The following is a 144179-nucleotide window of genomic DNA, read 5'->3' on the forward strand; positions in this document are numbered from 1 at the left end:
ATAGACTTGGTATGAAAGGTAAAGGAGAGAAAAGAGTTAAAGGTATGCAACCTCAAGGTAAAGAACATGGGAGACTGGGTGAATGGTGGTGCCATTGATAGAAATAGTGAAATCATGAGGAGCAACAGGTTTAGGCAGAAAGAAAACCTGTTTGGGGCACTATGAATTCGAGTTACTGGTGGTACATCCAGGTGAAGGTTTTCATAGTTTCATAGATTTAGAGATGGAAAGGACCTAGTCACCTAGTGCAACCGTATTCTTCTACAAAGTAGGAAATTGAGGCCAGAGTGGTTAAGTGACTTGCTTAAAGTCCTAGCCATTCCCTGGACCAGAATCATGGTTCCTCAGCTCTACTCATAATATAATGTGCCTGTGGTCCACAATTAAACCTGATTAGACTTAGAGAGAAAGCTAGTTTGAACTAAAGGTCTAAATTAAATATTATTTTTTAAAAGTACAGGTTTGTTGCTTTTCAAAAAACATACTGTAACTCAAATGATATGAAAGGATTATTTGTAGTTAGGTCTCACTATCATTCTCAAAACCATTATGTTCTCTTCTTGTATATAAGCAAATATCTCCCTTACAACTGGTACATTTAAAATTTCTCAGCCTCTTCTTCTCATAGATAGTACAAAAGAAAACTTTATCTGAATCCCTGTTCACACGATGGCCAATTTGGAATAGGTGTAACGTGGTTTAACGAGGCTTTATATTATAAGAAACCATTTGAAAGTTAGCTCAGTTAGACTTCAATGCTAATAAGGCTGTGGTTGTAAGTCTAGTACTGTCTGGCTCAGTTTTGCACAGGAAAACAAAACCCAAACTGTTCTAAACCATAAATGGGACCCATAACTTCAGCTAAAAATGCTTGGTCCAATCAAAAGAGGGACCTAGTGAGCAAGTATGGACAGCTTGATGCAATCTAGAGCTAATACAGGTCAAACTCAAAGGTTGTATCATAGCTATTTGTGTGCCTTTGGGCAAGTGATTTCATTAGTCTTCAGTTTACTCATCTGTAAAATGAAGGGCTCAGATGATCTTTATGGTCCATTCCAGGTCCAAGAGTCTGTGACTTTATGAGTTCTACCAATACAGACATCTTTGTAATAACATATTCAAATGACAGCATCAAATTAGACAAACTACTGGACATTTGAACTAATCACTTCTTAGCCTGTCTGATTACTACAGTTTTTGGCATCCTTGGAATTTACTTCCTGTTTAGTTACCTGATTGTTATAACATCATGGTAAGCCTACCAGTAAGACCTACTGTATTTTGTTAGTTTTTAGAGAAAGTGGAATTATTATAAAAGAAAGAGTTTGACCATATTTCAGGGGCTATTTGAGCACTAAAAATTTTTTATTTTTGTTAATGACTATTTTGTTCATATCAAATTTTGTAACAAGGCTCATTATTAAATGGATTTAGTTATTGTGGGGGTTGCCCTATAAGGTTGGTGTTAATAAAATCCCCTAGGCAAACATTAAGAAGAAATTGTAGCTCTAGACTTGGAAGGAACCTCAGAGGTAATCTAATTCCACTCTCTCATTTTATTCATGAAACCAAGGACTATAGAAGTTAAGTGATGGGCCCAGGGTCACATGGGTAGCTTGTGGCAGAGCAAGTGTATTCCACTGTATACATTACATACTTAGGCTATTGACCATACAGGTGAAATAGCTAGTAGAAGATTAATTAGGGCCACATTACCTTATTCTATTGGAAAATAAAAGCATTGCTTTGTGTCAATTGGCAAGAAATAATGGCTATAATGATACAAGTATGTATTGAATCAAATGAGATAATAATTGTAAAATATTTAGCACAGTACTTGGAACATAATAATTGCTATATAAATGCTAACTATTAAGTATGTGTGAGTTGTTCACTTCTGTATAGCACTTTGTGGGCTACAAATCACTTCACAGGTATGCAACCATATCAATGGACAGTGTGGGTATTATTATCATCCCTGTTTTACATGTCCGTGAACTGAGGCTCAGAAGAGTGGAAGGATTTGCCAGAGATCACACAACTCATAAGTAGCTGAACTAAGAATTGAACCCAGAGAGAAAAGAATCATAGAATCTCAGAGTTGGAAGGGACCTTAGACATCTACTCCAACCCTCCCCTAAAGCATGAATCTCCCCTCCAAAAACCCCTAGAAAATAATTACCTGGATTCCCAGGTAAGACCTCAAGTACGTCAGGAAGGAGGAGAGGGGGAAATTCCACTTGGGGACAGCTCTAATTATTAGGAAGTTCTCCCATATACTGAGCCAAATTCTGCCTTATGACAGCCCTTCAAATATTTGAAAACTGTCATTATATTCCCTTGGTTTTTTTTTTCCAGGTTGAAGAATAACAGAACATCTTACTCAGAAGTGACTTCCGAGACCAACTCATCCAACCCGTTTCTGGACAAGAATCTCTTCTACAAGATACCTAACAAGTGTCCATTCAATCTTTGCTTCAAGACCTTAGTGTGGGGCAGCCCACTATGTCCCATAGAAATTGACAAAATTTTTATATAATTGAAATTGGAAGGAAGTTTTCTCCTATATTGAGCCTAAATTGGCCTCTGCATCTTCCATCCACTGCTCCTGGTTGTGCCCTCTGGGCCCAAGCAGAACAAGGCTAAGCCCTCTTCTACACAATAGCCCTTCAAATACTTGAAGACTACTGTCATGGTTTACCCTCAACAGTGATGTTTCCTTCAACTAAGCCACATGGTTTTCACTCCCTTCAGCACTCTAGTTCTTTTCCTTTGGGCATACTCCTGTTTGTCGATTTCTCTTCTAAAATATGGTGCCCAGAACTGAACACAGTATTCCACCTGTAGTCCCAGATGTGAGGAGAACATTGAGACTATTACCTCCCTTGTCTGGACACTACTTGTTAATATAAGGTTTTCTGACTCCAAGTCCAGTATCTTTCCATTACACTATGCTGGTATTACTCAAGCTAATAAATCACTATCCTCCACAATAGCACCTTAACAAGACCATAGGTAATGAATTTGCTATTACCATCCCTGTTTCTGGACATTAGCCCAAACTTGGTGATGTAATCAAAATAGTTCCAAAATAACAGCTTCTGTGTAATGCATTTATGTGTGATGTTGAAGCGCCATTTTAAAATGAGTTAAGTTATAAACTCTTGGTAAGTATTTACAATGGATATGCTGGAGCCAGGTGGCTCTTTCTGTAATAATATTTTCAGGTATACATTTTTCTGTGCTCATGAGCATCAGAGATCAGAACCACAGTGTAGGAACTGTGTGTGATCTCTGATTTGCTGATCAAGGCCTCCAGCTTATATTCAGAAACCTTTTAATGAGGCCAAAATAGGTTGGTTGTATTTCCAATAAGGTTTTGTTAGATTAGATGGCTGCCTATTTCATCCTTAACTGAAGTTGGCTGAAAAGAGTTCAGAAAATACGGCACATTAATGTAACCCATCCTAACTACTGGAAAAAACCTCAAACTCCATGAGTCAGTTTCATCATTCATCATCATTATTATTCTATACAAAAGACAACAACTCATTATTTATATCCTAGGGTTGACGTACCTCAGCCCTTGAATTGCCCACATTCTACAGGGCTTTGTACAATTCGTTGCTACATAGCATCACTTACTTAGAGCTGGAAGATACTATATAGCCCAACCCCTGGGTTATACGGAGGAGAAAATCAAGCCCTAGAGAAGTAAAGTGACTCATCCAAGGTCAAACAGGTAGTTAAGTGGCAGAGGTTAGATTCAAATCCAGCTCCTCTGGCTCTAAAGCCAGTTCTCTTCCCACTGTATCACACTGCTGCACTGAAGTTAATGCTGTCCCAGAGACCACTATATGTTATATAGATAAGCTCAGGCTAAAATTTTCCCCAAGCCTAGGAAAAAGAAACAGATAGCTATCTGTTCCTGCAGAGTAGCATATGCAGAACAAGAAGGAAAATGTGTACAATGACAACATTATTGTAAAGACAAACAACTTTGAAAGACTTTAAAACTTTGATCAATGCAATGACCAACCATGATCCCCAAGGACTCATGGTGAAACATGATACCCACCTCCTGACAGAGAGGGATTCAGTGTGCAGATTGAGACTTTTTTTAGACATGGCCAATGGGGGAATTTGTTTTGCTTGACCATACATGCTTACAACAGTGGTTTTATTTATCTTTCTTTCTCAAAGGGGAGGAGGAACGTTAGAGGAGAGGTGGATTTTTGTTATTTAAAAAAATAAAATTCAATCTTAAAAAAGGCAGCTGCCTATATTTCATTTACTCTGTGATGGATCTGAGTGACTTGAAAACCAGAGATAGCATGAATAGCAAGCTTTGGGCTTACATGGATGGAATAAGTATTTATTAAGCATTGACTATGTGCCAGGCAGTGTGCTAAGCACTTTACAAATATAATCTCTTACACTTTTTTTCATCTCTTACACTTTTAAGACACACATCATTCTCCCCAAGAATAGCTGTTACAGCCCTGAGACCCAAACAAAACAACTTAGAAAGGCCCTGCCTTCTGGGGGCTTTGGATCTATTACAGATAAAATGACTTTGACAGAGATATATGGTACATACATTTGATGAGCTCTTTTAAGGCAAGTCCTTGTCTTAGGCATATCCTTACTTGTACCCTCTACAGAACTTAGCAAAGTACTTTGCAAATAGTAGGCACTCCATAAATGTGTTAGTGAGTAAAAATACCTAACTCAGTTTTAAAACTATGATGTAGAAGGATATCATAAATATATTTTGAGAGGAATCACTATTCTTTTAATCATACTTAATGTAAAAACTTACTTTTCAAAATACAAGTCAGGATTCTCAACACACAAAAGAAGCATGCTCTCACACACAATCACAGTATATACCTCAGTCTTCCTGATCCAGTTCTACCCTTTCAATTTACTGTGGCTTTCTTTTTTTTTTTTTCCTTACTTCGGTTTTTTTCCCAATGAACTTTACCTCATAGTAAATTACATCAGTTAAGCTCACTTCATACATGGGACTATGGTGGAGTTGGTTGAGGGCATTTATGCTATCCCCTAGCATCACTGATGGTGCTCCTTATTTTCAAACTCATTGCCACACACACACACACACACACACACACACACACTCCATTTCGTTTGTCAGCCACTTGAGGTAAGACTGAAAAAGAATATAGAAAGGAATTTAGCCACCATGGCAGGAACCAGGTGACAGTTTTAAGGGAAGGAAAGAGTTTTAGGTATCAGTGTTGGGGGAAAAAAAAAACAAACCAAAAAAAGCCCAACAAAAACCTGTCCAAGGTACTGAGCGTCTGTTTTAAGCATGCAGAATTTCAAGGAGAGCTTGTCTGCTCTGAGCTCTTAGGTGTTCAAAAAGAGGAGCCGAGGGAAGCACATTGAAGTTACGAGACCACTACCGATTAAAGTCTTTCAACAGAGGAGTTATCTGCTGTAGACCATTAGCCCATCCTAGTCACAAAAAGCAATCACCGAAGTTGTTTCTGTGGGTAGAAATTACCCCAGGCAGTGTAGGCATGTGTGTGTGTGTGTGTGTGTGTGTGTGTGTGTGTGTGTTGTGAGCGATATAGTAAAGCGCAACACTCTGGAAGCACACAGGATGGGACTCTTCACTGAGGAAGAGAAATGAGCCGGGACCGAATGGGGGAAAGGGAAGTCCCCTCATGCCTTTAGGCACATGGCTGATGGAGATAATAGACGTTCCAGTCCGTACCCTTTCATGTGTCTGGCACAAAGTCAGGGGGTGGGTGTGAGTTCGACGGTCAGTTGCTTTTGTGGGTCCTGAAAACGGAAATATTCCGGAGCTCTCTCACTGTCCTGCCCTGGGCCTCTCTCCCCCTCCTCCTCTGACAGGCTACTCGTGGTACCCTTTCGGGAATCCTCCCTCTGGCTACTCTACTCTGAAGCCCCGAGAGGGCCTGCTGAGCATGTGTGAACAGTGCCGCGCATGCTCGGTGCGTAGAACAGGTTTACTGAAGCGGTTAGCCGCGGCTCCTAGTACAAGTGGCTTCCTCCGCCTCCTCTGCCCGTCCCCAGCCCCCTCCCCTTTCCCTCCCCTTTCCCTCCCCTCTCCTCCCTCCCCTTCCCTCTTCTCCCTCCCCTCCCCTCTCCTCTCCTCCCTCCCCTCCCCACTTCTCCCCACTTCTCCCCACTTCTCCTCACTTCTCCCCACTTCTCCCCTCTTCTCTCTTCTCCCCTCCCCTCTCCTCCCCTCCCCTCCCCATTCCTCCCTCAGCATCCTCCTCCTCCCATAGCTTCACCCCAGGCTGGGGAATCTCCGTTGACGTCCGGGTGACGCCGCTGTGCTGCCGCCGTAGGGGGTTCCAGGCGCCGGCCGCCCAGGTAACGCCGCCGCCGCCGCTGCCGCCGCCGCCGCCATATTGGCTGAGCCGGGAGCGGGGGAGGGCGCGAGGGAGGGGGTTGGGACTCCGGCTCAGGCGGGAGGGGTGGGGGGGGTAGGTTGTGAGTCGCGGCTGAGCAGCAGTCGCAGTAGCGGCGGGAGCGGGCACCGCGCGGCAGCAGCCTCAGCCTCAGCCCCACTTAGCGGCGGCAGCAGCAGCGGCAGCAGCACTTCCACCCCCGTGCGCCCCCTCTATGGGAAGCGGCAGCGGGCGGTAGAGGGCACCCCTTGCTCCGCGCGCGTGAGGTAGCCCAGCGGCTCCGCGCGCCCGCGGAGCGGAGCGCGGGGAGGAGGGAGCGCGAGCGCGGGGAGGAGGGAGAGAGGGAGCGAGCCAGCGAGCCGGGTGCTGGGCTCGCGGCAGCGGCGGCGGCAGCGACAGCAGCGACGACGGGATGTGTGGCCGCGACGGCGGCCGCCGGCTCCTCCTCGGCGGCTGGTGAAGGGGCGATGCTGCCGTTCGCTCCGCTGGAGGATCCCTGGCACCACAAAATGGAGGTGTGCGGCGGCGGCGGAGCAGGAGGAGGCGGCGGCGGAGCAGGAGGAGGAGGCGGCGGTGGTGGCGGTGGTGGCGGCGGTGGCGGTGGCGGCGGCGGCGGCGGCGGCGGGAGCAGCGGCGAGGTGAGTTGGAGGGACCGGGGCTGGCGCGAGTCGCCCTCTCTCTTTCCCCTGTCCGGTCGGGAGCGGGACCCCCTAGGCTAGCCCCCTTGTAGCCCCCGGCCCTGTGCGCATCCCGGCCCCTTCCCCCTCCCCAGGAGGCTCCCCGGGGGTGGAGGTAGGGTAGCCGGGACGCGGGACGGTTGGAGCGAGTGAGCGCGCGGGTAGCGCGCGGTTCTGCTGCTCATGCTGTTCTTGCTGCGGCTGCTCACGCTGCTAACTTTGCCCCCCCCTCCCCGGCCCACCTAGAGTGGGCCTGGGGGTGGGGGGACCCCGGCACCGAACTCAGGCCGGGGCTAGCCCGCGTGCACTTTCGGGGAGCAGCCGCCGAGGAGCTGCAGCAGCCTCTGACAGCCGCGAAGAAAACCGAAAAGCAAGCCAGGTAGCAGAGTAGCTCTGGGCACTTAGGGACGCGCGCTCCTCTCCAACTTCCTTCCCTTTGCCCATTCCCGGGCTGCTAATACCTTGAGGCAGTAGAGACCGGGGTCGTTCGGCTCCGCCTGGCCGGGCTCGGCCGCTTTCCCTTTCTCCACACTCCCTAGAATGCTGGTGATCCCGGGAATTCTCTTCTTCCCTCTCTCCTCCATACAGAATCTCAGAAAGTCAGGCTCGGCTTTTTCAAAAGTACTTTTAAGAAAATATGGGCGGCTTTTCAGCTAGACCTTTTAAGTCGATGTCCCTTCCCAACGTGACTTCCCTGAGACGGAAAACTGTGGCGTGCTCCCGCTGTGCCTAGGCTCATTGTCAAAACCCCAAAGGACAATGATGGGCAACGAGCGAATGATGTGCTGTACAAATGTGTGTGCCCTAGAAAGTGTGAGATGCCTCTGCTTGTCATCGTTTTATTACACATCTTACTTTTCTAATTGCTATTTTTTTCGTGTGAACGAACCAGCAGAGGCCACCACATTCCTCCTTAAAAAGTCAGATCCCACCGAGGTACTTGTACAATAGGGAATTTTGAGGTTCCACGTAGCTCTGGTGCCTAGCAATCACCTTTACTTTAAAGAACTAGTTCCGTTTTTTCCAAAAAAAAAGGTATGCTTGACTAAAGTATGTTCGTTCCTTTTTTCTTTTATTCCAATTGAACTAGAGGTCATACGTTGTTTGGCACATTAGTTTTTAATGAACATATATATTAGAAATGAACACAGAGGTGGAGTAAAGTTGGCGCTTCACCATTCCTGGGAAATATTTTGCTAGATGGCTTTTCCTAGTAGTGTAGGCAGTTCAGAAATACCATTTTATGTTTTACATCTGAAAACGTGGTAGAGGTTAATTTGTTCCTTGGGGTGTTGCTCTGCTTTCTACTCGATAAAGTTTTTGTCACACAGCGATGACTAAAGGGTTTATAGTACAGCTTTTTTATATTAATGAAGTTTATACAAATAATTTAACATTTAAAAATATTTTGAAAATGTGGCAAAGTGAGAGAGCCTTTAGCATCCCAAGTGGGTTTTTTTCCCTCTTCCTTTTTTGCTATTCATATAGTTTAATTCTGACCATTTTAATGCCTATATAAGCCTTTTGGGATTAATGCACTGTGATTTTTAAGTATTGTTGTGATTTAGCACTTAATCAAGGTCTTGATACCTCAGTCTTTTGAACAAACATTCAAGTAGAAATTGTTAAACCACCGTAAGATTAAAGAGCCAATAATGAGAAGATGAATTTTGTTTAAAACAATATAGTGTTGGCCAAATTTGACATTGAAGTCAATCTAATTCAGTACTCTAAGTGAAAGGCAAATGTGTAGTTTGTGTTTTGATGTGATTGTTTCTTACAGATTTTTTTATAACAAAAAGGTGAATTTTTTCCTTCTTTATTTTGTTCTACTTATAATTCATGTCCTATTGTGCTGTTGTTGATGTAGAAACTTTATGTATCTCAATCACTGCTTTCGAATAATTCTCTATAGAATGAATGTTTTGGGGTTTGGGTTTTCTTTTTTTTTTTTTTGGAGTTTTTGTTTTTGTTTTTTTTATTGTGGATCATGTATTTTTAAATTTTTTTTATTGAATTTAGAGAAAATAGAAGAACCTCTTTTCTTTTTAAGCCCCAGGAAATAGAACTGAAATATATGTGGTGAATCCTGTCAAGAATACAGTGGGACTAGATTTATATTTTTCATAGCCTTTATCAGTTCTTTATTTTTCTCTTGTTTGAATATGGGCAGTTCTCAAAATACTAACAGATTGCTTTTCAGAAGCTTGGTTGTAAGTTTACTGAAATTTGAAAAGGATTTTTATCACAGTAACTGTTATGATGGGGAGTTGTTTACATATTATTTCCTACTTAGCCTATTATAGTTCATTGAGATAATCTTTGTAAATCAAATGAGCTGTTTTAAAGTGTTTAGCACAGAGCCTATCACACAGTAGGAACTTAATAAATGCTTGTTTCCTTCCTTCCATCCAGTGGGCTTCTTTCTTTCTTTCTTTTCTTCTTTTTTTTTTTTTTTTGCTTGCAAAATTCTAGAAACCTTATCGAAAGAGAAACAATGATCATTAAATACTAGCATGTTTTCATCAATAACAAGTCATGTCAGACTAACTTAATTTCACTTTATGACAGAGTAACCACCAGGGTAACTGATACAGATTAAGGGAATGTTGCAGAGAGATTAGGTATATTTACACCTCAGGAAAGCAGTTGGCAGGCATTGCAATTCTGGAAGACAAGTTGGAGATAGGGTGAGATACCATTAGGTAGATTCACAATTGTTTGACCATCCTCCAAAAGTAGTCTTTAAGAAGTTAATGTCTACTTTGGAGTAAGTCTCTAGTGGAATGCCCCAGGGATCTACCCTTTGGCCTTGTGCTGTTTTACAGTTGTTGTTTTTTTCAGTGTGTCTGATGAATGAATGCATTCAGCCAATTCATTTCAGCATTCGTTAATGTTGTCTACTATGTACCAGGCTTGACCACTGCTACATGTTGTACCTATAGGCAGTGTGAGAGGATCTGCCTTGCTCCAGGGAGCCGTTTTGTCTTAATGCCTCCTATCATGACACTGCTCTATTCCTTAGTCATTTCAGCAATAATGGAAGCAGTGCAAAGGTGGGAGAAAAACGAAATGAGTTTTCATGGAAAATCTCCAAAGAAGACAGCGGTTACTCTAACTATGGGTTTGGTGTCAAGTCCTGATAATATGCTGTTCTGACAATAGACACTTCTTATTTGGAGGCTGGCTGAAGGAAATTCTGAATCAATAGCTTGCAGAAAACAAAAACTGAAAAAAGCAGCATCCTCTTTAATGAAGAAGGACCGTGAAACAACAAAGCGGTCTTAGCAAGACAAAAGTAGCATCGAGCAAGTCTAGAAAGTGAACTCAGGATCATAGAACAAAGAATCAAAGAGAGAACTATGCAAATTAAATGCCATTCTCTGAATAATTGCATTGTGCAAATATACGAATCATCTTAAGGTGCTGTGATGGTTAAATTTCAGATTTATAGTATCATAGAAATAATAAATATTAAGGGGAGAATTCAGGTTTTTTCCCCCCTTTTCTCGTAACTGATCTAGAGCTTTTCCTTAGTCTGAACAGCCCCAATTCCTTCAAGCAGTCCTTAAATGGTTTGGACTCCAGTCCCTTCACCATCTTGTTCATTCATTTTGGACCCACTTACAATTGATGCTCCACTCTGACAGTAGCCTTTTTAAATCATGGTGTTGAGAACTTACATATCTTGGCTTCCGAAATAAAGTTTTCCATGATACATACATATTTCAATAGATAACCACTTCTTTCTAACCTCCCCAAGATAACATTTGATGAAATGTGAAAGCCATTTATCAAATAGATTAATACAATAAGACCATTTGTGAAGAGTAGATATCCATTGGCATATATGTATATCCTTCACTAGTGTTGGGTGTATTTTAAGATGCATCTCTTTGGAGTTCTTGAGAACCATTAAAGTCATTAGTACTAACTTGAACTAAGCAGAATAAACCAACCCCTGCCTAGTAGGAAATGCTTTAGCTGCCTTTCTCAAGTCATTAAATTAAACTTCTGAAAGTTTAAAGGTTCCACAAGAACTTTCTAATGGTATATTATTTTGATCTACTTACATCAGCTTAGTAACTTGGCATTCATATTATTAAGATCTCTCATTTAGAGTTTGCTGACATTTGGTTGATTTTCAGTGACTTTAAGTCATAGAGATTTAGAGCTAGAAGGGGACTCTAGAGGCCTTCTAATAAAACACACTCATTTACAATCTCTTTTTTTTTAAAATTAATTCATCAAGTAATTTTTAGATCTTACTATGTGAAGGAAAAAAAAGGCACTGTGGTAACTAGTAATAGGGTCCATATGACTTTTGCATGGGGACCTTCCTAACATACACAATTAACATAATTGAAATGCCCCAGAAGCAATTATGTTTTCACCTATCATCAACCTATCTCTCCCACAGCCATAAAACAAATGTCCGATGAACAGAAGAATTTTGTATCATTATGCTATGTAGACCAACAAATTTAAACTGTAAAGAAAATTTCTCCTTTTGTTTTCTTTTCTCTGTGGTCGTAAGGCAGTATAGTATAGTAAATAGTGGGTTGGCATTGAAGTTGGCGTTCAAGGAAGACCTGAGTTCAAGCCATGCCCCTGCTGTACCCTAGCTTATGACCTGGGCAAATTACTTAACACCTCATGGCCCAGGCAAACACTCTAAGACTAGTTGTTGATCTGCTATGGAGGTGGTTTCCACATCAGGAGTTCCCCATGCTGAATACCCCTTTCCCACCCTCCCCTTTCCACTTAATTCTCTAATTCTGTGATATTAGGTTCACTTATTGTCCTTATTCTTTTGTCTTTCCTGTCAGCCGCTTTTTTCTCTTATTTAGAATGTTGTTCAGTAAGAAAAGCAGTAATGTGCATAGCAATTCAATTTGACTTGGTCTGAATCAAACTATAGATTGTGCACATCAGAGCCAATTTATGATTGGGCATATGTATTTATTTAGTGGGTTTTTTTAGGTGACCAAAAGCCACTTTCACAATCATCCTTGTATTTAGGCTTGCTGGTGCTCAGGAACCTAGGATTGTTCTATCCCTGATAGAACTGAGGAGCAGTCATTTTCTGGAAGTTGAATTTCTGGGTCAGCAAGTCTAACCCTCCCAGTTGCTGGTAATATTTCTCAATTCAGTAGATGTAGGCTCTACCACCTCCTGATTACCAAGGTCTGAACAGGGAGTATACCAGAGAACATAATGTACATTCTCCAAACTGCTTTGTTGTAGCAACTGTATAGAATTTAGTATTTAGACCTTCTTTCATCATTTTCTAGGTATATCATAATGGGAATGTTCAGTACCTAGACAGTCAGATGAATACCAGCTGCCTCTCCCCAGCTTATGTGACCACTTATCTATCAGTATATACTGTGTATGTCCTGTATATCAGTGCCCCCTCAGGAGCATGGAGGAAGTTAGCCTTGAGAGGGCTGACTTCATGTGGGTGTGTGGAGAGTTGCATGAGACTGCTTTGGAAGCCCTGATGTGAGTATTTTCTAGAAACAGTAGCATCTCCAAAGAGGCAAAGGGATATTTGAAATAGGATGGAAATTGGTAGGAATATTTGAATCTAGTTAAGTTGCTTAACTTGGGGTTCATTACTTTGGCTTACTTGAAAGAAAATGGTTTTATTCTCACTGTTACAGTTTAGTGCTATCTAAAATTAGACATTCTGTGTGGGAAAAACCTTGATTTTCTTTACTTTTCTGATAACACTTAGTATGGTCCATGTACTCAGAAACATTGAAGGTGATTCAGATAGACTGTTCCCTCCCCAAATATCCCTGCCTCCTACCCCCATCTCTTACCAGTCGCTTATTTTTAGGCCTCAAACCTTCTAAGATCTCAATGTAGGCATCCTCCTACCCATAGGGAGGTGTTTTTGCATATCTCTGCCAATAAGAGTGCTGGTGCCTCCTCATTGGCTTTCACAAAGTAGGAAAGATAAAGTGCTCTTCTTCCAGTGCCTTCATTCATGAAGATCTTAGAGACACTGAGGTAAGAGGTGAGTAGGGCAATGCTCTTCCTGTTTGGGGGTGTTTGTGAGTATGTGCTGTGTATCCCAATGTCCTGTGCATACTGTGTGGCTTACAACCATATATTCATAGAGTAGCTATTTTTAGTTTGCTCTTCTGTTGCTGAGGCAACTCAGTATACTTTCTTGTGCATATTTTTAATTTATACTTGTACTAATTACCAAAAAAGTGGACTCTCTCTTTACAGTAGACAGCTGTTGAACAGCATAGCTTTTGAAAAGTTCGACTTGTACTTCTTTGGTGGACAGTGTTCAGAATTAGGCATCGGACTGAGGAGAGCTTTGTGGGGCATAGAACCTTTTAAGAAGGGAAAAGAGGAAGCATAAAACTCAGGTGTGGATTTTGGTAAATTTACCCTTGTGAATAAGGGGAACTCTTGGGTATGGGGGCCTTTTGTTTGTTTTTGTTTTTTTCATGTGACATGTTTAAAATAATTGAATTCATATATGACCTGGGATTAAAACTTTTAAAAATTAAAATCACCCTTCCATGAAATTTTACTTCATGAAAGACTTTCAAAAATTAGTTCTAAACACTCCAGATAGGAAAATTACCTATCTAATAAAATCATACAGTAGGTATTTATTGTCTAAATTAATTCCCATAAACTTGAGTTGGTTCTCAAATTTTGCAATGATGGAGAGGTAGCAGAAGTATAGGTTACCAAAAATGCCTGTTTCTCCAAAGATCAGTGTGTTTTATAATTCGAATATGTGTTTTGTTCAGTTTAATTCACTCCCCTTCCCTGCCAAAAAACTAAATGATCATCCCTCCCTCTGCCATAAAGATTTGGAAACACCAACCTAAAGTGAGAACTTTTTTCTCTTAGCCCTCTTTGGAGCAGGTTAGGGGTTATACGTTTGGGTTTCAGAAGGCTTCTCTGCTGGGGTCCAGGCTGCTTGTTAACTAACTATAAACTGAAACCCCGGGGGCAAAAAAAGAAAACCTTGAACAAGTGTTTAAAAAAGTTATTGCATATATTGTCGAATTTAAAAGCAAGATTTGTACAATAAGCAGGCAAGTTTACTGTATACCTTTCAGTTAAAATAAGGTGAAGAAAAAGTCTAATTAAGCTAATTTCCCCCAAGAACCTTTCAAAGAAAAAAAAATTGCCTGCTCTGGGAATGTTGAACAAATTGATATAATAGGTTCTACAATAAAAATACTTTGGAATACTTTCTCCTTTGATTTGTAAAGATAAATATATGTGTGTGTATATGTGTGTGTGTGTGTGTGTGTGTGTGTGTGTGTGTGTGTGTGTGTGTGTGTACAGGCACACATAGGTTAGAAAATATCCTTTTAAAATTCTTTCCTCAAATGAAGCAGGTGTCTTAAAAGTAATTTGTTTTAGCCTGCCCAGAATAATATGGCAGATTGAAGTTAAATTAGGATTTTAGGTTGTTAATGATGTAGCAACAAGGTCTGATCCTTGAGAGAGTTTTATTAGTTATCTGCAGTAAAACCATGATTAACCAGAGCCTTCAATTCCTTCCCTCCACCTAAAATGCCAGTTGTAGGAAACATTTTCTTACATTACTTTCTGGATTTCTCCTTTGCCCTTATGTTGTTTTATGCTTAACTGTGCCAGTGCCATATCTCTGCCCCTCCCCCTCCTTGAAGGCAGTTACAGTCATGTTTTATATTTGTATCCCCAATGCCTAGCACAGTGTCTTCAACATAATAGATACTTAATAAATCATTAGCTTGAAAAATGACAAAATAAGCTGAAACCACTTGTAAGCTATGTGTTAGGCTCAATGCAAATTCTGTCCAATGACATATACCTTCCACAGCACTATATAGTAAAAGATGTTTTATGCTCAGAAGATGATAAAGTCATTGCAATATCTACAATTATCCTCCAAAGTAGACATGTCTAGTATACTGTGCTTGTGAATTAGGAAAGTATATTAATTAATTTGAGGAAGTTTAAGTTAAATGTTACTGTACCTAGTCTTCTTCCTTAGCTGTTCATCATCAGATGGCTTTAGGCCCACCCGAGCAAGCAGAGATGGTTTTATGAGAAGCTAAAATGATAAATGTTTGTGGGAAATGTAAAAATGTAAAAATATCGGAAGTTTCATCCCCACAGTCTTAAATCAGGTAGATTTGTTTGAGCCTGCTCAGACCTTCTTTTTCAGTGCTTAATTAATAAAGATGCATACAAACTCCATGTGCTGAGCTGATGTGGCATGTACTTTTTGATTTAGTTCTCAATAATTATTTAGCCTGGAAAGAAACCTGAACTTTTCTTTCAGGAGAGAGTTATTTGGGTCTGATATATCACAATTGGGAAGTTATTTAATTCAGATCAATAGGTTTTCTTTACTTTAACTTTTTACATGTTACTTTTTTTTAAAACAATAATATTAACGATGGTGATGATAGCTAACATTTATAGCACTTATTATGTTCCAGGCGCTGTGCTAAGCACTTTACAATTATTTCATTTTATCCTCACAACAACGCTGGGAGGAAGGTGCTATTATCACTCCCATTTTACAGATGAGAAGACTGAGGCAGATAGTGGCTAAGTGACTTGCCTAGGGTCATTCAGCTTTTAGGTTTCAGGCAGGACTTGAGCCTAGCTTTCCCTGGTTCCTCAGCCCACCTTTCCTATGTCATGTTCCCTCACATGAGCCATAGAAATATAGTTTTGTTTACCTGGTGAACTTTAGAGTGCATGGGGATTTTTTGGTAGTTTCTTATAAAAGGTTATTGTGAAGAATAGTTTTCTGCTGTTGCTTTGGTCTACTTACCCTGATTCGTTTTCCTTCTTACTTATTTGCCCCAGTCTTTCCTGACTAGTCCTCTCCCACATTCTCCCTTGTTATCTGTTCATCTACTCCCTCCTCTACCCCCATCTCCCTCCATGACTCTTCCCACTAAGGGTTTTACACATACTCTTGTTTGTAGGATACTGTGAAATAGGGTATATAAATTTTGTATAATGCTACTCTATCAGTAAACCACAAATTAGAAACTATACTTGAGTACTTTCTCCTCTTAAATATTTTTCTCCCACCTTTAAGTTTTGAGAAAGTAAAGACTCTTCCCCCCAATATGATTTTCCCTTGATGATTGCCATTAGCAGCAGTAACAGCAGCAAGCCAGTGGTATAATAATCTAAATATAGGTAGCATCCCTAAAATGGAATCACTTTGAAAAGGAACGAAAAAGTACATGCTGAATGATAGCACTGATCGTAGGCCATTGTATAAAGCCATGTGTATTTTTAATATATATGGATTTGGGGAGAAAGCTTGTGGGCTCTATTCAGAACAACATATAGGAGTAGTAGATTTGAAGTGACTCCCATGCTTTTCTAGGACTAGGCCAGTGCAGCAATTTAAGTGATAGTATCCCTAGATGAATGCTTGGAAATAACTTATTTTTTCCTTTTCTGTGGAAATGACAATTTTCAAAAATCTTACAGTAGACTGATATATGTGAGTCTGATATAGACATTCTTTTTTCCATCACTTATTAGCTCTGCTTTGGAAATGCTTTTGAGTTCTTCAGGAATTTTCTTCTCTAGATGGTTATTTCCATATGAATTCAGCATCAGTTTGACAACAGGTGTGTCTCTTTGTTTTCTACCTTGGAAATTTTGTTTTGAAATAAAGGTTATTCTGCAGTGGAATTCTTAGGAAATGACGTGGCTCAAAGAATGATTTAAGTTTAAGAAATGTACTTTGGAAGTGGCTCTGAATTTATATGATTATGGTCTGAACATTGTTTTGATATTCAGAAACTTAATCTATGAGAAATGAGAGTTGCTTATGTTCTACAGTCTTTGTTGTTTGGAATGATCATTTGTGTCTACAATGTTTTGAAATTTTTCCATAAATGGAATTTCATTTGTTCTAGTTATTGCCTTTAGTACTTGAATGGATTTGTGAGCTCATCAAAATGCATACTCCTTCCATTAGTATAGATCACAACTTAGCCATTCCTTCTTCTCTTGGGTTATTCTTGTCCATTCCCTTGCATGAATCCCCCATTGAGAATCTACCCATCTTGCCAGAGACATTCCCCTAGATCTTTTCATATTTTGTGAATACCAGTGCTACACCTGGGCTGTCCATCTGATATCCCTCATTTTTATTATGTGACTGGCCCACCTTCTTTTCTTCTTATGCATATTATTATTTTTTCTGTTCTACTTCTTACAGATCATTATTGATAATGTGCTTCAGCCTGCATATACCTATTGTGGATCTTTCTACTGGTCTTGAGTCATCCACAATTTTTGGTGCTTTAGAAATTGTAATATTCTGTGATTCATAGCCATATGGCATCATCAGAAGGTTGGCCACTAGGTAATGAATTCTTCAGCTATGGTGACCCACAAAATGCTTGAACCCTGGGGAGAATAGTGGGGAAGCAACCACGAAATACTCAGGCAAGACAGTTTTGGAATAAATGGGTTCACCACTAATCACACATCTGTAGCCAAGGTGACCAGTAACCGTGGCAGTGTTGGAGGGAACTTTTATGTGCCTGTGGGATAGAACTTTGCCAGGTTTTCACAGAAGGATATTTGAGGAGAAGTCAGGTGAATAAATGTGGTGGCCAAATAGTGGGCCTATATATCATCTAGCTATTTCCAGGTCATTTTGAATAGTATTAAAACTCTTGTGAAGCATTTTGGAGTAGTGGAAAGAGCGCTGGTCTTGAAGTCAGAAACTCTGGGATTTTTTTTGGGGGGAGGGGTGCCTTTACTAGTTTTGTGATCCTTGGCAAATCACTTAGCCTCAGTTTCCTCATCTATAAAATAGGGATAAATCTACTTACACCCTCCACCATAAAGGTTGTTTTTCAGGATCAAATGAAAAATGGATATTAATTACTTTGTGAACTTTGTATAAATGTAGGCTATTAAGCTACTTAAGTCTTGTTGAGATGTTTAGGTAACTATTAGTAATCTTTTAATTCAGATTAAAATTTCTTAGATAAATATTTCAGATTTGTATCCAGAGTAACTTTTGTTATGATTTGATCATTGAACTCTATGCTCAACTCAAGATAATGGTGATGATGATGATGATAATAACTAATATTTATCTAGCACCTACTGTATGCCAGGCACTGTGCTCTGCACTTTTTACAAATATTATCTCATTTGATCCTTATAACAACCCTGGGAGGTAGGTATAATTATCCTCATTTTATATTTGAGGAAACTGAGACTGACAGAGGTTAAGTGACCTGCCCAAAGTCACAGATACTGATTTTCAAAAGCTTCCTTGGTTTATGTTTGTCTTTTTATTCTTAATAGTTTTTGATTAGGTCATCAATTTTTTTCCCAGAGATTCTGTTTGATTTGTATTTGAGTCTAAAATGCAAATTCTAGTTGAACAGCATTTCAGAAGTGTGTTTTAAAGTACTACTTAAATCTAAGAAATAACACATATTGTTTTTGTCCATTTTATTTTTGGTTGAAACAGTGATCTCATCTGTGTAGGAAACTCTGGGTGTAGAAACTCCCTCTACTGATAAAAATATGTAATTTGTAATCTTAGAGTGTTTCTGGGAACACTGACAGTGAAATGACTTGACCTTGATCGCATGGCTATTGTGTGCCAAAAGTGAACTTGAACAACCAAGTGTTTCTAACTTCAAGATTTATCTCTCTGTTCTCTACATCATGCTGCAGCTCCTTCAGCTACTAGAAGGATTAAATTATCAGAAATATTGCTATATAGCAGTATACACTAAAGAATCTAGGCTAATATGTGATAAAATTAATCAATGTTTTAGATGTTTTGTAATAATTTCTTGATAAATAACTTCACTAGGAGTTATTGTTGATATAGATAACTTCATTAGATATGCTGATAATACTATCAGATGTGAAGACATAGCTACTGATATCAGAATATGTGCCTTATTTTTAGCAGTATTGATGGGATTTGTTCTGGTTCTTTCACAGTCTGCTTTGTGGCCAATTTTCAGGACACTTGGGATTCTGGGTACAGTTTTCAGCTATGTAATAGTGAACCAAACTGGCCCATGTAGGAACTGGACCCACCAGCCAGGAACCATTAATATATACAATAACATATAATATAAATAATGTGAGACATGACTATAATGCAGTGAAATTGATGTTCTTGTTTGCCTTATGGAAAGTAGTCTCATTACTTTATAGTCACACTGTGTATATGATTTTGAAATGTTGTTATATTGATTACATTAAGCCCCAAGACATTGCAGAGCCTCCTAGAAGAGACCTACAATCATTCAAAGGAGGCTGGTTGGCCTATCTGTCCACAGAGGAAAGGCAAAATGAATGAAGGCTATCAGTTGCCCAGATTTCAGCATGACTCTCTAGAGCTTTTCTAACAATGTGTATATTTAGGACAGATGCTACAGATAGTCAATGAGCTAGGCCCATAGTTGAAAAGGAGGAGGGCAAATTGGATTTCCTTCAGGAAATTGCACAGTACTTGTACTGACACAAAGCTTCTCATAACAGTAAATCCTAATTTTTTTCAATGCCAACATTTTACTGGTGTTGTAACACCTTGCCTCCAAAGAGCTAAAGATGAGCATCACACAGAGGGCAGTGGAAAGGGATGTACGTGGTAAGTATGAAGAGGCTGCCACATGTAACTGCAAAGATGTCATAAAGAATGTTATAAAGAAATTATAGGTTAGGAAGAGAAGTAGGGCTGGTAAGTTGGTAAGAGCAAGGGATTTATAGGTTCCCTTGTTCTGTGAGAAAAAGCAAAGGTCATCAGTACTTTGGGTGGGCCTCTTGTGGTAAACTTCTAGAAATGCATGGACAAAAGTCACACAGGATGGTCAGGCATGAATGCACTGCGATTTCCATTGTTTGAGGGAACTCTCAAATTGATCACAGATACATTTGCGTATTTGAGAGAGTTATTTTTATTAAGGTTATAGTAGATGATGTAGGCATTCATGATCAAGTAAAAGTTGAGTTATCTGGTGTTGTCTTCAAGAAATGACTGTTAATTGGCTGTTGGAACTCAGAACTTGTTCTACCTCGGAGATCTACTCTATCTTCACTCTGACCTGTGTTTCAAATGCAGATTAGACATCTGCACCTAGATTTCTCTGTACTCAACGTTGTCAAAAATTAACTCACTATTTGGCTTTCTCAAAACTTTCTCTAAGTCAGTTCAACATACATTTGTTTATTAGACATCTCTATACTCATTCTGATTTTCCTATTTCTGTTAAAGCCTTCTAGTTACCCAGGCATGAGTCAAATACCTTTTTAAGGTCCAGAACAAATTTAGTGCAGATGGAATCTTATATTCTTGATGTCTTTCAATCACTTGTGGGATGATAAAGAAGTGCTCTAGTCTGTAATGCCACTTGGAAGAAGCTACCTATTCCCTTTGGATATTCTCAGCTAAGGATGCCTTGGATGCATGTGTGGATTGTTTTCCTAAAAATGTTATATAAGTGGGAAAGTAGGTCTCAGAGCCCATAGTTTGTTATATTCTTTCTTCCTTTTTTAAAAAACGTCATTATCAAGTCCAAGATTTCTTTCTCCATGCCTTGGTTTTCTTCCTCTCCTTCAGATACCTTGAATGCATGTTTCTTCTATGTTCTCACAATTGGCACCTATAAATGAGCACCCTTTAGATAGCCTTACTGAAGGCCGGCTGCTTTTCACATCTTTGCTTGCTTCAGTGCCATTTTCACTTCCTTAGTAAATATAACTGGGGCCCTGAGAGTAGATTCCACAAGGAACTCCATTGGTTCCAGAAACTTTGCACATCTTATCTATCTTTTATCTGTCTATTCCCTTCCTTCACAGTTCAAGTGTCCATCCATTCCCTTTTCCACACCCACCCCTCCACTTCCTGATAAATTTGCTAAGTTGAGGCTCTCATCATGTTTTCTTTAACCTGGATCATACATAAATCTAGAGTGCTAAGGAACCTTAGAAGTCACCTAGTCCGACCCTCTCCTTTTCTAGATGAGGAAACTGGCCCAGAGAAAATATCACGAATGTTTTACCTGAGGATTAGGATAGGGCCTTGAACCTGTGAACCCTCAGCTAAGGAAACTCCCTCTACTAGTCCGAATTGGGCACTTTCTCTGTAACTTTAATCTTAAGAGAGTTGACTACAGCAGTGGTGTCACATATAAATGAGACCACTAAACTGTCCACATCCCTTGACTTAGAAAACCACATATTAAAATTATTTATATTTCATTGTATTTTTTACATATTTTGTTAAATATTTCCAATTATATTTAGATCTGGTTCTCTAAGGTCCTCTGGTCTAGATTACTGAGGATTTGTCCAGGGTCACAAAGCCAATTTGTGTTAGAGATTTGAATTCAGATCTTCCTAACTTCAAAGCCTTTTCTCTATCCACTACACCACTTTGCATATACCCATAACGTATATTATACATGATGTTCTTATTACTTGGGGTATGTTTAACCATTAGTCTGCTTGCTTATATTGTGTTTACATTAACTATGTCATCCATAATACATTGCTGGGAAGTTTCTTGTCACAATGTCTCACTACTTTTATCTTTCCTTAATTGCAATTTTTCAGGAAACTAACAATCCACTTGGCTAAGCTTTATTCTTTCCAGTTTGAGCCCATTTGTTGTGGGGGTGTCTCAACTTGCTTTTTCCTGGCATCTGCTTCTTGAGGAACATTTCACCTAACTCGCCTGTTCTTTCCTCTTATATAAAACATGTCAGAGGATTCATAACCAATCAGTTCATTACATATAGAATCATAGGACCATGGATTTAGAGATGGAACCTCATAGGTCACAAAAAACAAACCCCTTATTTTCCAGATGAGGAAACTAAGATCCAGATAACTCACATGGGTTGTTGGAGGTCCTATATCCATAGTAGTAAGTGATTGAGATAGGATTGGAAACAAGCTCCCATCCTTCCAAATCCAGCACCTTTCCACTCTACTGTCAGAGAAGGCACAATTTCCAGGACTGAGGAGGCAATGTTACAGTTAAATAATGGTCCTTTTGTGCTCTGATTTGGTCAGACTATATCCAGTAATTCATGCTTAGCTCTGGATGCCACAATCTAGGAAGTGTAGCTGTAGAATGTCCAAAGGAAGTTAGCCAGAATGGTGAAGGACCTTGCGTCCATGTCCCATCACGATTGATTTGAAGGAACCATGGATAGTTAGTCTGGAAAAGAGAAGACCTAGAAATATAATAGTTGTATTTGAAGGACTGTCATATGGAGGAGGCATTACATTTTGTTCTGTTTGGTCCCAGATGGCAGAACCTGGAACCACAGGTTATAAAGAGGTAAATTTATGTCTGGTGACAGGTAAAACATCCTAACATTAGCTTACCTGTTAGTGAAATGGACTGCCTTGGTAAGTAATGACTTCCTCCCTCATCAGGAGCCTTCAGGCAGAGGCTGACCATTTGTTGGGTATGTTATAGTGGGGATTCTTTTTTGCACATGGGTTGTTGGTGTGGATGGCCACTAAGGTCCCTTTCCACTCTGAAATTCTATGATCCCTTCCTATCCTTTATTCCTGTAAACTTGTTAATTCTATACTGTACTCTATCTCACATCTTCATTCATTCCCTTCATTTCATTCTTAGAGTCACCACCCTAGTTCAGCTCCTCATTATTTCTTGCCTCCACTACTGCATAGCTTTCTAATTGGTCTTCTTGTCTCTAATCTTTGTCCACTCCAATTTGTCCTACATATCTACTGTCAATCTTAATCTCCCAATATAGAATTCTAACCATGCCATTCTCTGGCTCAAAAAAATCTTCAGTAGCTCCCCATTGTCTAAAGGATAAAGTCCTTCCTCAATTTGACCCCAACCTACTTTTCCATCCTTATTTTCCCTGATTTACCAAATACAAACTATCTTTTCCTATGTCCATCTGTTTACTTCTCTTTCTATCACCACATTTTGAAATTTTGTCTCTGTCATCCTAGGCCTAGTTCAAATATCATACTTTCAAAGAAGCCTTTCCTGATTCCTTTATTCTTTCTTGTCTTCACTCTCTTTTAGATTCCTGTTACTACTTGGTATACAACCTTTCTTATGGCAGTTATCACTTACAAATAATTATAATGTAATATAGAATGTATTTTCTCCTCTACTAGATTATAAATTCTCTGAAAGCAGAGGCTGTTACTCATTTATATATTTTCCTTTATACCTTGCAAAGTATCTTATGCATAATAGTCAATTAATAACTATTATGTGAAATAAAAGTATGGCTTAAGTGATTTTGGTTCTATGTACATGAAGATAGATGATTAATCATGTACCTACTATGTGCCAGTACTGTGGTAAAGACAGAAAAGTCCCTTCCCGCAAAGAGTTTACATTCTATCCAAGATTGTTATTGTTGTTCATTCGTTTTTCAAACATGTCTGACTCTTCGTGACCCCGTCTGGGCTTTTCTTGTCAAAGATACTGGAGAGGTTTGCCGTTTCCTTCCCAGCTCATTGTACAGATGAGGAAACTGGGGCAGTCAGGGTAAAGTGACTTGCCCAGGGTCACACAGCTATTAAATGTTTGAAGCCCCATTTGAACTCGGGAAGATGAGTCTTGCTGACTCTAGGCCTGGCGCTCCATCCACTGCAGCACCACTTAGCTGCCCTCTATCTGAGATAGTATATACTTAATGTAATTATATACAAAATTAATACAAGGTTATTTGCAATGGGTGGAGGCAAACACCAGCATCTAGGGGGATCAAGAAAGGCCTTATGTTAAAGATGGCACTTGAGACAATGTTTGAAGGAAATGAAGAATTCTAAGAGGGAGAAGTGGAGGTTGGGGGGAGGAGGAATCGTCATGTGTAAAGAACAGTAAGAAGTCCCTTTATTCTGAACCATAGACTATATGAAGGGGAATCATGTAGGTTGGTATTCTATTGGTAGTAATACATGTATAATGTTTACAGAAACTCATTTGGCCAGAATATTTAATAAGAATTTGTAGCTTGAAAACTATTCAATTTCTTCCTACCTTCCAGCTGTACCATTTCCTTCTTTCACCTTTATTCTGGTATCTCCTCAGATGAGACAGTGTAAAGTCTTAGATTGAGCAGAGTTGTCTGTGAATGTTCATGTTCTCCTCTGCTCTTCCCTCTCCTTGTCTTAGTCTTGAACTCTGTCTTCCCTTGCCTCATTCTGTCTCTTTAACATTGATCATACTATTGTAATTCAGGTTGGTTCTTCTTTGCCAATCCATATGACTTCACTTCCTACAAAATCCTGTTCAAAACTTAGCTCCTACTGGAAACTTTCCTTTATTAACCTCACCTAGCTCAGATATCTTTCAATCTGTGTCTTCTCAGGAGCTTTGTGGTCAATTGTACTTTTTTATGTTTTATTTCATAGGGTGAGAGTGTGTGTGTGTGTGTGTGTGTGTGTGTGTTTTGGGAGAAGGGAAGGGAAGGGTCCCATCACTTAGATTTAAACTCTCTGTAAGTAGATGTTCTCTCCCCCTTTAAAAAAATCTCCAAACCCCTCCTCTTATCCAGTATAGTGTTCTATATGGTTTTTAGTATTGATGAGGGTCGATAAAATGAAAGTAAGTGATTTGATTTAACAGGTTTTTCTTGGTAGTTAGTACATGATCCCAGGATCTAGGGACCTCCTTAAATCTCTGATTCATTTTCCTCCTGTTTTTCAGGACTGTGGCTTCATGTTGAGTAAGTCAACACTGGGTTTGAAGAACAGGACAGTTGGAGTTCCATCAACAGAAAAGAGAGCATTATTGGCCCTCCTTGTGGGTAGTGAAGAGAGTTGATTATATAGTACAACTTCAGTTGTCTGGACCTTCTATTTATAGTTCCACACAAGTCATACTTTCAGAATTGGAAGGGACTTCACTGGCCATCTTACCAGGGGTGGGGAACCTTCAGGCTCAAAGCCACATGTGGGCCTCTAGGTCCTCAAGTGTGGCCCTTTGACTGAATCCAAACTTCACAGAACAAAACAAGAATTCCATTGTACAACAGAGCTGACAAGATTTTGGTATATCTGGATCAAATTGCTAAGTGATTTCCCCTTTCTGTTAATATTTGTAGATGAAGTAGAAACTTAATACCTTCCTTTGTATCCCTCATAGTCTAGTATAGTGTGTTATCTGTGTATATGCACCTTAGAAATGCTTATTGAAGTAACTATTCCAGGATCTTCCTGGTTCATGAATGATGATGGTTTTCCTTCATTGAAATGTGTTTTGTGTCAGCTTCTGTAGGGTTGGTAAGGAAGAAGTTTCAAGTGAATACAATATTAAGTGTGTATACATTTAGGCAGCCTTTTAGTAAAACTTAAAATCTTTTTCAAAAAGGCTCATTTGAAATTATGCTTTATGGGGCAAATCATTTCTTATTTTGTCTGGAAGATGGAATAAGGAAGAAATGGGATAGTATTTTATCTTTTTATTGAAAAGAGTATATAAAAATGCACAGAGGTAGCAGTGTTGTGAAAATTGCTTTAAATATTTCTCTGCAATAACTACAGTGAACTGAATAAATTATCTACTTTGACTTTGGTTTGCCATGGTATTCTAAAAGGAGGTATGTTAGTTAAAAACTGGAAGTGTCCCTTTGTTTTGTGGGAGTTCCTATAGTAGAAATCGTCCTTCAAGTTGGGTTTCGTTTTTAAGTAACAGGTAGAGTAAAATATTTGACAGTGAGTAGTTAAACCTTTCTTAGTATATATTGGACCTTGAATCCTTTAGAACAAGGATGTTTAGTAAATATAGAAAATAATTTTTCTGGCAAATAGCCAGTTAACTCTCCTTAGGTCAGAGCCATTGTGAATTGTCCAATTTTCTAGACTTTGTGTTACTGGTATCATCTAGTTGATTCTCAAATGTAAAAATCTTCATGTCTACTAGGCCTCAGGTAAAGCCTTGTTTACCTAAACAATTTTGTTAACACGACTAGTTATTTCTATTTCCCATGCTTGCTTTGTTAGGTATATTATCATAACATTTTATTTAATATAGTGAAAAGGAAGGAATCCAGACTAGTTTAAGTGTATAAAACTCTTCCTAACCTGATTTCTTTTGAATACACTTTGGAATAGGTACCACTTCTGTGTCATATTTTCCTTTTTCATGTTCTCATCAGGTATTTGGCTAGTGGCACTCTTGAATAGAACTCAGTAAGTAATTAGTTGTTTGAAAAAACTCCATTTTGCTATAATTCTCACAACTCATATATTTCTAGTTAGTTATTGCATATTGTTGGCTTTAATAGGAAAGGTCTACATAGTATGATTTGAAGCAGATTATAAGGCTATTGAATCAGTTCTCCTGCAAAACCTTTTAGCATCTTTGATTAGTGCTGCTTTCATCATATATATTTTTTAGCTCCATGGCCTTTTGTTTGTGCTTTAATAGGTATTAATCTCATCAAGTTGTAAAGTGTAATGTCTCTGAGAATTATATCTTTGTTCTAAGTGGTTTTATTTTTAAATGAATACTGTGAAACTTCAATTTTTAAAAATGTGTTTTTCAGCTGAATGGTCTTAAAATGGTTGAGCCAATGGAAGAAGGGGAACCATATTCCTACCATGTAAGTATTCTTGATGACAAGTTTTTTCTTATCTCAAAAGTTGTTGCACATAAATTTTTTTAAACTTGGTAGTATAGGCCTAATATTAGCCTGTTGAGGTTCTCTTATTTCAAAGTATCTTGTGGCTTTCTCTTAAGTGTAGAAACAAAACTTTCTACCATAAATACTTTGATTTTTGGATGAGATCAAGGATCCACTGATGTGGACATTCCTGCCAGTGGTACAACTTGTAACCCATCTTGTCCTGATGGTTCATTTTGGGATTTGAGGAGCTCATTTTGAGTCTTGGTTCTACCACTTGTGGCTTTTTGACCTTGGGCAAGTTAGCTTGGCTCTCTGGACTCCCACTTCTTCCTCTGTAAAACAAGAGGATTAGACTAGCTGGCTTGTAAGGTCCTTTTCAGCTCTAGCATTGTCATCCTGTGATCTTGGCCATATCTTCCCAGAAATTCTCCATGGGAGACCAAGCCAACACATTTGAGGTCTTCCATGAGGTTTTCCTATTTCATGAATGGAGTCCTTAAAAAAATTTTTAAAAATCTAGTCCCAACCTCTCAGGCTGAGTCTAGTGTTCTAGTATTGTTTCAGTGAAAGCAAACTGCTTATCCTATGGGAAAGTTGAGTTGTAGTAACACACGAATGGATACAAGACATGAAGACCTTTTAGATTCTAATTGGGTATTATTCTGAGATCTCTTTAAAAGGGCAGTAGAAATTTTTTGTTTTAACCTCACATTGCTGTTGGTTAAGTTCCGTAATTTCAGTCATTTCTCACATAACTTATTTTAAAAGATCAACACTAATCAAAGTAGGGAACTATATTCCATCTTTTATATTTTGTCTGGCTGCTATAAGGGTGTGTGTGTAGCTGTTTGTCTCTTTGTGTCTGTGTATTTAATACAGAGAGTGACGCCTCAAACTATAGTTGATGTTCCATTATCTGTGTTTTCTGTGGAACAGTTAGTCATTCCTAAAATGGAGCAGATTGAGAAATACAAATAAATACTGGTGCTTAATATTTTTTTTGCAGAATCTCAAGTGTTAGAAGGACCCTTCTCATAGGCTATCAAATACAACCTATACCCAGTGAGAAATTCCCTCTTACACATTGCTTATCCAGCTTTTGCTGGAAGATCTCTTCCGAGGGAGTATACCACTGCCTCTGGCACTAGAAGGCTAATGTTTTTGTGGACTCCCTGAAGCTTTTTGCTAAGAGTCTCTGTTTCTTTCTCTTGCCATTCTCTCTTTTAGACAAAAGGCGGAGAGCATTATGAAGTTACCTAGCTATGAAGTCCCTGTATTAAGCCTACACAGATTCCTATTTTCAGGAGAGTTCAAAACACGATTCTGTATTTAAGATCCATAGGGTAGTCCTAATATGGGGAGAGTCTGCATTCAGATTGTTAGTAGCTTAAATGAGGTTTTAGAATACATAGCAAACTTCCCAACACTATGTAATTGTCAGTTATCATTCCTGTGAAGTTTTCGTTTCTGTGTATGACATATTCATAAGATCATAGATTTAGAACTAGAATGAGCCTTAGAAGGAATCTGGGGCAACGCCCTCATTTTACAGATGAGGAAACTGGGACCAGGGGAAGAGTGACTTGACTAGATAGTAAGTGATAGAGCCCAGTTCTTCTGACTCCAAATCTACCATTCTTTCCATTGCACCATGCTCTTTCCCTACATTGTCTCTGTTCAGATGCTTCTAGTTCAGAAGGAAGAAGTAGAGAAGTACCCATATTTTCTAGATTAGATAAGGACAGAATCAACTTGATGCTAAAATGCTTATTTTCCTTTTTCATGAAGGCAGTTTGCAAATAAATGCCTTTCTCTGTTGGGAACCAGTAAAGAGATTCATATTAGGTTGTAGTCAAGGCTTCAATATTTCATCATAGCATGAAGGCAAATTTTTTTTTTGTTTTGTTTTTGTTTTGGTGAGGCAATTGGGGTTAAATAACTTGCCCAGGGTCACACAGCTAGTAAGTGTTAAGTGTCTGAGATCGGATTTGAACTCAGGTCCTCCTGACTCCAGGGCTAGTGCTCTATCCACTGCACTACCTAGCTGCCCCATGAAGACGAAATGCTTGAAGAATATTCCAACAGAGTGTACTGTGTGGGTCCTACCAAGCTTAAAAGATGAAAAGCATGGGCTATAGCAGGGGTAGGGAACTTGCAGCCTTGAGGCCACATGTGGTGCTCTAGATCCTCAAGTGCGGCCCTTTGACTGAATCCAAACTTCACAGAACAAATCCCCTTAATAAAAGGATTTGTTCTGTAAAACTTGGACTCAGTCAAAAGGCTGCACCCAAGGACGTAGAAGGCCACTTGTGGCCTCGAGGCTGCAGGTTCCCCACCCCTGGACTATCATATCTGCCATCTGAAGAACAACCTAGCTATTTTGGGAAAAGCTTATCACTAGAAGATTGGCCACGAGGCCAATCTTTGCTTTGTCCATAACAAGTCAAGAAGACCATCTACTAAGATGTTAAATGGTTCTGGTCTGTCAATGAAAAAAATACCCAAGCTAATTCAATCATAGGTTCTTAAAATACTAAATAACCAAGACTACTCTTTGAAATATACATTTGTAAAAATTTGCCAGCTGGTAATCTTGTGACAATTAGCTCAGTTCTAGTAAAATAAAAGTAAAAAAATTGACATTTTAGCCTTTTTAAGTTTATGCTTTTACGAGTAACATTTGTAACTATCCTTACCCTTGTTTTGATTTCATTAAGTGTGAATAAACTGAAAATTAAGGTTGTCTAAGATGTATTACATAACATGAGCTAACAGGGCTATTAATTTGCTTCATTGTTTATCTACTTCTAAGAAGCATGAAGAAATAAACAGGGCAAACTAGAAGATTGTCTTAGTTATCTTGAGTAAAGTATAATGTGGTAATAAGTAAATGGAATGCTACTGATGTTTATGATATGTAAGGGTGGAGAGGTAGTTATGTATTTGGAACTCAGGTTTCAACAAAAGGATTGGGCAAATAAAAGCTAGAATGAACAGCACAGTAAGTAACAACTTGTACTGCTGCCACCCTCGTTCAGGCCCTTACTACCTTTCCCCTGGAGAATTGTAATAGCTTCCCAGCTGGACTGACTGCTTCTTCTCTTCAGTTTGTCCTTTCCATGACTGCCAAAGTGATCTTAATTCACATGTTGGACCACATCACTCTTTTGTCCCACAACAGGACCACTGGCCAGTCCCTATTTTGTTCCTACCTTCCTCACTCCTGTGTCTTTGCATGTCATGTTTCCTGATCCTTGAATGGTCCGCTCACATCCCTGGCCGTCTTTTTCCTTTAGGTCCAGCTTGAATGCCACCTGCTCAATAAGACTTTCCCGCGTGTGCATGATTGCTTCCTTCTTGAATCTGTCATCCCACTCTTGGTTTCTATGCCTTTATAACATGATTTATTCATGTAGGTGTCTTGTCCCTCCTACTGGAATATAAACTCCTTCAGGGAAAACACCGTGTCTTTTTTCAGTTACGCAGTACAATGCACATAAGAGGTGACTAATAAATGTTGGATTGCTTTAAATTCTGATGTGTATTAGTAGATGTTATGTACCACACAAAATCATAGAAATTATAGTGTGCCAAAGCTAAAAGACATCTTAGCAGTCAACTCCCTTGACCTCTAATTCTATAGATACAGAAACTCAGGTCCAAAGAGGTGAAGGGACTTGCTCCAAGTCACACCAGGAAATCAACAATAGAAGAACCCTAGACAGACATCTAAGAATTTGTAATTTTCTCTTGTTAGCAAGGGACATGAGAAAAGACAGTGTAACCTTTTAATTTTAGGTCTCAGTTTAAAATATTAATTTGCTTTGTCAGAATTCTAAACTGGTGGGTTAGCCTAATAAACATGATTTTTCACCTTTTTATTTAATAATTTCCACTCTACATTTATTCTATTCTGTGTGATACTGTTGATTGGTATCTCAGATGCTAATGAGAATAGTTTACTGCTGTGTCACATAGGCCTTTCGACAGTATTCCATACTGTTCTGGGAATGTGAACTTTTTTGTGCTTCTGTAACCTAATACTGCTTTGTAGTCTTTTCAGCCTTATGATTGATTATTTCAGTTAAACTGTTCACTCTATCTTCAGTTGTTAATTTTGTAGATGAACGTGGTTGTTTAGAAAAGCTTTCTGTACTGCATAAAATGTTTTAACACTTTGTTATCTTTTAAATGTAGCACAAAGTAATCTTAATACCTCTAGATAAGGGGTTTTGCTATTTTTTGTGTCATGGATCCCTTTGGAAGTCTTGTAATGATTATGGATACCCCTTTTTAGAATGGTTTCAGATACATGAATTAAAATGCATAGCATTGAAAAAGAAACTAGTTCTATTGAAATACTGTTACCAAAATATTTTTTTGAAAAATAAGTTTACAGACTTCAGGTTAAGAACCCTATGCTAGATTTACCACTGACAAATACTCAAATACGTCTTCCCATTTTGGTAACTGATGAGTTAAAAGTCATTGCAAATTATCTAAAAGCTGCTTTATTGTAAAGAAATGTCGTATTTCACATCATCCACCTTTTGCTTCTCCCATTTAATGATTGAATAGTAGCATAAATGTTAGGGGAGAAAATGTCATATTGCTTTTCTTTTATAGTTGATGAAATAGGGAAACCATCTAATAACAAATGAGATGTTTTTGTAGTTATTTCTACTCACCTGTTATTTGATATGCTGCTTTTGTGAGAATGGTAGCTGAGAGTACTTTTTTTTTTAATGTAGTTGCCAGGGTAAGCGTGTTAGTTGTCTTTCATTGATAATGCCTAGTGATTTGGTGATTTATATGGCTTTTATCCTATTTGTCAAAAGCTTTATGCCTTGACAGAAGACTTTTTTTTTAAATGCCCAAATCATAGTAATTTCTTAAGACTGAGTTATCAATTGAATTGTTGTGTTCCATTAACACTAGGTGAGTGCTGTACTTGTTTCTAGATCAGTTACCCAACTGTGATCCTGTGAACCTAACTGCAAAGCTTTACCATCAAAGGTTCTTATTTTATAAAACCTACAATTTTTTTTTGGGGGGGTGAGGCAATTGGGGTTAAGTGACATGTGCCGAGTCACACAGCTAGTAAGTATTATGTGTCTGAGGTGGGATTTGAATTCAAGTCCTCCTGACTCTGGGGCTGGTGCTCTATCCACTGTACCACCTAGCTGCCTCAAATTTAAAAAAATTTTTAACCTACAAATTTTTAAAAAATTGACCCCACTCCCACCCCTCCATATCAAACATATACTTCCCGCATCCTGGTCCTTGCAGGAGCTCTGATTCCTTACCCCTTGAACCAGAGAGAGCTGAACGCTGATGCTATGGAGGGCAGAGCAGCCAAAGGTAGATATTCTGCAGGTCTGCAGCACAGTTTATGCTGAGAAACAATATTCTAGATAAAGTTATAGCTTTAATAATTATAAACTTAGATCTCTATCCAGAAATTTGAATCCAGATATAATCTAGAACTGTACATTTTTTAAAGGCAAATATACCTGAATTCAAGAATGAATGGTATAGTAGAAAGAGAGATTACCTTGGGAGTCAGAAGAGATGAGGTTTTCCCTCTGACGCATGCTAGCCTTATGATTCTGGGCAAGTCACTCCTCAGCCCAAGGCCTCAGAGAGGTCTCACTGCCAAGTTGCAGATGTACATCAGTAGGGACTGGGAGCTCCCCACACTAAAATTCTAGGTCCAGGAAAAAAAATACTTAAGAAATATCTTTTCTACAATGGTATTTTGGATGCGGTCAGTTATTGACTGTGTCAGGCCTCACCTTTTGATTGACTGATTCATCCTTGAGCCTCAAATTTAAGGAAGAGATCCAGGCTAAAGATGCCTGTCTCCAAGCTGTGCTGCTGACTCATCTTCCCAGGACTTTTGTATACCACGCCACAGAAAACTCTTCACCCTGGAGTTACACTCTGCACCTGGACTCCTTCTCACGTTGGAAGTACTCTCTGCCCTTGAGGCCTTATCTTCTGATTGGCTGGTGCCTCCCAGAACTCCCAATTTAAGGAGGAGGCCCAGGCCAAAGATGCCTTCCTCCTTTTCCAGATGCATTGTTGTCTCATCTCCATGGGACTTCTCTGCCCTGTCCTGGGTCAGGTACCTTCTTCCCAACCCTCCCCACTCCCTACCCCATTCTTCTTGCCAACTTTTCAGCTCCCTTTTTATATGTTGTCTTCTCCCATTAGAATGTAAACATCTTGAAGGCAAGTACTGTCTTTCTCCTCTTTTTATTCCTAGTACTTAGCAGAGTGCTTGGTACATAGCAAATGCTTAATAAATACTTGTTGACTGACTTATTGCTGGAGTTTTGTTTGAAATGCTCCATGTGTGGTTGAGTGTTCTTAATTTTAATTCTTTCACTATTTTTATTTCCTTGCCCTAACTTGGACTCGTGATGGAGCCCTCCTGCTCTGTGCCTGCTCTACAATTTATCTGTATTGTTACCTGGAGGCGCTGAGAGGTTCAATAACTTGACTAGAGTCACACAGCCAGCATGTGTCAGAGGCTTCTGTTGGTAAAAATGGGCTTAAATCTGTTATCCCATATGTTGTATCTTTAATCTTGCAAGTACATGGGAGGGGCAGCCAAACTAGGTGAATCCCTTCTGAAGGGTCCTTTGTTGCTTACTGGTGAGAGGGCTTGCTACCTCTGAGATTTTTGTGTTTATTTCACCCTGCTGACTGGCTTCTCGTTCTGCTGAGCAATAACAATATTGTTCTGCCTCTTTTCCTCCTCTCCTGATCTATTCAGTCTCTCATATATGTTTTTTCAGTCTATTTTCTTTCTATTTTTCTGTTTCCTGCTTAAAATACCACTTATATTCCTTACCTCTGGGACAAATACTATGTCAGTACTAGTTTATGTGGCTTGAGATTTGTATATTCTAACCTCAGGGATCTTTATTTTTAATTGAGCATAGAAAATTCCCCTGTTCCCAGGTAAAATTATCCTGAAGCTTGTAAGTCCTCAAGGAGGGAAGTAGGGAGAGGAGGTAATAAATTGACTATGACAGAGGACCTAAATATCACCTCAGTTTCAGGTACTGTTTGACCACTTTATTACTTTGGTACCTAATGCCATAGAACATGTTGTAGCATGATAATTAGGTGGTTGGTTTAGGATGCCTTTGGTATCTTTTTTTTTTTTTAATTACTGAACTGAAAAAGAACAAATAAATGTATTGCGTTTTATGAGTCAATACCAAATGTCATACCACAAATATTACTTTCTGATACATACTTATATAACTTGACTAAATGAAATTTCTTGTAGTTTTAGCATAATGTTCATTGCTTGAAAAAGTTACTATTTTCAAATTTAGTAATATTGCTTTGACATTAAGATAAGTTGCATTTGGTTTTTATTTGCATATTTACAAGTACACCAAAATATTTGAAGTATATATTCTGAGCATCATATTACATTATGAAAACCAGTGACTTCTTGTGTGCATAGTAATATTAAAATAGTTATTGAAAGATTAAAAACTGTAAGTTTTTGTTTCTTCCTTCTTTGGTTTTAGTCAAATTTTGTCTCTATCCTGGACTCCATGGTATCATTACTTGGGTATTTGATCAAATATGGTCTCTTGCTTATTTCATGCAAGATTCAGACAATGTTTCTATATAGCCATATTGGCAGAAATGAAGGAATAAATATGTAGTTGGATTCTCATATTTCAGTTTTTCAGAAATTTATTTTTGAGTGATTTGGAATAAAAAATATTAGGCACATTTTGCTATTAAAAATTACAGGACTGTACATTGATATGTGAAATTGTAATACAATAGGACATTGGACTAGGAGTCAAACCTGTATTCTTCTTCTGCCTGTGCCAGTAGTTCCATGTGCAACATTGGACAATCAGTAAATAAGCATTTACTAAGAACATGCTATGTGTCAGGTACTGTGCTTGGTGCCGGGGATACAAATACACAGAACAAAATTAAAATTCCTCGCTCTCAAGGTGCTTACACTTTAAGTGGGAAGACAAGAAGTACATAAATAAGTGTATGCAGAATAAATAGAAATACAAGATACTTTGGGAGCGAGGGTAGTAGTCGTAGGGATCAGGAAAAGCTTTATGTAGAGGGTGGTACTTGAGCTGCAACTTGAAGGAAAAGAGAGATTCTGTGAGTCAAGGGGGAGGAGAAATACATTCTAGGCCTGAGGGATAGTTAGTGCAAAAGTAGGAAGATGGGACAAAGGGGTGTTATGTCTAAAGAATAGAAAGAGGCTAGTTGGGCTATATCACAGAATGGAAAAAAATATCCTAATTAGGCTGGAAAAATGGCTTGGGACCAGATTGTGAAGGGCTCTAAAAGGTAAACAGAAGAGTTTATGTTTTATCTTAGAGGTAGTAAGGAGCCACTGAAGTTGATTGAGTAGGGGAAGTAACGTGTTCAGATCTGCACTGAAGAAAAATCACTTTGGCAGCTGGGTGGAGGATGGACTGGTGGTGAGAGATGAAAGGCAGGGAGACCACTTAGGAGGTTGTAGCAAGTTGCTTGCCTGCTTTGAGCCTCAGTGTCTGCTTGTGTAAAATAATGGTGGAGTAGCAGAAAGCAGTACAGAGAGCCTCCCTCCCCCTAAAAAATAGACAAATTCCTCAAAACAGATCTAAAAAATGCACAGATCAAATCCTGATGGGGAAGTCCAGAAAAAGTCACAGTGAATAATTTGTCCACTCAAGACCTGCTTAGGGAGAAAAAGAAGTCTATGGACCCTGGGGAGGGGTCTGGCCAAGAGATCATTGCCCTGAGAGCACTCCAGTAGCAAGGGGGAGAGGCTATGAACTAGGGCAAGAGGAGGCCCCAGAGCACCACCAGACCTAGACTGGGCACTGGGATGGGGACACATGTCAATGAGCAGTTCTGTCACCCACTACCCAGTTTTAGGTCACGGTTCCAAGGCAGACTGAGATGACTTACCCTCGGTGGTGTTCCCTGGTAGGAAGGCCCTGGGTAGGGCAAGCAAGCAGCAGTGTTAGGGTTCAGACGTCAGGAGCAGAACAGGATCTCAATTCCAGCATCTAGTCTAGTCTTCAGAGGATTGACTCCCCTTTGGCTGGCTTACAGTTCTGTCCGTCAGAACCAGCAGAGCTTCCCAAGTGGATGACAGAGTTTGAGTTCGGCGGTGTTCTACTGTTGCTCAGACCCAAACCCAAGTCAGAAAATTGTATGGCTCAGACCAGAGAGCAGGCAAGCAAACTGCCTTGGATCAGACCACTTAGGAAAGCACTGAAAGCTTACATGGTCTGTATGAAGGATGAGATCCTGAAAAGTTGATTCTAAGGTTACATTCTGTATACTGAATTATATTTTCTAACTATCTACCATATGCATTAGTTAGATGTCTTCATCAAGAAATTGATTTGGAACTCTCAGTTTCAGGCATATAGTTAACTACTGCCCAATTTTACTGGTCAGGGCTTCTTGAGGAGTGGTGTGGAACTGGCAGTGTTGGAGAAAGCTGTGTTGTGATAGTGTTACAGACAGAGTGTTATAGCCCTTGGCCCCACTGGTAGAATTTGCCTTTGAGATGCCATAAAGTAGGAAGTATTATAGTATATGTTACTCTAAAATATTTCTAAGAACCTAAAAATTCTGCATCTTTGTATAAGATATGCCAAGTCCATTAAATGCAGGACATTTCAGCATATTATGTGGCTCTGTGCCAGTAGAGCACAAAGTCTAGTAGACTTTACCATGCTAGAATGGCTTTGTGTATAGTCCCAATAGCAAACTAGTTTTAGAGGACCAGCCTAGCTAAGTCTGGAGAGACTCTCACTAGTACGCTGACCACTTGGTGATAATATTTGATGGTGACTCATCAAAGAAAAATACAAAATGGCCCCCAGTTTTTTGTGTAGCCCCCTTCTATTTCTGTAGTACCAGGTTCAAAGTGGTAGAATAGGAGCAATGTGTACTTAGAATCATATTATTTTTAAACCATTTGTAAAGATTTACTTATGGGGCAACTAGGTGGCACAGTGGTTAGAGCACTGGCCCTGGAGTCAGAAGGACCTGAGTTCAAATCCAGCCTCAGACACATAACACTCACTAACTGTGTGACTCTAGGCAAGTCACTTAACCCCAATTGCCTCATATATTAAAAAAAAAAATTTACTTAGCTGTTAGTACTCTAAATGTGAGCTACTTGTCCAGTGACTGAGTAGATATATTAGTAAAGAAACAAAATCACATCAGTATTGCCATTTTCTCTGAAACCAGAAGGCTATAGGAAGTTACAGCTAAATAGAACAGTTGTTCAGAGGGCCTCCTTAGAGAGGGAAATAAAAATTAATGGAGTTGGTTTTATCTTGTCCAAAGGCATTAAGAAGCAGTTCATGACATACTTGGGGTCATATTGCAGTACTCTTGGTTGCATTTTTGCAAATGCTTATCATGTAAGAAATTGGAACTTATGTGCCAACATCCATTGCAGAGAATAAAGGAGTTAGGGAAATTCTACACAGAACTTCAGAAGAACCTCCCAATTAAATCAATGTGTACTTTAATACTTGGTGACTTCAGTGCCAACTTGGGCATACAGAAAGATGGCAGAAATGTGTTGGAAAACATGATTTAGGAGGAAGAAATGAGAGATGCAAAAGATGTGTAGAATATAGGGATGCTTCGTGCCTGTGCATGAGTACTTTCTTCAAGAAGAGTCTGCAGGTATGTGACATGGTGAACACCAAATAAGATCACAGAATGAAAGTGTATACATCTAACAAAACAACTGATTACTGATGTGGAAATAAATAGGAGGAAAGTAGGTTAGAGTGCATTTGGGAAATTGTGCAGTATTCTTAATGACTCTAAGCTTCTGCCTGAGAGGAAAGTTCATCTTTTTAACATTAATAATTTTCTAGTGATGCTGTGTGGTTGAAAGTCATAGAATATTATCAGTCTCCAAAGAATTAAAGCTGTGAGTTACCTAAGGGGCAATGGAAAAGGTTGTGAGTAGGCTGTGCCATGTTAACATTGAAGAGTTGTGTAGGAGAAGAGATCATAGCATCAGAGATGATTTATGATTGGAAAAGGTTGTGGGCCAGGCATATAGCAAGAACAAGGGATCGTGGAAAGTATATATGTTTCATTGGTATCTATGCACTGTTAAGAGATATAGGGAAGGTCCTCAGATTATTGACCCTTTCTTCTCTACCACCATCAGTACTAAACATATATGTACCAAATGGCATAGCATCTAAATGCATAAAGGAAAAGTTAGCTAAATTACAGAGACTTTAATGTTCTCTCAGAACTGGAATCTAGCAGAAAGATAAAGGAAGACATATAAAAACTGACCTACAAAAACACACCCATATTTAGAAAACATAAAATAGAGATTTTAGCCCAATCTCAGAAAATTATATTGAATTAGCTGAAAAGGAGTTACTAAAGGAAAAAAAAAATCTGGTCCAGGTGGATTTACAGGTAAATTCTTTCAAATATTTAAAGAGTAATTATAATCAATACCTGTACTACAGAAATTATTCTCAAGAACTGATAAAGAAAACACTACCAAACTCCTTTTATGAGATAACATCCACAGAACTCTTGATGGCCTGTGGACTCTAGGCTGATTAAGAACCCCCTATTCTACATGAACCCTTTCCTGATGCCCTCTATACACTGGTGCCTTTCTTTCAAATTATCTTGTATCTCTTTTACATATGTTGCATATGTACCTATATATGTATATGTTGTCTACCTTGGCTAGATTGTAAGCTCTTCAAGGGCAGGGAGTGTTTCCTTTTAGACTTTGTATTCCTAGCACCTAACATAAGTGCCTGCTATTTGTCACTCTGCCAGATGCAGAGGATACAATTTGAAAAAATAAAACAATCCCTACTCTTAAGAAAGTTACATTCTGGTAGAGAAACAAGTACATATGTAAATAATACCTTATATATAGTACTTTAAGGTCTGCAAAGCGCTGTGTGTGTGTGTGTGTGTGTGTATAAATAGACATTTTATACATATATATAATATATATTTATATGTATATACTATACATATATATCATTCGTATGTATGTGTGTGTATGTATATATATACACACACTCACAGACACATAATTATTTGATCCTCATAACAACCCTATGAAGTAGATGGCATTATTCCCATTTTGCAGATGACAAAACTGAGGCTGCGGGAGGCTAAATGACTTGTCCAAGGTCACACAGCTAATGCGTCTGGGGTGAGATTTTAAGTCAAGTCACCCTGTCTCCAAGTCCACCACTCTGTGTGAGGTATATGTACAGAATACATGTAAAGAAAATAAAAACAAGTTAGAAAGGTAGGGCAATAATAATTGTAGGGATCAGAAGTTTTATGTGGAAGGTGGTGCTTGATCTGTGTCTTGAAGAAGAGAGGGAATCTGTGATTTGGAGGTGAGGAAAGAATATTTCTGGCCTGGTTGACAGCCACTACAAAGGCACAATGATAAGAGATGAGTGCCATGTGTTAGGAACAGAGAGAGAAGGTCAGTTTGGCTGGACTGCAGAGTAGAGAGGTGACTAATAGACAGACTAGAAAGATAGGTTGGGACCAGATTGTAAAGGGTTTTAAAAGCTAAATTTTAGTTTTACATGCAGTAGTGAATCACTAGAGTTGATTGAGTAGGGAGAGTAAAATGGTCAGATCTGCGCTTAAGGAAAATCGCTTTGGCAACTTCATGAACAATAGAATAGAATGAAGGAAGACTTGAGGCAAGGAGATAAATTATAGAAAAGTGTTGCAGTATTCTACATGAGAGTTCAAGAGGGCTTCAACTAAAGTGGTAGCAGAGAACTGGAAACAAAGCCTCTCAATTGGGGAATGGCTAAACAAGCTATGGTACATGCATGTATTGAAATACTAAATACAGAGAAGTGTCCGAAAACTTATGTGAACTGATGCAAAGTGAAGTGGACCAAGGAAAAGAACATACACCATGACTATAACATTGTAAACATAAAAAAAAAAGGAACTAAATGCTGTGCAATTATAATGACCAAGCTTGGCCCTGAAGATAAGATGAAAAAATGTACCACCCTGTCTCTGTTGTGGAATTGGGAGACTACAAGTGTGGAGTCTTACTTATACTATTAGTCTCGGTTGATGTGTTAGTTTTGCTGAAATACTTTTTTACTTTACCTTTGTATTCTTTGTTAACAGAGGTGGCTCTTTGGGAAAGGGAGGAGGGAAATATATTTGGAACCTCAAAGAAAGTGAATGTAGCAAGGAAGCCAAAGGCAAAGCTGAAACAAAATAGGATGAAGTACAGTAAGACACTCTCTTTGAAAAAGGAGAGACCCAAAACTAATAAGGTACCAGCTGTGGAAGAATTTAAAGTGAAAGAAATTTAAAGTCTTAGTAATACTTAAGACTTCCCTCTATCTCTTTCCTGTATTGTTAACGTGGAGGAATAGATCAGCTATTTTCTAAATGCAGATTTGTTTTTTTTAAGCATAGTTAGTTCTGGAACATCTCCATCTTTTTTGTTTGGGTACGATGTCAACAACAAGAAATCACTGCCTATTCATTTTGTGATGATAATAGTTTGATCTGTGAGAAGAATGAGTGGTAACAGCTTCTTTGGTCACTGTGTACTTTATTTGTGAAAGCTATCTTTTCAATCCTTTAGATTTTTCTTTGACCCTGGTATATTTGATTTTATAAAGCAAGGAAGTCTCAAATGGAAAGTTCCTTTTCATTAGCCAGTCCATGGTTTCTGTGGGTTGATTTTATTAAGAAGATGAGCTATTATTATTAAATTCTAAGAGTTGGAAATACCTTAATCCAATTAATATTAGGTTTTGTTAAATAAAAAAATAACCATGCTTTAAAATGAAATCAAGTATTTATTTCGGAAGGACGGGCTGATTGATTGTATGTGTATCCACTATTAGAAATTTTGTTGGACTTATCTCAATACAGTGAAGACTTCTTAAAAGAAAATACGTAACTAAAATTTAATTTAAAAGTACAAAAGCTCCACCTGAACAACTTGTCTCTAAAGAAGAGATGATGAAATGTACCTCTTCCTCTTTATAAGGGTGGGAAACTTTGGTACACTACATATACCATCAGACTCAGTTGATAAAGTAATTTTGCTCAGCTGTGTTTTGTTTTTTCTCACTCATTATTGTTCCTTACTAAAAGGGATGCCTCATTGGGTAAGGGAGAGGGGAGGAGGCATATTTGGAAACAAAAGTGATATAAAATGAAAAAGTATAAATACAGGAAATTTTAAATAAAATTGAATTACTTGATAAATTTCTTTGACTTTCCTTCTCCTACACAGATGCTGAATTTAATTGTATTTAGATAATTTATGTAATTGAGTGGTGAATGGTTGGTTGTTGTCCTTCATTCTCAAAGAGGACCAAAATGACTTCACTTTGTTGGGGTCAAGGTATAGTGTGTCTGACTGTGGCTGATCAGACCAATAAGAGCTCAGAAGGCTCTACCATATGTTGGGCACGAATAGTCCACATGAACATTTGGAGTACAGATATCTCTAGATTTGTGCATCTCACATTTCCTCTGTGCTACTAAGATTCTGCTTTGCTCATGGAGCACAGCGTCTTCTTTGATGTGGGCACGCCATGCTGGGCAGTCCTGTGCCAGCGTCTCCCATGTCTTACAATCAATTCCAAAGTTCTTGCAGTGGTGGCAGATTCAAATAGAAACATATTCTTGTAGGCAACATATTGACTTAGCAAACCACAAATTAACATTGTCTATATTGTATTACATTTTTATTTATTTTGTTAAACATTTCCCAATTACAATTTAATCTGGTTTGGACTGTTCTCAGGATGTTTTGTGGCTCTAAGTTTGACACCTCTGATCAGGTAGTTACCTACAAAGAAAGCCGTCCTCTCTATCCTAGAATAATAGCCCCATCCTGTAGACTTTTTGGATATTGCTGTGAAAGACTTCAGCAGCCATATTGCATTTTTTGCCAGTTAGTTACCTGGTACTTTTGGCAGCCCTCTAGTTGGTAAAAAATTTTGAATATTTTTGTTACAAAGGGAGATTGGGGTACACAGCCCATTTTAAATGTATCCTTTTCTGTTATTTTCACTCTGGATTGTAAATTTCTTGTGTCTCAAGCACCTAGTAGAGTGCCTTGCACATATTAGGTGCTTAATAAATGTTTGTCAATTTGACTATAATCCCTTATTTCTAAGTGTGAAAAAGACTTTCTTTTGAATGATATTTTCATTAGTTGATAGTGGCAGGAATTGCTACTACAACACTTTTGGGTTCAGGTGCATTATTACATCAATAGGATGAAATGGTGAAATGACAGTTTTTCTGTAGATTATTTGTAAAAGCAATGAGTGTGGTGTTAGAAATGAATTCTGTGAAATTTGGGAAACTTGTGTAGTAAGGCAGTGTGGTATATTGAAAAGAGGACTGGACTTCTGGATTCTTATCTACAATTGCTATTCCTCACATATGAGGCTGTACAGTTAACTCCATTAAATTTTCTGGTTCCCAACTTCTGTAAATTGTTGGGTTTTGACTAGATAACTAGAGATCTCTCTTCATCTTTAGAGAACCTGTCATTCCATTGTGAATCACAGGCTAAGAGACAACATTTTCTGGCCCCAAATGGGCATTTTTATGTTTATAAGTTATACTATCTCCTTAACTGTGCTTCAAGCCTTTTTGGTACCTGTATACTGTGTGTGTATGTGTATATAAATCAGGATTACTAATTTAAGGAAAAAACCTTACCTTGGACTCAAGGGCATGTTACTGATTGATTTTAACTTTCTGAATCTCAGATTTTGTTAGTTTGTCTAGCATACTTATTCCCTTTTTTTTCCTTTTTTTTTCTTCTTTTTAGGCAATTGGGGTTAAGTGACTTGCCCAGGGTCACACAGCTAGTAAGCGTCAAATGTTTGGTCTGAGGCCAGATTTGAACTCAGGTACTCCTGACTTCAGGGCCGGTGCTCTATCCACTGTGCCACCTAGCTACCCCTACTTATTCCCTTTTTTATCCAGCATTAATAAATAACATTTTTTAAAATAAATTTTTATTGATTTTTTTATATCACCCAAATTTCCCCTAATATCCTCCCTTTTTCTCCTCCAGAGAGCCATCCCATATAACAAAGAATATTTATTTTAAAGAAAAAGATGGTTGGTAAATTGAAAAAATTATGAAAATATTTGCAATGTTCCACACCAATGGACCTCCCATCTCTACAAGGGAATGGATGCGAATTTATTCTCATGTCTCTTTGGGGCCTTGCTTCTTGTTTGTAATTTTGCAACATACACTTTTGACTTGTGTGTGTGTTTTTTCCATTTACATTGTTGTAATCATTATGTATGTTGTTTTCTTGGCTCTGATTACTTCACTATGCATCTAGTGATGTAAATCTTTCCATGCTTCTCTGTATTCATCATATTCATAATTTTTATGGCATAGTAATATTTTATTATATTCTCATACCACAGTTTGTGTAGCCATTCTCCAATTGATGAGCATCTACTTTGTTTCCAATTCTTTGCTACCACAAAAAAATGGTGCTATAAATATTCAGGTGTATATGTCAATTTTCTTCTTATCAATGATCTTCTTAGGGCATAAACCTAAAAATGGAATCTCAAATCAAAGGGTATGTAGAGCTTATTCACTTTATTTGCATAATTCCATTTTGCTTTCCAAAAACATTGTATGGATTCATGGCCTCACCAACAGTAGACTAATGTCCCTGTCTTGCCACAACTCCACCAACATTAACTCTTCTCATCTTTTGTCAGCCTTGCCAATTTATGTATGTAAGGCAACTCCTTAGGATTTTTTTGAGTTGCATTTCTCTTCTTATTAGTAATTTGGAGCATTGTTTCATATGATTATGAATAATTTGCAGTTCTTTTGCGACCCATTTGTTTATATCCTTTAACCACTTATCTATTGGGGAATGGCTTTTGGTTTTATAAATATATATATATATATATATATATATATCTTGGCTACCAAACCCTTATTAAATACTTCCTGGGTACCGAGTACTGTGCTAGACTTTGGAAAAAACAAAACAATCCTTACCCTCAGGGAACTTATATTCTACTGGGGCGAAGCAACATGTGCATAAATACGTGACACAAAATATATATAAAGTAATGTTGTTGTCAGGGAGAGGTATGCACTTAACAACTGGAGGGAACAAAGGAGGTCTACTCCTTTTGAGTAGGAGGCCTTTGAGCATAGTTTTGAAAGTAGGGCTAGATTACAAGAGATAAATATTAGGAGAGGGAACATTCTAGGAATGGGAGACACCGTAGGCATGGGCACAGAAGTGCAAGTTGGAATTCCATTTATAGGGAACAAATAGACCAGTTTGGTTGAAACATAAAGTGTATGAGAAGGAGTGATCTGAAATCAGCCTGGAAAGAGGTTTGTATAATATTGTACAAAGCTTTGAATATCAGTCTAAATTGGTATCTTATCCTAGAAGCAGTAGGAACCACTGAAGCTTCTTTAGCCAGGTCTTACCTGGGCTTTATGGTTTTCATTTTGGAAGCTCTTTGTAGGATAGATTGGAGAGGGTATAGCTTAAAGGCAGGGAGACCAACTAGGAGGCTATTGCCATAAACCATTGCCATAAACCACAGCAGAGTTGTCAAACCTGAGGCTGACAGCCTACAACATTCCACAGTGCAGCAGAAATTGGGAAGTATTTAACAAAATAAATAAAAAATACAATAGAACATAAATAATGTTAATATGTGATTTTCTAAGTCAGTGTGCTTAGCACAGGGTTTATTATGTTCGATTTAGTAGCCCTGTTTCTGTTTGAATTTGACACCATGGATCTACACCACAACAGTGGTGGCTTTGTGAGTAGAGAGAAGGGGACATAATGTGAGAGATGATAAGATTTGTGTCCAGATGAGATGAGAGAGAGAAAGAGGAGGAGTCACAGAGACTCTGAAGTTTTAAGATAGTGGAGAAAAGGCAGGGACTCCCCTGCTCTCACAGATCCCCCTCCAAACAACTTTAATGCCTCAAAATGAATTCTGGAGAAGCAAAGCCCGCAAAAGGAGGAGGTGAAACAATTTTCCAGCCCAAGACAACTTAGAAGATTGGCAGGAAAGGTCTGTCACAGTGGGGTGAGAGTGGAGCCACAGTACTGTGCAGTCAATGCCCCTGCAAGACAGCAGCAGTCCTGGGAGGCATACCTCTCCCTGACAACAAAATTGCTTTGTATATCCCCTATTTATGCATGTATTGCTTCACCCCATTAGAATATGAGTTCCCCGAGGAGCAACTGGAAAGATACAATTCAAATATCATAGATCCACAGTCAGGATAATACAAGATTTAGCAGCTTCCACATTAAAAAGGATTGGAAGGCTTGGAATATGATATTCTGGAGGGCAAAGGAGCCAAGATTACAACCAAGCAAAAGTTCAGGGGAGAAAAATGAATATTCAGTGACATAGGGGATTTTCAAGCATTCTTGATGAAAAGACCAGAACTGAATAGAAAATTTGACTTTCAGATACAAGACTCAAGAGAAGAATAAAAAGGTAAACAGGAAAGAGAAATGATAAAGGGATTCAGTAAGGTTAAACTGTTTACATTCCTACATGGGAAGATGATACTTGTAATTTCTGAGAACTTTATCATTATTAGGACAGTTAGAAGGAGTATACATAGACAGTGGGCATAGGTGTGTTTACTATGATTTTATGGGATCTAAAAAAATTAAGGGGTGAGAAAGAGGAATGTACTGGGAGAAAGGAGAAGGGAGAAGTAGAATGGGATAAATTATCTAACATAAAAGAGTTATGAAAGAGCCTTTACAGTGGAGGGGGAGCATTTGAATGCTACTTTCATTGGAATTGGCTCAAAGAGGGAATAACATACATGCTCAGTTGGGTAAAGAGATCTTTCTCACCCTACAGGAAAGTAGGAGGGGAAGAGTATAAGAGAAAGGGGGCTGATAAAAGGAAAGACAGATCTGAGGAGACAGTAGAAGCAAAATACTTTTGAAAATGGACAGAGTGAAAGGAGAGAGTAGAATTAATGGGGGGGGGTAGGATGGAAGGAAATACATAGTAATCATAAATGCAAAAAAAGTTTTTACAGCAAGTTTCTCTGGTAAAGGCCTCCCTCATTTCTCAAATATATGGAGAATTGAGTCAAGTTTATAAGAATATAAGTCATTTCCCAATAGATAAATGGTCAAAGGATATGAACAGGCAATTTTCAGACAATAATCAAAGCTATCTACAGTCATATGAAGAAATGCTCCAAATCACTATTGATTAGAGAAATGCAAATTAAAACAACTCTGGGGTACCACCCCACACCTATCAGATTGGCTAATATGACAGAAAAGGAAAATGACAAATGTTGGAGGGGGATGTGGGAAAATTGAGACACTAATGCAGTGTTGGTGGAGTTGTAAACTGATTCAGTCGTTTTGGAGGGTAATTTGGAACTATGCCCCAAAGGCTATAAAAAACTATGCATACCCTTTGACACAGAAATACCACTACTGGGTCTTTATCCCTCAAAGATAAAAAATGTAAAGGAAAAAGACCTAAATGTATAAACATATTTATAGCAGCTCTTTTTCTGGTGGCAAAGAATTGGAAATTGAGGAGATGCCCATCAATAGTGGTGTAACTGAACAAGTCATGGTATGTGATTGTGATGCAATGCTATTGTGCTATAAGAAATGATAAGCAGGATGCTCTCAGAAAAACCTAGAAAGACTTACATGAATGGATACAAAATGAAACAAGCAGAACCGGGAGAACATTGTACACAGGAATGACAATATTGTATAATAATTAGCTTAGCTATTTTCAGCAGTAAAGTGATCCAAGACAGTTCTGAAGGACTTACGATAAAAAATGCTTTCCACCTCCATCGAAAGAACTGATAGACACTGAATGTAGATCAAAGCATGCTTTTAAAAAAATTCTCTTATTTTTCTTGGAGTTTTTTTTGGTCTGTTTTCTTTTGCAACACGAATAATAGGGAAATGTGTTTTGTATCACTATACATGTATAACTATATCAAATTGCTTGCCTTTTCAAGGAAGGGGCAGGGAGGGAGAGAATTTGGAAATCAAAATTTTAAAAAACTAATGTTAAAATTGTTTTTACATGTAACTGGGAAAAAATAAAATATTAAAATTTTCAAAAAAGATTGAGGTTCCCTACCTGGAAGATGGGAAAGATAGTCTATTTTCTGCATGCAGAATGTTTATCTAAAAACTAGGTAGGTAAACTCTCTGCCTTTTTACAGTCTGCCTAATTAGAATAACATGATGATAGATAGATTTAGAGCTGGAAAGAGGGGACCTTAGAGGTTGTTGAATCCAGCCCTCTCTATTTTACAGATGAAGAAATAGAGGTTTAGGTTAAGTGACTTGACCATAGCCGCACTGCTAGTAAGTATCAGGGACAATTAATCTCAACTTTTCTAGATATGTTTTAGGAAGCCCTAGAAGAGTTAGTTGGGCTGCAAAGCTCAAGTTATGATATTTTACTCTGAGCTCTATCTACATAGGAAATCTCTGACCAAATTCCTAACCAAATACCTTCTAACATTTTGTGAACCAAATGCCTTGTTTTAAGTAAACTCAGTGTATAAGAACAGAGAATTGGTATCTCAGTGTTGGATATGGAAGGAACAGTTCAAGTTAATGTTATTTGCAGCCTTCCTACTTCTCCAATCTTCTTATGTATTTCCCTCTACCATGCATTCTGTAGTTCAGCCATAGTGGCTTCCTCACTGTTTCTCATGCACAGCATTCCCTGGAGAGCCATCCATTATGCCTTGACCCAGCTAAAAGAAACTAGAGAATTTATATACCCAGCTTCATGAGAAATAAGGCCTTACCTTGGAACCAGCTAGGTGTATACAGATCTTTGTTCTCTCTACCAGTGGTGTCAAACTGAGATAGAAATTGGGGGGGGGAGCAAACCATACGGGTCACATGTTTACTTAGAAAACCACATATTAACATTATCTATATTCTATTGTATTATTTATTTAGTCAATTATATCTTAATCTGTTTGGGCCACATTGGGGAGTGTTGTGGCCCACAGCCAACATGTTTGATATTCTGTGCTATACCATTGTTTTTCCTTCTCTTGTCACCAATTGAGTTGATTGTTTTATTTCTTTTTTAAAGGTTGAGGTTTAAAATATTTATCAATCCTCCTAATATACAATTACTTCCATTCACTAAGTGTAGTTACAGGCTTCTAACCTAGTCAACATCACACTTCCTAGGGACCCTACAGGAGACTCAGTTGCTGCTATTACTTATTGCTCTTTTCTGTATGCCAAATCAGTAAAAAGGCACATTGAAACATGAATACATGCTGTACTTGCATGAGACCATCAATAGGAAAAGATGTGAGGCATTGAGGAGGGCGTTTAGAGGGACAACATAAGTCAGTATCATATCTGTAGATCAGGCAATTATGTCTGGTTCCTGGATCTTGTTATATTTTGATTCGTATGATCTCATGGAAATCTGGAGAAGTTAGTAATGTGACAGAAATGAACTTGGTGTGTGTGGAGGTTGGGGCTTAATCTTTCTTCTTATATAAGAAACGAAATAGGATGTTATAACTGAAGTTGTGTTTAACATTTCTTTTAGCAGGATGAAGAAAGTATTAAAGAAATTCCTATTACCCACCATGTAAAAGAAGGATGTGAGAAAGCAGATCCTGCTCAATTTGAGTTACTCAAGGTTCTTGGTCAGGGATCATTTGGAAAGGTAAGGACATCATTTTTTCATTTTTTTATGCTCTAGATATTTAGGCAAAATTTATACAGAGACTATGGAGGAACAACCTACTTCCGGATTTCCTAAAGGACACACATATAAACAGCACCATAATTTTCCCACTTCTTTGTTTTCTTATATCTTTACTTACTTTTTATACTTGCTTGTATTTATCTATGTATCACTTCTTACCAATCTTCACTAATTTCTCTCTCAAATGTACAAAACATTCAGTGTGCTGCTGGTTTAGGTCATTTGATTTTTTAATGGTTCTTTTTGTCTCTCCATATACATACTAGCATACATTCTTTGTTCTTGGTTTCCTATCTTCTGTTCCCCTAACTGTACCCCAGAAGTTAGGGGAAATTATATGTTGATTCACCCATTCAACAAGCAAATATCAAGTTCCACTCTGTGCTAGACACTACTAGGGAATACAAAGACAAAAATTTAAAAGTCTTTGCCTTCAAGTATCTTGTTTTCTACTGGGAGAAAACAATCTGAACACAGATAAGATAATATGTATACACATAAAGTAAATTTTTTTTGGGGGAAGGGGGTACAGTGGAAATGTGGTGGAAGAGGTCTGAATGGGCCTCCTGTATGTGGCAGCACTTCACGTGAGCCTTGAAGGAAGCTAGGATTTTGACAAGTCAGAGGTAAGAAGGTAGAGCATTCTAGACTTGAGCACAGCTTGTACAAAGGCACAGAGGTGGGAGATGGGATATCACATATGAAAAATAGCAGTTAGTCCAGTTTGCCTGGATTGTATGGCAGATATATTGTACAGTAAGCCTGGGAAGGTAGTCTGGAGCCAGATTGTGAAAGGCAGAAACTATTTCTATATTATTTGTTAATCAGAATGTATGAAAAGCACCGTGAAAGGGGCTAGGTGATAAACTAAATAGATCCTACAAATGGATCCTACATTCAAAGACTTAAATATAGAAAAATAATTCATTCAACTTTGTCATTTAAATGTTTGTTTAGTGCCTAATTACTTGTGGTGCTATATAAATAGAACTTTGTAGACTTGATTTCTGATTTCAGGGAGTATACCTATAAAGACCTGAAAGTATTAAATACCAGTGTTAAGAAATAGCCTTTAGATGTGTCTATTAAGATGTCAAACTAGACAATTTCTTCAGTCTTTCTTCATTCTCAAAAACTCCCCCAAAAGAAGGATTGTAATCCAGAAGGAAAGCAATTAGAGCTGAATTGATAGGCAAAAAAACAAGAATCCCAATGAGGTAATAGCCTTATGAGTTAAAACTAGAGAATGCTAATCCTTCAGGTGCTCTCTTAGCAGCCCTCTCTCACTAGCTTCCATGCTCCATCAGAGAAGTCCACACCATCCCACAGGTACGATTCCCAGAGACTTTGGAGGCATATTTCACCTTTTACTTGTGCACTACCCCATTGCAAGAAGCAGCAAACTTTGATTGAGCCCAGCCACGTGAGGACATGAGGAGGGGTGGGAGAAATCAGGCTCCCTACTGCCTGAGGTGGTGCTTAGGTTAGGGAATCCCAATGCTACAGAGACCCTGCTTAGAATACCCGCTCTGGTCAACTCCAACTCTGAAAAAAATCTGATTTAGCCTGACTAGAAAAGGAACTAGGGTAGGAGGCATGTGTGAGTAGTTACACTGAGCCTGAATGAAAGATGACTGAAATTTAGCTGAGGTCAGTCCTGTCCTTCCCAAAAGATACTTAGGACAGGAACCAAGTGAAAGGAACTATGAAAAGCGAATGTCCTAACAAGGGAGGAAGCTGAAACAATTGTTCCCCAAGGATTATACTGACCATCAAAGGCAGGGGGGACTCAAAGAGTGAGTGACAGGGAAATATAAAGGAAAAAAGACTGAAAAACCACGTTTCAAGGGGAAGAAAATTCCATTTAAAATGTAGGATCCAAGTGGACAAGGAATATGGAAGTTAAGTTGTTGTTTGTCCTTCATTTTTGAAGGGGACCAATGGTATCACAGGTGACGTCTCACCTCGTGTGAGAATTCAGTTTAAGTGAGGCAGAGTTGAACAGAGTTGTCAACCTCACTCTGTCTTCTTGAGTCATCAAAGTCCAGTGGTAGAACAAAAGTCAGGATGAGTAGTGATGGCCTGGGAGGCAGTAGATGACCTTGGCATCTTTGATGCCTGACCAAGCTCTAAGCATTCCACAACTCCTGCTTCAGTCACTTTGTGGCCATTGGAGCAAATTGTTCTCATCCGCCCATTCTGGGGGAAGTTTTCACACACTTAACATAGATACTCCCCTAACTCACCAACAGGTTTGAGGCCTGTCGGTTACCCTCAACCTGGTTTAGCCCATCTGCTGAGATGGTTGTACTGGGGTGTGGCTGCTGCACATTCTATAGCTTCTTGGAGCCACAGGTGAGAGCTGGGTGGCAGATGGACACCACAGGTGGATGAGCAGCCGTGAAAAGGGCTTAGCAAGCCCTCCCACCAGAGGTGCTCATCTTCCCTGAACAAAAGATGGGAATAGCTAATGTTGTGGAGTAGTTATGGGAGGATGGGCATCACTAGAACATTGTTGGTGAGGCTATAAATCAGTATAATTGTTTTGGAAAGCATTTTGAGATTATGCAAATAAAATGATTAAAATGACCACACCTTTTGACTCAGAGATTCCATTACCAGGCTCATACCCTAAGAATAAGATTGATAAGAACAAAGTTACCACATACACCAAAATATTTACAGCAGCATTCTTTGTAGCAGCAAAGAATTGGAGACAAAATTGATGCCCATCAGTTGGGGAATGGCTACACAAACTGTGGTAATGAGAATGTTATGAAGTATTTTTCAGTCATGTCTGAATCTTTGTGACTCCTGTTGGGGTTTTCTTGGCAAAGATACTGGAGTGGTTTGCCATTTCCTTCTCTAGCTCATTTTACAGATGAGGAAACAGGAAAACAGAGTGAAGTGACCTGCCCGGGGTCACACAGCTAGGAAGTGTCTGAGGTCAGATTTGAACTGAGAAGGAGTCGTCTTCATGATTCCAGGCCTGGCACTCTATCCACTGCAGTGCCACCTGGCAGCCCCAATGAAGTATTACTGTACCATAAAAAAGATGTATATGATGAGTATAGAGCATGAAAAGTTTTACATGATTTGATGCCTAGTGAAATAATCAGATCCAAGAAAGCAATATACATGATGACTACAATAATGTAAATGTAGAGAACAACCACAAAACAGTCTGAAGTGAATGTTGCAAAATTACCAAAAATAAGCATGGCCCCCAAAGAAGAGATATTGAGAAGAAACTTATACCCCACTCCTTGATAGACATGGAAGGTCCACAGGTTTGAAATGTTTCATAAATATTAAGACTGAGGAGGAAGATGGCAGAGTAAGAAGTAAGTCACTCACGCCTTCCCTTATTAACCTCTGAAAGCCCAGAAAAAAATTGCCCCGGAACAGCTGAACCAGCAGAAAGACAGTCTTGTAGCCCAGGAAGCTTGGGGGATTAATGGGAAAGGCCCCTCTTGCCCTGGGGGAGGGGGAGCAGTACAGAACATGAGGTGTCCCAGCAAGCTAGCAGAAAGCCCCACCTCAGCATACCAGGAGGAGATCCTGAACCCCAGGTGGTAGAGCAAGCAAACACTAGCACCAGGACCCCTGAGTGCCTCAGTGTGGGTTGGGAAACCAGTGGAATCTGGCTTGGAAAACTGCCACGTACCACAGTGTTCTCCGGCAGCTACGTCTCGCAGTACCTCAGCAAAACTCTGGGAAGCACAACTCCAAGAGGTAAAGCTCCAGGCTGAGAGACATCCTGCAGCAGTGAAACATACCTGTGCAAGGCCTGGGTGAGCAGGAGTCAATGATAGGAGTGCAAGGCCTAGGTGAGCAGGAGCCAAAGAAAGGAGTGCAAGGCCTGGGTGAGTAGGTGTCCTCCAGGAGCCAGACTCCCCACCTCTACCTCTAGAGCCCCAGTATTGCTGATTCCAGCCCAACACCAAGTAAGCTGCCAGAACCTTACATCCTTCAACTGCCGGCACCTGGGGCCCCAGCACACAAAGTCAGTGACCAGGCCCTGGGCTCCCAGCACAAGAAGCTTGGATCAGTGACCCCTGCTCTCCAGTAGAAGAGCTCAATTTTTTAAAAAGTCAGGAAATAAGCAAGCACCATGAGCAAAAAGAAACATACAATGACCATAGATTCTTATTATGGGGACAGGGAAGATCAAGGTAGAAATTCAGAAGAGGACAACATTGTCAACAAACCCACATCTGAAAACTCAAAAGGAAATATGAACTGGTCTGAAGCCCAAAAAGCTTTCTTGGAAGAGCTCAAGAAGGATTTTAAAAATCAAATAACGGAGGTATAAATATTCAGACTTTTTCAATGTACTGTCCATTTTTGGTGATTTTTTTACCCCCTCTTTTTAAAAATTAAAATTTTTTTTTGTTATATGAGATAACTCTTTGGAAAGGGAGAGAAGACTATTACAAGAAATTCGAATGATGTAAAAAACCAAACAATATTTAAAAATTTATTTTTAAATGGAAAAAAAGTAGATGCACTGAGCATGTTGATTACCAAATAATGTAACCCTAAAACAACGTCGATTATATTAAAAGTATTTTAGAATGGTTCAAAAGAGAAATGAAAGCCATGAGACATTAGAAGGGAACAAATGTCAGAGTTTATAGCTTTTGCAGCAGAAATAAATAGCAGAATAGAAAAAATAAATTCATGGTGTTAAATTTCTCTAAAGAAGCAAAAAAGAGCAATAGATTTTGAATACAAATGTACTAGCATCTCTGAATGCTTGTTGGACATCTCAAACTGGGTTTCCTGTAGACATCTTAAACTCAATAGATATAAAACTAAGCTTGATATCTTTCCCCTCAAACTCTCCCATCTTCCAACTTTCCTATTACTGTTGAGAATATTACTATTTTCCCAGTCACCCAGGCACTCTCACTTTCAATCTGATGCCAAGTCCTGTTAATTTTACCTCTGTAACATCCATTGTATATATTTCCTTCTCTCTTCTGACACTGTAACCACCTTGGTGTAGATCCTCATCACCCATGCTTGTACCAGCAATAGTTGGCTGGTGGGTCCATCTGCCTCAGATCTCTCTCCATACCGGTCCCTGCCACACTTATCACTCAAATTGTTCTTCCTGAAGGGCAGATCTGACTATGTCTTCTCCTTCCACCTGCCTCTCATTCAGTAAATACCAGTGGGTACCTCTTACCTCCAGGATCAAATGCAAAATCTTCTGTTCATCATTCAAAGCTCTTCAAACATGGGACCCATGTACCTTTACAGTCTTCTTACAACTTGCCTGCCTTTACATACTCTGCAATTCAGTGACACTGTCTTGCTGGCTATTCCTCAAATACAACACTCCATCTTCTGGCTTCCTTCGCTTCAGTTTGAGATAAAATCCCACCTTCTATGCCAAGCCTTTCCTAATCCCCCTTACTGCTAATGCCTTGTCTCTGTTGATTATCGTCAATTTATTTTTTATTTTTATTTTTATTTTTTTGGCGAGGCAGTTGGGGTTAAGTGACTTGCCCAGGATCACACAGCTAGTAAGTATCAAGTGTCTGAAGCTGAATTTGAACTGAGGTCCTTCTGACTCCAGAGCTGGTGCTCTATCCACTGCCCCATCGCCAGTTTATCTTGTTTATACATAATATTGTCTCCCTCATTAGAATGTGAGCTCCTTGAAAGTAGAGACTGCCTTTTGCTTTTCTTTGTATCCTTAGCATTTGTCAGAGTGTCTGACACATTGTAAAAGCCGAGTAAATATTTGTTGACTGATTTAAGGACTATCTGGAAGAAAAGAATCAAAAAGCAATAATGTTGAACAAATGATTCCTATGTAAGCAAAAGCTACTGACTCCAAAAAAGTCTAAAGAAAAAAGATAAGGATCATATGTCTCCAAGAACATGACGTCACAATGCGGGAAGGCATTCAAGAAAACTGCCCAGAAGTTCTGAATATAGAAAAGAAAAGCACCAATCAAAAGAATCCACAGATTACCTGTAGGGAAAAAAATAAGTTATACTTTAAACTCCAAGACACATAGTGGTTAAATTGAACAGTTCCAATGACGAACAACAAATTCTGCAGGTAGCCAGGAGAATGACCTTCAAATATAAAGGAAAGAAAATCTTAATAATACAAGATTATTCTGTACCCACTAGACACTATAGAAAGGAATAAAATAATATTCCAAAAAGCAAAAGAGCTCAAAATGCAATCCAAAATAACGTTCTGCAAACCTAAGCCTAATCAACAATTTTAAAAGATAGATATTCAACAAGAAGTATTTGAAGTATTCATACAAAAATAACCGGATTTGAGTATGCCATTCAGCTTGTAAACACTCTGAAACAATAGAAACACAAGAATGGTAAATAAGTATGATGATGAATGAATAAATAAAGAAATAAATTATCTCATCTCTAGAATTATTGTTTTTTAAGAGAAAGAGTATGACTAATCTATAGGGTTAAAAAAAAGTACACAAGGGCAAAAAGAAAAAAAGCAGAATTTAGAGGAGTGGAAGTGAAGGTGAAGAAACAGAAAAGAAGCACTATTAACTTAACCTCACCTTCCCTGTAGAAGAATCCGTGTATTTTCTGGGAGGGTACATAAATGGGGATTGTTGTTATTTGTCCTTCATTCTGGAAGAGGACCATGACATCTGGAAGGTGATGCCATGACATGCAGGTGAATTGGATTTAAGGGAAGGAGAGCTGTGCAGAGTCACCAGCCTCACTCTTTCCTCTGGAGCCATCTGAGTCCAGTGGCGAGATATAGATCAGGATGACTGGAGATCATGGCACCGTAAATGGGGGAAAGGGTAGGTGAAGGGCAAAAGGGAATGTCATATACCCACATCAAATCCCTGTGTGAATAATCAAGGAAAGATAGCTTCTGTAGTCTTTTAGCGAGAAGAGAGGCTGCAGGAGAATGGGAGAGGTAGCAGAAGGGAGGAACTGAAACTGAGGGAACAAGGTGGATGCTTCTGCCTAGTAAGGGGCAAAGGGCCCCACTGAAGAGCACCCCATATATATGGTACAGCCTTATGTTAGCTTTAATCTGGGAGACCACTTGTTCTGTGAGTGCTGTGCCTCCTTGGATAGTAGCTTGCCTCAGGAGAGAGAAAATTAGAGCTTCTTAGGTCAAGAAATACCCAGAGATGAGATCACATGGCAGATGGGAAGGAGACTGATCGTGGAGAAAACATGGTCAGGGGATTTGAATTAGACTGCACTTTTTGAGACATGGAAATTTTTACCACAGAGTATTGATTTTATCCTCATGAATTGATGCTTCTAAGAGTGAATCACAATAGAAAAAAGGAACAAAGGTCTACAAAGGCAATAACATAGAAATTGGTTAGAAGAGGAAGCTCAGGAATAAAAGTAAGAAACTAGAACGAAATTTTCAGTGCATCAGAGGGATCAAACAAAGCAGAGTAGACTAGACAAAGGTCACTCAAATAATGAAATTCAGTAACCCTGCATTCAAAGTAACCAAAAACATAACTTCTTTAGGAAAGAGCTCTTTCTTTGTTAAGAGTTGTTGGGAAAACTGTCAGGTCTCTCCCTACTCCGATCCATTCTTCATTCAGCTCTTATTGATCTTCATAAAGGGCAAGTCTGACCATGTCACCACCCCCATTCAATAAACTCCAGTGATTCCCTGTTACTTTGTTAAGTTGTGAGGTTACAAAGAAAAATAAAAGCAGTTCTCATTCTTAAGGAGCTCAGAATCTTATGGGGGAGATGACATACAAAGAAGTATGAACAAATGATACATACAGGATAAATTGGAGATAATCTCAGGGAGAAGGCACTAGTATTCAGGCTTCTTGGAGAAGGTGGGATTTTATCTGGGGTTTGAAGCCAAGGAAGCCAGGAGAATTTTATATTTGATCTTTGAGACAGTAGAGAGCCACTTGAATTTACTAAACGGGGTGATGTGGTCAGGCCTACACTTTAAGAAGACCAGTTTGAAAGTTGAGTGCAGGATGGAGTGGCTTGAGACAGGGAGACTAACCCACAGGCTATTGTATTAGTCGAGGCCTGAGGTGATATGGTCTGCACCAGGGTGGTGGCAGTGTCAGAGGAGAAAGGGGGGGCATGTATGAAAGATATTGCAAAGATAAAATTAACAGGACTTTTTAATAGATTAGATATGGGAGGTGAGAGAATGGAGCATCAAGGATGGTACGTAGGTTATGAATCTAGGTGACTGGGAGGATGGTGATACCCTGGAAAGTTTGTGAAGAGGAGAAGGTTTGAGAGGAAAGAAAATGAGCCCAGTATTGTGCAAGTCAAATCTAAGATGTCTACTGGACATCCATTTAAATATGGCTAATAGGCAGTTTGGGATTCAAAACGAGAAGTAAGGAGAGTGGTTAGGGGTAGACGAATAGATCTGAGACATTTGCAGAGAGATGATAATTAAAAATCATATAGTAAAGTAAAATAGCTAGAGGGAGAAGAGATGAAAGTTGGAAACCATATTGGGACAAGACCTCTCAATGAAGCCTTTTAAAATTTTATTTCAAGACCAAAACATGGAATCATGATTCTAATACAGTTTATCAGTATACTAGGCAAAAAGGATATCTGGTTCTATGTGTTTCAGCAGAAGTGATGTATAGAGTACACCTCTTAGCCTGAATTATAGGCGTAGATATGCTACTTTTGTATATATAAAGCTTTTAACTGGAAGATTTTAAAATGAACTTTCAAAAAGATTAAAACCTTATGCTTTATAAGCACCTTGGTTCACAAATAATTGTTATGAAAAACATTTTTTAAATGTGTCCTGCAGGTGGCCTGGCCCTTTCTTAAACTGTGCTCATGATGGATAGACTTTCACAGTCTAAAGCTGCTCTAAAAATCTGTTCATTGTTCTTATTCACTCACATGACTTAATCCTAGCTCTTACTTCTTTATATCCTCACCTCTCCCTTCCTTCCCCACAAGGTGATTATATTAAAAACATTGCCACTACTTCTACCCTCAAGAGTCTTACTTGGAACTTTCAAGTTTCATAGGAACAACTGAAGATTTTATGCTTAGGTTTTTAAGTATTTCAAGGTTTTTGTATCAATAGTAGACCAATACTTCTGTCATGATACATAGAAAATCCTATTTTAATTTTTAAAAAAAGGAAATTTAATTTAGCATTCCATTATATAGAACTAAACTTGTAAATTGCTACCTTTCAAGATTTGGAATCTTCTTCAGGCAAGAATAGGTTTTCTGTCTTAGAGGCATTACTGTATGTGAGGGAGGAAGAATGTCTACATATACAAAAGAGAACAGATTTAACAGGATAGGCCCTAGGAATACTTGTTAGGTCCATCTGACGCCTGCTTCATTTCTGTTGCTGTCTTGGAAGTTGGAATATTATGGGGGTGCTTTCGTTTTTGCCTCCTGGATATGTCATGTGTATATGTCAGTATGAGAATATGCTTAGTTATCAGTATTTCCTCATTTGTGTAGGCATTGTGTAGGTGTGACTTGTTATATGCCAAACCTAAGCAGAAATCTGGCCAAAGCTATGAATCAGATCAGTATAGGAACGATTCCAAGAAACTTTGGGTTGCTGAGTCTTGATTTAGGTTTTGCTTCGAATGCTCCATTGTGAAAATACTACAAATGGGATTTTAGGGCATATAACCAAGCCTTGAGTGTTGGATTTGCCTTTAGTGAACTGTACTAAACACGACTTTAATACCGTTGATAGGACTCATTGGCTTGGTATGGGTTGGAATCCAGCAACCTGTCTCTGATACCCATTGTTAAAAATGCCCTTTAATCTTTCTGCCTTTGTCATTTTTTCAAACATTATGTCCTGTATTTACCCAAAATACTAATTCTCTTTAAATCATAGCCAATGTCTTTCATTCTATTTAAACTGTATTCCTTTTTTAGTGAAAATTTTGGTATATTTTTTCTAATTACTTGTAATAATAATTTTTAACATTAATTTTTAAAAATTTTGATTTCCAAATTTTCTCCCTCCCTCTCTCCTTGAGAAGGCAAGCAGTTGTATATAGGTTCCACATGTACAGTCATACAAAACATATCTCCATGTTACTCATGTTATGAAAGAAAACAACAGACCAAAAAACCCAAGAAAAGTAAAGAAAACTTTTAAAAAAGTATGCTTTGATCTGCGTTCAGACTCCATCAGTTCTTGCTCTGCAGATGGATGGCATTTTTTATTATGAATCCTTTGGAATTGTCTTGGATCATTGTATTACTCAGAATAGCTAAGTCATTCACAGTTGATCATAGTACAGGTGTTGCTGTTACCGTGTGCAATGTTCTCCTGGTTCTGTTCACTTCACTTTGCATCAGTTCATATAAGTCTTTCCAAGTTTTTCTGAAACCACCCCCTCATCATTTCTTATGGCATAGTATTCTATCACAATTATATACCACAACTTGTTCAACCATTCCCCAGTTGATGGGCATCCCCTCAATTTCCAGTCCTTTGCCACCACAAAAAGAGCTGCTGTAAATATTTTTGTACATGTGGGTCCTTTTCATTTTTCTTTTATCTCTTTGGATATAGACCTAGTAGTGATATTGCTGGATCAAAAGGTATGCACAGTTTAATAGTCCTTTGGACAAAGTTCCACATTATTCTCCAAGATGGTTGGATTAGGTCACAACTACACCAACAGTGTATTTATGTCTCAATTTTTCTGCATCCCCTTCATTTTTTGTCATTTTCCTTTTTTGTCATATTAGCCAATCTGAGAGGTGCAGGGTAGTACCTCAAAGTTGTTTTAATTTGCATTTCTCTAATCAATAGTGATTTAGAGCATTTTTATGTGACTATAAATAGCTTTGATTTCTTCTATATCTTTTGAGCATTTATTAATTGGGGAATGTCTTCTATTATAAATTTGACTCAGTTTTCTATGTATTTGAGAAATGAGATCTTTATCAGAAAACGAGTTGTAAAAATTTTTCCCAATTTTCTGCTTTCCTTCTAATCTTGGCTACTAAACTGGGTTCCTAATGGACAAATGCAAGGGCTTATATGAAACGTAGGACTCATCTTTAAGGATGAGAATTTGAAACCATACACTTTCTTCTTCCACCTGTAGCTGATCTTGCGGAACAGGATAATAATATTCATAGAATCATAGATATAGAGGGATCTCAAAGGACATCTTTTTTCTAATTCCCTCATTTTACAATTGTGGAAACTGAGGCCCAGAGAGGTTCAGTGATTTGTCCAAGGTCATATAGATAGCATTTGTCAATTTATCGAGTGCCTGGTCTGTGGTAGGCATCTGAACTCCAAAGCCAGTGTTCTTTCCAGTGAATCATCTTATTCACATAAGCCCATATGTAAGACCTGAATTAATAATGCTGGGCCTTAAGAATAATAGTTACACTTCACATGTAATAGTAAGAAAATAAGAAGTAACAGCTTGCTTTAAGGTTTCCATACTTTATGTGAGCGTTTGAGTCTCCTAACAACCCTTTGAGGTGGGCTCTTCAGGATTTAGCCTCCTCTTTTTTTTTTTCTTTTTCCCCAAGGCAATCAGGGTTAAGTGACTTGCCCAGGGTCACACAGCTAGTGAGCGTTATGTGTCTGAGGCTAGATTTGAGGGCCAGTGCTCTATCCACTATGCCACCTGGCTGCCCCTTCCTCTGAGGCTCAGAGGTGTCACCCTTGACTCCCCTCCCCCCCTTCATCCTATCCTCCCCAGTGGAATAAGTGCCATCAGTTTTCTCTTACCTTCCGGAACAAATACCAAATCGCCCATTTGGCATCCTAAGCTCTTTACGACCTGGACCCCTCCTGCCTTTCCAGTCTTCTTACGCCTTCGTCCCTCCAGGTGTTCTGTGATCCAGTGACGCTGGCCTCCTGGCTGTTCTTTGCACCACACATTCCATCCATTTTCCAGGCCTTTTCAGAGGCTGTCCCTGCTGCCTGGAATACCTTCCCTCCTCATCTCTCCCTCTTGTCTTCCCTGGCTTCCTTCAAGTCCCAGCTCAAATTCTCCCTTCTGCAATCCCAGCTTTCCTGATCCCCCTTTAATGTGAGTGCCTTCCCTCTGCTGATTATTGCTACTTTATCCTGTCTAGAGCTTGTTTGTACATGGATGTTTGCATATTGTCTCTCCCATTAGGCTGTGAATTCCTTGACAGCAGGGCCTCATTTGTCTTTTGCCTTTCTTTGTATCTTCAGCTGCTAACACAGTAAAGGACAGTGCCTGGCACATAGTGGGCCCTTAATAAATGCTTGCTGACTAACCGCCACAGTACTCTGCATGTAAGCAAGGTTTAGTAAATCCTTGGGGAATTAATGAAGAATATGAAATATTTATGTAGCTAAAGAACTTAATGTAACTCAGGAGAGGAGCAGATATCTTTAAAATTGGAAATCTGTAAATGTGTGTGTGTTTACAGTAATATTAAGTTGAATAAAATGTTCTTTTTCTCCTCGCCCCTCCCTCCTCCCAGGTTTTTCTCGTAAGGAAGATCATTGGTCCGGATGCTGGGCAGCTTTATGCAATGAAAGTATTGAAAAAAGCATCTTTAAAAGGTAGAACATTTATCAAAGTATGACTTGAAAAAGATCCTTTTCAAACTTGTTTTCTAGTGCTTATATTGTATGTAGTTGTGTCTTTAACAACTGTATGATGATTTTCCAGCAAGTCATATAAAATGCATGTTTGCCAATATTTATCTGAAGCATTCCTTTAGTATATATGTTTCTCTTGTTGGGAATTTTCAGCTGGCAAAATATCATGGCCTTACCATTTTATTATTTGGAATTTGAGGAGAAACGGAGTATGAGAGAACATTGGATGAGTAGACAGAGAGCTGGGGTTCAAGTGTGGACTCTTGTAGATAAATAGCTGTGGGATGTCGAGCAGGTTACTTTACTTGTTCAGGTCTCAGTTTCCTCATCTCTAACATTGGATACTGACATCTATGCTGCCTAGCTCAAGTTTGTTGTAAGAATCAGATGAGATGGTGAATGGAAAGTGCTTTGTAAACTCTAAAATGTTCTATAAATATGACTCATGCATATAATAACACATAATTATTTCTTTTTCTCCCCAGATTATTCTTTCATTATTCTTGGATAAATTTTTGAAAAGTCATGAATACAAAAACATTTGCAGATACTTGTATATATTTCCTTTGGTCCACAGTCACATATATTCGTTTGGTCTTTCTTTCCCTAACTTGTTTAAATATTCACATGTGTATATTGCTGAATACTTGTTAACTGATCACTTGTTTGTACTGCATTAAAGCTAATCTATTATGTTTTTCAATAAGATTTCTCACATTTCACCAAACTTTATAGCTTTTTGAGGGCTAAGCAAGCCATTGCCATAGAGACAGTAAAAACTGGGAAACATTTCACTAGGCATATAAGATACGGATTGTGTTTGTAGACTACTTCACTATTAGTTTTTTCAACTTTAATACAACTATACATTGGTAAGTGTAGATTTCAGTTGTATGTAGATGAGAAAAATTTATAGGGATGGGAACTGGCCCTGTGGCTTCATCTCTACAGGGAACTCCTTTGTGAGAGGATTCCCTCTATCAATATGGGCAGGTCAGCACCTTCACTGCATCTCATAAACCTAGAGAGTTGCAAGGGCAGTTCAGAGTTCATTGACTTGCCCAAGGTCATACAGTCAACATGTGTAGGAGATAGGAATTGAACCCACATTGTCCTGTCTTTGAGGCCAACTCTCTATGCATGAGGCCACACTGCTTCTCTATACAAATGTATACTGAATGTTTAAGTAAAGGAAATTATTGACTTTTAAAAGTTCTTAGTATTTGATGTCTTTTTTGTTTAACTCATGTCAAGAAATACTGTTACTAACTTTTCTTTTCAGTTCGAGATAGAGTTCGTACAAAGATGGAGAGGGACATATTAGTAGAAGTAAATCATCCATTTATTGTCAAATTGCACTACGGTAGGTATTGCCTATTTTTCACCCTTTTCTGATCTGCACTGTTCTTCTCATCTCCTAGTTAGTGAAGGTCAAATATAATTCTAACTCATTGAAATATTCTAATTGTCAACTACGATTAGATAGTGTGTCACCCTTTTCTTGAGAATAAAGGAAAATATTATGTTTATAGCATTGCCATTTTGTGAGACGAATTACTGCTTTAGTAGACAGGAATTAATAGAGAACAAATATGGTAGGTGCTGACTATATGCAAGGCATTGTACCGGGTGCTAGAAACACAAAGCTGGAAAATGGCTGTCGCTGCCCTCAAGGAGCTTGCATTCTACATTCTATTTGCCATGTACACAGCTAAATATAATACGGGGGAATGTGTGATGAGAGCAAAATAGAAAACGAAATCCTGGTAAGATTTCTCCATTAGTCTCAAAGCAACCTAAAAATATTTATTCTTGCATCAGCTGCCATGGTACTTAAAGAGGTTGTTCCAATTTTATATGTCAGTAGTCCATCAAGTCAGTGATAGTCCAGTGATGGACCTAAGCAGTGCTTAATAAGTTGTTAAGTTGAATTGATAATGAAAGATGTGAGTAATGTTAATACCTTGCCATAACCCCATCCCTTCCACTTCATCCCCAACCTGATTTTATTCTCTTCAGTATTTCTTTAAGAAATTATATATTTATGTTAACATTCATTTACAAATTTAGTCAAATGATGTGAAGTCAGCCTTAAGAAGAGTCACTAAATTCTTGATCCCTCACTGTATGATTCCCTGGTGGAAATATGTGTACAAGCAGAGTTAGTATTACCAAGTTCCCTGCCTCTTAGTCTCAGAGCTGAGGTTGGGCAGTAAAGCATGCACCTCTATAAAGCAAGAAAGTGCTGTGGGCAGTTATCGAAGGAGTCCTATGCATGAATGCCTGACTTTCTGGTAAAAGGAAGGTTGTTCTTGTCAACCTGGGACCTAACTCCATGTTTGAAATGTTAGCTGACAGTATTCCTTTAATGTGGACCATGTCATTGAACATGAGTACTTTCCCTTATAATTTGTAAACAATAGTAACATATTTAATCTTTTAAGATTTTCCTCTTTACTAAGTTTCTAATTTTTGATTAGCCTTTCAGACCGAAGGGAAGCTGTATTTAATATTGGATTTTCTCAGGGGAGGAGATGTTTTTACAAGATTATCCAAAGAGGTAAGCATTTACTTATAAGTTTATGCTGTAGGTCCTTTAAAATGAAAATGGAAAGACATTTAGTTCTCCTGCTAACAACATTCTTGTTCCAGGAAATTTTAGTCTAAATGATTTTGCAAGTCTCAGTGTGTTTTACTTATGGCACATGCATGTTAATGGTGCCTTGCATCTGACTTTTTTAGAGAACATTTTGATGATTTATGTGAGATGTGTTTCAGTTCTAGGCTGTCAAGCAACATAAATATCTGAATAAAGTCGATTGGGATGAGGTTAGTACTATGGACGTGACGTGCAAACCACTCAAGGGCCCTTGGAATTAACATTTATGAATGAGTAGGAGTAGTCTCAGGTCTTGCCTCCACATTTCTGAGTGGGTGAATGTGGATGCACCATTGTTGTTTCTTTGAAATTAGGAACTTCTGAGACAAGAGGAAGCAAATAGAGAGTGAGAATTAAGGGTATTCTTTAGCTGGCCAGGGTCTCACCTGTATACCTTCCTACTCAGGAAAATTCAGTGGACTCTTAGCATATTCAGTCAAATCCATTGTATAGCGAATTCTGTCAAGGATCCCATATTTATACATCATATTGCACTACATAAATACTAGCTCTTAAAATAAATAATAATTAGTTTTACTATTTGGCATTTCTTTACTTACCCACCAGAAAGACCTTGATAAAATGTGGTCTTTAAGAAATTCTTTCTGGTAGTCCTTCTCAGTTTTCTTCTAAACCAGAGGTTCTTAATTTGGGGTCCATGTATTGATTTTTAAAATATTTTGATAAGTATATTTCATTAGAGTATTCCAAAAATCTTAGTGCAGTTTTAAGCATTAAAGCCTGAAACTGCAGTAAGACTTTGGGGGCATCTTGTATAATGGTTTTCTTTGTGACTCTCTGTATTTGTTTTATGCGTTTAAGCATATGACTCTGAGAAAGGGTCCCTAGCCTTCACCAGCTTGACTGCCCAGGGTGGATCAGCAACACACACAAAAGGTGAAAAAGCCCTGTTCTAAACTCTCTAGGTATAGATTCTCCAAAGTAAAAACTATCTAAATCTCTGCTTTTTATAGGATCTAACATGGTAAAGTCAGTAAAATTTGAATAGTGCTCACCTTAGAGTATTAGATCATTAAGAGCCAGCACTTTTAATACTGTTCTCATAAAAATCAGTAACCAGGCCATTCATCTATCTGTCAGGAGGAAAATGGGATCTGTAGCCTCTGGGTTTGTTTAGTTCCTAAATTATAGGAATCTTAGCTCTACAGTATGAACAGGATCTGTTTGTGGTTTGTTCTTTTATAGCAATGCCACACTTTTGTACAAAAAGCGTAATTTTTTTAAAGGCAGTAAAGATGGCTAATTGTTTCTATCTTACAGAAAAGGTAAGTTTCATAATATTCTTGGTTGCTGTTGTCTTACAGATGATATTGTTATGTAATATGATGATATGTATTTCTAGGTCTGTCATTTTTTAAAATAAAGCAGCCACTGGCACCTTCATTTCCCCCCCCAAAAAAAAAAAACCATGAACAGACCTGATCTCTCCTTAGCCAAGAAAGTCTACCAGAAAGAGAGGTGGCAAGTGGTACTGGTGAACAGAGAATAGTAGAGACAGATCTTAGAGTCCAGGAGCATGCTGTGGTCATAGCACCTTTGTGACTAGTTTCTGAGAGATTAAAGTATTCTCTAAGTAAGGTAATAAGCACATGGAAATAGGCAACTTCTTTGAGCTCCAGATTGTGCTTTCTTGTCGGCAGTGCCAAGGAGCCTAGGGCAACTTGGTGTGCAAGGGCACGGTAGGTGACAAGGACTCTGAAAGTTCATGATCTACTGATATTTAGCAAACTTTCGTATTCTTGAGATTGCCACTCAATTGAAATAAGTCACTTAAATACTCTTACCTGAATAACGAAGAAGTAAGTGACAATAATGTACTTAGGTTTTCATAGAGAGGTAATGTGGTACAAGTGACCCTGGGCAAGTCACTTCACTTGAGCGTCCACAGGCAACTTTGTAAGTTGCAGAGCAGTTACTGATCTGCTTTGGTAGGAGTTTCTTCAGTAAGAGTTCTCAGCTCCAGTGAAATTGTAAGCCCAGTAAAAACAATGGTTTTCTCTGCCGATTATTAAAGTTCAAAGAGAAAGACAATGTAGCAACATCAGCTGTACAGCAAAGCCCCAGTCTTGACAACTCCTGAGGGCACCTCATGGTTATTTCATCTTATAGTCATTCGGCTTCGTGTTATCAGCTAAGACAGCAAGGGAAGGTTCAGGTCAGAAAGTGCAGAGCTGTTTTTTAAACATCTTCATAAAACGAGCTCATAGAAAAGAAGATTTAGTGTGTAAAGGAGTGGACGTCAGTTTTCCAGAAAATTTCTCTCTTAGCTAACTGCTTCCCTAATGTTGCAGCTGTTTGATTTTGAAAAATAAACTTTTAAAATGTGATTTTAGCCACTAAAGCAGAGATCAGAAGGTAAATCTCTTTAGTTCTTATTAGGTTATGTTTACAGAGGAAGATGTGAAATTCTACCTCGCAGAACTTGCCCTTGCTTTGGATCATCTGCACAGCCTGGGGATTGTGTACCGGGACCTGAAGCCAGAAAAGTAAAGTAACCTGTGGGCCCTGGGAATGGTCACTGTTCTCTAAAAGTTCAAATTCAGCATCCTTCTGCATTCTCTATTATGTATTTTACTTAACTTTATGGAAAAAAAGTAAAAAACAATATAAAGTAGAACTTTTATTTCTGCAGTAATCCATTGATTGTAATTGTGCTAGTCACTTTTGTATGTTGCCAGTTTATCAACTTAACTGTTGGAGATTGGCTTTTCTTAAGTTTGTGATAATTTTAATAAATGTTTTATCCATAAATATTTTGCTATTATATGCATTGGTGAATGTGAATTTTAATTTTCAGCATTTTGCTTGATGAAGCAGGACATATCAAGTTAACAGGTACGTAAATTCTTGGTACAGTTAATCTTTCTATGCTATATATTTTACTCATTTCAATAACTAATTTATCTAGGTTTATTTCCCTTTCCCTGTTTCTTGATTTTGATTTATATGTTACCTGTTTAATTAACTTATTTAAATGTTAGGTAAGCTAATTCTCTATTTGTCCTAATGGTAGTAGGCGTTGGTAGGGTTAGGGGGAGGGGTGAAATGTACAGAGTAGATACTGTCCTATTGACATATCTGTATAATTCATCACCTGGGAAGGATTGCTAGTGTTTTAAAATCGATTGGACCCTAAGTCATATTTTAAGTAAGATATATATAATTTTACTTATCAAAAATATTTTTTAAAAAATTAAGTCTTTGATGGTCTTTGCAGAAATTTTTGATATCTATGCAGTTTAAAGGTAAGTTTCCACAGAATCACCAGTATTATAATACACTACTCTGTGATAGCAGCCTGGGCTAATACCATAAATACTGAGGTTCAAAGCCACTTTAGTGAGACCTTTTGATTCATAACCTCAGTCTCTTTTTGGTGTGTGTCTCTAGAGAGAGCATATAGGGAATGGCAAGATCTGGGGGAGGATAAAAAGGAAACAGTACAAGGTGAGGACTGTGTACTGTTATAGGTATAGGATGCAATCTGTATTTGAAAGTAACTTAACTGTGCAGAGTTAGTGCTTTTCCTTTTGGGTTGGAAGATAGGGGACAGGTTTCATTAAAGTTTCTCTATATTACATTAAGGTTATTTGAGTAAATAAATGGTGCCAAGTAGCATCTTCCTATAGTCTTATGATATATTAATCAGTCTCCCTACCTGAATGATGTTTCTACCTTTTCCAACCTTTTCCATTAACTGCCAGAGGGATTTTATTAACCAGATCATTACTATCATCACCACCACCACTACCCCTCAGACACATTCAGTAAACTCTAATGGCTCCTTGTTACCTCCAGAATCAAATGGCAACTCCTCTGTTTGGCTTTTCTAGTTCTTCATGATCTGCCCCCTCCTACATTTCCAGCCTTACTTTCCATACTCTCCCCTATGAGGTCCAACCAAACCAGCCTCGATAGTTGTCCTCACACATGAGTGTATATGTTCCTGGTGCCTGGAATGCTCTCCTTTTTTACCTGTGTCTCCTGGAGTCCCAGACTTTCTTTAAGGATTTAGGGTAAAAATATATACACATAAGAAAATAGTTGTATCTTTAAACCTTTTTCTAAGGTTCTTGGCAGATTAACCAGTGTTAAATCATGATTTTCATTAAGAAGCATAAAATTAATTATATCCCAAACATGTATATGAAAAGAAAAGCATTTTAGAAGGAACTAGTGAAAGTGCCATAATCAACTATAGTTTTAAAGAAATAGTACAGGAAAAAATGAGGGTTCATTTATAGAACTTTTTATCATAGAAAATATTTTCCTCTACCATGAGCAATTTAGAAAAGACATATACTTAATAATTCATTTGCTCCTATAGCTAACTCTTGATATTGTCTTTCTTTGTTGTTTTTGTGTTTATTTTTTAAAAAATTTTTTGCTTAAAAAAATTAGTGTCAAAAACATCAGTTCTGTTAGGATTAGACAGTACAAGCAGAAGACCTTCTCCGGCATGAGAATATAAGAGTGAGGCTTTGAGGATAAACCTTGAGAAGATTAACAGATGAAGTAAAAGCATTCTCTTCTCTTTACTTCCACACCTCTTTCCCTCTTGCTCTACCCCTTCCCTTCCCCTAAGAAAAAAATAATAGCCAATGTTCTTTACAAGACTTTGGAGGTATATCTTTAGACCAAGTGGAGGTAATGGGAAAATTAAAGCTATGTTTACATTTTGTAAATAGGTAGTATGATAATTAAAGCTTCTTAGAACAACAAAACATAAGTAGTTCACTATAAAGATGAATATACAAAATGATATTGAGAATATGATTAATAATTATTTAATGAAAGTGAAGAGTCAGTAAATCCTTATGAAATATTCTAAGATATTGAGTCCTTCTGTAGAGTCAAGCATGCTAAAGCAAATTTTGCTTGTTCCCTTCCTCCCTCTCAATGCCACCCCCGCCACCCTACCACCAAAGAAAACATTGAAATGGCTACCTCCATTTTGGTCTGAGGTAGCAAAAGTTAGATCAATATGATAGGCTTCCAAATATGTAGTTTGTGGTGTTCTTATTTTTTAAAAAGTTATAGTTGTGAGTGGAAAACTAAGAGCATTTATTTTGAGCACTTTGGGGTTTAATGTATACTTTTCAAAACTATTTTAAAGGTATATAGTTTATGTAGAAATTGATAAGATTGAATTTCATAATGTTAGTGTTACCAAATCTAGACTTTTCCTGTAATGCCCTCACAGTACCTTGCTTTTAAGAGATTCTGTGTATGACCATACATAGCTTTAACTCCACACCATGTTGTCCATATACAGGAGATTCCTATGTTCTGGAGGTCTTCAAGTGTATTTTTTATAACACTATTATTTTAGATTTTGGACTCAGCAAAGAATCTGTAGACCAAGAAAAGAAGGCCTACTCATTTTGTGGTACAGTAGAATACATGGCTCCTGAAGTAGTGAACAGGCGGGGCCATACCCAGAGTGCTGATTGGTGGTCATTTGGCGTGTTAATGGTAAGCAATATGTTCAGTCCTTCAATAAACATTTATTTTGTGCCATTACATTTCTGAGTCAAGATCATAGAAAATGAAAAATTGGTGGGGTTTTTTTTTTTAATATTTCCTATTTAAATGCTTTGTTACCTTGTGGAGAGTGGGAATGAAGGAAAGTTTTGACAATTTAGAGTTATCAAAAAGCACAGCTGGTGCCATGTTAAGTTTTGCCAAAAAGAAAATTAGGTTCCTTTTTGTCCTAATCTTCTCTTTATCTTGCTAGATAAAGTTGTAAATACTGGCAGTTATTATGTAGACTTTGAGGTCCTAGTCTAGAAAAAATCTGTTAGATTCTAGATTACAAGAAACTAAAGTATTTAATGATTGTGTAGTATATTGTTGTACTTCTAATTGCTATTACAGGTTTTAGAAGACATATATTTAGTGTAGAGACACACACACACACACACACACACACACACATATATGAATATTTCTGTGACCTGTGAATGTCTTACCTCCCCAATACGTTTATAATTTCCTTTAGGACAGAGACTGCCTTCCTTTCACTTAGTATCCCCCATAGTCACAAGTAGTGTAATAAATACATACTGATTGATTGGATATATAATTCTGTATAAAATTTGTGACAGTAAAGTTTTAATGAAAACACTTCACATCAGAGGTATTTTGCTATTAGACTTCTAATTATTCATTTAACAACACATCATAATTTCTGCACTATTATAAATATTTTTATTTTAATTTTTTAATTTAATTTTAAGCACCTACTGTACACCTAATACTGATAGGCATGTATGACATTATTATCGACCTCCCGTTACCCATAGTATAGTTGGAAAGACATATATATGTATACATATATGCATATAAACACATGCATACATGAAACACTGAGAACAATGAAATGCAAAACTGGTCAGTGCTCACCATAAATGCAATAAGATTCAGAGAAGGCTAAGATCAGTATGACTTAGAGTAGTAGAAGAAGACTTTGAGAGGAGGTGAGACTTCAGTGGATCCTTTTGAAATCTGGGTAGAATTTGGAAAGGTGGAGAATATTGCTATGAGGAGGAATAGCATTGGGGAAGATATTAGTGGGAATGAGCACAGCTTGGGGGTGAGGAGCCGAGAGGAAGATCAGACTGGCCCAGAAGGTGAATGTTGGGGCCTGTGGGAAATGAGGTTGAATTAGTAAGGTAGGATCAAGTTCTAGAGGGCTTTGAAAACCAAGCCAGAAGAATTTGACCTGGATGTCATAGGTGGAGGAGCTATCAAAGGTTCTTAAGCAGGTGAGATATACAATAAAATCTTTGTTTTTAGAAAGGTTAATCTTACAGCATTATGTAAAATGGATTAATTGATGAGAAGAGTAGAGGCAGAGAAACCATCTAGGAGGCTGCTGGAATAATCTAGGAGTGAATTTATGGCAGTAGTAACCAAAGAAGTGTTGTTGTGAGTAATACAAAAGAGGAGCATAAGTGAGAGAAGTGTCCATGTTTGAGATTTCGAATTAGGAATCCTCTTTATAGAAGACTACAAACCATGAGAATGAAGGAGTTCACCAAATCTAGAGAGAAAACATAGGATTGAAGCCAAAGCCATTTTTAAAATGACTTATGTTGACAGCTAAATAGAACTAATTGAAATTTTAAAATATTTGCATATGTGTTAAAAAATAAAAACCTTTTTAATGAATTGTGGTGCTACATAATGTTGAGTCTATTCCTTTTTGTCTCTTTGTCTTCATTTTTTCTAAATATTATTTTAGAAAACTTATTTTCTTAATACCATGGTATGTGATTACCTTACATCTTTTATCTTAATATTTTATTGTGTTGGTTCTAAATTTTGCTCGATGTAATTTTTTAACATTTTTTTTTTACTGTTTGGAATAAAATATTCTCCTATCTGGTATCTTTGGATGGGGTGGGCACAAGGTCTCTTAAATCTATCTTGAATGACGGTAAATTTTGTATTTAGGTAATCATTTTCCTTTAATCATTAAATTCTTTGAAGTAATTCAGTTTTGGAAGAAAAATAATGTGTCACTGAGGATTTACAGGTTTCTTTGGACCTTGCAAAGGTGGGATTGAAATATTTAGTTGGTTTAACTTGCCACAGTTGAGTTATACAATAAGAAGCTAGAAACACCAGTCATTATGGGGTTTCAAGAAAGTCAGACGAATCTACTTTTTTGATCCTAGTTTGGCCCATGATCATACTTTGAAAAAAAAGCATTATACATCCTAAATCATACTTAATGGACTTCTGGTATTTTTTGTTTTAGTTCGAAATGCTCACTGGTACTCTGCCTTTTCAAGGTAAAGACAGAAATGAGACCATGAATATGATATTGAAGTAAGTGTAACTCTTAAATTTATCTTTTATATACCATGCCTCCCCCACCTCGCCCCACATGAAACAACTCCAAGCCCTTGCTTTTAGAAATTTATGATAGTTAAGATGGAAGTAAAATAATATTTTTAAGTATAAACTGTTTTCTTTCTATTACATAAAAGGAACATTCTACCTGCCAGTGTGAAAAGTACTCAGTAATTCTATTGTGGTAAGTTTTAAAGTACAGATTGTTGTTAAATTAAATTTCCTAAAATTTTATTTTCCAGAGCAAAACTTGGAATGCCTCAGTTTCTTAGCCCTGAAGCACAAAGTCTTCTAAGGATGTTATTCAAAAGAAATCCTTCAAATAGATTAGGTATTCTTACATTTCATGTTTTTGTAGCAAAGTGTACTACATATTTTTCTAGGTGAATGATATTTTTCAGTTTTCTGATTTATTTGAATTTAATGGTATTCATTAACACTTTGATTTCTAGATTTTACTATTGAGAAAATAATTGTTGAAATTTCTGAAATGTTGAAGGATGGATATTCTGGCTTAATCAAATGTCTTGACTAGTAAGAGATTACCATATATATATCAATCATCTGTTTTTTAAAGAAGTCTTAGGTTCCTAGGGAAGGGACCTTATAAATCATCTAGAAGTTCGTTTCCTTCCCAATATAAGAATCTTCTCTGTAATTTCCTTGACAAATGGTGATCCACCCATTCCTTAAACATTCTCAATGCCAGCAAATGCTATTGTTAGAAAGCTCTGTTGGACAGCTGTTCAGTCAAAAGAACTTTTCCTTCACCCAGTAATTTCTACCCATTGGATCTCAGAGTAACATACAACAATTATATTCTCTCTTCTGCATGACAGCTCTTTGGACATTTGAAGACAGCAGTTATGTACCCCTTTTCCTTCTCTGTGCTTACCGTCTCTAGTTCCTTCATTTATTCCTTATATAACATAGTTTCCGTACTGAGTGTCCTCTTCTGTACACATTGTAATTCTTTAAGTGGGATGCCATGAACCAAACACAGTACTATAAATGTGTTCCAACTAACACCTCCTAAAGTAAAATAATTTCTCTTGATCTCTGGGACTAAGATGGCATTCGTTTACAGATAGCTGGGATGATCTTATTGAACTTGTCTCTTACTAAAATTCTCAGTTCTCTGTCACATGTCTCTGATTTCTGAACTACAGCCAGGGATACTGGGAGACAGACTATAGAACTGGAGAAGGACAAATGTTGATCCCTGTTTTTGAAAAAGGAAAGAGTATGAAAACTTTAATCCAATAAACTTGGCTTTGATTCCCATGAAAATTCTGTGTTATCAAAGAGCTAATGAACATCTAGAAAAGGCAATAGTGATCACAGAGAGCCAGCATGGCTTCATTAAGAATGGGTTAAGCTAAACTTGCTTCATTTACTTTTTTGACAAGGTCTTTAGACTGGTAGGTCTGAAAAATGCTATAGATGCCGTTAGTATTTTTAGAAAAGATTTTAGATTTTAGAAGAGCATCTAAGTCTCTCATATACACTTTGTGTTTGTGTATCTAATGCCTATCACAATGCTAGCCATATGCCTGTTGACCGATTCAATTCTTGTGGGCAATATTAAGAGATATGAGCTAGTCAGTAGTGTAGGTAGGTGAATTTTAATTGGTTGAATGAAGGAAATCAAAGAGTAGTAATTAATAGATGGATATCTAGTTGGAAAAAAAGTCTCCAGTGGAGTACTCCAGGGATCTGTTCTTGGCCCTGTGCTGGTTAACGTTTTTATCAGTGGCTAAGATAGTGGAATTGATGGTATCCTTACCAAATTTGCAAATGGCGTAAATCCTAGGGGAACAACTGACTCTTTAAATGCCTTAATCTGAAACAATCTCAACAGGCCAAAAAATTCATTGAATTTAAGGTTAAATTGAATAAAGATAAATGTAAGGTCTTACACAAAATTCTGTTGTAAGCCCAAAGGAAACCCGAGCGTTTCATAGGATATTTGGTCATCCTGCATTATAATACTAATGAAAAATATCTACAGAAATATTACCATGAAAATAATTGCAGCCTATGCACCAAGATGGTTGCTAAGGATTAAATGGAAGAAAAATTCAATGAATGACTTGAAAAAACACTCCAAAATAAATCAGCATGCACTCTAATACTTAATGACTTCCATACCAAGGTGGGAACAAAGGTGAGAAGGGGGAAAATATAAAGGGAAGTGTGACTCAGGAAGAAGGAATATGAGAGGACAAAGACTTATAGATTATATTCTTCAAGAGAAAAATTGGTAGGTGCTAGGTAGGTTGAGAACCAAATAACACCGTAAGAGATTGAAATTGATTTTGTTTTTACAGAAAGGAAAATACTTGTTATTGATTAGGCATTATCCCTGAGCCAAGATATGTGTCTTGTTCCTGAGCCAAGGATATGTGTCAATCAGACCATTGATTTGTCAGAAGATCAGAATCAGTTAAAAAATAACAAAAGATATAATGCACTACTGAAACAGATGAGCCCTGGTCAAGCCCTTGAAAATCAAAAATAGGAAATCAGAAACAGAAATGAAATTGATACTAACTATAATAATTTCATCCAGTATGGTTGAATTACAGGATTATGGTAGGTCCACTTGGCAGTTGGTGATATGGGACTACAGCTTAGGGAAGAGCCTGGGTCTGGGTATGTAGATCTGGGAGTCATCAGCATAGAGATGGTAATTCACTCCTTGGGAGTTTATGTAGGCACCAAGTGAAAGATTGTCAAGAGAAAACAAAAGAGGGCTCAGGATAGTCTTATAGAACACTCACAGTCAGTGCGTATAGCATGGATTATAAATTAACAGAGGAGACCAAGGAGTGTTTAGATGAATAGGATGAGAAATGAAAGAGAACAATCTCAAAAACCCAGAAAAAAGAATATCATGGAGGAGAGGATAGTCAAAAAATGGTAGGTGCTTCAGAGAGGTCTAGAAGAGAAGAAGCCATTGAGAAGAGGCCTTTACATTTGACATTTCAGAGGTCACTGGTAATTGGAGAAATTTAAGTCAAAGTATAGACCATTGTAGCAGTCCATTTAGAGTCCTTTTAGATTCAGATCAATCCATTAAAAAGCATTTTTTGGACCCTCCTTTTCAAGCTGATAGAAAATCATTTAATCAAGTGATCCACATTTCTCTATCCTGTCTTTGAAGACTGAGATTTTTCATGTCTTGCTGAAATCATCATATACACTTAGTCTTTGTCATTTCCCTGATCTACCAGTTTCGGTCTTTCAGAAAGGAAATGTGAACTAGTATTACATGTATTCTTAGCTATGCTTGGTAAGACTAGTATTCTTAGCTCATGCTGACTGCTGATGACTTTTTTCTTTTAAAGTGCTCAGAAACACTTTCTCTCTAGCTGTTCTCTTTTATAGCTCATCTGGACAGAAGTCATCTCTTCTCTGAATTTTTGTATTACTGATTTCCTGAGGCCCAGGGTATGATGCCTTGTGCACACTTCTTTCTGTCATTATGAACTTTAAAATGGCATGATCATTTTTTCTTAAGATTCCTAACACTTCTACCTTTCCAGCTAGTTTTTCTTTGTTGGTTAGAGTTAAATCCAGAATAGCCATTGACTTTCAATCCTTTTGCATGGTGAAATTGTCAATACAACAAAACAAGTGAAAAAAAAGTCTCAGTTCTCTTTTTAGTAGAATCAGATATCCAAGAGCTGTCTACACTATACCTTGCCTCTCTGCCAGGACTCATATTAACAAAACATTATGAATTAACAGAGGAGACCAAGGAGTGTTTAGATGAATTCTCCATCCGACCAGGCAGTCTGTAGTATTCACCTCCACAACAAACAAGCATCATTTATTTTATCTTTCACTCAAGTACTGTCCACTAATTTCTGCCCTTAAGTTTGTGTATTTCCATATAGGTGTCTACCTTCTTAACTTACAATTCTGCTCTCTTTTCTGTTGATGTTTCTTTTGAACAAGGTCTACCTTTCCATTTCTACATTCTAGTCATTGTTCCCATATCCATTAGATCAACAAGTATTTTTTAAGCACCTGTAATGTGCTAGGCACTAGTGATAAAAACACAAAGAATAAAATGATCTCTACTTGTAAGGAGTTTACATTCTAATGTTATGTGTATATATATATATATATACACACACACACACATATATATATATATATATGTATATATATATACACACACACACACATATGAAATTATATTTAAATTTAAGTTGATTTTTAAGGTTTCCTTACTCTGTACATTGGCTATGAGTATTCACTTAGAACAAATAAAATATATTTAATGCCAAATCTACACTAAAGATAGTTGAAGCCTTCTACTGATTTAGAAGGTACTTCAGGATCTTCAACAATGCCACTCGAAAATGATTGTGAACATCCATTAACATTGTACCATAGATGTGTAGAAATTCTAGGTGATAGACTGCCAGATAAAAGTATATACACCATAACTGCCTACAAATGAGAGATTTAAGATTTACCTACAGAATAGATCGTTAAAATGGAGTAATAAGAACAAGAAAGTCATACCAATAAAAAATATTTCCATTTTTAAAGGAGCTGGTTCCGATGGAGTTGAAGAAATCAAAAGACATCTTTTCTTTTCGACTGTTGACTGGAATGTAAGTACAGTGCAATGTAGTTTGAATTAATAAGTACCTTTTTTAGCTCTTGTTAGAGGATAATTTTATAGTATATGAACAAAATAGATTGGAAGAAAATAATTATATGTGGGCATTGCCAAGTAATAAATTCAAACTCGGTTTAAATTCTAGTGTGACATTTTAACTTACAGGTACATTATGAAGTGACTGTTGGCTTGAATATTTACTAGTTCAGCTTTATTTGGCTTGGTAGGGCAGTAGATCCATCGTTAGTAGACTTTGAGCGAATCTTTTGTGCTAAATTTTATTTTCCATCCATGGCAACATCTAGTGTAGTATAATGGAGAGGATTGAAGTTAAGTTTAGAATTGGGGACTTAGGCTCCAATCCCAGCCCTGCTCTTTACTAACTGTGTTGTATGACTTTGGGTAAGGTGTTTAAGCTCACTGTGCCTCTGTTCTTTTATATATAGAACAAAATTGTATTAAGCTGATACCTTCCAGTTTGAGACTTTCTGCTCTGCTCTAAATCTCTTAAAAATTTTGACCCTGTTCCTGTAATTTAGACTTCCTCACTGGAGGAAAGAGTGAGGTGGAAAACACTTTGTAAAGAAAAGTACTGTAATGGAATTGCAAGATGCTATTTAAATCCAGCGGATCATTTGTTACTTATTAGATTGAGTAGAAGAGGGATAAAGATGAAAATGTAATATGAGTTTTTAATAAAATGTTATATTTAGAAAAGTTTTCAAGAAGTTAAGGGCCCCAAATATGCGGTCTTCAGTTAGAAAATCTAATTTCGTTGTTTTTGTCTCTCAACTCTTATTTTCACTTTCTATATATGTAGTCCTCCACTAAAGTGCTACTCAGATGCCTCATCGTGGCGTGGAGGTGACCCTGGGTTCTTGAAGGCTCTGCCAGTGGAGCACAAGCTCTTGGCACGTTCTACCAAGTTTGACAAGCTTCAATTTATAGGCCCGGCAATGGACTTTGTGTCTGTTGTGTGAGAATCATCATAGCAAAGTTCGGAAAGGCTTATTATCAGAGCATTGGCCTCAGCAACTCAAAGACTATCCACATAGGCATGAAGGAGTTGTGGTCTGCTTATGTGCAGGGAGCTCTCCTTCCAGTGAAACCACAGACCCTTGATGAACCGAAATGTGTGTGTAATATCTATCACTGCAGCGTTTAGGCATTTTGTGTAATTTTGTGCTGGAATGGCCTGTTTGTCAAACTGTGAAGAATGTTTTGGTGAACTCTCTAGGATGGGGATGGAAGCGAGAAACCATCTGCCCCCTTGGTTTAATTGCATCTGCCTTGCAGGGCAAGTACCAAAATGCAGTGCCTCTACTTTTATGCCTGTACAGGCAAAAAGAAATGTAACATAGTTTAAAAGTCGTTAGTACAATATCTTAAAGGACTGCAAGATATAAATAGTATTCCATGAAAATTTCACTTTCAGTTTTTGTCCCTGTCAATATTTCTCTGTCTCCTTCCCTACTTCCTTCTTCCCTACACTGTCTCTTTCACTTAACTAGTTATAATAGAGAACAAAAAGTATTTTTTTTAATTTAAAGGCTTTATATACTCTCTAATTTTACAAGAAAATGAGTAAGATGTTTGTTTCTCTCTAAAAGTTGCTTTATACTTAACTGATCTATCATTTTGTTCTACAGACCAGTGGTTCTTCAGTAGAAAAAAATGTTTCCTACCCTGCCTTCAGGCTGTTTTATGTGTCTTTCACTGAAAAATAAACTTTATCCAGTTGTAATGTTGGACAAGGTTAAATTTGAGATTTCTTTAATATGCCTCACCTGAAAACAAAACAGCCTGTTCTCATTTATGGTTCCTAGGTCATAAAAATTCCCAGAAAATATTTGAGATTTTAAGTGTGTTTTGAGTTTTCAGGTGTCACATAGTATAAATGAATTTCATATTATACAAATGCTGCTTGTATGATAACCTTTGATTTCAGAATCCTTGAATTTTGTTAGTTATTCCTGCATGACCATATGGTTATGTGTTGTCATCACTAGGGAGTTAAACCAGTTTTTAATAAAATTTGAAATTGAATATTCTCATCTCTTGCAAATGCAGCCTTTAGCATCTCCATCCTCATTGTGTTCCTTGGCCTACTCATTGAGTTCAGTACATCATTTACCAAGTTTAATGAACTTATTTTATTAGCAGATATTTGAAGTCTATTGAAATTTATCTGATAAATCTAACCCACAGTGTTCCATTTGTACTTCTTAATATATTGTCATTTTGTGTAACTTGTTAAGGTTAAGCTGTGACTGTTATCTTCTTTAACTTGAAAAATAGAATAATTTGTCCATGTTAATAAATTTTTGCATTACCCTATACTGCTTCTTTTAGAAATTATATAGAAGAGAAATTCAACCCCCATTCAAACCTGCTTCTGGAAAGCCAGAAGATACTTTTTGTTTTGATCCTGAATTTACTGCAAAAACACCCAAAGGTAATATACATTTATGTGGATTAAGTTAGGTCTAATTAATAAACCAGTCTTTCACTCCCTGGATAAAAGTTAAAAGGATACAAAGTTTGATTGTGAAATAATTATGTTTAGTGGATTGTTTTGTGTTAAATCGTATGTACACATGCCTGGGTTTTGTATACAGCATGTACAAGCTTCTTGGAAGAATGAGAGGATTATCCTGGTAGGAGTTAATTCCCAGTTGTTTAGAACTAGATGAGCTCCATCATTGCTGTGGGATAGTATAGTGTTTTCCAAAAAAGGACTCAGAAGCCTTTTAGCGAATCACTGTTGTTTGGACCAAAGTCTTTAGGAACTAGTGTCAAGAGGAATCTTTAAATACGAGATATTTAGAAGAGAAAGGAGCAAGGGATAGGGAGAAGGCTAAGACTGGTCATGAAATGTAAATATATTTTTTTTAATCTTGTTGTAGAATTTCCTTAGTTTTTTCATTGTTTTGGTGAAGGGAGTTTGAAAGAGGAAATAATACCTTCTGTATTCATGACTTATATTTTTTTAATGGAATACATTTTATTTATAGTAGAGTTGCATTTTTTATCAAGATTTACCTTCAGCCAAAAAGAGTATAATTGTGTGCTGTGAAAATTTTTATGAAATTTTTGTGCTTGAAAACTAGATTCTCCTGGAGTTCCACCCAGTGCTAATGCACATCAGCTTTTCAAAGGATTTAGCTTTGTTGCAACTACTGCCATAGAAGATCAGAAAATTTCTCCCCTCACAAATATATTGCCAATAGTACAGGTAAATCACATCTAATTGTTTTTCCAGTTATAGGATTAATCATTTCTTTGGGGTAAAAAAGAGTTTTAAAACATGTCAATGGCCAAGCTATATTATAGGTACCATTTATAATAGTGGTTTATTTTATTTTTATTTTTTCAACTTTACATTGGGGAAAATGGCAAGAAATGGTCATGCTTTAAAAATGAAAAGGTGTTCTTAAAAAAACAAACAAAACAACAACAGCTAGGCAATATGACCCGTGCATTGTAGTGATTTGTTTACTTTTGGCCTCGAAGCATAGTTAGGGTTTTATAAGTTTGTTGACTGGTCTTGTTTAAAGAATCCAGAGTATCTGTAATTTAAACTTGGTTCATCATTTGTTTAAGTTGTTTATATTGTGAACATATGCTTTCTTCAAACTCAGTTTTTTTTGCATGATTTTTAAGGTTTCTGTTAAGCACAAAGTTAGGAAATAAACACAGAAAATTGTGGGAGGTCAAGTTTCCATTCTCCTTCATGGACAGATAGGTTTTTAATGCATTATCAATTTTCTCCCATATTTTTTCAAAGCAATTACATGGAAACAGTGCACAATTTAATGATGTGTATGAACCAAAGGAGGATATTGGTGTCGGCTCCTATTCTGTTTGCAAGCGATGTATACACATAGCTACCAACATGGAATTTGCAGTGAAGGTATTGTCTCTAAATTTCTTTCTTCTATATTTTAAGTTGGAATGATCTGCTTTAGTTATGTTCTCACTGGGGCAGGGTGGTTGGGAAGGAAGAAAAAATAACAGAGAGGAATCTGAGTTCACATCTCATTTCTGAATAGGTTCTACCAAGAGTTTCTTTTGAAGAATATGAATTTCATATTTTTCATTCTTTTAAAACACATAGTACTTTCAAAAACTAATATATTGTGATGAGAAAAGTAATCCTGGCAACTACTCAATAATTGTTTGGATCAGCATTTAAAGCAGTTTTAAGTAAATAGGAAATTATGTGTCAAAAGACATCTTCTAATGTACTGTTTGTATCAATACTATTATACCCTTATTTTTAAAAGAAATGGGATAAGATAAAAGGAAAATCTATTTTTTGTTCAAATGTAGACAAATATTGTGATTACTCTTATTTTTGAGGTATTTCTGGATACAAAATATGCCTACATCCCTATAATTTGAAAAGTTTTCAAGATACCTTTTGATGCTTTTATGATAAGGAAAATGAAAATTTTAATTTACCTGAGCTTCTCCCCATCTTATTTCTCAGATCATTGACAAAAGTAAGAGAGACCCTTCAGAAGAAATTGAGATTTTGATGCGTTATGGACAACACCCCAACATTATCACTTTGAAGGATGTAGGTATTAATTTTTTTTTAAATCTGACGAATGTTAAGCAATCTGGTGAATCTGATGAATGCTTAATGAATTATTTTGTGTTAGGTCGTATATAAATAGACCTGACTTTTGCAAACAGCATGTACAAGCTTCTTGGAACAATCTGAGGATTATAATGATATAAGCCAATTCACAGTTGTTTGAGACCTGACCAGTATCTTTGCCCTGTTCAAACTGTTGCTACACATCATTGATGTAGACTAGTATTGAGTTTCCTGAAACAGGGCTCACAAACCTTTGGGTGAATCACTTTTGTTTAAACAGTAGTCTTTAGGAACTAGGGTCAAGGAATCTTTAAATAGAGAATATTGGAGAATGGATGACCAAGTTATGCTATATGAATGTGTTAGAATTCTACAGATCGAGAAGACTCATGATGAAGCCTCCTGACAGAAAGGTGATGGCTTCAGGGTGCAAACTAAGACATTTTTAGGGGATATGGCCATTGCTATAATTTGTTTCGCTTGATTATAAATGCAACAAAAGTTTTGTGTTTCTCAATAGAAGGGAAAGAAGCAGATTATCAATTGATTTAAAGGAATTAATGATAACAAGTATAAAAATATAAGTCACCTTTTTTTTTTTAAACAGGTCTATGATGACGGTAGATATGTTTACCTTGTTACTGAATTGATGAAGGGAGGAGAACTACTTGATCGTATTCTCAGAGAAAAATATTTTTCAGAACGGGAGGCTAGTGATGTACTATATATAATAACTAAAACAGTTGACTACCTTCACTGTCAAGGAGTAAGTCAAAGTTATTTTATTCAATTCAATTTTGGCAGTTGTATTTGTATAAAATCAAGAGGATGGAAGGGACACTTTGGCAAATCAGCTCAGTCATCCTCCACCGTAAAACCTTCCTAGGCAGGTGCCTGTATCCAATTTAAATAATAATAATAATAATAATAATAATAGTAATGATAATAGTGATAGCTAACATTTATATAACACTATGTATAAAGCACTTGTAACTGGGTACTTTACAGTTTTTATCTCATTTGATTTTCACTGGAAGAAATAGGGGCTATTATTATCCCCATTTTACAGATTAGGAAAGTGAGGCAAACAGAGGTGAAATGACTTGTCTAGGGTCACACAGTAAGTCATCTGAGGCCTGGATTGAACTCAGGTCTTCCTGACTCCAGGCCACAGTGCTCTCTATCCACTGGGCCACCTAGCTACCCAAAAAAAATCAACGTTAGAACTTGCCTGGTAACCACTGCACTGTCGTCTACTGTGTCGTCTCCCTACTCAAAAAACTCCAATGCCTCCATATCACCTCCAGGATCAAACACGAAATTCTCTGTTTGGTATTCAAAGCCCTTATAACCTAGTGTACACACACACACACACACACACACACACACACACACACACACACACTTCCATCTTCTTATACCTTATTTGCCACCGCATATACTTCAATCCAATGACTTGCCAGAAATAAGATACTCTATCTCTCATCTCTGTCCTCCATGCCTAGAGGGCTTTCCCTCCTCATCACCTACTGGCCTTCCTTGGTTTCAAGTTCCAACTAAAATCCCGTTTTCCAAAGGAAGCTTCCCAACTCCTTTTAATTTTAGTACTTTTCTGTCTTTTAATTATTTCCTCTTTATCCTGTATATAGCTTGTTTGTACATATTTGTTGTCTCTCACATTAGATTATGAGCTCCTTGAGCAAAGGGACTATCTTCTGTCCCTTCTTGTATCCCCAACTCTTAGCACAGTTCCTGACATACAGTAGGTACTTAATAAATATTTATTGACTGACTGACTGATCTAGTGCATTAGTAAAGTTAGAAACAAAAATGCAATGCATATTTCATGCCTAAAGTCTTAACATCTGTTTCCTCAATGGTCTTATTTTTACCTCTTGACTTATTGTGGCACAGTTCTTTGAATTTATTTCCAAATTCTCTATGACCTTCTAATTAGGGAACTTTTAGTCCGGTGGGAGCCTTAGATCTTCTGTCATCCTCCGAAGTAGTCTTTCATTGTCCATCTTATTAATGTGATTTAATTTGTTTTAAAATACTCCATTTGGACACTGAGGTTTTGAAGGAGAAATGTGTATGTATTCAAATATCATTTTCCATTTGGGATACTGTGTATAATTATGTTCTCTGTGCTTCATAAGAGACAAAACATCCAGAAATAAATATTCAAACTGGCTATAATAGCTTACACAGAAAGGGAGACCAAAAAGATTAAGACTCATGGGGCTAGAATGGTGGAGGCTAAAGTAGAGATATAGTTCATATCTGTAAAATGGTATAGGTAAAGCAAATGGAAATTTATTTACCAGATTTTTAGATGCTAGAGCTAAAAAAAAATCTTGAAGTTTGAAAGGGGAGGTAATTTTAGAACATAGCAGAGGAATCATGACTTCTGAGAGTTATTTGTAAATGTGTAGCTCTTTACCTTCAAAGGCTGTAGAGACTGAAATAGAAATAGATTGACAAAGGGCTTGTGTAACTCATGAACCAATAATTAACAAATTAGCTACGAAAAGAAAGGGTAGCTTCTGGAGATACACGTTTTGGAGGACATATTCTTCACCTAAATTTCCTTGGCTGTTATTGGGTCAAGTGAACAAAGGAGTTTCATTGCACCACATATATGCAAGGGACTGTACTAGACGCTGTTCTCCTGGCTATTCCACAAACGAGACATTCCATCTCTTGTCTCTGAGTATTTTCTCTGGCTGTTCCCCATGCCTGGAACATTCTTCCCCTTACACTCCGACTCCTGACCTCCCTGGCTCCACTTAAGTCCCAACTAAAATCCCGTCTTTTACAGGAGACCTTCTGTAACCCCTCTTAATTCCAGTGCTTTCTCTCTTTTAATTATTTCCTGTTTATCCTGTATATGGATTATTTTGCATGTATTTGTTTGCATGTTGTCTCCCCCATTAGACTGTAAGCTCCCTGAAGGCAGAGACTATCTTTTGCCTCTTTTGTATCCGTAGTGCTTAGCACAGTACCTGGCACATAATAGGCACTTAAATAGTTATTGAATTGGATAGAAAGCTGAATAGGATACAGTTCTACTTCTCAAAGAGCTTCTTATCTCATAGGGAAGATAAAACATGTTTATAAATATTCTACAATGTGCTATAAGAAAAGTGCAAATAGTAACGTATAGGTGCTCTAAAGAGAAAGATTGATCACTCCAGCTTCATGAAAGAGGTAGCATTGAAGAATTGCACTTTAGCAAGCAGAGATGAAGATAAGAGGAAAGACGTTCCTGGTAGAAGGAACTGACTACATGAGGCACAGAGATGACCGGGGGCGGAAAGTTCCTTAGCATGATAAGTGGCCATTTGAACTGGAGAATAAGATATGGAGGAAAGAGGTAGGGGATGAGACTAGGGAAAGCAGGTTGGGTCAGATTAGGAAGGGCCTTCAATGCCAGGCCAAAGAATTTGAACTTTATTTATTTGGTAGATAAAGAAGAGCTCCAGAAGCCTTTTGAGCTCAGGGAGTGACATGGTTAGATCAACTTAGTGGAAATAAGAGCAGAATATTTTAGAATTGGAAGACACTTGAGAGATGATTTAGTCCCCATTTCCTGCCCCCTCCACCTCATTTTATGGGTGAGGTAACTAAAGCTTAGCAATGTTAAATGACTTGCCTGAGATCATTCAGGTGGTAAATGGCAAAGCAGAGCTTTCTGACTTCAACTACAGTGGGTTTCTCTTGTACAGTGCTGCTTCCTTAGCAGGGTTTTGTGGGTTTTTTCCCCAGTTTGTTTTTTTTTGGGGGGGGGAGGGTTGATGGAATACAGTTCTGAATTAAATTTATATTTTCCCTCAGTTATATGGAATATAATATAACTTCAAATTTCTATCACATTTTATGTCACTTAGATACTCTATGAGCATCATATTCATAGAGCTCGTGATATTGGAAAGGTTAAGGAATTAGTGAAATCATATATGCCTTATTAATTCTCTGCTTTGTGCCTGAGGGCCCTAGTTTAACTCCTTTTTAATCAGTTAAATAACGCTTTTACCTAATTATTATTTAAATTCCTTCCTAAATCTCTTCTGAATTAAATATTGAAACATAAAAGAATTGTGTGAGAGCATATGTGGCACATTTCCATCTTATGTAATAAGATTGGGGCTGAAGTCACATCGCTTGTTGGTTGGGAGGCTGTATTATTTCATTCTCTACACATCTCTCTTCCTGATGTCTGTAGTAATGACAGCGGGAGATTGGAAGTCTGTCCCTGTCCTCCCATTATGCAGTCAGTTAAAGGAATTATGTTTGTGAGGGATTTTATTAAAAGTCTGACATCAAGAAAGGAGTAGTTATATAGGGAACATCCTGAAATAAATTAAGAAGAAATCATGGCTTAGTTTTTACAAGGAAGACATGATTAAATGCTTTAAATTGTTCAAAATTTGATTGATTAATACATACTGATGTAAGAAAGTCGTGTGGGAAATAATACTGAACAGCAGTAACATTCTGTGGTGGAAGGCATTTGGATTAGAAATCAGGAGATCTGAGTTCTGGTCTTAGCTTTTCCACTAATTTGCTGTGTAATATTGAAACTCTCTCTTTATTTCCTCATCTGTAATATGAGAGGATTGAACCAGAAGACTTCCAAGGCCCTTTCCAGCTCTAAAATTCTCTGATACACATGGCTAATTTTTTAAAAACCTGACTTAGGAATAGAATCAGAAGAACCATACATACAGAAATAGTCATCCTTTCCATTGCCAAGCCTTACTCCCTCCTGAGCCCAGGGTTATGTTGATTTGATAATAGACAAGAATTTCTGGGTTGCAATGAATAATTTACTTGTGAGTAACCTAGCATTGATTCTTCTGAGCAGAAATCCCGCTTTCTCTTGTATGATTTTTTTTTAAATCTGTATTAGATGTCAAATTAGGATTTTTTTCGTGAACTTCATACACACACACACACACACACGAGTTGAATAGTTTTTACTCTTTTAAAACATCACATATCACTAAAGAAATGGTTTTCAAACATTTTCATTCCATAAGCCATCACCTAAATTGTGATTGAAGGTATGAGTTGACATAATAGAATGGTCAGCAGTGGCCTAAACAAAGATGGCAGAGGATAAGATTTTATTTTCTAAGAACGCAGATAGCCAGAGGAGGCTAGCACTTGATGTGTGTAAGCATAGTATGTGCAGAGTTTGGGCCCTTGGTAAATCATGGTAGGTAACTACTTTCTGGTTAATCCAGTTTTGAGACTTCTCAGTGAAAGAGTCACATTGCCAAAAGAGACTTAAAAATCTTGTAAATGGGGAAATTCTAAATTTTCAAAGTACTTAGCATGAATTTTTGTTTTGTATGTCTTTTTTAGGAGCCAACATTTAAAATGTCTTTCATTTTATTTTCAAGGTGGTTCATCGAGACCTTAAGCCTAGTAACATTTTATATATGGATGACTCAACTAATGCTGATTCTATTAGAATCTGTGATTTTGGATTTGCTAAACAACTTCGAGGAGAAAATGGGCTTCTCTTAACTCCATGCTATACTGCCAACTTTGTAGCACCTGAGGTAGCCTTCAAATCATATATTGTTTTATAATTCTGAATTTTCCATGTGTAAAATTGTGTGAGGTATTGGGATGCATTTTGTTTAGTTTCTGCTTTGTGTTCTTTTCTATGAATTGAACATATTAGATGTGATCAATTTATTTTTTTATTTTTTATTTTTATTATTATTATTATTTTTTTTTTTTTGGTGAGACAGTTGGGGTTAAATGACTTGCCCAGGGTCACTCAGCTAGTAAGTGTCAAGTGTCTGATTTGACATCACATTTGAATTCAGGTCCTCCTGACTCCAGGGCAAGTGCTTTATCCACTGTGCCACCTAGCTGCCCCAAATAGTAAAGAGGAATTAAGAAACCTCTTTTTTTTTTTTTGGTGAGGCAATTGGGGTTAAGTGACTTGCCCAGAATCACATAGCTAGTGAGTGTTATGTGTCTGAAGTCAGATTTGAACTCAGGTCCTCCTAACTCCAGGGCCAGTGCTCTATCCACTACACCACCTAGCTGCTCCCATGTTACCAATTTAGAGTAGATAACATGAAGAATTGTTTTTATCTTATCTTAGGAACCTGAGAAGATAGTGTTATCTTCTAGTATAAATCTTCAGTCTTCTAAACGAACTAGACTGGACTATATGTTTTTCTAGAATCACAGAAAAATGAGGACCTGAAAGGTGAAATGACTTGCTCTCAAAGTCTCACAGTGGCAGAATTGGGACTAGAACCTAGGTGTCCAGGCTCCAAGGCTAATTTCTGGTTTAAAAAAATAAATTCAAAAGTTAGAGCTCTGTCACAAAGGGATTTTACCTCCCACATAAAGATTTTCATGTATTATTAACTGTCTCAATTTCCTCTTGTGCCTTAGGAAGAAGAGTAAGAGAAGAGGTAGCCAGGTAGATAATTGAGTAGATCCACATGCATCGACTGTGGGTTACCTAGAATTCAGCCCCAGCTACTCTTTACCCCACCTGGCCGTGTCCTGAAGCTTTCCCTGTGCCTAGTGTGTAGGAGTCAGCAGGCATAGGTGGTACTAGAGCAGAGCAGCAACATGGCTCCACCATTCTCAGTTTCTCACTTTGTCCATTTAGTTTGTTACCAGTGAATGTGAGCACGGATAGAGCAGAGGGTGGCACCTCCAAAGCTCCTTCCTTTTGCCACATTGTCTGAGAAGCACTCCATAAATATTTGTTGAGCTGAATCCCATACCCCTTCTTTCTTAATGTACAACAAGGTTTGAAATTCTTTACCCTAATGAAGAGATAATATGAGCCTCCCTTCTATGAGTGAAGGAGGTGCACAATCCACTGGTGACTCGCTGATTTCCCTCTTCGTGTCTAGCAAGTAGGAAAGGGTCAAGGGAATACATCTTGGAGGTGAAGAAACACTATGTGGCAAGATGAAGAGCACTGGATAGGGAGCCAGGGGCCTGGAGGCTGGGGTTCACTTCTGAGCCAGTCATTTTACCCATCTGTACCTTACTTCTCCCTTCAGCTACAAAATAGGAGTAAGAATTCACCTCCTGGTTCATCAGGTTGTTGTGAAGAAAACAGTTTGTAAACCTTAAAATTCAACGTCAAGGAAAGAAATTGACTGGAAAGACTCGCTGGCATAGGGGATAGAGTTCTGTACTTGGAGGAGGAAGTCTTGCATTCATCTCCCACCTGAGTTGCTTTATGGCCAGCAGGTCATTAAATCTCTTTGGACCTCAGTGTCCTCATCTATAAAATGGGATTAATAATGATCCTTGTTTCACAGAGTCGTTGTTGTAAGGATCAAATGAGGTGATGTATGTTGAAGCACTTGTCGAACCTTAAATACATGAGAGCTTTTATTGTTACTCATATTTCTCCATTGCCTCTATCATAGATCAGATCCTCTTCTGTCCTTTTGACAGTCCTAACATGATGGCAGCATGCTCCTTAATCTAGCTCATTCTTAATTTCTTTCTTCAGATTAGTGAGAGAGTGAGATCTGCTGCACCTGATAGGAAAGGGTATTATCTGGATCTGGGATCCTATTTGTATTATTTGTGGGAGTCGATTATACAAGTTGAAAGCCTCTTCAGCTATTCAATTTTGCTTTTGGTTTTTTAATTCTGTGGCTGAAAAAAACACTTGAGTTTTGGATTACTTACTCATATCTGGCAACTGTCAAAGCCAAATATAATTTTTTAGTCTTTTTATGAAAACTTTATGCTGTTATGCAATTCTGTGTTGATGCATTAATAATGTTTCTATTTTGTCCATGTGCCTGGAGGCTTTTGCAGTGGACTAATTTTTCCAAGTGAAAAGAATATGACTTTTATTTCCTTGGTATTTTTTTTCCACACACTTTTAAATTTATGTTCATTTCATAGGAAACTTTCAACTGAATGTGCTGTTTGATCATTTGATTGAATTAGTATTGTCCCCAATTTCAAAAAATTGTGACAGATTATCTAAGACATTCACAATTAATCCACTATACATTTGTTACCTAAATAGACTTTTTTTCAAGAAATTGTTATAAAGCATAAACCAGATTCCTCATGTCTTCATACTGATCATATACTGTCTTGTGACATTTCTTGTATTGCCTTCTACTATTTTTTGGCTTCTTATATTGTTTAACCTTTTATAAGTAAGTATATCTTAGCTCTCTCAGGCAGGGCTATGTCTTATACCTCTTTTTTTTTGGTTTTGCAACTGCTCCCCCCACCCCCACCCCCAGCTCTTAAGAAAGTACTGTTCCCCTGTGTGCACACACACAAGTGCTGAAACAATATTCAGTGAATATTTGCTCAAAATTGAAAAGACTTCAAGTTTTTAGTGATTATGATCACAGAGTTTTCTGCCTAGAAGGGACTAGAGATCATTTAACCGATGAGGAAACTAAGAGTCATAGAAAATGAGGTTAACCAGCTGGCACCAGAGCCCAGGCCTCCTCACATCTAACCAAGCAGTCTTTCTCTGCTTCCTCTGCAGGCTCTTCTAGATCACTAATAACTTTCGGATTCTGGTTCAGGAAGTCACTTCATTCAACTTGATTTTGGGTAGAAAAACTGCTGGAATGTATTGAATTTTTAATCCACAGCTAATAACTTCTGATGTTTCTCTGTACCACTAATTTGTGTTTCTTAGGTTCTCATGAGGCAAGGTTATGATGCTGCCTGTGATATTTGGAGTTTGGGTGTCCTGTTTTACACAATGCTGGCTGGGTAAGAAATGTTCAGGCTTCACTCACTATTTTTGTGGGAGATGAAAATAATCCTAGAGAAAAGGATGATTTTCATTTGTCAAAGATTCTGCACTTTCTCTTTCAAAATTGATATGAGTACTATGTCCTAATAGACCTTATTGATTAGGTAGCTATATTGAAGTAACCTTCTCCATTTATAGTCATTTAATGATACTTTGATCAAGCCAAAAAGGTGAGCCTTTGAACAAAAGGATGTTTTCATATTAGAATTCTTTTTAGGGTCTAATATTAATTTGATATAGTAGTCTGCTTTTAAAACTTTGTAAAAGTAATATTTGATAAGAAAATAAGTGGCGTGTGTAAGCAAGAAGTTACACAGTTTATTGCTACTGAGTCATAGTTAAGGGCTAGAAGTGAAATATGATTCTTAATAATACAGAAGGAATACTTGATAAGATCAGCATATAACTTCTTTCAGTTTAAACTGAGACCTGTGCCTGCCTTGAAAGGTCTTAATAAAATGCCTGAAATATTTGAAGTGTGATAATAATTGCTGATATTAACATTGGCAATATGCACCTGATATCCCAGATATTTTGTGGCTCTTAACAGCAAGTCTGCTTTTGGGCAGGTTTGTTTAGAAGTGAAAACAATGTTTCTTGCTGCCAAGTTTGTTCTGAGAAACCTTAGTGGGGAAATAACCACTAATTTAGTCAGTCAGTAAGCATTTATGAAGCTCCTACTATGTGCCAGGCACTGTGGTTACAAGGAAAGGCAAAAGACAGTCCCTGCCCTGGAGTTCAGAATCTAATGGAGGAGCTCAGGAGACTTATAATGTATGAAGACAAGTGAATAGCATAATGATATATTGAGATGTGACTTGTTTTAAAAATTATATTTAGAACAATTGGAATATAACACTAGAGATGTAGTAGATGTACCATAAGCACTTCTTTTATACAAAAAGTATAGCTTTAAAATGTTAGTTATCTAGAGAGTTTGTCATGAACTTGTATTTAAAAGTCATTATGAAAATCATTGTATATTTGCATAAAAATCATTATACATACCTCAGTAAAGTGCTTATCAATCAGTTTAGTAGTTGCATTAGTGAAAGGCTGCATATCGGACTTGGCATGCCAAAACAAACTATTCAGAATGAGTGATCAGCTTGTTAGGCTTAAATTTATTTTTATCTACAGTTGACCAATATTAGATGGAATATCAGTTAAGTAAATCTTTTAACACTAATTATAGAAAATTTACTCTCTGCACCTTTTTTTTTTTAACATAAATCAGCTTTGTCAAACCCAAACAGCGGTGCATTACCATCTGCTCTGATATTGATCTACCCATTTGTTGTTCCTTTCCCTGTGAGACATAACCTCCAGAGAATTGTGTGGTTGGGGGAGGGGAAGAGGTTGAGAAGACCTGGGTTTTCGTTGGTGTAGCAAACTATATTGAGGAAACTTCCTCTACCAATGCAGATAAGACTCTTCTCTGCAATTTACTGCCTTAGAGAGCTGCCTGAAGCACTGAAAGGGTTAAGTGACCTGCCCAGGGTTACACAGCCAGAGTGAGTCAGAGGTGGACCTTAAATCCCAGTCTTCCTGACTTCAGGGCTGATTGTCTATGCATTCTACCTCTCCAAAAAATGAAAGAAAGTATCATTTTATGAAATTTTAAAAAACCAAATAATGTCAAATTTATGTGCAAATTTTCGTTCCTCTGGGTATGTGTCATGTCAGTAATTCATATATAGAAAGTAGTTTACAAATTAAGGCATGCGACCTCTTACTGTGTGTCCCCTGAAAGGTATCAACAAAAAGGTACTGAATTGAGAAAGCTTGTTTTTCAATTTCTGAAACAGTTTAGCCCTAAATTTAAATAGTGATTATCTTACAAATTATCTTTAAAATATTTTACTTGAATGAGAATCCATGTATTAAAACTTACATATCACTGAATATATGCAAAATATAAACTTTATTCTGGTTAGGAATTTGTGGTTTGGTAATAATTTCTTGGGGAAGAATTACAACATTGGCTTTGTAAGAGTTCTACACTAAAAGTTAGATTGATGAGCGCAAAATGGATAAGCCCCTGTAGGTACAGGTTAAATATTCTTATTAACTTTGCAATACAGCAGACATTTAGTAAGGAGAAGGAAATGGCAAACCACTGCAAGATCTCTGCCAAGAAAACCCCACATGGGGTCACAAAGAGTCAGACACAACTGAAATGACCAAACAGCAACCACCACCACCACAACAGAAACTGTGTGTGCAATATTTTGGTAATGGGTTGAATGTTGTGTTCCATTAATTGTGATGTAAAAAGAGATGTGGGCAATAACAAAATTGAGTATTAGGAAGATAACCTTCACTCTTTAGTGAATATTTTCCTGAAGTCTTATATTCATCTTTTTATTAGATTTATTATATGTGGAATCTTTTATTGGCTCCTAAAATGTGTGTTCTTTTTGTGTTTGTTTTATAGCTATACTCCTTTTGCTAATGGTCCCAATGATACTCCTGAAGAAATCCTGTTACGGATAGGTAGTGGAAAATTCTCTCTAAGTGGTGGCAACTGGGACACTGTTTCAGATGCAGCAAAGGTGTAAATATATTTTGTTATAACATTCTTAAGGCTTGCAAATGTATTGTGGACTACTGAAATATTTTAAATGAATGAATAAAAGAATAAGCATTCATTAAGTGCTTACCTGTGTGTCAAGCACTGTGCTGAGCATTGGAGATACAAGTACAAATGAAAAACAGTCCCTGTCCCTCTCCTGGGTCTCCTCTTACCTCTTTGACCTCTCCTTCTCAGTCTTCTTTTATGGCTCTTCCACCAGGTAAAGCCCTCTAGCCATAGGTGTCCCTCAGGGTTTTGTTCTAGGCCCTGTTCTCTTCTTTACGCTACTTGGTGATCTCATCAGCTCCCAGGGATTTAATTAATTACCATCTTTGTGCTGACATTCTCAAATCTATATATCCTGCCCCAGGCTCTGTGTTGACCTCCAATGACCCATCTCCAGTTGCCTTTCAGACATCTCAAAGGTGTCTAATAGATAAATTAAATTCACCATGTCCAAAACAGCTTATTATCTTTCCCCTAAACCCTCTCCCTACCTCCTACCTTCCCTATTACTGCAGAAGGCAACAGTATTGTCTCATTCCCTCAAGCTAACAATCTAGGAGACATCCTGGACGTCTTGTTATCTCTCACCCCTCCACATCCAAGCTATTGCCAAGGCCTGCAACATCTCTTAGATATTCCCCCTTCTCTCCTCTGATGCTGTCCTCATCTCCCCTCTCCTGGACTATTTTCTTAGCCTCTTAATTGGGCTTTCTACTTCTAGTCTCCCCCCTTTCTACTTCTAGGCTCTCACCTCATCATATAGAGTTCCTGCAGCTGCCAAATTAATATTCCTAACACAGATGTCTCCATGTCATTTCCCTGCTCTGAAGTCTTCAGTGGCTCTTTATTTGCCTCCAGGATAAAATGTAAAGGCCTCACACTGGAACTTGAGGGCTTCCAAAATCTGGCTCCCACCTAACATCGAAGCCAAATTAGCCTACTGGCTGTTCCCCAAACTTGACATCCCATCTGTCACTTCTGGGCCTTTGGACAGACTTGTTCCCTGTCTCTTGAAAATACTCCCTCCTGACCTGTGCTTCTTTGTATCTAACTTCCTTCAAGAGTCAGCTCACATGTGTTCTTTCTACATGTAGCTTTTACTAATCTTTATTACCACTAACTCCCTATTATCACACTGTCATATTATAGAAGTAGGATAGGAGTGGAAGCCCTCTGGTCAAAGATAAGCTCCTTGGTCTTTGTATCACCAAGGCCTTGCACATAGTAGATACTAAACAAATGTTTGTGGAATCAAATGTTTGCAAAATACTAACTAAATTTGTTCAATTATATTAGCAGATTAGAGGTTCACAGAGTATCTAATGCTTTCTCTGCCTGTATTTCAGTGTTGAATGCTGATAACTCAATTAACCGTGTGTGGATTATCAATAATTATATTTTAATTCCGGGCTGACTTTGCCCTGCCATAGCTCTGGGTCATGTTCCCCTGTTATCAAATCATATCTGTTTGTGGAATGTAAACATTTCAGTACTAGCTAAGCCAAGTGTAATTAGCAAGGTAAATCAACTGGGGGTAGGGGAGGGGGGAAGCTCATTTTGAAATAGGATTGGTGTTTTCCCACACCATAGCTCCTTCTAATAGTCTTAATAGTTGGTTTTTCTTGTTGTTGTTCAGTCGTTCGGTCATGTCTGACTCCTTGTGACTCCATGGACCATACCACCCCAGGCCTTTTTATCCTCTGCTGTCTCTGGAAGTCTATCCAAGCTCCTGTTTGTTTCTTCCATGACACTATCTATCCATGTCATCCTCTGCTTTACCCTCTTCTTTTGCCTTCAGTCTTTCTCAAAAGAGTCCTGTCTTCTCATTATATAGCCAAAGTATTTAAGCTTCAGCTTCAGTATTTGACTTTCCAGTGAGTAACCTCAATGACTGATTTGATCTCCTTTCTGTCCAAAGGACTCTTAAAAATCTTCTCCAGCACTACAGTTTGACAGCATCGATTCTGTGGTGCTTGGCTTTCCTTATAGCCCAACTCTCACAGCCATACATTGCTCCTGGAAAAACCACACCTTTGACTATACAGATCTTTGTCTGCAAGGTGATGTCTCTGCTTTTTAGTCTGCTCTCCAGATTTGCTTTTCTTCCAAGGAGCAAGTGCTTTTTAATTTCATGGCTGCAGTCACCATCTGCAGTGATCTTTGAGCCTAAGGATATAAAATCTGATGCTGCTTCCATCTCTTCTCTCTCTGTTTGCCAAGAAGTGATGAGACCAATTGCCAAAATCTTAGGTTTTTTATGTTAAGCTTCAAGACAGTTTTTACACTCTCCTCTTTCACCCTTCTTAATTCCTCTTTACTTTATGCCATCAGAGTGGTCTCATCTGCATATCTGAGACTGTTGATATTTCTCTAGGCAACCTTGATTCTAGCTTTTGATTCATCCAGCTTGGCATTTTGCACATATGCAGGTACTCTGCATATATAAGTTAAAGAAATAAGGAGACAATCTGCAGCCTTGTCGTACTCCTTTTCCAATCTTAAACCAATCAGTTGTTCCATGTTTGGTTGTAACTGTTCCTTAGTAGTTGTTTTTTGTAGTGTTGATTTATTTTTAGAAAATTTACATGCCAATTTATCAGTAGAATCTAGATATTTATTATTCATTGTTTTGAGTGGGAAGTAAAATAGTAAGATAGCATTTTTTACTTTTCAAAAAAATCTAGCCTCAATGCTGTGTCCTTTTGGATTTTTTGTTGATGTTATTAGCAAGGAATTTAGGAAGGCTATAAATGATGAACTTGAAAGAAAACATATGGGTACTTTAGCTTAGAGAACTATTCCTGGGACTGCTCTGTTATGAAAACTTACTCTGAGCAGCTTTTCCCTTCCCTTCCTGAAAGAAGCGGGGAAGAGAGGGAACACTGTGAAAGGCTCACCTCCCACTCTTACATCAAGATGGCTAGGGTCTCTCCAAGCAGAATAAAGAAAATCTTCGCTTACTCTTAAAGAAGTGATTGCTTAATAAAGACTAGTCATTCAGTAAGTCTTTATTGAAGGAATGAATGGGTGAATGAAGGAATGAAGAGTCATCCAGCTCTCCTGTCTGCAGCTTTTTATCTCAAGCTATTTTAAATGATTTTACATATAGTAACATAGAGTAGTATTTCTTTTAGCAATGCTCTGTTAATGACTTAAGCAGCTTTTATCGTCTGCCTCTGAGAAGAGAGTTTTTCATAAGCTTTTCTGAAAGATCTAGAATGCTTTACACAACATACTTGAGCACAGATGGAAACTGATTTCCTGACAGGATGACATGTTTAGGGGAGAGTAGAAGAATAGTGGCAATAGAGGCTGGAGTCTAAGAGCTGTGTGAATTGGCAGAGTCTCTCTGACTTAAGAAATTGAGAAAGGTCCTGGACCTGACCCTCCATAACTGCAAGGGTAAAGTGGAGTTGGTGGTGCATAGAGGAACAGCTGGAGCACCACTTGGACCTATACGATTAATTACTGATGACTTCTTTCCCTCAGCCCCAAAGCAGCTTACCATCTTTATTCTTCTCCTCATGAAGTCAGGGAGGGAAAACACGAAATCAGAAGAATGGATGAAAGTACATTATTAACTCAAATGAAATGGAAGTCAGTAAAATCTGCCTAACATAGACAGGCATCTTTGTTTCTAAGATAAAATACAAATTCCTATTTAACCTTTAAAGTTTCATGCAGCCTGTCTCTGACCTAGCTTTTCAGCCTCACTGAACATTAGTCTGCTTCCCACGCTCTATCATCCAGCCAGAGTGGCCTTTCTTTTTCTTACAGAGGCCACCGCTCTCAGTACCTTCTTGTTTCTCCTCTCAGTGCCTTCACACTGGCCATTCCCTTTGCCTGCAATGCACTTCTTCCTTACCCGTATCTCATACAATGTCTCTCTTCCTTTAAGATGCTGCTCAGGTACCACCTTCAGCATAGTCTTTCCTCATTCCCTACACCTGTTAGTACCGTTGGTCCCAAACTACGTTGTCTTTAATAACTTTGTATATATTTGTATGCATTTCGTATTTATGCTGTATATACTTTAGGTGTGCTTGTTTCGTCCCATGTTAGAAAATAAGAGCCTTGCAAGTAGAGATTGTTTCATTCTTTCTATTTGCGGTGCCTCCTGGGTCCCTGGCACTATACTTGGCATATGGACACCAAGAAAGAAACAGTCCCTGTTCTCAAGGAGCTTTAGAAGATTTTTTAAAACACATTTGTTATTTCACTTACATAATGTGAGTAAGTATTGCCTACCAGTAGTCCTTATGGGAGTATAATTTACAGTGAGTCTACCAGCTGTATAAAAATACTACAGAAGTGTTGGGACTTACTTTTCCTAAGCACTTTCATTCTTTCCTGAATTCTGTTTTATATTTTCATTTGTACCTGGTACCCTTTATCATAGATGAGAAGAAAGGTCAATGTCACTACAGTTCCTTGCCTGAATGACTAAATTAATGGAGTCAAAATCAGTCAGGTTTTAAACGTTTACTCCAACTTTTTTCTAGTTCTAGATAGAACTTAAATCCTTAATAAATTGAGATTAACTTGGCAGACATTTTCAACTTTGATATCCAAGTAGTAAAAGACTCAAACAGAGCAAAGCCTTTTATATTGTCCCATTTAGTTTCTGCAGTATACAATTTAAATGTACTAGAGACTTTTACAAGCCATATTCTGGCATTGTCCATGTTGCTTGGTCATTTATAGTTGACATTTATAGGTTGTTATGAAGTCCTCCTAGTACTTTCTGTAAATCTTAGCATTCAACAGTTTCTGCTGGGTACCAAATTCTTCTGAGTATAGTTCTAGGTAAACCCGTTGGGAAGCTAAGTTAGAAAATTTGTTAGAGTTTTGATGTTAGAATTCTGTTTATGAAGAATGACCATGTATTTTTACCTGGAATCAAGGCATAACATCTTGCTTAAGTGGTCAATCTGTGAAAATATTTCCTTATTGCTCCCAAATGCCAAAACCTGGAGTTGTAAGGCCTTTGTGAAAATTGAAGTACAGTGTCCTCATGTTGATAGTTACTAATTGGAATAACAATAACATTTTTATTAATTTTTAATTGATAATTAAATAATAATTAATAATAGGCAAAGTGTTAGGACTCTAATTGATTAATTTCCATGTTGGTCATACCTATTTGCAAATAACATTATACCTCTTTTAGTACTTTGAGCAGTATAGTCAAGGTGATGATTACTCATATTCATCCTAAATACTTGGAGTTTTCTTGACTTTTATTGAATATAAGAATAACAAAGTTCTGAGAATCATGTTGAATTAAGTTTAATGACTTTGAGTTAGTAATGGTTTTCTTCTTCATGTATCTTCTGAATGGCTTCCCCATTGATTATGTCTTACAGTAGCACATTCTTATATCCTTTCTTTTTCATAGTCAGCTCTGCCAAGACCACTCTGCAAAACTGAAAAATATTCATATGGAGGTGACAGATTTTGTTTTGTGACCCATGAGTGAGCTCATTTTCCTCTAATCGTAGCTATTATGAAAATTCAGTGAATATTAAGTTAATGACACTTTTATTTGTTATCTGTCTTCATCTTGCCACTCTGACAAGGGAAACTTACCTCTTATTTGAAAGAAATGCTGAAGAATTATAAGATTAATGATGTTCCAAATAAAATACTTTGAACTCTGTAGAAGAAAGTTATAAAACCTTGTATTAAATTTCTGCTATGAAGCCATTTATCACAAACTGAAGAGCACTCTATCAAACCTTTCCAAGTGAACAAATATTGACCATAGAATCATGTAAGAGTTACTGGGATGGCACCATTTATTAGTTATTTTTTGTTCCATACCTCAGGAGAAACCACTTTGCTGTTGAAAAATCAATCCTTATTTCCAGATATTAATTGACTAGGTTTTATGGCTGTTCATTGTCTACCAAGGCTCCTGTGGGACACTTATAAAAGTACATTAATCCTAGATACCTAACCAAATCTTGACTTCCTGCATTAACTATTCTTAGTTTCTTCACTCAGTAAGACCAAATACTCTTTCCTGTGCAGAAACCCAGAGGAAAACCTCTTGGGCTGATGGTAGCGATTTCTGAATAAGTACTACGTGATCAGTGCCTTTAAACAGAGAACGATAAGTGTTTACCATTGCTTAGCAAGTTTAATGAGTATTATGTCAAACACTAACAGACATTTGAAAGAAAATATCATGTATACCAGTGGTTGGCACCATAAGACTACTTTTAGGGTAATAAGGAAATTTCTACAAGTTGCCTGCACACTCAACTGCCCTACCCTCAGACACTGATTTGTTCCTGACAGGTTCCTATTAGATTTGGGGCTTTTTGTTTTCCTTCTGACCTACAAAAGTTTCCATCTCCAACTCTTAGTTAGGCTCAGGGATCTGTTTCTGTTACAGATAAGTTGAAATCATCCAGCTCTATCCTGATGTAACATGGTATAATGGATAGAGTATTATACTTGGAGTAAAGAACACTTGGGCTCAAATCCTGTGTTAGTAGCTATGTGACTTTGTGTAAGTCACTTAATCATTCATTCAGCAAACATTTATTGAGCACCTACTGTATACCAGGCACTCTGCTAAGCACTATGGATACAAAAAGAGGCACAAAACAATCCCTGCCCTCAAGCTCACAATCTAATGGGGGAAAGGGACATGCAATCAAATATATACAAAGCAAGTTATATACAAGATATACAAAATATATATTCTGTACATAAACTATATACACACATATATACATATATGCGTGTGTGTGTGTGTGTGTGTGTATAAAATATCGTATATATAAACAGGATAAGTAGGAAATAATTAGCAGAGGGAATTGAGAGGGGTTGGGGAAGACTTCCTATAGGAGTAATTTTAGTTGGGACTTAAAGAGAGCCAGGCAGGTCAATCCTCAGAGTGGAGTGGGGACAGCCAGAGAGAATGCCCAAAGCTGAGAGATGAAGTGTCTTGTTCATGGAACAGCCAGGAGGCCAGTGTCACCGGATTAAAGAGTACATACTGGGGAATAAGGTATAAGAAGACTGGAAAGATAGGAGGGGGCTAGGTTATAAAGGGTTTTGAATGCCAGAGAATTTTGTATTTGATCCTGGAAATGATAAGGAGCCATTGGAGTTCAGTGAGTGGGGTGGAGGTGTGTGTGATAGGATCAGACCTGCATTTTAGGAAAATCATTTTAGTGGCTGAATGGAGGATGGACTGGAGTGGGGAGAGACTGGAGGTGGGTAGATCTACCAGTAGCTATTGCAGTTCACATGCAGTGATGAGGGATTGCACCAGGGTGTAGCAGTATCAGAGGAGAGAAGGGGCCATATTCAAGAGATGTTGCAATGATATCATTGACAGACCTTGACAATAGCTTGGATATAGTGGGATGAGAGATATCGAGGAGTCCAGGATGACTCTTAGATTGTGAGCCTGAGAGACTGGGAGGATGGTTTTATCCTCTACAGTAATAGGGAAGGTAGGAGGTAGGGGCAGGATTTAGTGGGAAAGATAATGAGTTCTGTTTTTTGATGTAATGGGTTTAAGATACATATTAGACATCCTGTTCAACATGTCTGAAAGACAGTTGGAAATGTGAGGTTGGAGGTCAGAAGAAAGATTGAGGCAGGCTAGGTAAATTTGAGAAGTATCAGCATAGAAATGATAATTAAATTAATGGGAGCTGATCAACAGGATCACCTATGAAATAGTATAGAGGGAGAAGAGAAGAGGACCCAGGACAGAACCCTGAGAGACATCTACTGTTAGAGGGTGTGATCTGGAGGTAGATCCAGCCAAGTCAGAGAAGGTGGTCAAATTGGTAGGAGGAAAACCAGGAGAAAATAGCATCCTAAAAACTTAGAACAGAATATAAAGAAGGAGAGGCTGGTTAACAGTGTCAAAGGCTGCAGAGAAGTTAAGGAGAATGACCATTGAGAAAAGTCTATTGGATTTGTCAACTAAAAGATCACTAGTAACTGTGGAGAGACCATTTGTAGTGGAATGATAAGATCAAAAGCCAGATTGTAACGGGTTAAGAAGAGACTGAGAGGAGAGAAAGTGGAGACATCTATTATACACAGCCTTTTCAAGGAGTTTAGTCATAAAAGGCCAAAGAGATAAAGGATGATAGATAGCCGGAGTGAAGGATCAAGTGATGGATTTTTCAGGATGGCAGAGACATGGGCATATTTGTAGGCGGTAGGGAAGATGCCATTAGGGAGAGATCAAAAGCAAGTATAAGAGTAGGAATGACAGCGGGGGCAATCTGTTGGAGGAGACAGGATGGAATGGGATTATTTGAACAAGTAGAGGGGTTAGCCTTGGTAAGGAGTAAGGCCATTTCATTATGTGAGACAAGTGAAGAAAGAGAAAGTGGCAGACGGCCTATGTTTCCTTATCTGTAGAATGGTTTAAATGAGTGCCAAGGTCCCTTCTAGCCCTTATTTTGTGATCCTACCCAAGAACATACAGTCATAACCCTAAGAGCAACCTTAGAACTAGATTTAGTTGGGGATAGGGCAGGAGTAGCTAGGTGGCACAGTGGGTAGAGCACCAGCTCTGTAGTCAGGAGGACCTGAGTTCAAATCTGGCCTCAGACACAAAACACTCCCTAGCTGTGTGACTCTGGGCAAGTCACTTAACCCCAATTGCCTCACAAAAAATAAATAAAATAAACTGGACTTAGTCACCTTGGGATCCTTTAGGATCAGGGTGACCCAAGGCCAATGTGAAGCAGAGTAAATTTCTCATTTCTGTAAACTGGGATATAATGTAAAGAGCACAGGACTAGGAGCTGAGACTTGAGTTCTCGTCTTGATTTTTTACCAACTAGCTATGACACTTTGTTAAGCTTCTCCCCTTCTCTGGACCTCAGTTTTCCCATTTGTCAGATGAAGGTGTTAGATTAGATCTTCCCTAAATTCTCTTTAGTTCTAACATTTTAAAATTTTAGCACCCCATCTTCAGGACTGGGCTAAAAACAAACTGCTAGTTTTTGCCTTATCTTCTCCCTTCACTTTTTGTGACTAAATATTTTCCTTATCTAACTGGTCCTATTGGATATTTTCCCACAGAAAGGGTAGAATTCATGGTATAGCACTATGGTCCCAATTTTATAAAAGCCCGACTGCCTTCTGTGTTCTCTCTCGAACCATTTTCCTTTGCCTTTATCTCCCCTAAATATAAAGGAAAAAACAATTGGTCAAGTATAAATAGCAGCAGGCTGGAGGTCTGGGATTTTTTTTTTGTCTGTATGGTTAATTTAGAAGTTTAAGTATTCCATGATCAGAGAGAACTTTTCTAATGATAGTGATTCAATGAAAGTCAATTTTGATAATTTGCATTTGGCTGTATCATATGTCACACTCTGCATTCATTTCTATTATATGTCATGTTGTGTTTTCATTTTATTTATTTTTCTTTCACATTGCTGCTTTTACTTGAGTGTTTCAGTGTCTTTCTATAATTATCCTGTTGTTCTTTTTACAGTTTGCTATTATCACAGTTTTCTGTTAAATCCAAATTGATACCAGATATACCACCATATACCACCACCACCAAGAGAAGAGAAGTAGGGAGAAGAAATAGAATGTACCATAACTTGAAAAGTTCATTCATTTTGAGTCTGAGAAGAGTTTATGGGGTTTTAAAAATAGTATTATTATCTTATTTTCAAAAACCAAATAGTATTTTACTGTGTATGTAATAAATATGAGAGGCCATGTAGCTTAGTGTTGCTATAGGCCTGGCCTTGAGTTAGGAAGACCTGGGTAAAATCTTGTAAATCACATATAAGTTGATAATGAATTGAAGGAGTCCCCACACTGGGAGTTCTCCAAGCTTATGGAATTACAGGTCCAGATGTGTGTGTGTTTGTGTATGTGTGTGCGTAACATGTTTACATATTCATATACATTTTGCTGTCACATTGAAATTAAGAGTAGTCATAATTGATGTGATATGTGTAATATACATATGAGAGAAAAAAGTATAGAGGTAACATGTATAACATAATAATGTAATAATATGTAACAACATTATACATTAATGTGAGATATTGAAGTTAAGGGCATTCACAGTAGCTATAATTAAGAAGAACTTAGCACTGCGGCAGTTCAAACGTTATAACGGTGATTAAGAGTAAATACTAGATTTAGATAGTTGCTTTTATTGCTTTCTTAAGTGTTTCATACAGTAAAATCCAATTATCAACTGAATTAGCCACATGGAACCCTTCTTCTCCCCTATCCCCAAATGTTTTAGGCATTTACTTTTGGAGTCATAGTAATAGTATATTTCTATAGTTAGTTTCTTCTTGATCGCTTACCATATTTCAGGATAGGTGGTTGTTGCTTTATAGCCATTTTCTGAAAACTACTTTCCCTTCCCCTTCACTTACCACATTGCAACTTCACACATGTGGCTTTTCCTAATTAGTGGGAATAGCCAAAATTGATGTATTTTGGGAAATTGTCTCTTACCATTTGACTATTTTCAATATATGTGCCATTCCACTGATCTGATGTCCAAAGAGAAATTATAAAGCTACAAATGTTTATATTTAAGAAAAATATGCAATAGTATCTTTTGTTTATTTCATGTTTGGTTCAACTAAATGTTTTTTCATTTTTATTTAGGATTTGCTATCTCATATGCTTCACGTAGACCCACATCAACGGTATACTGCTGAACAAGTATTAAAACACTCATGGATAGCCTGTAGGGACCAGCTACCCCATTATCAGCTCAACAGGCAAGATGCACCACATCTAGTAAAGGTAAAATAATTATTTTAAAACTCTGTTGATATTTAATGCCTATACTTCATACCCAAGCAAGTCATTGTACTGACCACAGTAAGGTAATTATCTTAAAAGGTTATTTTAACAGATACAGAGCCACTTCGAGGAATTTTTTTAACTTCAGACTATTATTTTTAAGCAGTAAATCTTAGATACTTCCTAACATTATTTAATTTTTCTTTTCCATATTATGAAAGAAAAGCTTCCTATCTTCCCCTGCCTCACTCCGGACACCTTAAAAGATCATGCTTTTATTTTCTTTTAAATATATCGTTTGTAGCAGTGAACAGAATGGAGGAAACAAAAACTGGTAACACTATAGTCACAACTGACATCTAGTGCTCGTTCCTTCTAGTATAGCTGTAGATTTCCTTCCATTGTAGACAGTATTAGAATAAAGGATGTCATGGGGAAAATCTGCAGTGTTAATGGTATAAAAGTAGTGGAGTGACCTGCCTCAGGACAGAAAATCTTCCCTGTAATTCTTTATGTACTTGTTCCAAAATTGAACTTTATTTAGTTTGTTGTTGTTTTTTCAAATATCACTTTTCATTTTGGCCCTTTGTTTTTGTGTCTTATGATGCCTTTTGAGGTATACTGCTCAGTCTAGGTATCAGCAGGGAAGGAACAAAAAAATTGATATTACCAAATGAGGAGCTAATATTTATTTGTTCATAATAGACTCCCATGTAAGTCTTATTATTTAAATTCCCAACCAAATTAGACTTATTGATTAAAATATAACAATTCAAGCAATCTTTTGAACAAGATTGACCCCAAAACAAATCTCATATTCTTCTCTTTAGTTACTTTTCAATGCATTGTATTATATAGTTCGGTGCTGTAAAATAGGTACAGTCTTGCAGAATTTCATAATATAGAGAAATCGCATTCATTTGGAGGGCATCAAGGAAGGTTTCATGGAGAAGGTGGTATTTGTGCTCAAATAATGAGTAAGATTTTGACATGTGGAAATCCCTAAAATACTGCAGGATACAGGAACAGGTACCATCTGGTAGCTCGGTTGCACATTATCTAGTTTCCATTCAGACTGAGTCAGAAAGAGGGGACCTCCAAATAGGAATGGTAAAGAGAAGTGATCACTGATGGACCTTAGCTGTGTACTGTACAAGGAACACGCTTGGATGCAAACAGTAGCTGTGTGGTTCTGATTCTAGGAGCAGAGCAGGGACTCAGTTTTAACCTCCAGCCTAGATGGAAGCCTGCAATGGATTAATTAGAGCAAAAGTCTCAGACCAAGGGAGCAGCCTGCAGTTCAGTCACTGTGAACCTGCAGAGCCTCCCAGTGGGCTAATAGTGGCTGAATCTAACAGCAGTCTACTTAAACATAAGCTGGTAGACCCAAACTTGGATTAGGAACTTGCAGAGCTCATGCTGGGAAGACAGCAAGCAGACTTTTTCCCTATCACATCACATTGGGAACACTAAAATCTTGCAGGCCTCCAACCTGAGTTGTGAAAATTGCAAAATATAGGCCAGACATTCCCTTCAGGTGTGCAGAGCCCAAAACTAACATAAAGTCCAAAGTCAAGAAGTAGGCTGAAACAATGAACAAACCAAAAAAAGAATTCCACCATAATAATAGCTCAGATCCTACTGTAAGAGCTATTATGACAACAGAGAAGATTAAAATGCAAATCCAAAAGAAATAATGACTCAAAAACATCTATATGCAAAGCCTCAAATAAAAATATAGCTTGGACATGAAAGCCAATAAGAACTCCTGGAAGTTAGATTAAAGCAAGAGGTTTTGGTTTTGTTTTGTTTTTTTAAAGCTACAAAAATGATTTAAAAAATAAATGAGAGTGGTAGAAGAAAAAATTGGAAAGGAAATAAGCTATGGAAGAAAAATATGAAAAAAAGAATTAACATCTTGGAACAAAAGGTACAAAACCTTACCCAAGAATACATAACTTTCTGAAAATTAGAATGGACCATATAAGAGCTCATGACTCCATGAGACATCAAGAAACATTTTTTAAAAATCAAAAGACTGAAAAAAGGGAAAAAAATATAAGATATCTCAGACCAAAAACAACTAACCTAGAAAATACATGGAGGAAAGATATTGTAAAAATCATTAGGCCACCTAAAAGCCATGATAAAAAAAGAGCACAGACATGGAAGTTGTGACTTTAAAAAGAGCACAGCCATCATATTTCAAGAAATCATAAAAGAGAACTTCCCAGAATTCTTCGAACCAGAAGGCAAAGTAGAAATTGAAAAAATCCACATCACCTTCTGAAAGAAACCCCCAAATGAAAACTTCCAGGATTATTATAGCCAGAATCTAGAGCTCACAGGTCAAAGAAAAAAATACAGAAAACACCAGAAAGAGAGATTTCAAGTACTTGAGTGTCCACAGGTAGGATCCATATGGATTTGGAGATTCCCTTCTCCCCACTCAATCTGACCAGTAACTGGGTAAGGAGCAACTGAGTACCAGATGGTACCTGTTCCTATACCCTGCACAAGATTTAGCAGCCACCACTTTCCTGCCCCTGAAGAGCTCATAGTCTAATAGGGAGACAACATACAAAGAACTACATAGAAACAAGATATGCACAGGATAAATTGAAGATAACCAACAGAGAAAAGACACTAGCATTAAGGAGAATCAGGAAAAGCTTCTTATAGAAGATAAGATTTTAGCTGGGACTTGAAGCCAAGAAGCAGAGATGAAGAGGAAGAGAATTCCAGGCCTGGGGGACCGCCAGTGAACATGCTCAGAATCAGGAGATAGAGTACCGTGGGCCAGGAGCAGCAAGGAGGCACATATCACTGGATCATAGAGTATATGTGGGGAGTAAGGTGTAAGAAGGCTGGAAAGGTAAGAGGCAGCCAGGTTATTAAATGCTTTGAATGCCAAATAGAAGATTTTATATTTGATCCTGGAGGTGATAGGGAGCTCTTGAAGTTTATTGAGTAGGGGAGTGACACAAACTTGTACTTAGGGAAGATCAGGTTGGCAGCTGAATGGAAGATGGACTGGAAAGAGGAAAGGCTTGAGGCAAGAACACCAACCAGAAGGCTGTTGCAGTAGTTTCAGTGTGAGGTGATGAGAGCCTGCACAATGGTGATGGCACTGTCAGAGGAGAGAAAGGGGCATATACAAGTAGTGTTACAAAGGGAGAATCAACAGGACATGCAACAGTTTGGATTAGTGGGGGGAGTAGAGGTGAGAGAGTAAAGATTCAAAGATGATTCTTAGGTTTTAAGCCTAGAGAAGAAAGTAATAAGAAAGTAAGGATGGAGTGAGAGTTTAAAGGGGAAGATAATAAATTCGTTTTTGGACTTAGTGAGTTTAAGATGTCAATGAATTTATCTATTAATTGGAGGAAAGATATGGCATAATAACTAGTAGGGATGAATGCATGAAGTGAGGGGTTTTTTGAGGTTGAGGGAGTCCTGAGTGAGTTTGTAGGCAGTAGGGAAGCAGCCAGTAGACCAGGAGAGATTAAAGATAAGTGAGAGAATGGGAATAATAGAAGGGACAGTCTGCTGGTGAAGATAGCATGGAATAACATTACCTATGCATGTAGAAAGGTTTTCCTTGGCAAGGAGAAGGGCCATGTCTTCTTGTAAGACAAGGGTGCAGAAGAAGTAATGGCAGAAGACATCTGGGAGATACAAGATGAGGAAGAAGGGAGAAGAGGAAGCTTACAGGTGAATGGCCTCATTTTTCAGTAAAATATGAGATAAGTTTGTCTACTGAGAGGGTGGGAGAGGGGAGCCATGGAACTTTGGATGGGGGTGGAAAAGTTTTGGAAGAGCCTCCATAATGGATTCAGCGTGAGGTTGTTTGTGATTTTCTCCAGCTTTGTCCAGCAGCACATGAAAAAGAATGAATGCTGAGGGCAGTGGTAATGTTTAAGGCTGAAGCTTTGGCAGGCAAGATCCGCAATAGGATAAGGGGACACAGGACTTAAGAGAAGAGGACAGGGTAGAGTTGAATTGGTTCATCAGTAGGCCAAGATGAGGAAGAAGGAAGAGTGTAGGAGTGATGGCCTGGGAAAGAACTAAGAATGGGAGGGATTGGAGGTCATGGTGAGGACAAGAACAGAATTTGTGGTTGCAAGGCAGAGAAAGAGGTAGGATGACAATAGATTGTGTTCAGAAAAGAGAATTTCAGAGTTCATGAAGTAGAGTTTAATTTAAACTCAGTTTATGCTGAGTTTTAAATAAACCTTCCTGTTAATAACACTGTTCCTAATTCTTTCCTCTGTAGCAGCAAAGAAAATATCCAATTCCTCTTCCAAACGTTTAAAAACAATGCTTATATTCCCAGGTTTCTTTTTACCAGATTAATTATCCTTTCCATCCTTCCAGTTCTATAGTTTCTCTCCCAGCGTCTTTTGATTCTCTGCACATAGTAGGTGCTTAATAAGTGTTTGAATTGAATTGAATTCTTTTGGACATTATATTTCCATTTGTGTATTTTAAGATTAGATTCCAATTCAAGAGTTCCAAGTACAGGCTTGGCAACAGACAGTCCAAGCACCAGCCTAATTAAGTTTGAAGAAGTTCATCACCAGCTAGCTATAGGGCTTAGGTTCTTAACCTGGAAAATGAGGTGGGTTTTTTTTTTGATAGCTATATTTCAATATAATTTCTTTCTTTGGGGAAAAAAGGAAGCTATGGCAGTGGTCCAGATGAGATGAAGGCCTGAACTAGAGTCATAAAAGTAGAAATGGAAAGGGAGGAATTGATTTGAGAAACATTGTGGAGGTAGATTTGACAGGACGTGACAAATGATTAGATGTTAGGGTAAGGGAGAAGAAGGAAGCAAAGATGACTGGAGTTTGGGTCTTCTGTGACTTGGGAAAATTAACAGAAATATAGATGTCAGAAGGAGGATGTGCTTTACTTTTCATATAGTAGGCTATTGTTTATGAGTTAAGTTGAATTATTTCCATTTTTAGCAGATCAGTAAATTGAGTATACAATTAGAAAGACTAGAAAAAGAACAAATTAAAAATCTCCAACTAAACACCAAATTGGAAATCCTAAAAATTAAAAGTGAGATTAATAAAATTGAATGTAAGAAAAATGTTGAATTAATAAATAAAACTAGAAGTTGGTTTTATTAAAAAAAAACAATAAAATAGGTAAACCATTGGATAATATGATTAAAAAAGGAGAGAAGACCACTAATGAAGATGGAATCAAAGCAATTATTATGAGTTATTTTGCCTAATTATATGCCAATAAATTTAACAATTTAAACAGAATAGAAGAATACTTACAAAAATATAACTGCCTAGGTTAACAAAAGAGGAAATAGAATATCTAGATAAACCTGTTTTAGAAAAAGAAATTGAACAGTCCATAAATGAGCTACCTAAGAAAAAAGCATCAGGACCAGATGGATTTACAAGTGAGTTCTACCAAACATTTAAAGATTAACAAATATGGTGCTAATATTTAAACCAGGGAGAGGAAAAACCAGAGAAAGAAAATTATAGACCAATTTTATTAATGAATAGGGATGTAAAAATCCTAAATAAAATACTAGCTAGGAGACTACAACAATATAACACAAAGATTATACATGGTGATCAAGTGGGATTTATGGTTTAACATTAGAAAAACTATCAGCGTAAGTGACCATTTAACAAAAATCGTATGATTATGTCAAAAGATTAGAAAAACAGCTTTTGACCAGATACAACTCTCATTCCTATTAAAAACACTTGAAAACATATGTATAAATGGATTTTTCCTTAAAATGATAAGAAGCATCTACCTAAAACCATCAGTAAGCATTATTTGCAAACTAGAAGTCTTCCCAATCAGGAGTGAAACAAAGATGCCCATTATCACCAATATTTTTCAATATTTTATTAAAAATGCAAGCAATAGCAATAAGAGAAAAAGAGAAATTGAAGGAATCCAAATGGACATGAGATAATAAAACTATGTCTTTTTGCAGATGATATGATGATATACTTGGAAAATCCTAGAGATTCAATTAAAAAGTTAGTTGAAACGATAATTTTAGCAAAGTAGCAGGATAGAAAATAAACCATCAACCTTTCTGTATATCACCAACAAAACCGTGCAAGAAGAGATAGAACTATCTCTTAAGATACCCCATTTAAAATAACTAAAAATAGTATAAAATACCTGGGAGTATACCTGCCAAGACAAAGCCAGGAACTACATGTACATAATTATAAAACACTTTTTATACAAATAAAATCAGATTTAAATAATTTGAGAAATATTAATTGTTCATGGGTGGGTAGAGCCTATATAATTTTTAAAAAAAATCACAATTCTGCCTAAACTAAAATTTTTGAGACAGAGAGAGGTAAGGGAGGCTGGTCTCCTCAGAGTAGTCGGTGAGGTTATACCCAAAGTGAGAGGAGCATGAGTAGGCTCTTAAGGAGAGTTGGGGACAGGTTTGGAATAACTACTGTGGAGAAGATGATATGGATAAAACAAGTATTTGGTATCAGAAGTTATTAACATGAATTTGTAACGGCCCCAGCAAGGTTTATGAACTTTGTACAACACCACTTGGGAGAATGAGAGGAGAAAGAACAAAGTTTTGGATTGGCAAGGTAAGGATGGTGGTAGAGCAAGGTGTCAAAGACAGGATTGTGAGGTGATAAGGAGTGTATCATTGACATTATTTAACTACGGAGCTGCTGTTGAATAGGAAGCTAAGTGAAGCCAGAACAGGGGTGATTCTGATAATAGGGCAATGTTGAGGGACTGGAGAGGCATGGGGGAGATGGGAGACCAAGATCAGTAGATGTGGTTAGAGAGGAGATTTGGAGACCTCAAGATGTCAGAGGTAAAGAAATGATGAGACTGAAGGTACCTCCGTTGCTGGTGAGTAGCTGAAGTGGAATGGGGATGTTGGCCAAAAAATTGTGGAGTTTGCGTGAGAAGGGGGACCAACGCATATGTCAGAGTCACTGAGGATGATGGCAGAAGGTGAAGGAAAAGAGCAGGCCAGGGCTATGGGAAGACAGCTGTTGTTCTCAGTTAAATATTGCAGAAGATCTAATGCAGAAGTTACTTCTTTCTCTTAGCAGTCTTTCAGATTGTGATATTGTTCTATTATTTCAGGGAGCAATGGCTGCTACGTACTCTGCACTGAATCACAAGACCTTTCAGCCCGTCTTAGAGCCTGTTGGTGCTTCGAGTTTAGCTCAACGGAGGAGCATGAAAAAGCTAACATCCACAGACTTGTAAGATTGCCAAACTGGAGGAAGGGAAAATTGGAGGAATGGCTCTCTTCTCTCTACCTAATCAATGATCGAAGGCATACATATAGTTTTCTGCCACACTACTTGAAAATTCTGTATAAGTCCTTTTTTTAGAAAAAAATTTTTAAAAACCACCACAGGTCCACAAAATTCATACGATGTTGTTTCGCAGCAGTGTCTGTGCGTTTAAGTTAAACACTAGGGTATGTTGAAACCCTAAAGATTTATTCCTGCAAACTGACTTCTTAGAAGTTTGTTCCAGCTGTGGATGTGTTACTATGGTTTCTCTGGTTTCGTAAAAAATGGTTTGGAGTGATCATTTCCAGTGACCAGGTCGCACATAAAGAAGTATAATGCCAAGCAGTATCAGTATTTTTTTTTTAATGTTGAGCCCTGCTAGAAAACCTTTTTTGGTTTGTGTCATTTTAAACAAGTATAGAAACTTGTCATTTTCCATGATCAGTGGGCTCTATTTAACTTGCTGTAGCTGCCAAAGTATAGACTTGGCAATTTGGTGCCAGCACAAACTGCATTAGTGCTAGTGTGAGAACTCGCAGCATACCTGGTGCAAAGGCCTTGACACAAGGATCGGCTAAGACAAGGCATGCAGTTTAGATGTGCATGTTATCCAGCAAAGTCAAGTCAGTGAGTGACTTCATCTAAATATAAGGGTATCCATCAGACTTCTGTTAAATTTAAATTTAATTGGGGCTTTCTAGGAAAACCAGAGACACCTGCGCCACCCCCCCCCCCCCCGAGTCTATCATCAGTGGTGTAATATATTAAATAGAATTCAACCTTTGAGAATATGAATCTAATGTTGGCACTGACTTGGTTATCTGTCACTCTTTCAGCTTAACCAGTCAGAGTCGATCATTACCTGCCCCCTTTACACATGAATTACACTGCTGTTTTTCTGACTGCCTTGTGCAGTATGCCATGGTAATCTCCCCTGAAATGTATGGTAATCTAACTGACATTTTAGTGTAGTACTTGTGCACTTAGCACATGTGATATAGTGTGCATTTCAGTAAACTTTAGAAAATATTATGTAATAGTTTAAATTCATTAGGGTGAATAGCATTTTAAATAAGAAATAACATTAATGGTCAACACCTAAATTTGAGCACATTTTAAAATCAGACTTCATCAAAAAGCCAAACTGGTCTGAGATCATTGAATTTATGATTCAGAACCACTTCTGTAATAGGTATTGTTTTCTCTAAATACTGGAAAAATAACTAAATGAAACATTTTCAGGTGATGCCATAATTACTATTACTACTGGCAGAAGGTGAATGTAAACTGGAGGATATTCAGATTTTGCTTTGTGAATATCTGTGAACTACTTGTGTGTGCTAGGAGTACTGTTTGCTGTGTGTGTTAATTTTATTCAGTTGAGAGCAGGAAATTTATTTCTGCGTGCAGAAATATGCCATTTAGGTTGGGAGATATGGAGGTTTGATATTTAATAAAAGAAAACATTCTTTTCATTATATAAATGATATATACCCAGTACACCAAGATCTGTTTCTTGGGTGTGATGTGTGAAAGTTTGTATCTCATATTTTGAACTGTCTATTTGAAATACTTGAAAGACATTAAAGAGCATCTAATGCCACATGGAATACATCATTTAGAAATAGTGATACTGGTGTCTTATCTGGTGGCTATTCCTGTCCCACTTTGGCTTTTTCTTCTCTTGTTTTGTTTTGTGACTGGAAGTGCTCACACGTGACAACAGTCTGTTCATCTCTTCCAACTTATTACCCACCTTGTCATCATCTTACTTGTCCTGTTAGGTCCTTGTCCTTTTCAAAGTTGATAACAAAAGTTCAAAAGCATAGTTTGGGTATTGGATTTTCAGAACTTTTAAAGATCTGTTTTCATATATATTTCTCTAGTAATAAAATTTGGGGAAGTAAAATTGGGAAAGGAGATGGAAATGATCGTAAAACTTGCCAGTTTTCCATAGACATTCTTTTTGTTTAAAAAGAAAAAGGAAAAAAATGTGATTTTCTGAAATTTTATTTCACATCCAGAAGGACCATGTCATACAATCCCACTATTTTTAAGGTACACACTCAGTTTTAGACAAAAGGATTCTCTGCTATGATTCTTCCAGTTGATGCTTTGTAAAGGACATGAAGATAACCTGATGGATGTGCATTCTCTGCTGGTTAGATTACCAAAACTTTCCTTGTAAATTCAGACATGCTAGCCTAGCAGTATGAACTCTGAAATAAGATTTCACTTAAAGGGGCAGCTAGGTGGTGCAATGGACAGAGCACCAGCCCTGGAGTCAGGAGGTCCTGAGTTCAAATGTGACCTCAGACACATAACACTCGCTGTGTGACCCTGGGCAAATCACTTAATCCCAATTGCCTCACCCAAAAAACAAACAAACAAAAAAAAAAAAGATTTCATTTAAAACAGGACTCATTTTGTAGAAGGAAAGCCAAGTAGGAATATCATCTATTCATTTCCAGAAATATGAATTGAAAGAAGGCATTTGAGTGGCAAGGGTTTGACAGGACATGGTTTTTCTGTTGAACTAATCTTCACTTTCTACAAAATTCACTGTGTTCCTCTTGCGATATCTTTGATGTATTCACCTTTTTGTGGGATTTTTCTTCAAGTTAACAAAAATAGGAGTTCTTAGCAGTATTTAATGACGGCTTAGTTTTGCATGACTGGAGTGTGGGAGGGGAGATAGAGAGTAAACATTTAATTTATCTTTCTCAAACCGAGAAGACCAGTTTTGCTCAAAACAACTATCTTTAAGTCCTAAAGCACATCTTACCATGAGAAAACTCAGGAAAACATTTAAAGTTAAATTGTATGTAAGTCTAGTGCTGGTGGTAGTCATTTTGTGAGGGGGAGAAATGACAACTTCTATCCTTCCATGAAGATTAAGCTTCAGCCTATTTTGTTAGACCCAGGAATGCTTATGCATTGAATTCCTATACTTTATTATGGTTGGTATCAAAACAGTAAAACATTTTCCATAGTAAAAATATAGATTTGATAGCAGCTTTTTTCCAGTGAGCTCATAGAGCTTTCACATGTACAAGTATTCCCCAGCCTAGGAACAGGTTGTTTTCCAAAAGTTCATTTGTAAGGTAGTTGAAGATTCAAGTGCATTTTCCATCAACACAGTGTTCTCTAGATGGTGGTTAGATGCCCAGGCTAGCTCTCAAAAGCCTCTTTGACCTTCAATGTAGGTGGACTACAGCACTAGTCTTGAGTTCTACATTCTGGGAGTAGAGGCCATGTGACAGAGTGAGAAGGCAAAAGCAAAGAGTCCTTCCTTCTCCCCTCCCCTGCCCCTGCACCTCCCCTCTACAGCCCAGGCCAAAATTTTAAAATTGCAAAGATTATCTTTGTCATCCATTTCCCTGTCTGTACTTGTCAACCACCTCTGAGCGCTTCTCTGCTGGTGTTCTCATGTGGCCCAAAGTTTTCCCTAGGGATATCCCTACCTCGGCTTACGTTACCCCCAAAAAGGGTTCCACGATGCAAAATTTTCTGCCTCCTATCCCGTCAGTCAAAATTACTGATCTTTGTGCAGCAAGTATTGGGAGGAATGCAGTCTTATTGAATAAATTCACATTAATGTGTGAGTGACTAACCCTCACAAAGGAATTTGCATTTTGCAATGATAAAGGCTTATTGGATCACTTAACTCTCAAGTGAAAATGAAAATGAGGGGTTGCCCCACAGGGAAGGCCCAGCCCTACCTGAGAGTGTGTCCCTCAGTCAGCTGCCCTACGATGCTTTTGCTTTTCTCAGTTTCATCCCTTCTTCTACTTTGGAACCTATGGATTATTTGAAAGCTTTCTGTGATTGGAGAAATACAAGTTGAAGATATCTTGTGTTCTAATTCCTTACAATGCTTCCTGCCAAATTGTCCTTATTTTACAAATAGGCCTGAGAAGTTATGACACAGTGGATCCGGAAGTGTTTTTTAAACTTTAGTGTTCTAAGTGTGGGCTCTCATTTTATTATTTTCTCAAGTGTAGTGCCCTGTCCACTAAGCTAGTCTTTGGGACATAGAGGTCCTGTTATGATAGTACTTTTTCAGTAAGGTTGCAAGCAATACTAAACCTAGGTGGACCAACTACCATTTAAAAATGCATCCTAAATTTCAGTCGATTCGTGCATTTGTGGAATAATTCTCTATATATGCATATATATTTATGATTTTATATATATATATTATATATAATTAAATGTCACATTTAATTACATATTATATATATACATATGTGTGTATGTGTCGTGGTGCTTGCCATCTCATACAGGAGAATGTTAACCCACACCCTACTTTTGAGGATGCACTGTTTCTGGTTTAGTGTTACTGTATTTTATTAAAGTACATTATGTAATTAAAACATAAAGTGATGATGTTTGACAACATCCTATGACACTGATCACCTGAATTCCACTGGGTTACTAATTCCCATGGATATTAAAGAAGTAGTGTTTCCTGAATGTAGATACTGACACTTCAACTTCATATCATAAGATTCCCAAGAGTTGCAACAAAACTCAATTAAAGACAAAAACACAATCCTCCAAAATTTAAGTTTGCTTACATCATATATGCAAGATGTCACCTTCTAGCTTACTGGAGAGAAAGCAGTTTTTTAGCTAAATGCTTATAAATATTTATGTAATGCCCTATTTAGGATTATGTACTAAGCTCACCAACCCCGAGAGACAGACACATATGCAAACAAACACACACAAGGCTTATTTTGGTGACTAGGTTTCTTCTAGTTGTCTAATTACATGAACTAATTCACTATTCGAAGACATTTATTAAGTAGCTAATTGTGTGATGCCATACTAGTAGGCATTGTACTACCTGCTAATGTGTATTAACATCTTAAAATCAAGTATTTGTCATATACTATGGCCTTTCAGATGTAATTGCCTCTTTCTACCCTCTATGTTAGTGTTACTTAGATTGTGTTCCGAATATTTGAATTTCTTTTCTCAAGTCATCCTTCCCGAGTTACTGTGTGCTTTAAAAAAAAAAAAAGTTGAACGAAAGTGTAAATTTCATGCATTGTGTGACATCTAATTGTTTTTAAACCTCAGGAATTCACCCAAGTTCAGCAAATCGTTATTGAGCGCCTAAAATTGATGAAAACAGTTCTCCACAGAAACAGATTTTAAGGATGTTACATGCATTATCTTTACCCTTCTATTAAATGTGTTCATGCTGACCTTTCCAAAACAAAAATGACTTTTCAGCTAAACCCCCAGAGTACAAAAGTTTAAGGAGAATGTGTTCTTTGCCAGAGGAGCATTCTGTTATCTGTGAGTTCAGTAGGCTCTCTAACCACATTAGTTATGTGAGGATCTCTATGTTGCTTTGTTGACATTTCTCAAGCACTTTGGCATTTTTGCACTGATGCTCTGATTCGACTAGGTATTGTACTGGCATGTTCGTACTGCAATTCTCAATACAGAAAAGGGCATTACGTGGAAGTTGTATGCAATTTAATGTACATGCTATGGTACTTAAAAACTGCTATGGAATAAAAGGTCCCCAGTGTTTAGATATTGTAGTTCTTATTTCCTTCTATAAATATATGATGGAGTTTATATCATATTTATTTTGCTTAATTTTTAAATGTTTTCTTTAAAACACTGTACATGTTGACATTCAAGTTTGCATTGTACTACATTCTTCTCCTTGTAAGGCTGACTCCAGTAGTACATTCTACAGTTTGTGTTTCCTTGTGCAGTGCTGCTGATAAACAGCTCTCACTTTGAATCTACAACATGCCAAAGACAACATAGAAATTGTATTTATTTTTGTTCTTGTTGAAACTCTGTGATCAACAATTATGGAGATACCATGTTCAATAACTGGCATTCTCTGGGTACTAGAATAAAAAGGCTGCAACTTTATAATACCTTATAATTGACCACACTTGATCATTTATGGGTGTATGGGTATAAAACTTTGAGACTGCTGTTTTTATTAACCTTGTACTGCTCATTGTATGGTTCATCTACCTTTACTCTGTGTTCAAAATCCACTTGTGAAAGTGTTTCAGAATATATCTATTTACTCTCATTTTTTAAGGTCTTTCTACTCTAAGATCATTCCAGTGGTTTCTTTTTATTTGTAAAGCGAGAAAACTCAAATTACTGAGTTTTGAGCATGAGAGCCTATAAAAATGTTTAGGAGTCAGATGGGGGGGGTGGGGTGTATTGATGTGACGTCATGTTGCCGGGCTGGTAATTACTAATTAAGATAATGTGGAGGCATTGGTTCATATTCTTTAAAGCTTTGAATCAAGTAGCCTTAGAGAAATTGAGCCTTCCTTGGAGGCTAAGTTAATAGTGAAGAATTTGCATTGCGTTCGCTAGGAATCTTGGAATTCTCGGCTTCATTGGATCTGTGATCTCAGTGTGAGTACTCTCTACAGTGGGGCGGAACACCACCTGTGTTGGCCTTCTTATCCCGTACAGTTCTTCATGCCTTCCCATAAATCCTCTGTGAAGGATATGCCCAGTGTGCTGCGGGCCTTCCTCTGCATCCTTGAGTAGTCTGTGGGCATCAGTGCAATACTCAGACTGTTCATAACTTATTCCTGATTTGACACCTTTTTGATTGTGCATTTTCTGGATGATGGATTTTATGGCCCTTGTGTGTGTGAGTCATTGTTGGTAATGTGCTGTAGCCTACTCACAGCCACCATATCTTCTCCATTGCCCTTTGGATGACCCATAATTTTAATTCTTTGGAGATTGTGGTGCCCTATGATCTGCAGTTGTATATAAAGAATCCCTAGAGAATGAAGAAGGTCCTCTATAGCATTCCTTCCCCTACACACCCAACCTTTCCAAAAAAATTAAAACACCAAAAAAATCAGTAACAGATGTTTGTGGTTACATACACCACTTATGCTTCTCTCAACTCAGTTCAAGGTAAACAGCTGTCTCTGGAAAAAGTTGGAAGGTCTGCCATGTTTATTTGGTTTTTCCCCCGTCACAGAGAAAGGCTTTCCATCTTTCTCCTTCACTCTCTCCTTGCTATCAAAAGGACCAAAAGCAGTCAATTATGAGAAGGTAACAATTTAAATAAAATGCCCAATTACATCATGTTTACCTAAATTCGTCTCCCTATTTTCACTCTGAAATGGATACAGTTTGGCCTTTTGCTTTGTTTGGATCCCATTCATATATCTCTATGCCTATCCATCACTTTTTGGGTCCTCAACCTCTAGCCCCAGCCCTGCTTCTTTTTCCTCTTTCAAAGTACTCACCTTCCCTCTTTAGTGACGCTTATGGTTGCTCTCCCAGTGGCCTGCCTTAGCTCCCCTCTGTGGTAGCAGAAATAGTACCACCCTGCACACACACCCTCATGTGCAGAAGTGGGTCTATTTCTCTTTGCTCCCCTTACAGATTCTATTAGCCAAGGTACTTGTGGGACACATAAGCTGCCACTGGTGAGCGGAGCAAGGTTCGGGGTAAGCAGTAATTATATTGGGAATTTTTTATTTCTTTTCCCTCACAAAAAAGAAGTGGGGAGAGAATGCATGAAAATTTGCCCATCTACCCCCACACTCAGTGTCCCCATGAAGATTGCAGGGGGTTGACTAAGGTGGGGTGACCACTGCCCTGGGACATTCTTGTTCTGATTTCCTGCCAGTGAAGAATTTAGAACAATCGATGGACTGATCTTTTAGGAGATCCCCTTCATACATCTTTATGCTGTAAAGTTCCTAAAATTCTTCCTGAATTCTAGAGTGGCAATGGCAACTTTGCAAACCATAAGAGAAACCCACTTGGCAAACCACTGAAGTAGCTTACACTGATGCTGGGACAAAAGCAGTCTCAGAGGCTTCAGGAGTCCCAGGAAATTGTTTTTCTGCACATTGAATTGACCTACACCCCCAGCCATGGGTGGCCACTGTGTTCCTTCAGCTCTAAGATCGTTTTAATTAGCAACAGCAGCAGGTTTGACTCATTTCCCATTCTATTAGGAAATCAATCCAGGCAGTGGGGAGGGAAAGGACTGTGAGGCCTGTAGTTCCAGCGTGGCTTTAACCACCATAGCTTCCTCAGGAGGAATAATGAAGATGATACCTTAGAACCATAGAGAGATTTATGGTTTGGCCAATGGAGGTGATGCTGGGGGAAGGGGGGTGGAGCTGGTTTCCTCTTATTTTACAGAGAAGGAATCTAAGGCTCAAGGAGATATGGGGACTTGCTGGAGGTCTCTCTCCCCGTCAATTAGGACCAGGATCAGAGCCTGTGCTTCCAGACTCTTCCTGATGAAAAGAAACCAGAGTCAAAGGCCTTGCCTTAAAGGATGGGTTACCACAAATACCTGTGGTTTAAGAGAGGGCAGGAAGTTGCAGCCAGAATATTCCCTTGCCCCCTGCCCCCCCCCAAACATGGCCAGCTGCAGGTGTCTGCCAAGCAGTGGTCTGTGGTTTGTAAGTTTGCCCCATCATTCCTAAGCTAGTGTACATGACTTTTTTTTCTTCTGGACTGCTCACCAATACCCCATGGCAGACTCAGCCATGTTATGCCTGCCTTCTTAGCTGGGAAGATGACTAGAAATGAAGAAGCAAAAACAGGAGCCAAGTCATTTTTCATCCATGTAGCTCAGGGCCTTGCATTAGTAAATTTGTCCCTAAGTGAATTCAATTAATTAAAGCTGCCCCAAAATGGGTGTCAGTTATCCCCAGTCACAGATGTACCTGAGGCATCTGTTTCAAATGAAAGATAATGGGGTTTTGGGGGGCCTTCCTGAGAGGTGCCTTTGGTATCCTGTCTCCCTTTCATTCCCACCACCCCAACCCTGTCCTGCTGCTGCCAAGGCACATTTCAGCAGGGACTGAGCAGAGAGACGGCTCTGTAGGGCTAGCAGTTGGGTGACAGAACCAACTACCATTAGGATAGGGTGTGGTGTCAGAGAGGGTCAGACTAGCAAGGATTGATGGATGAGAGGCAGGGCCTCCAGGCTCATGCTATCAGATACAGCTAGGTGAGATTTAGGCTGTGGGAGTCTTGGATCAGCAAGCTTCTGCTGGGTCAAGTATGCCACCTGGCAGTGATCTGAAGGAACTGTTGCTTTTCAGGGATTACTTTATTTGAGTAAACACAGCCTAGTCTAGTGGCAAAGGCACTCGGTTTATACTTAGAGCCTAGGTGGGGTTCACATCCCTGCCCTATCCCTTACTAACCATGTGACCCTGAGCAAATTACTTAACTTCTTTAAGCCTCAGTTTTTTTCATCTGTAAAATATGAATAATAATAATAGCAATACCAACTTGACAGGCTTGTCGTGATGATAAAACAATAGCTAAACAATAGTAGTAGTAGATGTGTGTTCCTGCGGCAAGTTGCGTAGCTTCTTATATAATTGGTTTACTAGTCTTTAAAGCAGAGGTGCTAATACTTGCATTACCTACTGCATATAGCTGTTCTAAGAAAGTACTTTGTCAGCCTCTAAGTAGCATGGAAATATGATCTATCATTAACCACCATACCACACTGCCTCTCAGTAGTAATGAGTGGTGCCATGCTTAAAGGCAAGACCTAGGCTTGAATGCCACCACTGATGCATTTTAGCAATTTTAGCAGTGTAACCATGGGCAAGTCACTTAACTTCTGTCTCAAGCACTCTAAACTAAGATGGTAGGTCACAGATCGGCATCAGTGGGAAAGTTTCCACACTGGGAGTTCCCTATGTTGACAATATCATAAAGAAAAGATTAGTCTTAATAAAAGCTTTGACACTTAGTAGCTGACTAGTCTTGAGCAAGTTTCTTAGCCTCACAAAATCATACCACATCTAAGTTGAGAGGGGCCTCAATGATTTAGTCCAACCCATAGCTGAATAAGCAGAGGTCATCCAACTTTTGCTTGAAGACCTCCAGGAAAGTCGGCCCTTCCACTTTTGGATAGCTCAGAGTTAAGGTTTTCCCGGCATCAAGCCTATATCTGCCTCTTGGAAACTTCTTTCCACTGCTCCTGGTTTTACCTTCTGAGGCCAAATAGAATAAATCAAATCCTTCTTTCACATGACAGTCCTTCATATACTGAAGACAGCTCTCACGTCCCTCCTCGGTCTTCTCTTTGTACTAAACATGCCCGGTTCCTCCAGCCAGTCTTCCTATGCCATGATAATGTCTAGATCACTCTCCTGATCGCTGCAGTCTATTAATGTTCTTAGCTGAAATGTGGTACCCTTAACTGAACATGATACTCCAAATGCTATCTGACCAGGGCAGAGCACAGTGAAACTCCTGCTCTTGTTTCTAGAAAGGATGTCTCTATACGTGGACTGAGCTCACTTCAGAGTTTTGCCTACCATATCACACTATTGACTTCTGTTAAGAGACAGTGTGGTATAATGAATAGAGAGCCAGCCCCAGAGGTAAGAAGATATATTCAGTATAAGGATGTGACTCTGGGCAAGTCACTTAACCTTTTAGTGCCCCAGGAATTCTCTAAAAAGTTGCAAAGTAGGTGCAAAGGGAGTTACCTTACTGTGTTTGGTATGCTAATGAGATATAAAACCAAAACAGAATATATATATATATATATATATATATATATATATATATATATAAGAGAGAGAGAGAGAGAGAGAGAGAGAGAGAGAGAGAGAGAGAGAGAGAGAGAGAATATATACCTTACTTTCAGTTCTCTCATACTGAAGACAGTTAGGTGGCACAATGGATAAGGTACTGGACCTGAGTTCAAATTCAACCTCAGGCACTTACTAGTGGTATGACCCTGGGCAAGTCACTTAGCCACTATCTGCCTGTTTCCTCATCTGTAAAAATGAGGATAATAAGAGCACCTACTTCTCAGAGTTGTGAGGATAAAATGAGATTATTTGTAAAGTGCATTGAAAGTGACACATAAGTGCTCAGTGCTAAGGGCAGGGATTGATTTCCCCATGCAATCACTTTTGGTGCCAAGCACCAAAGGGACACATAAGTGCTAGCTGTCGTTATTATAAAATCCTCAGACCTTCTTTAGGTGAACTGATTGCTAGACATGCTGTCCCCATCTTGTACTTCTGAAGGTGATTTTTTAAAAATCCAAGTGTAAGCCTTTACATTTGTCCATATTAGATTTAATTGTATTAAATTCAGTCTAATGTTCAACCTTGTCAAAATCTTTTTGCATCCTGACAGATGTCAATTAGTTATGCTGTCTAGCTTTGTGTCATCTTTATGTTTGATAAGCATGCTATTTCTTTATCCAAATCATTGATAAAAATGATAAATAACACTGAGACAAGTGTAGATCCCTGGGGCACTCCACTATAGACTTTTTTACAAGTTGACATCTAGTTCCAAATCCACTGGATTGTCTAATAAAAAGCATGAAATGTCAGATATTATCTAAAATTAAGGTAAACTCTGTCTATAGCATTCCCTAATCTACCAATGCACTAACCCTATCAAAAAAGGAAATGAGGCTATCCTGTTATGATCTATTCTTGCTGAAATCATATTGTCCCTTTGTGATCACTGCTTCCTTTTCTAGATGTTCATTAGCCATCCTTTTAATAATATGTTAGAGGATTTTGCCAAAAATCCATCTAGCTTACTGGTTTATAGTTTACATACTCCACTGCCTTTCCTGTTTTGACAATGGGGGCATTCTTTTTGGTGAATTTCCTGTGCATCCATAGCAATCCCTTTTAGAATCTAGGGATCCCTCACCTGGAATCCATCAGCTCTTTTTAAAAGTATTTTGTTAACTGTATTTCCATATAATCATTTGCCTTTGTAATCATTTAAATAATTTAAAAACATTCAGAGAAAGTGGGGAGAGGTCTACAGGATTATATGATAAGGGTCTAGGACACAAAAAAGGCATCGAAGCCCCCTGCTTCAGACAATTTAGGGTTTTTTCCTCATCAAATTTTTTTTCTTTTTGTCTTCATATTTACATTCTTGACAACACCATCCCTCTTGGGCTGACTTAATCTGTAGCATTTTATTCCATGGGATTCTACCTGGCCTTCCTCTGAACCCTTTGAAATCTGCCTTCCCCAAACTGAGGGTACATTACAGACCGTGCCCGGTTTCCTTCCTGCCTCACAAACTGAAGAAGAGAATGGCTGCTTCCCCCCAAGGTTCCCAACATTTCTACCCCACCAACCAAGTCCACCATTCATACTTCAGCAGACTCAATTTCCAGATCTGTAAAATGTTTAACAACATTGGCACTACCTACCTCACACACTTATTGTGAACTCTATAAACTTTAAAATATTATTAAAAGGTAAAATGCTGGTTATTTGAAAGGAACTCTATATTCTATGACCAGAAGTGGGGTCCGTGTCCTCCAGAGACTACACTGGGTCAGGCCCTGGGTAAGGGCTTGTGGCTCTTTGGAAGAGGTCTGCCCCTTGGTGATGTCAGACTCGCCATCTTCTGTATCTTGCTCCCCCACCTAGGGGGCCTGGCTGTGGGCCTCTTCCTTACCATCTGATTTCAAACCCATTTCTTCACTCATTAGCAGACTGCTCAAGCCAAACTCCCTGGGCTGGGTTGCCATAGGGATGCCTAGGGAAGGCAGTCATCTGCATATTGCCTTCCTTGCTGACACAGTGATGAAGGCAGAGCCAGCTCACCCTCCAGAGTTGCATGTAAGGATTGCAGTGTCTGGCGACAAAATTACCCTTGTGCCCTAGGAAAACAAGGCACTTTATTCCCTGTCACATTATTCATTTGCCAGGGACAGGCTCTCCTGCCCTCTAGTTCGTAGTCGTCACCATTTTCCTCTCATTCCTTAGTGCTTGGCACCAAAAGTGATGGCATGAGGAGTCAATCCCTGCCCTTAGCACTAAGCCACTTAACAGAGACACCAGGGCAAAGCCAGCTTTCCCCGGGAGAAGGCTGATTTCAGGAGCCAGGGTTTTCTATGATGCTTTATTTTTTTTTTATTATCTTGAGCCCCATGAATTGGAGCTCCAGCTGTGATACAGCTGAGCAAACTACAGAAACATCTCCAGAGACACCACTGATGGGGATAGTGAGGGCATAGCTGTCATCTGGGGAGCCTCTGTCACCCTAGTCCACAGTAAACACGTCACTGGATGCCTTTGCCAGGACCAAAACAAGTGGCTCAGTGGGGCTGTGCACACTGTGCCTTACATAGAGTAAGGCCAGTAGAATGTAACCTCCATCCAGGCATGGACAGTTTCATTTTTTGTCATTGTATTGCTAACACCTAACAGTGCCTTGCACGTAATAGGTACTTGGCAGCATTGGCACAGTAGAAAAAGAAATGGAGTGACAGCTATGAGATCTGGGTTCAAATAGTACCTGAGTGACCTTGGGCAGGTTACTTCACCTCTCCGGGCCTCGGTTTCCTTATCTGCCAAATGAGGAGGTTGGATGGGATGACTTTGAAGGCCCCTTCCAGCTCGAAATCTATGGTCCCGTTAAATTAATTGGACAATGAACCTAGTATGGCATTTCTGATATTCTTAGCAGCTTCTCTTGTCTAAAGACACTGTCTTCTAATCGCTGCTTGTCATTCTCCTCTGAAAGTTTCTTTTGTTGTAAGTTATACTTTTGATGATTCTGAGTCTGCTTTGATGAGCACTTCCACTGAGATTTTCCATTTTAGACACCTTTTCCTTCATTATTCATTACTAATATTCCATGCAACCTGGTATTTTTCCCATCCCCCTTGCTGTGAGCATCACAAGACAGGAAGGACACCCAAGTCTCAAAGCATTATTCTAATCTATCCTCCTTCCTCCAGTCACACCCAGAGGAGTGGGGCTTAGATGTGATTGTTGGGACTAGATGCCCCCATTTCAAGGCCTTGTGCCAGGTGCTCCTAGAGATGTACAGATAAAGCCTAGTTCCTACCTTCAGGGAGCTTACAATCTAGTAAGAGAGACAAGATACACAATAAAAGATGGAGTGTGATCAAGGCTAATTGAAGCACGAGCAATGATCCAAGGAGGGAGCCCTGACTTTTAGCTAGAAAGATCAGGGAAGGCATTTGAACCTGGCTTTGAAGGAGGGGTAGTACTTCAACAAATAAAAATGGGAAGGGGGGCATTGTGGAAGTATTAGTAGGGAGTATAAGCAGAGGGGGGAAGATTGAGGGGTTGCATTAAGGGAAAGGTGAGTTGTCCAGTATGGTAGAAATATAGCCAGAGTATGAGAGGTGACGAGGTATAGCTGCTGGAATTAGTACTCAGAGCCAAATACCTGTGTTCGAATCCCATCTCAGACATTAGCTGTATGACCCTAGGCAAATCACTTAATATCTCTGAGCCTTGGTTTCCTCAGTCAGCTCATCAGAAAATATTTATTAAGTGCCTACTACATGCCAGGCACTGTGCTAAGTGCTAGGGGTATGGAGAATGGTAAAAAAAAAAAAATAGTCCCCACCCTCAAGGAGCTCACAGTCTAATGAAGGAGACAACATGCAAACAACTATGTGTAAACAACATATCCACAGGATCCAGGCACTGAGATTAAAGAAGAACATGAAAGGCATCCTGTAGAAGGTTGGATTTGAACTAGGACTTGAAGGAAGCCAGGAGGTAGAGATTGGGAGGGAGAGCATTTGGGGCATGGGGGCTGACAGAGAAAATGACCACAGTAGGGAGATGGAGTGTCTTGTTGAGGAACAACAAGGAGGCCAGTGTCACTGGCTCCCAAAGTTGGGGGGATCCCCAAGTCTAAGGTATAAAAAGACTAGAAAGTTGGGGGGCAGGTTATGAAGTGCTTTAAATGCTAAACAGAGCATTAAATTTGATCCTGGGTGGGATAAGGAGTCACTAGAGTTTATTGATTAGGAGAGTGACATGGTCAGAGTTGAACTTCAGGAAGATCACTGGCGACTGAGTGGAGAATTGATCGGAGTGATGAGAGACGAGGCAGGACGACTCATCCACTGCTGTTGTAATGGGCCAGGCAAGAGGTGATGAGGGCCTGCACTAGAGTGATGACAGTGTCAGGGGAGAGAAGAGGGAGTCTATAAGAAATATTAATGACAGTAAAAGACAGTAAAATCAACGGGCCTTGGCAACAGATTGGCTATGGGAAGAAGGGGTTTGAAAGAGAGTATGAGGAGTCTAAGATGGCTCCTAGGTTTCAGGTCCAGGTGATTGGGAGGATAGTGGTACCTGTGACCATAATAGGGAAGTCCACAAGAGAGAAAGATAATGAGAGCTGGGTTTTGGACGTGTTGAGTTTAAGGTGTCTACAGGACATCCAGTCCAAGATGCAAAAGGCAGTTGGCGATGCAAGAGTCTTTGGAGGTCAGCAAAGAGGTTAGGGCTGGATAAGTAGATCTGAGACTAGTCAGCATAGGGATGATAACTGAACCCGTGGGAGCTGATGAGATCACTAAATGAAACAGTATAGAGGGAGATGAGAAGAGGACCCAGGACAGAAGACATCAGGGTCTCTCAATGTTAGCAGCTGTGACATGCAGGAATATCCGGCCAAGGGGACTAGGAGAGAGAACTAGCACAAAAAAAACTAGAGGGAAGAGAGTATCAGGGTGAACGGGTCAAAGCTACAGAGGTCAAGAAGGATGAGGATTGAGAAAAGGCCTCTGGATTTGGTGATTTAGAGCTTGTTAGTAACTTTGGAGGGAGCAGTTTCAGTTCAACAGCCAATGTGCAGAGTTGAAAAGAGTTAGAGGAAAGGAAGTGGAGGCATCATTGGAAATAACCTTCTGCAGGAGTGTAGCCACAAAAAGGAGGAGAGAAATGAGCCAATAGCTAGTGGGGATGGATGGATGAAGTGACTTTTCTGAGGATAGGAGAGACATGAGCAGGTTTGTAGGCAATAGTGAAGAAGCCAACAGACAGGGAAAGAATGAAGATAAGTGAGAAAGTAGCGATGATCGAGGGGAAAGTCCTGGCAAAGACAGGATGGAATGGGATCTCTTGTGCCTGTAGAGGAGTTTGTCTTGATAAAGAAAAGGGCTACGTCTTCATGTGAAATGTGAGTGGAGAAGATGATGGAGGAAGGCATATGCGTGATTCAAGTTGAGGAGGAGGGAATAATACTAATGATGATGATAGCTAATATTTATATAGTACTTAGTAAGTGCCAAATACTATGTTAAGCACGTTACAATTATTATCTCATTTGATCCTCATAACAAACCCTGGGAGGTAAGTGCTACTGTTATCCCCATTTTCTTGTTGTGTCCAGTGGCCTGCTGTTCCTTCTCCAGCTCATTCTACAGATGACGAAACTAAAGCAAACGGGGTTAAGTGACCTGCCCAAGGTCACACATCTAGTAAGTGTCTTAGGCTGGATTTGAACTTAGGAAAACATCTTCCTGACTCTAGGTCCAGCATCCTATGTGCTGCACTGCCTAAAAAGAAGCTTTTGGCGAATAGCCTCAGTGTAATATGGAGCCAAGTTCTCAGCTTTGAGAGTAGGGTACAGGTGAGCCCTAGGGAATGTAAGAAGGGATGAAAAGGTTTGGAAAAGCCACTGTGGTGAGTGGGAAAGTGATTCATTTAGGAAAGTATAAGAGGATTTTCTTGGAGCAGTGAGGGCCCAGTTGAGATTATATAACAAATTTGTAGTGGATACAATGAGTGTGTTTTCCTGATTTTCTCCAGCTTCATTCTGCAGCATATGAGTAGGAGTCAAGGCAGAAGATAGTGGGATTAATCCAGGACTGAGGCTTGGCAGGCCAAGATTGGTGATAGGATAAGGGGGAAAGCGATTTAAGAGAAGAGGACAGTATGGGGTTGAATTGTTTCACCAAGGGGTGAGGATGGGGAAAGAAGAAGAGTGTAGCCGGTACGGGGATGATGGCCCAGGAAAGAGCTGAGGGGTTAAGGGATTGGAGATCCAGACAAGGAAAAAGAAGAGTGTTTGGGGTGGCAAGACAGGAGAAGTTGAATGACAACAGATTGTGACCCAATGAGAGAGTTTCCGAGTTCATGAGCATGGACATGGAGGGAGTGTTTGTGGATGATGGAAAGATCAGGAGTATGACCCTCTCTGTGTGTTGTTGAGGTGGGTGGAGAAATGCGCACATTGTAGAACTAAGGGGTAAGGATATTTGAGGGGGTATCAGTATGTTGAAGCCTCCTAGTATAAGGGCAAAAGTTGGGGAGGAGCCTGGCACTGACCTCTCTTGAGTTCATTCACTTAACCCCTCAGAGCTTTGGTTTCCTCATTGGTAAAATGGGGCTGATTATAGTACCTTCCTCACAAGGCTGTTGTAAGGATCAGATGAGATAATGTTCGTAAATCACCTTGCAAACCTGCCAGTGCTATGCATGTGTATGGTTTGGGGAGAGGGGAATAGTGCAAGCTCAAAATGGGAAGGGCTATGAGAAGGGCCAGCTTATACCTTCTAGGAAGAGGCTTAATCTTGTGATTCAGACAGCAATGCTGACAGAGCCCAGGTTAGAGCCATTGTCTAGATTCTGTACAAAACAGCTTGGTTTTAATGGGGCCTTTGGGAGTCAGTTGATCTCTACACTGGACTCCCCGATGCTGCCATGGGTTGTAAATGACCACTTGATGTTTGCTTGACTTGTTCCCAGGATATCTCAGATCCCAGTTGAGTGCAACTCCCTTATTAGACTGGTGAGGAAACTGAGGTAAAGAGAGGTTAGGTGACCAGAGTCACACAGGCAGCTTATGGCAGAGCTGGGATTGGACTCTTCTCTCCTCTGGCACTAAATTTGGACATTCAGGGTCTGAATTGAGACGATTCTCCCCGTCCATCACCTTGTTCCTTACAATGCTATTCCCCTCCCCCAGACCCACCCCCAGCTTCCTTCCTTTGGGTCCCTCTCTTCTCCTGCAGCCTCTGCACAAACACGTTTCTTTCCTTCCTTCCTATGTCCCTTCATCCCTTTCCTTGTATGTGCTTTCCCCTCATTGGCCATAAGATGGTAGCATTTCCTCACAGATTCTATTTAGCAGCTGCATTGGGATGCCCTGGACAATTCTAGTACAAAAAGTTGTATGTTTTGCATTTTCCTAAAGCTGTGCCCTCCTGAGACTTTTCCAGACTTTGGCTCAGGAATGTAGAAAGGGTAGCATTTGGGGGACCTGTCTAAACTAGGAAAGCTTTAGAAGTGTACTTGTTGGGAAAGCTTTGACCTCAATGCCTTTAATTCCAAATCTGTGCCATGCCTTCCCTACCGTGGCTCTGGGTCTGGGCAAAGCCCCCGGGGCAGTGCATAGCGTCCCTTGAGACAATGTCATATTAAGATTTAGATATTTCTGGAATTTCCTCTCCTGTGCCTCCCAAGCCCTGGAGTGTTTGGGAAATGCACAAAGGGCCAGGGAGGCATAGGAGGTATATCAGTCCCAAGAGACCTGCTTCTCGGCTAAGATGATCCATTGTCTTTGAATGTTTCCCTATCAAAGAGGGACATAGAGCCCTTGGTTAGATAGGGAGGATCTACTCAAAAAGTGACCACGATTGGAATGAGATAACCCAAAAATAAATCATTTGAAAATCTTAAGATCTGGCTTGCCCCTTTCTATAATTGTGGCTCTGGTGTAGCAGAAGGAGTATAGGACCTGGAAACTAGAGATTTTAGTTCAGACCTTGACTACTGACACTTATTGGCTAGGTGACCCTAGGCAAGTCATTTCCCCTTTCTGATATTCCATTTCCTCATCTGTAAAAATGGAATCATACTTGTTCTACTAGGTGACCCTGGTCTTTTCTGTTCTGTGAGTGTGTTTCATTATCTGTAAAATGGGGCTCATCCTTACACTCAGAGAGTCATTATCAGAAAAGCACTTTGAAAGCCTAAAGGTACTCTAAGAACAGGAGTAGTTTACATCACTGTGGCACCCATATATTTCTGAAATCTTTCCTTATGGAGTCCTAGGGACATTAATTTCCCAGGCTGCACATAATTGGAGGAAGCTTTGCCACATTGTTAGCAGCCATTAGACAAAATTGAAAACTGAGTAGGTTTCCATCATTCATTCATTCATTCATTCATTCATTCATTGAACATTGACTAATCTATGGGCAGTGCACAAAGATAACTTTTCCTGGAAGTAACCCCTTGCCTTCTAAGAGCCAGGATTGTTTTTGAGTATTGTTTTTGTAGAATTGGACTCTCAGAGCTGAAAGGGCCTATAGAGATCGGCAGTCCCCTTCCTCATTTTACTGAGGAAGAAATATATCTGTTAACTCTTAGCTTGCTTTGGGCTATGAAGGTCCCAGAGAACAGATAATGAAACAAAACTCTTTCCCCTCACCAGAGAGGTGGGATTCTACTGGGACAGAGTGTTGTCTACATTGTCAAACTCAGTCATTGCTTGGGGTGGTTTTACTTAATTGATTTTCTTTGTCATCAGAGCACGATCAATTTGAAGGAGAGGGGGACAAGGGAAGGGGTAGTTGCAGAAATGACTGTGATATAAAAATGAAAGACATTAATAGAACCTTTTATTAAAATGTAAGCCACCTGGCAGAACTGATACAAGCTGCACACACACACACACACACACACACACACACACACATGCACACGCACGCACACACACAGTGAAAAATAAAATGAGAAATGAGGCTTCTTTATGAATTGACCAACAAACATATCTTGAGCATCTCCCAAGTTTCCAACTCTGTGGTAGGCAAGATAGAGGCTAGAGAGGAAGGGGACAACGTAGGCCTCATCTCCACTGAGCCTCTGACTGGAGAGAGAAGACAGAAACATGAAACAATTGAGTGCCTGCACTACCGACAAGTATAGCGATAGGAGTTTAGAGGAAGGTGAGCTGGGCAGTCAAAGAGGCAATTGCAGTAATCCAGGTGGGCCATGAGAAGGGAAGTGGCCTTGTAAGTAGAAAGAAGGGGATGAACATGAGAGATGTTATGGTGGTAAAAATGATGAGATTTGGCAACAGATTGGAAATAGGGGTGGGAGTAAGAGAGAGTAGAGTCCAGGATCACTTCAAAGTTGTGAACCTGGTTCAGTAGAAGGATAATGTTGCCTTTAAGAGAAGTCGGGAAGTTAAGAGGAGCAGTGGGCTTAGAAGGGATGTTTTGTTTTAAACACATTGAGTTTGAGGTGCCTATCAAGCCCTCAGGTAGAGATTCTAGCAGGCAGTTGGCTATTTGAGACTAGAGTTCAGGACAAAGATTCAGATTTGGGAGTCTTTTAAGCAGAGTTAATAAGTGAACCCATGGAAGATGATGAGAACTACAAAAGAGAGAGAGTATAGAGAAAGAAGAAAAGAAGGTCCAGGGCACCTTAACCATAAAAGCAATCTGATGAGATAACAGAGAGAATGTGTAGAGATCCCTTACAGCTTAGAAATTCTACCATCTCTGCCCCCAAGCCTTCCATAGAGCACCAACCCGATGTTTTGATTCCCAGCACAGTGTCAGGTCCATGGTAAATAATAAATGCTTGTCACTCGATAGCTATCTCCACTTGGATATTTGCTGTCACCTCAAACCTAGAGTGTCTCAAACCAAACTCATCTCCCATTCCTGAAAACTTGCTCTACCTTGAATTTCCCTGTTTCTTTTGAGAACCAGCATCTTCCCAGTCACCCAGGCTCCTCTTTAATTCTTCCCTCTTCCTCTTCATCACTCTGTATATCCAATCAGTTGCCAAGTCTTGTCAATGCTATTTATATACTATCTCTCACATCTATTCCCTCCTTTCCTCTCACCTGGACACTAGGAAGCCCTTGTTCAGGGCTTTATTCACCTCTCACCTGGACTATTATAACAGCCTCCTAATTGGTCTCCCTGCCTCTAATCTCTTCTTTGTCCAATCCATCCTCAGCATAGATCTTCTTAAGACAAAGGTCCAACCACATGACTCCTTTGCTCAAAAATCTTCAGTGGTTCTCCATTGCCAATAAGATAAAATATCAACATCTTAGCCTGGCATTTAAGGTACAACCTGATTCCTATCTACCTTTCCTCCTTATTTCATCCAACTCCCATTTATGATATCTACATTCCTACCACTGTGCCTTTGCAGAATCTCTCCTCCATGCTTGGAATGTACTTCCTCCACCTGCATGACTCAGAATACTTCTCTTCGTCCCAGGCTCAACTCAGATGCCACCTCCTCCATGAAGCCTTCCTTGATTTCACCCAGCATCACCTCTATGTTCTTTGCCACTTCAAGTTTTTGTAGAATACTTTATTCATTCTCCCCGTGCTCCTGTCACTCTCTACCTTATATTTACTTCTCTAGGTATATACTGTATCTCCCTAATAGAATGTAAGCAAGGACAATTTCTTTCTTATTTTTGCATCCCCAGATCCTAGCACAGTGGCTAACATATAATAGGAACTTAATAAATGCTCATTGAGTTGGATTAAATTGAGTTGAGTATCAGATGCAAATCTAGGGCTCTTTCTTCTCCACCACACTATAAAAGGTAAAATCAGAGTAGTAGGAAAGGAAGGGACCAAGGACCCAGCAAGATTTCCTGGTGAAAAGCTGCAAAGATAAAAGCTTGTTCCCTCTCACACGTATTTGTTTATCTGGCCTCCCCTCCCACCATCTCCCCCCAACCCTCCGCATCCAGAATCAAAGAGATGTTCTCAGAAGCAGCAGGAGACTCTTGAGAGGAAAGAGCCTTCATTATAGAAAGACCTGAGGTAACCCCCAGGAATAACAAGGCATGGAGTTTCTCAGTGTTCTTGGGTCAAAATGACCCCAACCTGTTCATTTTTCTAAGTCAGAAAAAGACTGAACTCGTCATAATCTTAGGTCCTTAGGACATACCGATTACTCGGAAATGAGCTGGAAGTGAGTCACTCTTCTGTTTTCTTTCAAAAGCTAAGTGGATGAAGCAGGAGCAAGGTGGAATTTAAAAAAAAAAAAAGTTGACTCAGCCTTTTCCTTCTGCACCAAAAATCATGCATCATGTTTCCAGTTTAGGACTAAATGTTAGTCTTGCTAGGTTCACTATGATTTAGAAAGAAATAAGGCTAAGAGGGAACAACTATGACTAGACAGTCCCTGAGGTCCCATCCAAGTCTAAAATTCTGGATGACTTCACACAAGCCTCTTCGTCTCTCTAGGCCTCAGTTTTTTCCTCTGTAAAATAAAGAGGTTGGGACTAGGGGAGTTATGGTAGTGGTCTCCCAACCTCATGTTTCTGTCTTTCATCTCTAAATCCTATGATCATATAGATGAATGATTGTAGCCACTCCAGGAGCTTCCTATTATTTCTCAGATCAAATATAAATAAATTCATTTACTGGGCATCTAGAGCAGCTAGGTGGTGCTGCAGTAGATAGAGTGCCAGGCCTGGAGTCAGGAGGACTTGAGTTCAAATGTGACCTCAGACACAAGCTGTGTGACCTAGGGCAACTCACTTCACCCTGTTTGCCTCAGTTTCCTCATCTGTAAAGTGAGCTGGAGAAGGAAATGACAAATCACTCCAGTATCTTTGCCAAGAAAATCCCAAATGGGGTCACGAAGAGTAGGACACGATCAGTCGACCAAGCAGCAACAGTTGGCATCTAATGCCCTTTATAACTTGACCCCAACCTACCTTTCCAGCCTTGTTACATGTTATTCCCATTTGTGCACACTGGTGTCCAGCCAATCTGACCTTCCCATTTGTAGGCCCTTATGCTAGCTGTCCCCTGTGCCTTGAATGTACTCTTTCCTTACCTGGTTCCTTTTAAGGGTCAGCCAAAGCACCATCTTTTTCACGAAGACTTTCCTGATCTCCCCAGATGCTAGGGCAGGTTCCCCACCCCTGTGCTAGGGCTTTCCCCCTATCATTATCTTCTTTCTACTATATGTGTGTCTATAGTAGATACATAGATAGATGAGAGAGTAATAGATGATAGCTAGATGGTGATAGATATGTCTATAGGTATGTATGTAGTTAGGTATATATTCATGTATTCACGTTGTCTCCCTCAGCTAGATTATAAACTCTTTGAAGGCAGGGAGTACCCAGAGCACCTCTCAGCGTGCCTGGCAAAGAGCAGGCATTTACTAACTGCTTTATTGGTTGAGTAAATGGAACTGGGAAAAGGGTAGCTGGTCTGGGTGAAAGCCACTGGCTTTCGTGACTAACATCTGCTAAGTTTAAATACAAAACAAATAAGACTCTATAGTGAAGGTGAAACCTGGTAGAGCAAACAGCCAAGCTCCGTTCTGACACTTTGGGTGTGGGCGTGGAGGCCACTAGAGTGACAGAGGAAAATTAGAATCCTAGCCTGCAGACCCCAGACCAAGGAGATGGGAGGAAATTAGCAGAGACATGTACGACCAGCTAAGAAATGTCATGGAAAAGTGAAATTGAAGAAATGAGAATAATTCTTTATGGTTTTTCAATACATGATTACTTTGGAGCTATGCGGATAACATAATTCTTTATTTTGCCCCATAATACCCTCTGCAAGGTAGGTGGTACAAGTATTATTTTCCTTATCACATAGATGATGCCAAGGATTACTTGCTCAAAGTCACACAGCTAGAACCAGCATTTAAACCCAAGACTTCTGATGCCAAATACAATGCTCTTTGTGCATCACACTTTCTTTGGAATTCTGGATCTGGAAGGGACCTTAGAGATTATCTAAACTAATCCCCTCATTTTACAGAGAAGAAAATGAAAGGCCAGAGAGAGGAAACGACCTACCAGGTATACAAAGTGAGGGAGTGGAAGAACTGGAGCCAGGCCTCCTGCTTTGTCCCTAATCGCACAGCTGCTTCTCCTAAGGTTGGGCTCAGTGAACCCCACTCTGTCCCCAGTTAACCCCCAAACAACAGGAGGCTGTGGGTGAGTAAGTAAATATAGCTTTCATGATATAGGGAAAGAGTAAAAGAGAAACAGGACAGAGGGAAGAAGAAAGGACATGGAGTCTAGTGGTAGAAGAATAGTAGCTGATGACAACAGAAAGGTAAATAAAAAGATCATTAAAGGGAAGCTGAGCTCTGAGTAATTAAAAAAAAAACAATAATGTATCTGGAGAACAGATCATGAAATGTATCTCTGTCCTCTCAATTGAGAGGTAAGGATCTACTAGGACAAAAGGGAAAGGGAAGGGAATAAGCATTTATTAAGTGCCTACTATGTACCAGGCACTGTGTTAAGCATTCACACGTTATCTCATGTGGAGCAGAATGTTATATACCTTGTCAGATGCAGTGATGCCATTGTTTTGCTTAATTTTGTTGTTGTTGCTAGGGAGTTGAAGAACTTCCAGAAGTGACAGCGATATAAAAACAAAAGGTGTTAACTAGCACTTAGTGCACAGAGATTGATTTTCAAGATATCTCAGAGAAGAAGATGCCAAAAGTATCAAGAAAAAAGTGACAGATAAAAAGTGTGACCAAGAGAACCTTAGCAACTACTGACCCATAAGCTGTGCCTACTTATTCATTTCTCTAAAATCCTTGCAGTGGTCTATGTACACATTTAAGGTATCCCTGATAGAAATCTGAGAAGGAAACAGGTGGCCTTTCACAGATGATACTCAGCAACAGGCCATATCTTCCCTGCCGTACAACTTGCTGAGAGGCCTAGAGAACGCAATATCCCACTCTATGTACTGTTTGTTGACCATAAAAATGCATTTGTCTTTTTGAGCAAAATTCAATTTTCAGTAAGTTAGTCAAGAAACGTTTATTAAGTACTCACTATCTACATGCCAGGCACTCTGCTAAGTGCTAGGGATACAAAGAAAGGCAAAAACAATCCCTGCTCTCAGGGAGCTCACAGTCTAATAAGAGAGACAACTTATGAACAGCTATGTACAAACAAGACACAGACAGGATCAACTGAAGGTAATCAACAGAGAGAGGCAGTAGAATTAAGGAAGAGCAAGAAAGGCTTCCTGTAGCAGGTGGGATTTGAGCTGGAATTTGAAGGAAGTGTGGGGAACAAGGAGGCAGAGATCGAGGAGAGCATTCCAGACATGGGGGCCACAAGTGAAAATGCCCACAGTGTGAAGATGGAGTATTCTGTGTGAGGAATAGCAAAGGGGCCAGTGGCACTGGAACCCGGAGTGGGGGGGGCAGGGTAGAGAGGGAAATCAGGTTCAAGAAGATTGGAAAGGGGTGTGTGTGTGTGTGTGTGTGTGTGTGCCAGAGGATTTTATATTTGATCCTGGAGGTAATAGGGAGTCACTGAAGTCTACTGAGTAGGGGAGTGACATGGTTGGACCTGTACTTATAAAAGTTGTATTATAAAAATGACTGCAGTAGAGAGATTGAGTATATTATGGAAGGAACTGGAAAGGAGTTACTAGGGAGTATAATTGTAAGAAGACTGGAAAGGTAGGAGGTGGCCAGGTTATGAAGGGCTTTGAATGCCAAATAGAGGATTTTATATTTGATCCTGGAGGCAATAGGGAGCCACTGGAGTTTACTGAATAAAAGAAGGGGGTGTCACATGGGCAGATCTGTGCTTTAGAAGCACTACTTTGGCAGCTGAGAGGAGGGTGAAGTGGAATAGGGAAAGAGTTGAGGCAAGGAGATCAACCAGCAGGCTATTGCATTCATCCAGATATGAGATGACGAGGCCTTGAATCACAGTGGTGACAGTGACAGAGGACAGAAGGGGGCATGTATGAGAGATGTTACTAAGGTATAGTCAACAAGCCTTGGCAATAGACTGACTATAGGGACTGAAAGTGAGAAATAGAGGATGATAGCTACATTGTGGCTTGAGTGACTGGGAGGTATTTTTTAAATGTTCTTCTGCAACAAGGTGGGGGCTTCTATGAAGATGTTAAAATAGCAGATTCCTTCAGAGGTGCAAACTTTGCTCAGTCATATTCTAACGTCATTGAATAAGGAATAAAACAGGCCAAAGGTGTTTGCCCCTATCATAAAAGATGGTCTGTATAAAGATCTTCTGTCCAAATGAAAGGAGGATTCCTATTGATGGTGCCCCTGTCTGTGGATAGCATCCTGCTGGTTACACCGAGCTCTGGAACGTTACCAAGTCTTTTTGATGAGGTGGTCCCTGGCCACTCAAAAGAAATCAGCCTAGAAACGCACATGGACAAAAAGCAAGTAGATTAAAAAATTCAGATTGCCCAGATTATGACGTTCAGTTGGACATCCGGTTCATAGAGTTAGTTTATTGGTATATATGTGGTATGGTGGACAAAGCACTGAACCTGAAAAGACCTGAGTTCAAATCCAGCCTCAGATACTTACTAGCTGTGCGACTCTGGGCAAGTCACTTAACCTCTGTCTACCTTAGTTTCAACATCTATAAAATGGAGATAATAATAGTACCTGCCTCACGGGATTGTTGTGAAAATCAAATGAGGTAATATTTGTAAAGTGATTCACAAGCCTTAAAGCTCTCTATAAATGCTAGTTATTATTATTGTTGTTATTATTACTAGTCCTGTGCCAGCACTGCAGAGGGACAATGAGCTGGGCCCAGATTCGAATAGGAGGAAACTTGCCTACTATTTTATTTTCAGTGATCTTAAGCTGCTCCTTGCCACTAAAGCCCATCATTTTAATGCTGATCTTCTCCTAGCGATGCTACAGTTCTGCAAATCACCATAATCTGCCAAGAATGGGCAGCTAGGTGGTGCAGTAGATAGAGCACCAGCCCTGGATTCAGGAGGACCTGAGTTCAAATCTGGCCTCAGGCACATAACATTTACTAGCTGTGTGACCCTGGGTAAGTCACTCAACCTCACTGCCTAGCAAAAAAATTAAAAAAAATAATCTGCCAAGAATCAAAAGAAGGCAATGGTGAGATGCACCCGGGGGTGGGGGTGGGGAGGGGAGGTGTGGGAGACAGCGGCAAGTGAACAGTGATGACTTATGAGCAAGAAGTAGCATCAAAGATCTCCTCCATGATGGGTATGACCAGGAAAAGAGATGGGCTTAGCATGCAGTGAGTATCACAGTAAGTCGTGTTAGTCTCATTGCATTTGATTGATTTCCCACAAACTAGATCCAGAATAGATCTTGTGCTAGCCTTGCTAAAAGTTTTCCCATGAAAAGGGGCCTCAGAAGACCTGGAAATATCCAGGATTGAAAGCAGGAAAGCATTTTGGCAACCATCTAAGGCAATCCCCCTTCAGTTTTGACATGAGGAAACTCGGGCATCAAGAGGGGGAAGAAATTTGCCTGAGGTCACACAGGTGAAAGGATTTAAACCCTAAATCCGAAGTGCTTGCCACTTTCCCTGGCATGCTGTCACCAAAGGCAAATGCAAGGAAGATTGGGAGTAACTAGAGAACTGGCTGAAGTTTTCCTCCAGGTGACCAAGACAAGATCACTTCTCATTCCTCAGTGAATATACGTCCGTGCTCTGGTGATACAGTAGGACAAACATTTAATGAGTGTTAACTGTGATAGGGAGGTACAGGATTTAAAGAAGACACAATCTTTGCTCTCACCAAGCTTATTCTCAACCAAAAACGACATAGCACATATACATACATACATACATACACATATACATGTGTATGTACAGTACCAAACATATTAGTATGTGTGTGTATATATACATATGCAGCTAGGTGGCACAGTGGAATCAGGAAGACCTGAGTTCAAATGCAGCCGTAGACATTTATTAACTGTGTGACCCTGGGCAAGTCACTTAACCCTGTTTGCCCCAGTTTCCTCATTTGTACAATGAGCTGGAGAAGGAAATGACAAACCACTTCAGTATCTTTGCCAAGAAAATCTCAGTGAAAACCACAGTGACCACATGAATATTTCCTGATACATCAGCATTTCATATTGGGCATAATTTCCTTACCCAAACACATTGTAAGCCTTAGAGAGGGAAAAGAAATACGTTTTTATTTGAAAGTAGTTTCATGAATTATAAAATGTGTCTTAAACAGAAATGCCAATAAGTGCCAGAATGTGATTTATTTTCCAAAACATATAGTTGCCTTTGCTGCGTTTTGTTCAAAACATGGCTCTAAATCATTTGAATGTATAACAAAATGACTCAACCAAAGATTTGATGAACTCTTATTAAATCATTAATGGGTTTATGACTCCATTGACATCTCAAGGCTAGCAGCAGGCTCTCAGTAAGCTCTTCTTTGTTGAATAACAGGACTTCAGAAAGATGTTTTCATGAATTTGGGGGCATGATATACCCAGTGCTTCATTTTTCAAGGGTACACCTTGACCTAAATGAGGTTCACTTCAGAGGACAAAGCAAAAAAAATTTACCTCCCAAAATGTAGAATTGGCTGCTACAGAGAGAGGAAAATGGCTTATCTTGTTCATTTTTCACACGTACTAAGAAAGGCAGGGAAGCTTCTTCCATGTACCCTCCCTCCCCCTGTCCCCCTTACTAGGCAGGGTTCACCATCTCCTTTCTTGTCTTTTCTTTGGCCCTCATAATGCATTGTATATAATTAAGAGAGAAACAAAACATCTTCTGTGGTTGATTCTGAGTGAGCTTGTTAATTTGCCCAACAATTTAGCATCTGCATTTTAGTGCCACAGAGATGCTAAGAAAACCCTTTGGAAAATGTAGCCCTCTTGTCTATTTCAGTAGACCTGTAACTGGTTCAGTTCCATTCATTCATTTAGTAAATATTTCTCTTGTACCTATAAGTATCTAACCCTGTACAAAGGAGCTGTCAGAGATACAAAAAGCCTAAGACAGTCTCTTACAATCAAACTGGAGAGATTATACACACATGAAAAGATAAATAATAATTTATAGATTCATAGAATCACAGAATAGGAGAGGTGAAATGGACCTGAAATGCCCTCCTAGACCAGGAGTTCTTAACATGGGGTTCATAAACGTAGGGGGGTTGTTTTTTATTTTTTTAATTTTGATTATGTATCAATATAATTTGTTTACTTTCTATCCTATGCATTTAATTGTCTGCATTTTTAAAAAGCCATTATTGTGAGGGGTCTGTAGGCTTCATTAGACTATCAAAGCAGTCCATGACACAAGAAAGGTTATAGAATCCCTGTGACTTAGCCCAAGTCTGTGACCACGGGTGCAAAGACCACTCCTGTGACTCTGGGAAAGTAATTTCCCCTCCTCCCTCGACCTCATCTGTAAAATGAGGGGTAATAATGGTGTGTGAACTACGTCAACGTATTGGTATAAACAGAATGCTTTGTAAACTTTCTAATAGAAATGTGAACAGGTACCTGGAGAAGCAGCCTCTAACTACCCTGCCCCTCCCTTTGTCTGTTAGAGTTTTGCATATGGATCCATAGTTTCCCCACCTTTGTTTTGCCTCTGGTTTCTTTTCAGGGAAAATGATCTTTGTACTGGACAGAACAGAACAGAAATGATTAATAGAAAGCAGGAATCCAAGATAATTAGGAAGCTGGTAAGAGAGCACCTGGCTAGCTGCCCCTGACGAGCTCAGATCACCAGGCTCAGACCAACAACTTTCTGGTAGATGTGACAGCTGTGCCACTCTTGGAGATATGTGAAAGCACCAGAAAAATAAGAGAGGTGCTGCAGGTCTAGGGAGCCCCCAGTATTCTGGCTTCCCAAAAAGGGAGAGTAGGGTGTGCACAACACAGTAAGGAACAGCCTTCCTAGAATTAATCCCAAATTTGACATTAGTAACTCCTTGGGTTATAGCATGGCAGATTCCATATGGAAATCCAGGTTTCTTTTTGGTCATATCAGATGTAGGATTTGAATCCAGCATTAGCAGAACCTTGAGGGGATGTGATGTAGGACAGGTGTTTTTTTACTTCAGAGAGAAAGGTTGGAAGTATGGGGAACTGGCCAAGAGAGTGTTGTAGGGGGACCCCTGGTCAGTCTGGTGATTGCTTGAGGGTGCTAGGGGCTGAAAGAGGGGAGAAAAGCTCTGAGAGGATAAAAGATCCTAAAATAAACTTGGTCTTTTTCCCAGTTTTGTCTGGGCTTGCATACTGTAAGATTTTCCCCTTGATCTCAGCTAACACCCTATCAATTTATGAGATTAAAGTTTTAATATCTGGTTTCCCTGCCTCCAGGCTGTCCCATCTCCAACTCCTTCAAAAATAAGCTTTCTCATGCACAGCTCTGGCCATTGCACTTCCCAGCTCAAATGCTTTCATTAACTTCCAGTTGCCTCCAGACTAAAATACCAATTCCTCATCCTGCCATTTAAGTCCTCTACAATCTAGCTCCATTCTATATTTCCAGCCTTACTTCACATTGCTCCCCAATCCCTAACAGCTGAACTTAGCTTTAACTTGACGTGCTGTCTCTGATGACTGCAGTATATTCCTTCCTCATCTCAGATTGTCAAAATCCTCTTCTTCCTTCAGGATTCAACTGTGATTGCCACCTAATAAAAAAGTGCTTTCTCCCTCTTCAAGTGTTCCTAGAGTACTTTGTCAAAATCTCTCTTTTGCCCTCATCACTTTCTACTTTGTGTCATATTTATCTGTGTACATGCACTGCCCCCCCCTTTAGAATGCAAGTTCCCTGAGGGCAGACTTTCTCATTTTTTTCTGGTATCCACCAGCACTTACAAGAGTGTCTAGCATGTATTATTCAATATAAGTTTGTTAAACTGAATTGTCTCATTTTGATTTTTTAAAAATGGATTCCTTGTTTCTTTGAATCTTTTGATAGTTAAGCCCAGGAAAAGCCATTGTGGTTGATAGAATGGACTGTGATTTCAGGGTCAATGGCAAAAGCCTCAGTGTCTTTAAAAAAAAAATAATGAAGTCCCAAGCCTGAAAAGCCAGTTTTCTCATCTTTAAATTGGTGGTGGAGGTGAAGAGGGAATGCATTTGAGGTGTGGGGGACGGCTTGTGCAAAGGCATGAGGGAAGATGAGAGAAGGAATATTAAATCTTGAAAGTAAAGAGTGGGTCAGTTTGGCTGGAACATAGGATATATCAAGGGGTGTAAGGTGAATAAGTCTGGAAAGATGGGGGGGAGGTTGATCATGAGGGTCTTTAAATGCCAAGGTGAACAGTTTGTATCTTATTCTAGAGATGAAGCTACTTGATCAAGGGAACTGCATGATCAGATCTGTGCTTTAGGAAGATTACTTTGGCCGCTCTATGCAGCCATAATAGCATTGGATGGAGTTCTAGGACTGGAAGGGACTTCAGAGGTCATGTAGTTGAAGGGTTGGCAAACTGTGGCCTTGCAGGCACCTGTTTTTGTACAGCCTGTGAGTCAAGAATGGCTTTTACATTTTAAGCACAATTTTATTGGAACCCACCATACTCATTCATTTACATATTGTTTATGGCTTTCCTACTGCTGTGGCAGAAATGAGTAGTTGAAACAGAGACAGTATGTTTTCATTGTTTTCCCTTGATGATACAATTGTAACTTGACAGCATTTCAACATACCATGTTTTGTTTTGTTTTGTTTTGTTTTTTAATCAGCAGCGTGCGTGCACCCATCATGTCAAAACAAGAAAAGAGAGGAAAAGAAAGTTGTATTATGAGTTTTTGAGCTCAGGGATGGGTTTGAAATTTTTCTGAATGAGAACTGCCCTAAACCACTATTATTGAACATTAAGTAGCTTTTACTACAGACTTGATAGCATTTTCAAATGAATTCAGTTTAAAATTATAAGATAAAACATCACTTATGTTATAAACTTATGCTGTGGTAATGTCACAAATAAGTTTGGATCAAAAGTAATGTCAAGTTGCTTTATATACTTCTTGTCCTATCAAAAGGTAAAACAAGAATTAAGTTCGCCATTCCCACACAAATATGCAGTGAGTATATTTTCTGAACTCAAACTACAGTTCTAGTAGTGTTTTTTAGACCTTGATGCAAGTGCAAAAGAAATTTCCCAATAGCCGTTTAACTGTACAATTGAGGAGTTTCCACCTAACCTTCAAGTGGAAGTGATTCTTCAATGTAATGCCATGCTAAAAGGCAAATATCAAGAGAAGAATCTAGGAGAATTCTAGAAATGCCTTTAAAATACTGAATATGCTCAATTAAAGTCGTTAGCTTTTGGCCTGATATCATCTGGCAGTTTGGCAGCACCTGTCTCTGTGAAGAGATATTTTCAAAGATGACATTATGGATCATTATTAACCAGTGATCATTTGCAATCAATTTGTATGATAGGAAACACTAACTTCATACCTCGATAAAGCAAAATATCCCCCTAAAAAAGATTTACCTTTTCATTAGCAGGCCAGTATTACAAAATATATATACTCATTATTATATTTTGGATTTTATCCATAAGAAATTTGTTTTATATAAATATTTATATAATATTCTTAATTTTGCATATTGGTCTTCAAAGCCTAAAATATTTTTTCTGGAAACGTTTGCCAAGCCCTGACCTAGTTGAACCTTCTCATTTTACAGGTGAGGGGACTGAGGCCCAGGTGGTTTGAGTGATCTGTGCAGGGTTGCACTGGTAGTAGGCCTTAGCTGTAGGATTTGAACCCAGGTTCTTTGACTCCAGGGTCCCTAGAGGATAGATTGAAAAAGAGTTCAATTAAGTGAAAGGTTGTGAAGGGATTGACCTAGGATGGTGGCTGTGTTAGTGGAGAGAAAAGGGGACAGAAGGAAGAAGCAATGTGGGAAGATATCTTGGAATTAGGAAACCTAGGTTCAAATTTGACTTTGCTACTTACTTTTGTGAATATGGGCAAAATTAGTTTTTAATTTTCTCATTTATAAAATTAAGGAGTTCAACTATGTCATCAAAGCTTCCAATTGCAAATCTTATAATATGATTTTCAGACACTGATCCTAGGGGGTTTAAGTCCAAGGGCAGGAAAAGTTTTTGGTCACAAAGGGGATGAGGTGGGAGTGTAAAACAAAAGTTTATGTCATTTTTAGGCAAGTCGCTTTCTCTTTCTAGGCCTCAATTTCCTCATTTGTAAAATGGAAGTCTGATGGGAATATAAAATGGCTTATGGAGTACTTTCTTGCTCTAACTACAATAATATGACTTTCTCAGTTAAAATGCTTTTGTGAGGAAGAAAGAGGGGCTAGTGGCCTTTCCCCAGCTAATTCTTGGGGGTATGAACCTCACTTTCAGCAGGGAGGTTGTGGTGGGTGCAGTGGGGCAGGGAAAGGAGTCTGTCTCTCAGTCTGGAAGGAAAAGTCGGGAGATGGGGGGAGAGGAGTAAATGCAGGAATTTTATTCAAGTGGGGTAGGGTACAACCCTCAGTAGAGTCACAGCCTATCCTTGATTTCAGCTAGGTCCAAAAGACTAAGGTGGGGGAGGGGCAGGAAAATGGCTTTCAGTCAGGTGGGCGGGGTGCAAAGAATTAAGGGAGGGGACCTGGGTGCCTCACACTGAGGTTTAGCAGGGGCGAGGCTGGGACTGCCTTTCAGAGAGATGCTGCCGGTCCCTCTGCAGCTGCTTCCTGGCGAGCCTGCCTGCTTGACTTCCCTACCTGGCTTGGCCTGCTGAGGTGGAGTTCGTGCCCTTTGGTACTTAATGCCCAGGTAACCAGGCTAGTTCCTGATATGCTAGAAGCTCTGGTGAGGGTTTTTGAAGTTCCAAAGGAGAGATCCAGAGAGGAAGAAGAATATGTGTACAGGGGTAGGAGTAGGGGTGGGGGTGAGGGGGAGGTGGGGGGGGGAGGGAGCAGTTTGGACTAATGTAGTCTTCAAGCTTCCTTCTAGCCCAGAGGCGTCTAAGTTGGTTTATTTGTTCATTTGTCAGTGCGTTTATTTATGTTTTTGCTTGTTTCTCGTGGTTCATTCTCTGATTTCTTGGGGAAGAGAAGGAGGAACGGAGGCATTTTATCTCTGCCAAAAACTCCGTGGACTCACCCAAACCCCAATTCCATTCCCCTCCCCTTTCTTATGTTCTTCCTTAGAGGTAGAAGCCACCTACGTAAAAGTCCTTATACTAAAATCAGGATGGAAATCCATCATACTCCGTGAGGAGTAGGGGAGGCCAGGAGGAGGAGCGGGAGTGGTAGGAG

General features: G+C 38.6%; 1 protein-coding gene across 2 annotated transcripts; it reads left to right on the forward strand.

Annotated features, from left to right (window-relative positions):
• The first annotated feature begins 6480 nt into the window (after positions 1-6480).
• On the forward strand, positions 6481-116286 carry RPS6KA6 (ribosomal protein S6 kinase A6). 2 transcript variants are annotated; one of them, XM_020964555.2, is made up of 22 exons: positions 6481-7048; positions 26638-26694; positions 48397-48516; positions 61024-61105; positions 62427-62507; positions 63625-63704; positions 66204-66310; positions 66622-66659; positions 69157-69299; positions 71590-71660; positions 71927-72015; positions 76251-76315; positions 78676-78778; positions 79434-79558; positions 80111-80236; positions 80816-80905; positions 81537-81695; positions 86338-86499; positions 89610-89686; positions 92167-92284; positions 102943-103083; positions 110209-116286. In XM_020964555.2, the coding sequence occupies exons 1-22, from the start codon at positions 6878-6880 to the stop codon at positions 110332-110334; spliced, it is 2331 nt and encodes a 776-aa protein (XP_020820214.2). In that variant the 5' UTR covers positions 6481-6877; the 3' UTR covers positions 110335-116286. The 2 variants fall into 2 exon arrangements, with proteins under 2 accessions (XP_020820214.2, XP_020820216.2); XM_020964557.2 differs by having other exon boundaries at positions 48400-48516.
• Positions 116287-144179: the final 27893 nt, after the last annotated feature.

The sequence above is a fragment of the Phascolarctos cinereus genome, unplaced genomic scaffold (assembly GCF_003287225.1).
Source record: "Phascolarctos cinereus isolate Bilbo 61053 unplaced genomic scaffold, phaCin_HiC Scaffold_8;HRSCAF=390, whole genome shotgun sequence".
In the NCBI taxonomy this organism is placed as follows: Eukaryota; Metazoa; Chordata; class Mammalia; order Diprotodontia; family Phascolarctidae; genus Phascolarctos; species Phascolarctos cinereus.

Coding starts and splice junctions, on each gene's coding strand:
- RPS6KA6 (XM_020964555.2), top strand. CDS start 6,878: ATGCTGCCGTTCGCTCCGCTGGAGGATCCCTGGCACCACAAAATGGAG. Junction 63,705..66,203: donor TTACAAGATTATCCAAAGAG/GTAAGCATTTAC, acceptor AGTTCTTATTAG/GTTATGTTTACAGAGGAAGA. Junction 66,660..69,156: donor AGGACATATCAAGTTAACAG/GTACGTAAATTC, acceptor CTATTATTTTAG/ATTTTGGACTCAGCAAAGAA.